Source organism: Macaca fascicularis, chromosome 6, assembly GCF_037993035.2.
Source record: "Macaca fascicularis isolate 582-1 chromosome 6, T2T-MFA8v1.1".
NCBI classification, from domain to species: Eukaryota; Metazoa; Chordata; class Mammalia; order Primates; family Cercopithecidae; genus Macaca; species Macaca fascicularis.
In genome coordinates this window covers 101,136,780-101,273,522 of record NC_088380.1, presented here as the reverse complement: position 1 = coordinate 101,273,522, position 136,743 = coordinate 101,136,780, and the positions used below count along the sequence as shown (strand labels likewise).

Below are 136,743 nucleotides of genomic sequence, written 5' to 3'. Positions count from 1 at the left end.
ATATTTGAACTGATTTGAGTTTAATAAAAACAGAGCAGAGAGAGAAATGGCTGGCAGACCAGCAGCTCTGAGCTCTCATGTAAGGCTTAGCGGAGAATCCTGACCCACAGTCCAATCTCCAAGCTCTACACATCTCACCAACAAAACAGGAAGCCAACACATTCTGAATCTTCTTTCCAAGATAAAGGCGACCTTTTATAGTATTTTTTTTCAGAGACAACGGAAGCTGAAAAATAATTGCTGAGGAAGGAGGAACTTTTCTAGAAGAACTTAAATCCGAAAGGCTATGGGATAGTAATGAGAAGTGGAGGAGAACAAAAAAGGCATGGAAAGTAAAATCAGGAGGCAAAACAAACGTTTTAGAACAGCCAAGTGTGGGGAGTTGGAAAGTGAAGCTCTGAGTAGAAACCAGAGTTACAAAATTTCAGAGCTGGAAGGGGCCTTATGAGGAAGCAGAATTGGGCCCGAGGACTAAATAGTTGCCAAAAACCACACAGGCAATTAGTGGCAGACAAGAGAGGACCTTCGTTTTTGCTAACCAGGGTTCCTTCCATTGAAACATGTGGCCCTCTCACTATCTAACTAAAAACCTTTCACAAAATCCAAGTAAACACAGAGAAACATCCTCTCTTCTGTCTTCACTGCTTTCTCTGCCCACACCTGCACATGTGCACACACAGCCACAATTACAACAATACAGGAAATTGAAGGAAGCCATCTGAAACTTCAACGTCGGGCAAGGCCGCCACAGATAACATATCAAATGCAAGGCTAGAAATCAGCACTGTTCACATTCACACAGGAAGCCCGACTCAAGCTGTTTGACCCTATTTAGTAATCAGTTCCATACTCACAACAGAATGCCAGAACAAAAACAGAAGGAAAAGAAAAAAAATAACTCCAACCCTCCTTTTCCTTTGGAAGAGGATTTATACCAAGAAGTTTAAAGAGAGGCCCAGCTGGTTTATAGAATTTTGCAGGAAATTTGGTGACCTCTGTGATGCCATTGTCTTCCCTGGCCCAGGAAAGTAGCCATACCAAGGCAGTTATGGGGATAATTCAAACAAATCAAAGCCATATTTCACCTCAATTGTGCTTATACTTTAGGCAAAAGTATTTTGGACCTAAATATTTCCGATAATCATCAGATGCATCCTGGTCTCATGGGAAATGCTGAGAAAACCTATGGGGCTACTATCCACTTACTAGCTCTGTAACCTCGGGCAACTTACTTAACTGTTCTGAGCCTCTTCCTTCCTCTACCAAAATGAGATTGATCAACTATTGCCTTCCAGAATAGTTCTGAGGTGAAAATGAGAGTCAATGTTCTATGGCACGAAGACACACCAGGAAATATTAGCCGTTTCTTTCAGACGTATATATACACATTTAGTAACAAATATATATTTAGTAAATATTAAATATATATTTAATATATATTTATATATTAAATTATATATAGTATTATGTATAATTATATAAAAATTATATAGTAAATATTACATATATATTTAGGTTTTTATATATACATACATACATATATATATATATATATTTTTTTTTTTTTTTTTCCTGAGACAGGGTCTCCTTCTGTCACCCTGGCTGGAATGCAGTGGCAGAATCATGGCTCACAGGAGCCTCAACCTCCCTGGGCTCAGGTGATCCTCCCACCTCAGCCTCCCAAGTAGCTGGGACTACAGGCGTGCCACCACACACAGCTAATTTTTGTATTTTTTGTAGAGACGAGGTTTCACCATGTTGCCCAGGCTGATCTTGAACTCCTGGAATAGAACGATCCACCTGTCTCAGTCTCCCAAAGTGTTGGGATTACAGGGATGAGCCACCACGGCCGGCCCCATTTAATTTTTCTATTTTGTTTAATTTGTGTGGACTTGGGCCTCAAAGAGAAAAGTGAGAGGAAAATGCCACTGGCGAGTTCTCTTAGGCCTAATCTACATCTGAAGTTCTCAAATATTTTGGTCTCAGAACCCACCTACTTTCTTAAAAATTGAGGATTCCAAACTTTTTAAGTGTGGGTTATTGATATTTACTATATTCACAAATAATACTCAGGGTTGGGCACGGTAGCTCACACCTGTAATCCCAGCACTATGGGAAGCTGAGGTGGGCAGATCACTTGATGTCAGGAGTTCGAGACTAGCCTGGCCAACATGGAGAAACTCCATCTCTACTAAAAATTAAAAAATTAGCTTGGCATGGTGGTGCACGCTTGTAATCCCACCTAGTTGGGAGGCTGAGACAGGAGAATCACTTGAACCTGGGAGGTGAGGTCGCAGTGAGCTGAGATCGTGCCACCGCACTCTAGCCTGGTTGACAGAGTGAGACTCAATCTCAAAATAAAACAAATAAAATAATAATGCTGAGGAAGTCTTAAATATTCATATAAAAGTAAAAGTAATATATTACATGTTAATATAAATAACACAGTTGATGAAAAATGTGTTTTGCAAAACAAAACAAAAATGTGGTGAGGAGAGTGATGTCATTTACAGTTTACAGATCTCTTTAATGTCTAGCTTAATAGAAAACAGCTGGATTCTCATATCCACTCCGCTTCTACACTCAGCCTGTTGTAATAATTTGTTTTAGTGGAAGTTCATGAAGAAAAATCAGCGTCTGTGTAGGGAAGAAATATTTTAATAGCTTTTTCAGGTATTGGTGCTTATGGTATGATACTATACGTAAGTTCAGTAAGTACTAGTTTCTCAGAAGTTAATTTCAGTGTTGAATCTGCAACCTTAACAATGGAGTTTTCTGCAACTTTAACAATGGAGTTTTTCCTCTGTTACAGGAATTCCACTGATTTATTTTGCACTTTGAATACATTTTATCTATGTATGATTTTGTAACATTTGGAAGATATTGGTTCACTGAGTTATATAGATCTTCCAATTTCAACAAATTTTATTATACAACATCAAAAATCATTTTTTAACAATATTACCACCAATCTCATCAGAATAGTCTCTATAAGGAAACTGTCAAGCTCACTGTGATAGACATAAGTTTTCTATAGTTCTTATTTTCTCTTGAGTTCATATTTTATCTTTGGCAACAAATACTCTTTGTTATTTTACTTGAGGTGACAATCTCACTTTATTTATTTTTGAGAAAGAATTTCTGAAATATCTAAGTCTAAAATAACCATAGTTTGTCTTACATAATTTAAAGTAAAAACAGTGTTCCAAGAAGAAAGAAATGGTTAGGTTAACTCACAATTAAATTACCAAGTGTTTTTTTCTCAAGAAAACTAACATACTTCACTGTTCAGCAGAACTGCTTTTGTGCCCTTCCCATGTGGTCACACAGAATATTAAATGGATATGAACATAAAGGTCAAGGCTTAATGAAATTAATTTGTACTGATGTACCAAGGACATTCTTAAGTGAAACTGACATTCATTTTACTATAAGTATGTGGTAATAATTTGGTGCCATGCTAAAATGACAGCAGTTTTACTCCCTTTTGCTTTGTAAAATATATATTTTTTATTTTTTTTTTAATGCTGTACATGCTCAGAAAAGTATACTAATGAACTACAGAAATTACCCCAAAAGTACAGTCTTTGCTTCTGCACCATCCGTGGAGATATAAAGAGAGTGAAAAAGGCAAATAGTATCCTAATATTATTATGAAAGTAGTTTTGACCTTACAAACTCCCTGGAATGGTCTCAGGGATACCACCTCGCAGTCATCCGAGGCACAGTTTGAAAACCACTGCTCTCAGCTCCCTTTTATACCTTTGCATGCCTCTTTACTCAGTGTCCAGCTCCTGGTGACCTTTGGCTACTCTACGTTTCCCTAGTGAAACATTCAGTAGTGTTGTATTGCTTTAAGTTCTCTGATTTAAAATGTACTATATCCTGGCAGGGTGTAGTGGCTCACACCTGTAATCCCAGCACTTTGGAAGGCGGAGGTGGGAGGATCGCATGAGCTCAAGGGTTCGAGACCAGCCTGGAAAACATAGCAAGACCCTGTCTCTACAAAACAGAAACAAAAATGAGAATTATCCGGGCATGGTGGTGTGAGACTGTAGTCCCAGCTACTCAGGTGGGTGAGATGGGAGAATCACCTGAGCCGGGGAGATGGAGGCTGAAGTGAGCCATGATTGCGCCACTGCACTCCAGTCTAGGTGACAGAGTGAGATCTTGTGTTAAAAATAAATAAATGAATAAAAAATAAAACAGAATGTACTACATCCTCTATTCACAACAATAAAAACTTTATTGAGTACCTAATATGTGCCAAACACTGTTCAAAGCATTTGAAAATACAGATGCCAACGAGATAAGCAAGGTCACTGGTCTTGTGGACTTTCTATTCTAGAGGGAGAAAATAGACAGTAAACTTGTAAGTGAATTAAGATACAAGGTAATTGATAACTTCCAACAATGTTGAGTGCTGTGATAGCCATAAAAATAAACCGATGTGACTCAGCATAATTGGGTGAGCCAGTAGCCAGGTGGCCCCAACCCAGCAGATGTCATGTTTCTGCATCCGGCGTGCATAACAGTACATCAAAAGTGGGGTGACCGAAGATTCCAGAGAGAATCTGGCTACCATAGAATTGCAATAGCCCTGGAAAGCTGGGGAAGAAGAAGAGGACAGAAAGCAGGGTTGCTCGTATTTGAAAGTCGTGCTCCTGGCCAGGCACAGTGGCTCATGCCTGTAATCCCAGCACTTTGGGAGGGTGAGGCGGGCGGATCACTTGAGGTCAGGAGTTTGAGGCCAGCCTGGCCAACAAGGTGAAACACTGTCTCTACTAAAAATACAAAAATTAGCCAGGCGTGGTGGCAGGTGCCTGTAATCCCAGCTACTCAGGAGGCTGAGGCAGGAGAATCGCTCGAACCCAGGAGGCAGAGGTTGCAGTGAGCCGAGATGGTGTCACTGCACTCCAGCCTGGGCGACAGTGAGAAATTCCATCAAAAGAAAGAAAGAAAGAAAGAAGGAAAGAAGGAAGGAAGAAGGAGGGAAGGAAGGAAGGAAGGAAGGAAGGAAGGAAGGAAGGAAGGAAGGAAGGAAGGAAGGGAGGGAGGGAGGGAGGGAGGGAGGGAGGGAGGGAGGGAGGAGGGGAGGAAGGGAGGAAGGGAGGGAGGGAGGGAGGGAAGGAAGGAAAGAAAAGAAAGAAAAGAAAGAAAGAAAGGAAGGAAGGAAGGGGCGGGCGGGCTATGGGTAGAATGTAGCCTGGCCAGTCTCCAGAGGGAATAGCAAGTTACTGAGAGAAAGTCACTTAAGAAAAACTAGGCCGGGCGCGGTGGCTCAAGCCTGTAATCCCAGCACTTTGGGAGACCAAGACGGGTGGATCACAAGGTCAGGAGATCGAGACCATCCTGGCTAACATGGTGAAACCCCGTCTCTACTAAAAATACAAAAAACTAGCCGGGCGAGGTGGCGGGCGCCTGTAGTCCCAGCTACTCGGGAGGCTGAGGCAGGAGAATGGGTAAACCCGGGAGGCAGAGCTTGCAGTGAGCTGAGATCCGGCCACTGCACTCCAGCCTGGGCGACAGAGCGAGACTCCGTCTCAAAAAAAAAAAAAAAGAAAAGAAAAACTGAGGCCAGGACAAGAAGCCACTCTGTCCTGCTGGGGGCCAACGTGGGATGCTGATGTTCCTAGCTGCCACTTGTTCTGTCTGAGGATGGTAGCAGAAGGGGGCAAGGATGGAACTGGGGCTGTTTGTAATGTGAAGTTTCCATTACCCTGATGGAAATACCCAACTTACACTGATACTCAGAAACTGGCTACTATTTCCGCTTTGGGGCGTTCCAGAGCTGCTTCTAGAACATACTAATACTTTTCATCTGTACCAGTATTCACCTAACCCAGGTATCTAGGGCAAAACCAGACAAATGACAATAAAAAATTGTCTGGGCATGGTGGCTCACGCCTGTAATCCCAGCGCTTTAGGAGACCAAGGCAGGAAGATCGCTTAACGCCAGGAGTTCGAGACCAGCCTGGGAAACATAGTGAGACCTCGTCTCTATTAAAAGCATTTAAAAAATTAAAAATTAGCCAGGTAAGGCCAGGCGCAGTGGCTCATGCCTGTAATCCCAGCATTTTGGGAGGCCAAGGTGGGCAGATTACTTGAGGTCAGGAGTTCAAGACCAGCTTGGCCAATATGGTGAATGAAACTATGTCTCTAAAAAAAAAAAAAAACATTAGCTCAACCTGGTGGCGCATACCTGTAATCTCAGCTACTCAGGAGGCTGACACAGGAGAATTGCTTGAATCTAGGAAGTGGAGGTTGCAGCGAGGCGAGAGTGGGCCACTGCACTCCAGCCTGGGTGACAGAGCAAGACTCTGTCTCAAAAAAATAAAATAAAATAAATAAAAATTAGCCAGGTGTGTGGTGGCTAATTTGAAAAGCACTTTGCCATGGAAGAAACAAATACGATGCTACTCACTCGAGAAAGCTGCGGTGGAATTAATTCCTTTACTTTGGTTTTCCTGTCTTCTTTACCCCAGCAAGATGCTGCTGCTGTTCATGCTGAAGGAATGTGTCTTCTGCAGTAAGGCAACATCTCCCAGGCAAGCTTCTGGTGTTTTTCTGTGATGCAGCTGCTCTTCCCAGTCCTGGGACATGGACTATCAGCCTTTCACTCCGCCCTTCCCTGTGATCTGTTCCCTGGGAGTTAATGCTCCTCTCCATGCTTCACTGAGGAACCACGATCTGGTTTCATGGGTTTCACGCTTTTCTCATAAGTATGAATTATTGTAACCCCAACAGAGGCACATTTGATCCCTTTCACAAGTCATTTCTCTCTTAGCCACTTCATGTTTTCCAGAAGACACGTCCTGGAGTGGCTGTAGGTCTCTGCAGAACTGCACTGTAGACCGATCACGTGCACCCTACTTCAAATGTGGAAAAATCTCCCTGCTACAGAAATGCGCACCCAAAGCCATCCAGTCAATCTCCTCCATCAATTAGATAATAGACTCCCCCTTCTCATTAAATCAGAAAATTCTTGAAGGCAAGCCTGTTGCTTTTCCTTGCATCCCTACAGTCCCAGCCTTTGGAGAAGATTGATGCTTACGTTATAAGAACATCAGAAAATTTGATTAGAAAGACTACTGCGCAGTATTTTTTTGTGTGTGTTTTGTTTTTTGTTTATTTTTATTTTTAGAGACAGGCTCGCTCTGTTAGCCAGGTTGGAGTGCAGTGGCATGACCACAGCTCACTGTGGCCTCAACCTCCTGGGCTCAAGTGATCCTCTTGCCTCAGCCTTCCAAGTAGCTGGGACTACAGGCATGCGCCACCACCCCTGGATAATTTGCCTCTGTTGTCCAGGATGGGATTCAAGCAATCCTCCTGCCTTAGCCTCCCAAAGTGCTGGGATTGTAGGCATAAGCCACCGCAGTCAGCCTCAGTGGTCTTCATGTTGTCCCCAGAGAGAGTTGTGAGTGGGTGATAAGAGTGGTGGGAGAATGGATTTTTCTCTACTCTCTATTTCAAGAGCAATAGTACTTCTGTTCTAACCACCTCTGCCCCAGTCACATAACTTATTATATGGTCCCATTTTAGCCTGGCTCCTAAAGTGTTTAAAGCCAAATTTATAATACCTGTATAGCAGCTCTATGGGATCTTATCACAAGTATCTGGGAATAAAAGCCTGAAGGGCTTCATCGTATTTTTCCTGGCTTCAATATCCTTTTGTCCTGTCTTCCACACCTTCATCACTGTTGTTTTGTCTTCTCTCTTCAACTTTTACATGTGTCTTGGATACATTTCGTCTCCTAAAACAGACCCTCACATAAACTTTAACAGTTGGTCCTGCATCTCTATCACAGGGACATTTTTCACCTTAAAAAAAAAAAAAAAATTACAGGAATCATCCCAAGCCTTCACTTTGGACTCTGGGGAATATCATAAGGGAACAACACAGTTGAATCAGAAAAAGGCAAATCAGAATCGCAAGGGAACCTCTAGGTTTTCACAGCTGCCTAACCTAGTTCTAACACCACCAGCATGCGCTCTAAATAATGCATGAGGAATGAGCCTTGCCAGTCTACTGATTGGATTAGTATGGGGGCAGGTAGTAGCTAAGGGTGGGGGCACTAGCAGGAAATTACAGAGAAGATAAGGAAAGCAGAATAGTTTTCCTTTGTTCATTCTTCAAAAAGCCCTACAGTAAATGCACGTAGTGCAAAGTAAAGCTAGGAAATGAAGGTGCATTCTAGCTGGTCACTTTATCCAATTCATCCTAAATTCTAGTTTTGTGTCCCAGCTTTTCAATTCCTACTTCCAGTTCTCTTTGCTTTCTGCAAATGTGATTCACCTCTTAGCTACTTGAAACAGAGCTCGCTTTTTGTCTCACTGAATCTTCTCAATCCTGTGGTTTGAGTATCTCCTTTCATCCTTTGAGAACCCTGTTAAGCCACTGGCTCCATCACCCATGGCTGAACCAGGAGCTAGTGGTCATCACCGAAGAGGGAAAGAAGACTGCAATCAGAAAGATGTAATCAAAAAGCTGTTGTGGTTTAAAAGCAACATTAAGTGAATTCAATGACAGTTGTGTGTGTGTCCCAGACCTTCATTGTTCAAATATTTTCCTTCAATGTTTCCTTTTTATTTTGTTTGATTTGGTATAATGGAGCTCATGGGGAAGGGAAAAGGAGCTGAAATCCTAACCAGTATATAATTTCCATTATGTTATATCAGCTCATTTTTTAAGACAAAAAATTTATCCTGTTTTGTAGCCATCCACACAGGATCTCCATGGAAGAGACTAAGCACCAATAATATTAGACAGAAAAAATGCTGAGATCGCACATTTCAGCTATTTTTCTTTGGCCCTACACAGGCAAAGAACGCATCCAGAGGGCTTTACTGAGAACATTCACTGCACAGACATTGTTTACTAAAGGAAGCTGACTGTAGCAGTTGCTGGTGAGGAAGAGGATACTTTCCTCAGCTTAATTTCCAGAATACAGAGTGTGAGTGTGTGGGAGAAATCCCAGTGAACTTGACAAACACATGACATTCATACTGTGAGGACAACAGATGGGACGTGTCAGCAATAAACTGCCTATGTTTCGTGAGGCTATTTCCTAAGAGGAACAGTGTGGCATAGTGGGAAGAATAGTAAATTCAAAGGGTTTAATTTTGGTTTTGGCTTATGGTGCTTTAAAATTGTCACTCCAAAAGCTGAATGTGTCAAGAAAACCACTTAATCCCAAGCAATGTTATGAATTACATGGCTATGAACCAAACAGTTGCTCTGGTTTAGAGTCTGGTAAGTGGACGCTGAACCAGTCAAAAAGCCTGCAAGCCAGGTCTGAACCACTTGTACATCCCACGCAGCCCTTTCTAGGGTGATTAGTCAAGACCCTCCAGATAAACAGAGTCAATGAAAGAGATTTATTTTGAAGAATCTGCTCATGCGATTGTGGGGGTTGGCAAGTCCAAAATCTGCAAGGCAGGCCAGCAGAATGGAAATTTCAGAAGAAGCTGCTGTTGCAGTCTTGAGTCTCAATGCAGCCTGGAGGCAGAATCCCTTTCTCTTTAGGGGAGCTCAGTTATTTTTCTTAAAGCCCTCAACTGATTGAACAAGGCCCACAAACATTACAAAGGGTAGTCTGCTTTATTCAAAGCCTACTGGTTTATATATTAACCATATCTTTTTATTATTATCATTATTTTTGAGATGGAGTCTCACTCTGTCGCCCAGACTGGAGTGCAATGGCACGATCTCGGCTTTGGCTCACTGCAAGCTCCGCCTCCCGGGTTCACGCCATTCTCCTGCCCCATCCTCCCGTGTAGCTGGGACTACGGGCGCCCTCCACCATGCCTGGCTACTTTTTTGTTATTTTAGTAGAGACGGGGTTTCACTGTCTTAGCCAGGATGGTCTCGATCTCCTGACCTTGTGATCCACCTACTTTGGCCTCCCAAAGTGCTGGGATTACAGGCGTGAGCCACCGCGCCCGGCCAACCATATCTTTTTGAAAATATCTTTACAGCAACATCTAGACTGATGTTTGACCAAACAACTGCATACTATAACGTGGCCACGTTGACACATAAAATTAACCATCACACATAGTAAGTGCTCAAGAAATTGACATGATTTGATATCCCAAGACAGATATATTTCTGAGTCACTATGTCTTCAGCTGAACAAAGTAGAGATTAGACTTTATTATTCTAATTCTGATAGTCCAAGGGCAAAATTTGTCTTGAGAATATGAGAGAAGCTGCAACTTCTGGTCTCCTCAGGCGAGTTGAAGAGGTTCCTTTTATAAACAGATTTTCTTGAAATAGTGGTAAAATATGCACAACATATAATGTAACATTTTAACCGTACAGTTCAGTGACATTAAGTACATTTACATTGTTGTGCAACCACCACCACGATCTATCTCCAGAACTTTTTCAACGTCCCAAGCCAAACCGACTCTGAAATCATTAAACAGTAACTCTCCATCCTCCCTTTTCCTTAGCCTTGGCAACGACCATTCTACTTTCTGACTCCATGAATTTGACTACTAGGTAGCTCATATAAGCAGAATCATACAGTATCTGTCATTTCGCATCCTGCATATTTCATTTAACATAATGCCTTCAAAATTCATCTATGTTGTTGCATGTGTCTGAAGTTCGTTCATTTCTAAACCTGAATAATAGACCATTGTATGTACATACCACTTTTTTTGTTCATTCATCTGTCAGTGGACATTTGGGTTGTTTCAAATTTAGAGTAATTCAGTTCAATTCAATTGGGTTGTTTGGTTATTGATAATAAAGAGGTTATAAATTGAGTATACAAATAACTGTTGGAGTCTCTGCTTTCAGTTCTTTGGAGTATATGCCCAGAAGTGCAATGGCCGGATCATATGGTAATTCTATGTTTAATGTTTTGAGAAACCACCATACTGTTTTCCACAATAACTGCAACACTTTACATTACCATCAGCAGTACACAAGTGTTCTGATTTCGCCACATCTTCACAAACACTTGTTGTTTTGTTTTTTTTTAAACTTTTTATAACGGCCATCCTAATGAGTATGAAGTGGTCTCTCATTGTGGTTTTGATTTGCATTACCTAATAATTAGTGATGTTAAGCATCTTTTCTTGTGTTTATCACCTATTTGAATATCTTCTTTGGAGGAATGTCTCTGTGTCCTTTGCTTACTTTTAATGGAATCGTTGAATATTATATTTATCTTCGGGAATGTCTCTGTAAAATATTTTAGCCAGTCCACGTATAGTGAATGCCAACAATTTCTACAATAAAAATGCATTTCTACCAAATCAAACCTACAATGGGAAACCACCTCACACCCATTAGGATGGCTACTATCAAAACTCAGAAAATAACAGGTGTTGGTGATGATGAGGAGAAACAGGGACACTTGTGCACTACTGATAGCAATGTAAAACAATGCAGCTTTTCTAGAAAACAGGTTGATGGTTAATCAAAAAATTAAAGATAGGCCGGGCACGGTTGCTTACACCTGTAATCCCAGCACTTTGGGAGGCTGAGGCGGGTGGATCATGAGGTCAAGAGATTGAGACCATCCTGGCCAACATGGTGAAACCCCGTCTTTACTAAAAATACAAAAATTAGCTGGGCGTGGTGATGCGCACCTATAGTCCCAGCTACTTGGGAGGCTAAGGCAGGAGAATCACTTGAACCTGGGAAGGCAGAGGTTGCAGTGAGCCGAGATTGTGCCATTGCACTCCAGCCTGGTGACAGAGTAAGACTCCATCTTAAAAAACAAAATTAAAAATAGAATTACCATACCATCCAGCAATTCCACCTTTGGGTATGTATCCAAAGGAATTGAAACAACAGTGGCAAAGAGATATTTGTACACCCCTGTTCATAGAAATATTACTCACAATAGCTAGAAGGAAGAAACAACCTAAATATCCATTAATGGATGAAAGGATAAACACAACGTGGTATACCCATACAATGGAATACAATTCAGTCTTAAAAAGGAAGGAGCTTCAGACACATGATACAACATAAATGAACCTTGAGGACATTATCCTAAGTAAAATGTGCTAGTCACAAAAAGGCAAATATGCCATAATCCTCTTTATATGAGATACCCAGTGTAGAGTAACTTGTAGAGACAAAAGCAGAATAGTGGTCCCCAGAGAATTGGGGAGGGAGAAATAGGGAGTTTTTAAAAGGTACAGACTGTTAGTTTTGCAAGACGAAAAGAGTTCTAGAGACTTGTTGCTCAAAAGTCTGAATGTACCTGACTCTACTGAACTTTGCACTTAAAAATGATTTAGATGGCAAATTTGATATTATGTGTATTTTACCACAATTAAAAATAAAAATTAAGAATATTTTATATTTTCATTTTTAATATCAAATGAACATGTTTTCACACCAATGAACATATTTCTACATTATTATTTTAGTGGATACATAATGTTCTATTTCATGATTGCATAACTTATTCAATGAGATTGCCATTTTTGTAAATTTATATTTTCTACAAAGCTAATATCACAAACAGGCCGCGATGAACATTGCTGCGAGCTACAGCTTTGCCAATTGTGCAACTATTTCCTTAGAATAAATTCCTAGAATGGAAATGCTAGGTCAAATACTTCCAGAATCTGACCACTCTTTATAATCTACCTTGCTATGCCCCCTGCCCCAGATAGCTACACTGCTCTCCCCCTTGCTACCTTCAGGCTGATACCTGTGGTCATCATGGGTGGCCTTCCCTGACCACCCGCTGCAACTGAAATGCCCTCTCCCACCCAACACACACTTGCTGTCCCCATCTCTGCTTGTTCTCCACAGCACTGATCATTCTATAATAAGCTACCCCCCCATTCTTGTTTATCATGTTTATTGTCTGTCTTTCTCCTCTCCAGGATGTCAGCTCCATAAGGGTCACGCTTCCTCTTTCAACTCCATTCCCATCCCCCAGCACTCAAGTGTTCTTCAAGTATCCCTTAAACATTCCAACAGTAAGACCCAGTTCCTGTTTTGAAGGAATTCATGGTCCGCTGGGGGAAACCGACCTCAGACAACAGAGTGAATGATGCTATATTCTCAGATATTCACAACACGCTGGAGAAAGCATCGAGGAAGCAATGACAGAGGAGGTGACATCTGAGCAGAGCCCTGATGGGTGCATCTGTGAACAGGAGAGAGGCAGTAACCCTTCTGTGGCACATTCTGATGTGTGTGGACCATAGGCTGGGGTGGAGGGTGGGGAATGGTTGGGGTCAGATTGTAAACAGTGTTGAGTGTTGAGAGGCACATGACAGAGCTTTAGCTTTTTTTTTTTTTTTTTTTTTGGGAGACAGTGTCTGTCTCTGTCATCCAGGCTGGAATGCAATGGTGTGATCATAGCTCACTGCGGCCTCAAATTCCTGGAAGAGTCTTAATTTTAACCTGTAACAATCAGGTTAAATTTCAACCTGTCACAATCAAACTGTCCCCTAGGGTTTCACCACTGCCAGGCCACCTGATGATGGCAAAGTGTAGAAGAAGATTAAACTGTACTCTAATCTCCACTCCAGCACACCCCTGTTTGAGACAGGGCAGCCCAGCACGAGCTGGCTTACACACTGTGCTTCTGGTGGGTCCTTCCTTGGAAGGCCGTGCTCCATGACTGGAATTTTGAAAACCATCTCTGCTGGCAATGAAAGCTTCTGCCTTATAGAATGACCAAGGCCAGCACTTTGGGAGGCTGAGGTGGGAGGATCATTTGAAGCCAGGAGTTTGAGACCAGCCTGGACAACATAGGGAGACCTTGTCTCTATAAAATAAACAGAATTAGCCTGATATAGCGGTTAGTGCCTACAATCCCAGCTAGAGAGGCTGAAGTGGGACGGTCACTTGACGCCAGGAGATCAAGGCTGCAGTGAACCATAATTGCACCCTACACTCCAGCCTGGATAACAGCGTGAGAACCTGTCTCAAAAAAAAAAAAAAAAAAAAAAAAAAAAATGAGCAAGTGGAATCTCCTTTCTTCTCACAGGACGGCAGGACCCTTTTACAACCTGTAAAAGTGTGTAGGTTTTCTGGAAAAGATTGAATTGCAACGGGTATAGAAACCAACCTTGGGCTTTGGGGAGGGCTCAAACCTTGTCAAGGCTCAGCAAGAGAGAACAGAGCTGCCTTCCACATGATAGCAAGCCACCCTTCCCGGCAGCACACTTGAGATCAGCTCCTGCTGCAATCCCTGTGTCCCAAGAGGTAAAGGAATTCACTAAAAACACACACTCCGTTAGCAGAACAGGTGACGTCAGCTTTCCAACTCTGACGTTTTTGATGGGTTGTTTAAAGTCCTAAAAAATCCACTAAGATGAACATAGTGGAAGTGAGACTGAGGTGGGAGGATCATTTGAACACAGGAGTTCGAGATTGCAGTGAGCCATGATCATGCCACTGCACTCCAACCTGGGCAACAGAATGAGACGCTGTCTCAAAACAAACAAAAAATGTGGAACTGCAGAAGCAAGGGTAGAGAACCTGGAACCTGGGTAGAGGGGTAAGAGGAGAGGGCAGGGAGGGCCATGGGGCAGGGAAGGTCGTGGAGGACTCCTAGACCATTGGATTTTGGCCAAATTTATTTTCTTATCTGCAAAACAAGAGAGAAAAACTCATGCTCTCTGGGTGCCCTGTTACCTCTCGCTGTGACATTTCTTTGTCTTTGAAAAGTGTAACGCATACAAGTGTGCCAGATTCCCATTTTCTATCAATTTCTAGAAAGTTGCGACTGAGGTTATGAGAAACCTGGGTCATACCTGGGTAATAAAATGCTGACCTTAGGAGTCATACAGTCCTTAGGTGGAGCAGAATGACCTGGCCTGGCTCGTGGAGACTTGTGGCTTCGTAACTGCCCACTCGCAATGCCCCTTGTTGCCCTGGGATGTGCCCCTGCTGGGCTGGATTGGCCCAGCCACCAGACAGCGCGAGTCCCCCGCCTCCAGCGCCCCTCAAACTCGTAAGAGGCTCAGGTTCCCCATCATAGACAAAGGACTTGGATGAGCCCTCTGAGGTCCCCTCCAGCTCTCAGGTCTGAGGCTATGGCTTTATGAATGCTGCATTTCTACTCTGAAAAAAAAAAAAAAATTAATGATACCGTGTCTGAAAATTGCCATGAATTACTTGGGATAGAAGTGATGAGTTAATTTTGTTGCCCACGGTTTCTGTAATCCAATAAAATGGCAATACTCAGGCTGGGCTTGGTGGCTCACGCCTGTAGTCCCAGTATTTTGGGAGACGGAGGCAGGCAGACTTCTTGAGCTCAGGAGTTCGAGGCTGCAGTGAGCTATGACTGCACCACTGTACTCTAGCCTGGGCAACATAGTGAGACCCCATCTCTGCAAAAATTTAAAAACTTAGCTGAGCATAATGGTACACGTCTGTAGTCCCAGCTATTCAGGAGGCTGAGGCAGGTAGTCCCAGTTATTCAGGAGGCTGACACAGGAGGCTTGCTTGAGCCTGGGACATCGAGGATGCAGTAAGCCCTGATATTGCACCACTAAATTGCAGCCTGGCCCACAGGACAAGACTCTGTCTAAAAATAAATAAATAAATTTAAAAAACTTCCTACATAGTTTACAGATCACTTTAAGTGATCGGATGGACAGGGATCTGAGTCATTGTTTCAATTTCACGGATGAGGAAATTAGCATTGTTTCTTATATGATGGATCCTCCTTATTACTGAAAGTAATCCATTTTGAATCAAAACACAAATTGCTAGGAAAAAAATGGCTGAGACAATCTCTTCTTGGGCAACTTTCAAGGAATGCTCCAGATCTAACCTTAAACAAAAGGAAAGGGCAAAGCAATGTTATCTTTTAGGTCAGAAAAATAAACAGACTTTTCTGTTTTCTTCCCTCTTTTGTAAGCAGTGACACTTGAGAAGTTTCTCACCAGCAGGTTTCTGCCCAAGCCTGAAAATTATCTGACTGACATGAGCCTAAACAAGGGTGGGGACAATCTGAGGACACCTCCCTGGTACTCTAAACATGTAAGTAGATGGAAATGAAGGCTACAGTTTTTAGGGAAAAATCTTCCTGCTCATTTTTTTGATGACATTGCATGGTATCCCTGACCCCTGAAAATGTTGAGAAGGGTAGAAAAGGATGAGATTTGTCAGTATCTGCTTGCTTTCCACGAGAGTTGGATGATTTCCAAGGAACCTCAGGGGTCAAATTTCTTAACTGGAAAGGGGTGGGACTGGCAAAGGCACAATCAGGAGTCCCATCTGCAAAGCCTACTCTTGCTGTGTGGTTTAACCTGCATTATTCTAGGGAGATTCACAGGTTTCTTTCTCTGTCTTCTGTAGGAGGCTCAGTAAAGTTGCCTCAAGTCAAACATTTAAGAAGTGATACCTGGCCCTGTAAGGTGCCTCACACCTGTAATCCCAGCACTTTGCAACGCTGAGGTGGGAGGATCACTTGTGGCCGGTTCAAGACTAGCCTAGGCAACATAGGGAGACCCTATCTCTACCAAAAAAAAAAAAAAAAAGTTTAAACAGATTAGCCAGGTTGATCAGTTTGTTTAAACTTAAATTAGCTGTGTATGTAGTCCCAGCTACTCAGAAAGCTGAGGTGGAAGGATGGATCCTTTGACCCCAGGAGTCTGAGGCTGTAGTGAGCTATGATCATGCCACTGCACTCCAGCTGGGTGACAGAATGAGACCCCTGGCTTTCAAAACCAGCTATCTGGAGTCCAACTTCAGTACTCTTTCCTTCTGTTACACAGACCCAAACATCATGAATGTTCTTAGGCCCCATCAGAGTGATGACACTGAAGTGGCAGAGACTTCCAGAGTGTACTAGTCCGTTTTCACACTGCTATAAAGAAATACTCAAGACTGGGTAATTTAGAAGAGAAAGAGGTTTAATTAACTCACAGTTCCACATGACTAGATAGGCCTCAGGAAACTTACAATCATGGTAGAAGGCGAAGCAGGCACATCTTACATGGTGGCAGGCAAGAGAAAGGGAAGAGCCCCTTATAAAACCATCAGATCTCATGAGAATTCACTCACTGTCATGAGAACAGCATGGGGAAAATGGCACTCATGATCCAATCACCTCCCTCAACACCTGGGGATTACACTTTGTGATGAGATTTAGGTGGGGACGCAGAGCCAAACCATATCACAGGGGAATAAGATCATGGGTCTCCCAAATTGACCATGATCTGGCTCCAAAGCAGTGAGATTCATTGAAAACAAGGTTTTACAACAGGAGCTGACAAACATAAGCCCATGGGTCAAATCCAGCCCGCCGCCAGTTTGTGTATGGCCAGTGGGTTTAAACTACTTTTATATTTTTAAATGGTTGGGGGAAAGCTCAAAAGAAGCACAGTCTTTTGTTACATATACAAGTTACATGAATTTCAAGTTTGAGTGTCCGTAAATAACATTTTATTGGAACATAGGCCCATTGTTTAACTATTATCTGTGGCTGCTTTCACACGGCATCTGGGGAATTGAATACAATCTATTCTTGTTATTCGCAGCATTTATGTTCCATAAAGTCACCATTAATACTGAATTAATGAATACTGAACTATTTTTCCTAGGGGAAATATAGGGTTAGTTTCCTGTAGGCCTCCGGTTACATTTTTGTCTACTGATCAATACGTAATTATATTTTATATGTGATTCTGTTTAAAGGGACTTTGTTTAATATATATTGCTGACTTGTTAACATGAAACTCATGGAAACAGCACTAGAACTCATGCCTGAATGAAGCTCATCCAACACACGGGTTTTCTCCTTGAGGCACCTCACAGCTTCTTGTGCTTAGGAACTCAAGGCAGGACCTCAGCACTATACTTGGGAGTCACTGAAATGCAAAATCACTCACAGAAAGCACAAAAATGCAAAACACACGGGACTAAGTAGATTCTGAGCAGGCGACTTATTTACAGTGCAAGAGTTGAAACAAAAAGACACAACATTGCCCTGTTCAGCATCAGCTGGAAACGTGGGTGTCAGGTGACATATGTTTTTCCAGGAATGAGTGCAAAGGAACCATGAGTATTCATTTTGAGGTTGCAAATAAATTTTAGTGACTAGGTGAATTCGGAAATACAGAATCCACGAATAATGAGGATTGGCTGTGAATCCACGAATAATGAAGATTGGCTGTAGTTGCAGCAGAGACTATACAGATCACAAAGTGTAAAGTATTTGCTTGTGCCCCTTCCCCTTTAAAAAAAAAAAGTTTGCCAGCCCCTGCTCTCCAGATTGTTCAACCTTTCCTCCAGGGAGAATGAAACAGGCACTGGAAGTCACGAACCTCCAAGGAGAATGAAACAGGCACTGGAAGTAACAAACAATGTCCAAACCAGAGGGAGCTCATAAGGAAAAGCAAAACAACTTCAATTATGGGGTAGAAACTCAAGTAATTAATGTGGAAAGAATTTTCAAGCTCTAGAGCAAAACGGAGTTTCTGCTCTTCGCAGATTTTCTGTTGTTCATTCACAAACATTTATCCAATACCCTCTGGGCTGAGTGTTGTAAGTCTTTTAGAGTTACTACTTTAAACCGTAACATTGTTACTTGATCAGTGTTATTGAGAACTGAAGTTGTTTAGAGGAAGGATAGTTGGAAGGAAAGAAGACAAAAACAGATTGGCCAATTTATTACTTGGATCGTCAGTCTCTTGAACTGATTATTTTAATTTAAAAAAGTTTTTATTAGTGCAAATTTATGGAGTGCATGAGAGATTTTGTAACATGTATATAATGTGAAATTGATTATTTTAAGCAGGTGTTTTGCTAAACGTATTTTAAACGATATGATTTGGCTGTGTCCCCACCCAAATCTCATCTTGAATTGTGTTATAGTTTCCATAATCCCCATGTGTCATGGGAGGGACCTCCATGCTGTTGTCCTGGTAGTGTGTAAGTTCTCAGGAGAGCTAATGGTTTTATAAGGGGCTTTCCCTCGGCCCCCTTTCACTCTGCATTTTTCCTTGCTGCTGTCCTGTGAAGAAGGACATGTTTGCTTCCCCATCCACCATGATTGTAAGTTTCCTGAGGCCTCCCCAGCCATGCTGAACTGTGAGTCAATTAAACCTCTTTCTTTTATAAATTACCCAATCTTGGGTATGTCTTTATTAGCAGCATGAGAACAGACCAATATAAAAATGTTTGCTTGTGATGACTTAATTTTCAAAAAGGAGTTGAGACAACTTAAACCAAAGCACATGCAAAACCCAGGAGGGAGGCAAGCAGGATAGACATTAAGGTCTGAAAAGTAATGTGGCACAAGCAGGCAGGACACACAAGGGGCCATGGAATTATTTTATTGCATTTCCATTTGGATTCTGAGACTCCCATCTCAAAAAAATCCCAAGGTGGGGGCAGGGTGGTAGGGTAGGGAAGATAAAAGCAGTAATGAGAGTAAACTCAGGGGGGAGAAAGCTTTCTAAAGCTGTTACAAATAAAAGCCTTTTTGGATGAGAAGTTTTTTCTTTTCTTTTCATTTTTTTCTTTTCTTTCTTTGTCTGTCACCCAAGTTGGAGTGCAGTGGTGTGATCTTGGCTCACTGCAACCTCCACCTCCTGGGGTCAAGTCATTCTCCTACCTCAGCCTCCTGAGTAGCTGGGACCACAGGTGTGCACCACCAAGCCTGGCTAATTTTTTTTTTTTTTTTTGTATTTTATGCTGAGACATGGTCTCATTATGTTGCTCAGGCTGGTCTCGAATTCCTGGGCTCCAGCGATCCACCCACTTTGACCTCCCAAAGGCCAAAGCATGAGCCACGGCATCTGGCCTTGGATGTGAGGTTTCTTAGAATAGACGCAGGAGGTGCAGGTGCCCCAGCTCCACAACTTAAGCAGGTCCAAACCAAATGCTTCATGCTTTCTACCCTGGCTCTTGGAGCTTCCCTCATGAAAATGTAACTCTGTCGTTTTGTTTGGAACCTAAGTATTAAGTACCTAGGTGTTTGGTTTACTGATGTCCAGCTGTATCCAAAGAAAAATCCTAAAGTACTAAGAAGAGAGAACGAACTAAATAATTTTTAAGTAGTCCTTCCGAGGGAACTTTCTGTCACGCAGCTTTTGGGTAAGAGTTGGTGGGCATCAGTTCAAGGGCTTAGAGAGACGTTGTTTTGTGTCCTTATTTGAAGAATGATCTGTAGACTTGAAACCTTATTATGTTGCATTGGAAGGCGGGGAGGACCTGAAGGCAAAGTCAGGAATTTCTCAGGAAACAGTTTGGGGTCCACCCTACCCCCGGAACAAGTCAGAGCTTTATTCTCCAGAGAGGACTAGAGGTGATTTCATCCTGGAAGATTTTCAAAACTCGCGTCCACCACCCCATGAAAAAATTCCATCAATGCCCGCATTTGTATGGACAAAAAGGCGTGTGTCTCCTAAGCCCCTTGTGGAGACTGGTGTGCCTGAAGCCCTTTTATGCTGACCGGACTCTTGGTCTAGGTGACACTTCTCCTTCCTTTTTCCTGACATGGAGACAGAGGTTCAGATAGTTTAAAGCACTAGAATCCAAGAATTCTGATTCCACTTCATGTTTCTATTAATCATATCCTGGTACTCTCAATTCCCCATGCTGAGTGATATCAAAAGTATGGCCATATGTGGAATATTAACTGGGTAACAGCAGTATCACGCTGTTCCCCGTCCACCTTACAGAAAGCACAGGCTGCAGAACTGTGAGCTCGGCCTCCACAGAAATGGAAACTCTCAAGCTCTGCCATGTGGTCGTGACAATCAGTGCAGGGGGTCAGAGCCTGGGGTGACCCCAGAGAGCTAAGGTTCCTACTTAGTCTTTGGTCTCACGATGTGGATTTCACCTGAGAAGTGTCATAAAACAAATTACTGAATTGAGTATATCTACCAAGAAACGCAGTCCTCCCCTCTCTCCCTCCCATCCTGACACTCCACAGGGAGCCTCTGCTGATTTCTCAGCAGCATGGTACGCCTGTGATCAACTACATGCTAAAAGATAAGGCTGAAAACGACCAGACAGTAGACTGTGAGCACATCCACGCCCAGGATTCATTTGAAGGGATTTGTCAAGTCTGGAGGTCTCATCCTGGCTTGGTGGAACTCCAGATTCCCCTGTGGAGTAGACTGGAGAATCCAAGTGTGAAACCACATTTTTGAACCCAGATGCAGCCGCCTCCCTTGACCCTGAAGGTTGATATTTGGAAGCACTTACAAAAGCACAAGGAGGTGTGAATAGCAACTGGATTCTGAAAGCAAAACCTCCTGCCTTCAACCTCATTTGCATGCTTTTCTCCCCCAGATTATTGCAACCAAATTAATTCTCTTCACTGCTCCTGGCTCCTTCTCTCAGAGGTGAGGCATTAGGTGAAGATAAGGGAGTGTGAGGAGACGCCCTTTATCGGGGAAGAGAAATGGAGGATGGAAAACAGGGTGGTGATTCAATTACATAGAGCACATTTCCTGTTCTTACAGACTGATGGCTGACAGTTAAAACAGATTAAAGGTTACCTTTTGAAATCACCCCCTCAAAGTCTGGATTTCTATTTGTGAGCTGTTAGCACTGGGTGAAATAAATATCTTAAGACTCTGTTACTTGTTATTTTTTAAAGGAGGAGAGCTTGGTCAAGTAAGTAGATAAATGATTTGAGAAGTCAGTTCTGGCACCTACTAAGACATACCTAAAGCAGAGTCCCCCAGGAAGACTGCTGGAGTAATTTGAAGAGGAGACCAGGAATGCGATTACATACAGTTCTAGTGCATGGGTGACTGAAACCTTAATTACAATGAAGGAGAAATATACTTTGTGAGCATTTGGAGTTGAATCTTCCTCTTGCCCTTTGCCAAGAGGAAAAAGAAAAAAAGTAAAAGTAACGAGAAGAGACAGCAAACACTTTTGTCCACACCTGTCCTAATTTAAATTCCCTCCAGGACCCACTAGACTTAGCTCTGAGAAAAATGCATATTTAGATCAATTGTCTCACAGGGTCTAAGTAGAAAAGGAGAAGAAAGATACTCAGAGTCCAGTTCCTTCTCCACTTCCTGCATCTTTCATTAAGGAAGAACTTGTTGGCCTCTCAAGATTCACTCTCATGGTATGGCTGTAATAAAAAAATAAAAAAATAATAGATGTTGACATGGATGCGGTGAAAAGGGAACACTTTTACACTGCTGGTGGGAATGTAAACTTGTGCAACCACTACGGAAAACAGTGTGGAGGTTCCTTAAAGAACTAAAAGTAGAACTACCATTTCATCCAGCAATCCCACTACTGGCTATCTACACAGAGGAAAAGAAATCATTATATGAAAAAGATAGTGGCACACGCATGTTTATAGTAGCACAATTTGCAATTGCAAAAATAATGGAACCAACTCAAATGGCCGTCAACGAATGAATGGATAAAGAAAACGTGGCCGGGCGCAGTGGCTCACATCTATAATCCCAGCACTTTGGGAGGTCGAGGCGGGCGGATCACAAGGTCAGGAGATCAAGACCATCCTGACTAACACGGTGAAACTCTATCTCTACTAAAAATACAAAAATTAGCCTGGCGTGGTGGCGGGCGCCTGTAATCCCAGCTACTTGGGAGGCTGAGGCAGGAGAATGGCGTGAACTCGGGACGTGGAGTTTGCAGTGAGCCGAGATTGTGCCACTGCACTCCAGTCTGGGCGAAAGAGTGAGACTCTGTCTCAAAAAAAAAAAAAAAAAAGAAAAAGAAAGAAAATGTGATGTATATATATCATGGAATACTACTCAGCCATTAAAAAAAAAAACATGAAATAATAGCATTTGCAGCAACCTGGATATAACTGGAGACTATTATTCTAAGTGAAGTAACTCAGGAATGGAAAACTAAACATTATTTGTTCCCACTCATAAGTGGGAGCTAAGCTATGAGGATGCAAAGTCATAAGAATGATATAATGTACTTTGGGGATCAGGTGAAAGGGTGGGAAGAGGGTGAGGGATAAAAGACTACAGATTGGGTTCACTGTACGCTGGTTGGGTGATGGGTGCATCAGAATCTCAGAAATTACCACTACAGAACATAACCGAACATCACCTGCTCCCCCAAAACCTATTGAAATAAAAAAATATTTATTCTATGGGTTGCTGGATTTTGTTTTCTAACTAGATGGAGGTTTCAAGTCAGCAAAAGCCATGTGTCACCCTAGAGCCTTGAAGGTAGTAGGTGTCTGTGTTTGCTGGGTGCTGCAGGATGGTCCTTCAAGGCAGGAAAGAGGTTTCCTTATTCAAGTTGCCTCAGACCATGAGGTGGCCCTCCTTCCCCACTGCTTTCTCTTCATCCTCTGTCTTCAGAGGCACGTCTGATTGTAAAGCAGATTGTCTTCTGGTCCATATGATTTTGGAGCCCTGGAAACATGCCAAGTACTATGCTAGGTGTTGGGGACAGAGAGAGGAAGAAGGCGATGTTTGCCTTCAAGGAGGCTATTATCTAGGAGCAGACCCAGACCCAAACCAAAACAAAGTAACACAAAACAAAAGGCAGACCCAGACAATAAAAAGTAATGCAGAAAAAATAACAGAGCGAGCCCAGAGGAAGGACACTTAGTCCCTACCCTGGGGGGTTTCTTAGAGGAACCATCACTTGAAGAGTCCCTTGGAATTAGCTGGGGAGGTTTAAATTTTTCCACTCACCTCTTTGACAGAAGTGTTTGGAAGTTTCAGCTGGCAGGACTCTTCCTCACCACAGAGGATGCTGGTGGGGCTTCTGGTGATGCTGCACTCACTCACAAGGACAGTGAGTCAGGGCTGAGCTCTTGTTGTGGGGTCCCAAACTTGTCACCTCTCTGGATAACATTTAATTTTGTTTTATATTTTAATCTCTAGAAACTTCAGGTTTTGAAAATTGATGTCTGTCAATTAAAGTGCATTGACTAAACCAACCTAATTTGCTTTCTCAGAGTTTATAAAGAACACATATAACTGCCAATCAAAGCTTTTGACTATTATAGGATACCCAAGGGAGAATGCGGTGCCTTATGAAATCAACAAAATGTTCTAATTACGGCAGGCAGCCCTTTTGTGCTAGGACAAGATTTGCACAAGCCTGCTCTTGTCTTTCTTGTTTTTGTTTTTGGTATTTTAAAGATACTAAAGAAAGCAACCAGCTCTTTCACGCTGGTCAACTCTAACTTCACTTATCAGGGACTGTGCCTGAATATCAGACAGCCTAGGATAATTTGTGACTTTTTATTCATGAGCGAGAACACTTACTCCATTTAATTAAGTTATTTGGTTGACACCAGTCATTCTCTGTTCTCTTGTTTTCTTTTTCTTTTCTTTTTTGAAGACAGAGTTTCCCTTTGTTGTCTAGGCTGGAGTTCAATAGCGTGATCACAGCTCACCACAGGCTCAAACTCCTGGACTCAAGTGACCCTCCCACTTCAGCCTTCCAAGTAGCTGGGGCTACAGGCATGCACCACCATACCCTGTTGATTTTTAAATTTTCTATAGAGATAAGGTCTTTCTCTGTTGCCTCGGCTGGTCATAAACTCCTGGACTCAAGCAATCCTCCAGCCTTGGCCTCCCAAAGTGCTGGGATTACAAGTGTGAGCCATTCCACTTCTCCACGACGCCTCCAGCTTCTTCATGGAACAGATCCAAACGGCATTCATTGTCTCCAATAAGCTAGGGAATTCAGGAACCTAAAACATCAAGCTAAGAGAAAAACAAGCAAACTTAGGTTCCTGATAATTACCAAGAAACTCATGTCCCTGTCTTGTGACCCTGGAATCTTTTATGAAGTGACTTCCAGGCAGGTAGCTAGCACTCTGATCCCAGGCAGCCTGGTAGTGACCTCTTTCTTCTCCCCCTAGACCAGAACATCTCCGCATCATCCAGGGCTTCAGCTACCCTTTACTCTTCCCAACCCTTGCCTTGGCCAGGCATCTGCTCCCAGGAACTCCTGTCCCCTGTTTCCATGGCCTGGGTCAGAACTCCACTTAGACCTCCTGCAGAAGCCTCAGTAGACTCCCACTTTAACTCACCACCCTTTTCCTTCATCTCAAACCTGTTTCTCCTCCTGCACTGCTTATCTCAGACAGCAGCATACCCTTTCACATGGGGTGTTCAGCTATGATCTGGAGTGCAACGCTTATCTCCCATCTCTCATTGTAAAAGGGCTGCTGCTACATGCCAGGGATTCTCCCTCCTCATTCTTTCTGTTCCTCGCCTCCTGCTGTTTCTTCCCCATAGCACTCTCTCGGTTTGGGCACTTACCATCTTTTGTGGGTATTAGGTAAGGCTGTCTTTGCCTAAATCCTTTCCAATGAATCCAGCCTCCATACCCCTTGCAGGCTTTTCTTTTATTTTTATTTTCTTTATTTTTTTAGAGGCAGGATCTTAATCTGCTGCCCAGGCTGGAGTGCAATGGCATGATCAAACTACTTCCTACCTCAGCCTCCTGAGTAGCTGGAGCAGCTGGGACTTATAGGTGTGTGCCATCATTCCTTGCTAATTTTCTTTATTTTTTTTTGTAGAGATAGGGTCTCACTAGATTACCTATCCGGATCTTGAACTCCTGGCCTCAAAGAATCTGCATGCCTCAGCCATCCACAGCTCTGGGATTACAAGTGTAACTTGGCCAGAATTTTCTTTTAAAAACTCAGATCCAATTCTTTGTGGTTGGGCTTAAAACAATAAAAATTTATTCTCACAGTCTAGAGGCTAAAGTCCAAAATTAAGATGTCACCTGGGGATGGGCTGTGGCCTCCCAAAGTGCTGGGATTACAGGAGTGAGCCATTGCACCCGGCCTCAGTGGTTCACACCTGTAATCCCAGCAGTTTGGGAGGCCAAGGCAGGTGGATCACTTGAGGTGAGGAGTTGGAGACCAACCTGGCCAACATGGCAAAATCCCATCTCTACTAAAAATACAAAAATTAGCCAGGCGTGGTGATGGTCACCTGTAATCCCAGCTATTTGGGAAGCTGAGGCAAGAGAATGGTTTGAACCCAGGAGGCGGAGGTTGCAGCGAACCAAGACTGCACCACTGCCCTGAGCCTGGACGACAAAGCCAGAGCAAGACCCCGTCTCAAAAAAAGAGATGCCACCTGAGCATACTCCCTCCAAAGGCTCTGGGAGAATCCTTCCTTGCTCTTGTAGCTGCTGGTCGTTGCTGGCAATTGTGGGCACTCCTTGGTTTGCAGACGCATCCTTCCAATCTCTGCTTCCTCATCACATAGACTTCTCCATGTGCCTATGACTCCATGCGTCTGTGTCACTTCTTAGATGGAGACCAGTGATTGGGTTTAGAGCCTACCCCATCCAGTGTGACCTCATTTTAACTTGAATTTTTTTGTTTGACTTTTTTTCATTGCAGTTTTTTTGTTGTTTGTTCATTTGTTTGTCTGTCTGTTTTTTGAGATGGAGTCTAGCTCTGTTGCCCAGGCTGGAGTGTAGTGGCGCCACCTTGGCTCATTGCAACCTCCGCCTCCCAAGTTCAAGCGACTTTCCTGCCTCAGCCTCTTGAGTAGCTGGGATTCCAGGTGTGCACCACCACACCCAGCTAATTTTTGTATTTTAGTAGAGACGGGGTTTCACTATGTTGGCCAGGCTGGTCTTGAACTCCTGACCTCAGGTAATCCTCCTGCCTTTGCCACCCACAATGCTGGGACTACAGAAGCGAGCCACTGCACCCGCCCTCTTTGCAGTTTAATTTTAAAATTTTTAATCATCGTGGGTTCATAATACAGTTCTAACTCTATGCTTCCCTCCTTCAAAGCTTCTCAAAGCTTCCCGTTTGCCTGACTCATGACAATGAAATTCCTTAGAATGGTATGCAAGGCTCCTCTCAATCTTCCCATCTCCCCTGCCTACTTCTGCAGGCGCTTCTCCTGCTGAGCCTCCAGAACTGCCTCCTCCAGTCACGCAGGACCCTCCCTGCCTTGTTGCCAGCCTAGACTCCTTCAGGCTACCTATGCCCCCAGCTTGCCCCTGCTTGGATTGCCTCCTGCCCCTTCCTCCATCATCCTTCAACACCTAGTTTAGGTGTCCTCTCTTTTGCTGGGCCACTGGGTAGAGTCTCCATTAAAACACATGGCATTGAAATTATTTCTCTCTCTGTCTCCTTGGAAAGACTATCAGCACCTCCAAGTCAGGAGGGTTGACTTACATTTCTGTGGCTTTCCTCTGTTGGTTCATAGCGGCTACTCGTTTGTTGAATGACTAACTCAGTAAAAAAATCTAGAAATCCAGTGCTGCTAAATTCCAGAGACTCCATAAGGAGAAGAAGCTGTCGGGCCTTTCCCACCTCACCCACAGGGAGAGCCGCGCAAGCTTGACTGGTAATAATCTTGGTTCGTATGAATCTTATGGGTGTGTATAGTTTGTTTTAGGCATGTGCTTAAACTAAGAAAGAATAAGAAACACATTTAGAAATAATAATACATAGCGATCATTATGTGTTAGAGTACTAATTTCCTTTTTTTTTTTTTTTTGAGATGGAGTCTCACTCTGTCGCCAGGCTGGAGTGCAGTAGTGCAATCTTGGCTCACTGCAATCTCTGCCTCCCGGGTTCAAATGATTCTCAGCCTCTGGAGTAGCTGGGACTACAGGCGCCCACCACCACACCCAGCTAATTGTTTGTATTTTAAGTACAGACAGGGTTTCACCATGTTGGCCAAGATGGTCTCGATCTCTTGACCTCGTGATCCGCCCACCTTGGCCTCCCAAAGTGCTGGGATTAGAGGCATGAGCCACCGCGCCTGACTGAGTACTAATTTATTTACTGTTATTACCTCTATTTCCTCGAGAGCACACAGCTAGTATAAATGGTGGTTTGACCCCAGAGAATCTGGCTCCAGAGTCCACGCTCCTACCTGCTACATGACATGGTCTCTAGTAAAACAATAAAGATAATATCTAACAGATACTGGGCCTTAGCGTGTGCCAGGGGCTGTTCCTAAGTCTTTATGTGATTAATTTCACAGGGAACCCTGGAGAACTTAGCCTAGCTGTACTTTGCTTTCTCCATCTGTAACACAGAGTAATATGACTTCCAATCTCATTGTTTCTTTTGTGGTGAGGGTTAAATAAGATAATACATGGAAAAATTAGAATTGTGCAGACCTACCTGCTTAAATGAACGTTATTCATGCATCCCAGTAGATAGTCATAGCTTTAGGGGAGTAAAAGTAGAGAGAGAGGACACATCGATGGCTGGTAGGAACTAGGGCCCTGCCCTAGGAGAATCTGGGTTTCGAATGAAAGTCAGACCAGGGCACCTTGGTGGAGGTAAACCCTGAAAGAAATGACTACAACAGAAGTGCTTATCTACTATGTTGCTGGGCAGTGGGGAACCAACCTAAAGTTCCTCCAGAATAACTGCTGTCATCCAAACCTGACTTCTAACCCATTTATTGCTGTCATTTAAAACCTTCAGGCAAGATGTCTGGGTGCGGTGTTTCACACTTGTAATCCCAGCACTTTGGGAGGCTGAGGTGGGCGGATCACCTGAGGTCAGGAGTTCGAGACCAGCCTGGCTAACATGGTGAAACCCCGTCTCTACTAAAAATACAAAAATTAGCCGGGCAATGTGGTGCCTGTCTGTAATCCCAGCTACTCAGGAGGCTGAGGCAGGAGAATTGCTTGAACCCGGCGGCGGGAGGTTGCAGTGAGCTGGGATTGCGCCACTGCATTCCAGCCTAGGCAAGAGAGCAAGACTTCATCTCAAAAAAAAAAAAACAAAAAATTCTTTGGGCAAGGCAGTATGGTGGCTCCTGCCTGTAGTCTCAGCTACTCTGAAGGCTGTGGTGGGAGGATTGCTTGAGGCTAAGAGCTCTAGGCTGCAGTGTGTTGTGATTGTGCCTGTGAACAACCACTACATTCTAGCCTGGACAGCAAAGCCAGATCTCATCTCTAAAAACAATAAAACAAAATAACAAAAATAAATAAAATCTCAGCCTCTCTGAGCCTGCTTCTACTTCTAGAAAATTAGATGCTTAGATTTGGCCATCTTGAAAGTGCCATCCAAGTCAACATTCTCTGATTCCATGACTCTGAAGTCTCTTGCATAGGAAGAGCTTTTTTACCCTGTCTTTCCCTGCTGTTCCAAAGGAAGGCACGTTCCTGACTTTGATACTCTGCGTATTTCTTTCCTCATGGCACCTTTGCTATTTCCCTCTCCACTGGCAAATATCCTTTGTCTCCAAAATTCTGCATATGAGCTCCTGAACTTAAGAAAACGTTGCTCAAGTGAGATCACTTGGACACAGGAAGGGGAACATCACACACCGGGGCCTATTGTGGGGAGGGGGGTGGGGGGAGGGATAGCATTAGGAGATATACTTCATGTAAATGACAAGTTAATGGGTGCAGCACACCAACATGGCACATGTATACATATGTAACAAACCCGCACGTTGTACACATGTACCCTAGAACTTAAAGTATAATAATAATAATAATAACAATAAAGAAAATATTGCTCAAATCTACTTTCTCTAACCACCACCCTGTAGCTGTGTCTTCATCTGTCTAATTTATTGAGGCCCATTGGCTCTCTACCTATCACTCAACTGCCTCCTGCCGTATTCCCTCTGTAACGACCTCATATAGCTCTCTCTTCCTAAAGGGGGCAAAGGATAACGAATTTCTCAGCCTACCTAGCAGAGATAGTCTGAATACTTTTGTTTTATTTTATTTTCATTTCTTAAAAGATGGGATCTTGCTCTGTTGCCCAGGCTGAAATGCAGTGATGCAGTCATAGCTCAGTACAGCCTTAAACTCCTGGGTTCAAGTGATCCTCCTGCCTCAGCCTCCTGAGTCGCTGGGATTACAGCTGCATGCCACCACTCCTGTCTAACTTTTAAAAAATATTTTGTAGAGAAGGGATCTCACTGTGTTGCCCAGGGTGGTCTCCAGCTCCTCTTCTCAAGCAATCCTCCTGTCTCAGCCTCCAAAAGCACTAGGATTACAGACATGAAACATTGCACCCTGCCAGTTCTCCCTTTTCAAAGGGAGCAAAAGATAAATAATTCCTTAGCCACAGAGATAGTCTGAGTACTTTTATTTATTTGTATATTTATTTACTTTGAGATGAGTCTCACTCTGTCGCCCAGGCTGGAGAGCAGTGGTATAATCTCGGCTCCCTGCAACCTCCACCTTCCAGGTTCAAGCGATTCTCGTGCCTCAACCTCCCGAGTAGCTGGGACTACAGGTACTCACCACCAAGCCTGGCTAATTTTTATATTTTTAGTAGAGATGAGGTTTCACCATCTTTATCCAGGCTGGTCTTGAACTCCTGAGCTCAACTGATCCAACCACCCTGGCCTCCCACAGTGCTGGGATTATGAATACTTTTAAATTAATAGAAACATAAGGTAATTTTTCTTACTTGCAAATTAATAGGAGCCTAAGAAACTATAAGAAACTAAAAATTTTTTTTCTTTTTTTGAGACAGAGTCTTTGTTCTGGCTCCCAGGCTGGAGTGCAGTGGCACGATCTTGGCTCACTGCAACCTCTGCCTCCCAGGTTCAAGTGATTTTCGTGACTTGGCCTCCTGAGCAGCTGGGATTACAGGCACGTGCCACCACGCCTGGCTAATTTTTGTACCTTTAGTAGAGACGGGGTTTCACCATGTTGGCCAGGCTGGTGTCGAGCTCCTGACCTCAGGTGATTTGCCAGCCTTGGCCTCAGCCTCCTAGAGTGATGGGATTGCAAGCGTGAGCCACTGTGTTCCACTGAAATGAAAAATTTTTTTTTTGTCTTGAGAGATCCAGGGATAGGAAGGGAAGGTATATGGAGGTGTGAAAGATGAAGAGAGAGAAAAACAGGGAAGGGACTGAGGGAAGACACAGGGAGCAGAGACCATTTGAGGCCCCAGGAGGGCCCTGGAGTCCTAAAGTTGGCTTGAAGGAAGCAAGAGAGAAAAAGTCATGGAGAGAAAGAAGGCATTTGTGTGAAGGAACATTGGCCAGATAATGAAAGTCTGAATACCAAGAAGATGAGAAAAGAAGGCCTAGAGTCAGTGTGAAAATTGAAATAAATCGTATTCTCTCAGGCAGCCTAAGAAAGGGAGTCTGCCTGGCTCTTTTGGTGTCTTCAAGCGCAGAAGTGTGATGTAGACTTAGGAATTTTTGCGAGTCTATTTTGATCATGAGAAACCTTGCCCCAGGCGGTGCACTGTGGCTCACGCCTGTAATCCCAACACTTTGAGAGGCCGAGGTGGGTGGATCTCTTTGAGATCAAGAGTTCAAGATCAGCCTGGCCAACATGGCAAAACCCGTCAAAAAAAAAAAAAAAAAAAAAAGAAAAAAGAAAAAGAAAGAGAAAGAATAAGAAACCTTATCCTGGTCCTTCTTTTGTTTGCTTCCTTCCGGGACTGAACTGGTTCTTCCTTTTTTTTGTTGCTTAAATGAGAGCTTTGTTTTATTTGGAAGATGCTATTTTTTATATTTCCTGATTTTATCTCTATTTGTTCTTTTCTTGGGATTAAATAGGTTTAGAATCAGAGGAAACTAGGAAGTGAATGAAAGCAAACAAAAGGAGTTAGCCTTTGAAATGGTTTTCTTATTAGGTCTCCTATGTCATGAAATGGCTCTGTTCAAAAATCACCAAAAAATGCAGTTCTGAAATTTAAATGCCCACCGGTCCTCTGAAAGGCAGCTTGACCTTAGGCTGAATGAGCCACTGAAGTCATTCATGCAAAAGGGATGGAACTGTTGGGTCTCTCAGAGTAGAAGGCCACTGGGTTATGGGATATGCCCGTGGTGGCAAATATTAATCTGATCCAAGAATGTTTGTGGGATTAGGTTGGCTAAAACAAAACAAAAAGCAACCCAAAACCCCCACCAAATCAAGAGCTTTACCCTCATCCTGCCTTACCAGCCAAATCTGCTTTCTTCCAGAATTTTAGTATCTTCTTTCCTTTCCATCAGGTCGCTCAGAAACGTATTCTATTTTCAGTATTCTGCAACTTGGGGTGAAATATTCTCTAGCTCTTTGAGATATTTCAGCATTTTCTTCTTTCTTTAATAATCATTACAGACTGTGTGACTTAGAATTTCCTGCTTTCTTGGAATGATATTAATGATCTATTTATATGCTTACGTTTTGAAACACTGCAACAAAATAGAGCTCTGCTTATCTTTGTTATTGAAAAAAAAAATACATCCTATCTGCTGGCCCCGGAAGCAAGGAAAACTGTTTTCTCTGGGACAGATGTTAAATCCCCCATTTCCTTGGTTAATCACCTCCTGTGCTGAATGCTTGAGAGAGACAGTAACTGTCCCTGTGCTGCAGACTTGGGATTGTTGAAGTGAATGGCCTTGGACAGTCTTGAGATTTAAAAAAACAAAGTTTTTAATTTTTAATTTTTGTGAGTACATAGTAGGTGTATATAGTTACGGAATACAGGAGATGCTTTGAGGCAGGCATGCAATGTAAAATAATCACATCATAGCGAATGGGGTGTCCATCCCCTCAAGCATTTATCCTTTGTGTTGCAGACAATCCAATTACACTCTTTAGGTTATTTTAAAATGCAAAGTTATGTTATTATTGATTATAGTCACCCTGTTGTGCTATCAAATAGTAGGTCTTATTCATTCCTTCTAACTATTTTGTTTTTGGACCCGTTAACCATATACACTTTTCCCCACTCCCCTTCCCAGCTTCGGTAACAATCCTACTACATCCATTAATTCAATTGTTTTGATTTTAAGATCCCACAGCCTTCAGTTTTAAAAGCCTTAGAAAACTGCTTTTCATGGAGAACACTCAAATTGTGTGCCAATAGAAGTTATTTCACATTTCTTTCTGAGAGGCTTCTAGCCTTGATTAACAGTTATAAATAATACGTGTACACACTGAAAATAAGAAAATGAATACATTACTTCCTTGAACAATTATACTGTGTAATATGAGAAATATTTGAAAACTGTGGAAAAGGTAGAGCAGGTTAAGGAATATAACAAAGATCCTTTGGAGGCGAAAGTCTAGAAACCACTACGGAAGATGTGTCTTTGTCTCAGAATTGTCACTGCTGACTGTCAGGTACAGACCTCTCTTACCGAACCTGGATCAGGAACTCCTTCCATCAAAGCTGACTCTGGGCTCTGAATGCTGCTGTTGAATGGCCAGTCTTACCAAGATGAAAAGAAGCCATGAAACCAGAGACAGGGGAACAGACACACAAAATGACAGGAACAGACAGGAACAGACCACAAAATGACAGCTGTGGTTGCTGGAACAGCAATGTCTGTGAGAGTTGCAGTGAGCCAAGAATAGTCTGAATTATTAGGCATTCTTTTCGGATCAGCTGCATCTTTATCTCTAGTCTGGAGATGTGTAGATTCCCTAGCAGCAAACAAAAGAGGTTATCCAACTCTGGCTTGAGAAATGTGGGGGCTGGCCATTAGTCTTGTGGCAGGCAGAATGTTGAGTTGATGTCATCTGACCTGAAATATGGCCAGTTAGGTTTTTACAAATATTTACTGTATTTCTGTTCATTCCTTTTATTTTCTTTCTCTTTCTCTTTTTTCTTTCTTTCTCTCTTTCTCTTTCTTTCTCTCTCCTTCCTTCCTTCCTTCCTTCCTTCCTTCCTTCCTTCCTTCCCCTCATCTCCGCTCTCTTTCTTTCTTCTTCTTCTTTTCTTTTTTTTGAGATGGGGTCTTACTTGTTGCCCAGGCTGAAGTGCACTTTTCAGAGAAAAGAAAGAAAAGCAGATGAATCATTTAAGTTAGAAAGCATGGAAATAAAATGAGAAACGTCTGTTTGCTAGTTCAAATGCATAAAATCTACCATTTCCTGTGGCTTTGAATTCACAGCCGAGCTACCATATTTGCTTTGCTTTAGAACTACATTTTCTAAGGGATCCAAATTAGGAAGTGGTCGCTGGAAGACAAACAAACATGAACCGCTACTTTATAAACACCACTCTTCATGAAGTCACCAGGAAACAATGATGCGTTCATTTAAGGCATTCTTTGCATTAGACAAAAAGTCTGAATTTCCTTCATGACCCTTACCATATTAAAAAAATCAGAATCAGAACATACCTTAAGTCAGCTCTGCACATTTAGGTGAGTTTGGATTTTCCTGGCCCACAGGGTTCAATCAAATACCTGAACAAGAGTACATTAACCCTCACAACCACCACAGGAGCCCGATTGTGATCCACAGAGGTTAGTAAAAGGGCACAGGCTACTCTGGGTAAATTAGTCCTCCAGGTTCCATAGAGACAAAACCAGAGGCGGAATGCAATTTCATAGAAGCCAAGTTTAAAATCGTGCTTCACTCTTCACTATTTGCAGTGGGGTGAGGGGTCAGGTTCATTGGCCGTGCTGTATGACCCAGGTCTAGGTAAATGGCATCCTCTAAACTACTTGCTATGGTGTACATATGTTCCCCAAAAATCATGTGCTGGAGACTGAATACCTAACACAACAGTGTTGGGAGGTGGGGCCTAATGGGAGCTGGATTAATGCCAATTATAAGAGCTTGAGGCTGGGTTCCGTGGTTCACGCCTTTAATCCCAGCACTTTGGGAAGCTGGGGAGGGAGGACTGATTGAGCTCAGGAGTTCAAGACCAGCCTGGGCAACATAGTGAGACCTCATCTCTACTAAAAATAAAAAATATTAGCCGGGCATGGTGGTGTGCCCCTGTAATCCCAGCTACTCAGGGGTCTGAGGTGGTAGGATTGCTTAAGCTGTAATCATGCCACTGTACTCAAACTTGGGCAACAAAGTGAGACCCTCTATCTCAAAATAAATAAATAAATATATAAATAAAAATGGCTTAAAGCTGCACATTTGCTCTTTTGCTCTCCCTTGCCCTCTCTTTGCCCTTCCACTATGGGATGACGCAGTAAGAGGACCCTCACTAGGCTGGGCATGGTGGTTCATGCCTGTAATCCCAGCACTTAGGGAGGCTGAGGTAGGAGGATCGCTTGAGCCCAGGAGTTTGAGACCAGCCTGGACAATATGGTGAAACCATGTCTCTACCAGAAACAATCAAAAAGTTAGCCAGGTGTGGTGGCACATGCCTGTAGTCCCAACTACTTGGGAGGCTGAGGGGGGAGGATTGCTTGAGCCTGGGAAGTGAAGGCTTCAGTGAGCCATGAGCGTGCCACTGTACGCTAGCGTGGGTGACAGAATGAAACCATGTCCCCAAATCAAACAAACAAATAAACAACCAGATGCAACTCCTTGATCTTGGACTTCTCAGCCTTTAAAACCATGAGCCAAACAAATATCTGTTCATTATAAATTGCCCAGTCTGTGACATTCTGTTAGAGCAGCATTATATGCACAAAGACACGATACAAAGACTCCTGAATGAGGAACTCTGCACAGAGCCGCTGTTACAGAGGGTTTATGTGCTCAGACAGTCTCCTCTGAAAAAAGAGTCAATCTGAAGTGCAGCTTAAAATCATTTTTTCTATTTCACAAATGTCTTGGAACACAGACACCTAAAGGAACACTGGCTGTTTGAAAAGGTCTGGACTTCCCACGTGACATTTCCTCAAAGATTTTTGGAATTCTTCTTTCAGTAATATCTCGAGAGAATTTATGAATTACACATAAATCAGCCTTAATCACATCTCTCTTGGGACTCAAATGTTATTTCCTGGCTTATTCATTCACTAGCTGTTTCTGACAAGAAAATCTATCCTAAAAGAGGCAAAAATCTGCTACCAATGAGCATATTCATTGGAAGGCACCTCTCTTTCTGAGCTCAGTTACCAAGGAGTTCAAACCATTCTCAGTGACGAACACATTGCTAGAATAAATGTAGATCTGTTTTCCATATTTGAAGGTGTTCACTACTTTTCTGGAGGCATATGTTTTGTTTTGTTTATTTAGAAACAAGGTCTTGCTCTGTTGCCCAGGCTGTGGTACAGTGGCATATTCACAGCTCACTGCAGCCTCAAATTCTGGCTTAAGGGATCCTCCTGCCTCAGCCTCCCGAGTAGCTAGGACTACAGGCATGCACCATGACATCTAGCTAATTTTTTAAAATTTTTTGTAGAGATAGGGTCTTGCTATATTGCCCAGGCTGGTCTTGAACTCCTGGTCTCAAGTGATCCTCCTGTCTTGGCCTCCCAAACTGCTGAGATTACAGGTGTGAGCCATCATATGCCTGGCTTCTACTTTAAATAATTATACCATCTTGTAAGATCAGTGACATATAGGCTTGGTTCATATATGGAGTCATCCTTGTCACAAAAAAACAATTCGGAAGTGCTCACCTTAAAACAACGTAGTCTCGAGCAGGATGAGGTGCCATACTGTTTTGGACATACTGGTAAATTTCAGTTTGGCAGTATGTCCAGAATTTCAATCACTTTTGAATCCAACAGGTCTATATCCCAGAGGTGCTGTTCTTTAAGTAGGCGCTTTAAGATTTCCTCTGGCACAGTAGGGACTTCAATGGTTGACCTCCAAAGCCTCAGAGGGGGTCCTTCGCTCACCTGGAAAGAGGATATATTTTTCAGTGCCAAGGCAATCCATACACACCTAGTTTTTGAAGTCAAATTGTTAAACTAACAATTTTAGTCACATATAATCAATGTTAATTGATTATATAAATCATATAAACAATATAATCCATATATAAATATTGGGGGTTAATAAATCTATGACTTAAATAGGCTGCTATTCCTAGGCTTTAAGAGCAAGCCAGAAAGTGAACAAAAGCTGTTGTCAACTCTGGTCAAAATTATGACATTTGGGCTGGGTGCTGTGGCTCATTTCTGTAATCCCAGCACTTTGGGAGGCTGAGGCAGGTGGATCATCTGAGGTCAGGAGTTCAAGACCAGCCTGGCCAACATGGTGTAACCCTGTCTCTACTATAAATACAAAAATTAGCCAGGCGTGGTGGCAGGCACCTGTAAGTCCAAGTACTCAGGAGGCTGAGGAAGGAGAATCACTTGAACCTAGGAGGTGGATTTTGCAGTGAGCCGAGATCACACCACTGCACTCCAGCCTGGGTGATAAGAATCACTCCATCTCAAAAAAAAAAAAAAAGATGACATTTGTTTTGTTTTTCTGGGACCTGTATCAGGGTGCATGCAATAAAGAAATATCAGTCACTGGCCGGGCGTGGTGGCTCACGCCTATAATCCCAGCACTTTGGGAGGCCAAGGTGGGCAGATCACAAGGTCAGGAGTTCCAGACCAGCCTGGCCAATATGGTGAAACCCCATCTTTTCTACTAAAAATACAAAAATAGCCAGGCATGGTGGCAGGCGCCTGTAGTCCCAGCTACTTGGGAGGCTGAGGCAGAAGAATTGCTTGAACCCGGGAGGCAGAGGTTGCAGTGAGCCAATATGGTGCCACTGCACTCCAGCCTGGGCAACACAGCGAGACTCCATCTCAAAAAAAAAAAAATCATTTGCACTCATTTCCAAAGCCTGCAAGGCCACCCAGCCTACTCCCATTGTGTATTTATTTTCAAGACGGTACAGGCGGCATCAACATATACCTCCGACGGACCTATCCTGCTGAGCCTTACAAGATGCCTCTGCCCTCAAGAGGTTTACTAGTCCTAACTGGAATTAATTTCCCCCTAAGGATCTCTGCTCATTAAAGGGCCAAGAGAACACTAACTAAGAACAGAGAAGAGTGCAAAGGGTTTCTGACCAAATTAGGGAAAAATCAAAGCGTGTCATAGGATGTTCCACAGCTCAATGCCATTAGCAAAACTCTAGGGAAGTCTAGTGTGATTCTGTAGAGCCAAAGGACTTCATTAGAAATAGTTGAAATCCTCTCCCAAGTGTTACACAGGATGAAAATTACTCTTCCTTTGCCCGGTTTCCACTCTCACCAGGGGCATCTGACTCACCCGGGTGCCCAGCTCTACAAGGCAGGGTGTGGGCTACAGATCCCCAGAGAGATTAGTTGGCAAAAGCATGTTATCTCTGATGGACCCAAGCCTCAACACCTGGACTCAACTAGCTGACAACAGGGTGAAGCCTTACCTTCTTATAGGACAGCTCAGCCTGCTTCGAAGTGGAGTAGCTGACCCAGTCTTTAAACTTCTCTTTGACTTCTTCAACAGGCCATCCACACAGTCCTGGAGGAAGTGTTGGTAGTCAGCTGAGTCATCATTACCCAGGTGCCCGAGTGCCTCCAGAGTGAGGGGCTTCAGCTCTTGTTCAGTATAGGAATTACGACATCAGCTCATTTCCTCAGGAACCTGTGCGGAACATGACAGACAGAAAGGAGGTGAGTCTGCCTGTACTCAGTCTCAATGCCCATCAGTGGAAAAGGCTGGGCAGGAACAGTGGCCTGGTCCTTAAAGCAGTGCAGGCATCTTTCCGCCAGAGGTGGGCTATAATGCTGACCTCACGTGGTACCATGAAGATATGAACAGATCACCTCCATAAATGCATCTGAAATCTTATTCCCATGTAAGGTCTTCTTTGGAAAGTTAGAGTAGGGGGAGTGAATTACATTGATCAAAGCAGGTTTCTCAAATACAGAAGTGGATACAGAAGTTCAATTCCAGATAATTTGTTGCCTTTTTTTTTTTTTTTTTTTTTTTTTTTTGAGGCAGAGTCTCATTCTGTTACCCAGCCTGGAGTGCAATGGCAGAATCTTGGCTCATTGCAACCTCCACCTCCCTGGGCTCAGGTGATCCTCCCATCTCAGCCTCCCAAGTAGCTGAGACCACAGGTGCACACCAACATGCCCAGCTCATTTTTAAATTTTTTTTTGTAGAGGTGAGGTCTCATCATGTTGCCTAGGTTGGTCTTGAACTCCTGAGCTCACGTGATCCACCCGCCTCAGTCTCCCAAAGTGTTAGAATTACAGGCATGAGCCACAGTGCCCGGCTGCTTTTCCTTTCTAAGTAAAGGGACAATTTTATTAAACATGATTAACTCTAGCTGATACATTATAATATATGTAAATAAGACATTCTTGGCTATTTATATCATCTCCAGCTGTGGAAAAGGCCTTCAGGTAAGACATGAACAAGTATCAAGCCTAAGACTTTGTACCTATTCACATTATCCTTAATAAAGGAGCCAACCTTCTCAATTCCTTACCTGGAAAAGCTTCTTGCACTCGGCGATCATATGGGCCAGCCCTTGAGTGGCAGCTAGGTTTTCATTCAAATCTTTCTGATCTGGTTTGCCCAAACTTTGCTTTCTTTGCATTACCCTAGATAGAAGAAATACAGGAGGGGAACAGTTCAAATATTTATATATTTTTCATCCAAGTATTATTCAAGGAAACCCAAAGAAAAGAGAAAAAAAAATTTTCACTGGAACCTGTTTATTGTTAGGTGGATTAAGAGCGTTTTTACTTTGCTCACCAGAGTATCTCAGAGTTTTGTCAACAACACACAAAAAACATTAAAGAGATATGCTTTTGATGAAATCAGGGTGATTAAAACTATTTTATTAAATAGGTTACTACTGGGACCAGGGCAGCTTGGAGGGGCTGTGTTTGCACGGTGGGGGAGCAGCTTCTGAGAAGTGTGGGAAAGGAGTCCCTGGGAGTTGGAGCAAACGGTGTCACTGTCTTTACCTGCCTGAATACACAGGCCCCCTCCCACAGGTGAGGGCTAAGTCCATTGTTTCCTTGAGCTTTTGTCTTCATCTTATTTGATCGCTCTCCTCTACTTATCTCTAGTTCTGTATCCCATTGGAGTTGGATTCCCTCAGTCAACTTTAAGAACTATTTAAATGTGGCCGGGCACGGTGGCTCATGCCATAATCCCAGCACTTTGGGAGGCTGAGGCAGGTGGATCATGAGGTCAGGAGCTCAAGACCAGCCTGGCCAACATGGTGAAACTCCATCTCTACTAAAAATACAAAAATTAGCCTGGCATGGTCGCGCATGCCTGTAGTGCCGGCTACTCAGGAGGCTGAGGCAGGAGAATGGCTTGAACTTGGGAGGCAGAGGTTGCAGTGAGCTGAGATTGTGCCACTGCACTCCAGCCTGGGTGACAGAGTGAGACTCTGTCTCAAAAAGAACTATTTAAACATACATTTAAACATTGTACAATTTTCAGAAGCAATCTAACCTTCACTAGCATAACTAGGCCCCAGGCCTCTAGCTAAGAAATACTTTTCAAGCTCCTTTAGAGCTGAGGAAAAGGATCAGTTGGATGGATTTAGTCTGTGGGGGTTAAGTCCGGTGAGACTATTTTCTCATGGACACCAATACACCAGTCTCAGGTATGTCTTTATTAGCAGTGTGAGAATGGACTAATACAGCAGTCTTTCTTCCTTGTTTCAGGAAAGACTCCCATAAAACCACAAATACAGAGAGTCCTAGAAGAATGCAGGCTGCCCCCTCTGTGTACGTACCTCCCATGCAGCCCGTAACTGGGAGAGGAATTCTCTCTCTTCAGGGTGTTGAGAGGGAAGAGGGAAGGCGCTAAGCACATGGCCAGGTTGGTTGGGGTCATCTGGTTTTCTCTTATGGCTGCTGTGACATCGCTCAAGAAATAAAGCAGGGTCTACAGAACCTCCCGGTTCTTGTCAGGCAGCAGCATGATGGCAGCCTTGATGGCCTGCAGGCGCTGGTCCTTGGGCACATCTGCACGACACCAGCACTTTCCCCATCAGCTTGGTGAATTTGCATGGATACTGCAAGGAAATGTCCCAAAGCAAATATCGGCATCAAATACCTCAGCCCAGTACTGAACAAGCACTTGTAGAAAGTGTACTAGAGGTTAATATGGTAAAAGTTATGAATTGCCACTGTCATCACTACCCTCAAGTATTTCCTGCCTCGTGAAGGAGTGAAAAAAATTTTAAACACCCACGATACCCAAACACTCTTAAATCCACCTCAGAGTTCAGCTCTAGAGGATGCCTGTTCTTTTAGTTTACAGAACAGTTTTTTCTTTCCAAAGCATGAGAAAAAAAAAATCCCTAATTTACCAATCTCAGTTATTGAAAACACTATACACTTTTGTTTAGTGTCGATGAAAAATCTTATCTGAAATATGTACAAGAACGTAAGAACGGAGATCTCTCAGCCTTGAGTACAAAATGTTCAGTATCTCTGGAGATTTTCATGAGTTTAACTGATTTCTTCATCCTTGAAATGGGAAAAGTAAGCTGCTAAAATATTCAGTTCTGAACTGAATTGAACTGAAAATGTTCAGTTTAATTAATAAATAGAATACATTGAATTAGTAATATCTTAAGTTTTAGAAAGCATGCTTGAGAGGCTGTTATAAAAATGCATATGAATATGCAAATACATAAAAATGCAAATAAACCCATAAACAATCTACATGTAGAAAATGCTGATCCCAATCTTCAGGTCTCCTTGAATAGACAACTCTTTATAAGAGCATGTGGTGGAAAAATCAAGTCACTCAAATGTAGCTCCATAGGACAAACTGATTAAACAGCTCCATGGTTACAACACATAACAAATACCTTGGCAAGGAAAATGTGACCTGTGTTTTTATAAAATATGAAAGGATGAAACAACTAATGAAATAATCTAGACCAGCTCCATTTCTTATAAAATAAAGTCCACTGTGCCAGTCCTAGAGACAATTTGAGCGCTAAGAGAGGCTGCTTTTAAATTACATTGCTGTAATACCACACTGAGCCAAGAAAAACACAAAGCTGTAAAAGCCATAATCCTGATCTTGATCATTAATTTAGACAACTGTTTTCTTTAAGCTTTACATAAAAGTAAGAAGGGCATGGGTATTGTTTTCCCAAGTATTTCTGGCAGCAACTGAGATGAATAACATAAAAAGATTATTTATTCATTTTACAGCAAGATAAAACACACAGACACCTGTGAAATTTTAAATCCAACAGCCCAGCAAGAGGGATGTGAAGCAACTGAAATTTCTGTAGACAAGGTGGAGAGAGAAAGAGATCCTGGTACCTGATCTTTATCTGAGCGCTCAGATAACACTGTTCTAGAAACGAATGAAAGCCTAACTTGGATCTGCTGGTAAAAACGTACAATTGCATCAGTCATTAGAGACTGGGAAATTTATTTTTGCATCATTCAGTAACTATACAGAAAACTGTTCCACAAACAAGGAGGCAAGGAAGAAAGTGATGACGTGGGTTTCCAAGAGGTCACCATGCAGACCCTCTTGTCAAAAGAACGCTATCAAGGCCAGGTGCTGTGGCTCACATCTGTAATCCTAGCACTTTGGGAGGCCGAGGTGGGAGGATCACTTGAGGTCAGGAGTTCGAGACCTTCCTGGCCCACATGGTGAAACCCTGTCTCTACTAAAAATACAAAAATTAGCCAGATGTGGTGGCACCCTCCTATAGTCCCAGCTACTTGGGAGGCTGAGGTGGGAGAATTGCTTGAACCTGGGAGGCAGAGGTTGCAGTGAGCTGAGGTCACGCACTGTACTCCAGCCTGGGTGACAGAGCCAGACTCCATCTCAAAAAAAAAAAAAGAATGCTATCAAGGAAGCTACAAGCTTCAGTGGGTCCTATTTTTCCCCAATGCCAACAATCAAGATCAAAGGATACTCACATTGGTAGATCTGTAGAAAGGTTTCTGAGAGTTTGTTCGTCATTAGTGGCTTAGGAAGATCTCAAAAATACTGCTTCAGCATGTCTGCCACATCAGAAGCAGACTGTCCTTCATAGTTGACACAGTCTACGGCACCTTCATTCATCTGGTGCAGAGCCTGAATCCAGGACTTGACCCCCGATTTTCTGAAGGGCCCAACCTGTCGGAAGAGCAACACTAAGTGTAGGGTACATTCACATGGATGCAGTGTTCACACCACACAACTAGAAGAAGCTGCATGTAATCCAAGCTCCCCTGAGTGCACGGACCCGCAGGCAGCACTCTCACCTGACCAAATAATGGTTCTGGAGGTATCGCATGGCCTGCTGGATGCTCTGAGGCAACGGCTGCCCTGTGCGCTGCACATTGACCATCATTGGGACCCTGAACACACTCCGGTCCTTGCAGTCTGGAACCTTGATCCTCTTCATGAACTTGGGCACGGCCCTGTTAAAGAACACAGAGATGGTGGTGTCGGGGGAGACATGTTAGCTTGTCTGTCTACACTTGTCCACTTCTGCAGGTAAACCCTGTGGGCTCCAGATCTGTGCTAATATGGTGGCTACTTAAATTTAAATTAAAATGACAAGTTCAGTGCCCCACTGGCTCTGGCCACACTTCAGGTGCTACTTCGCCTTTTGTGCACAGTACCTACTGTATTGGCTTGTGCAGATAAAGAACGTTCCTATCATCCAGACAGTTCTCCCGGACAGTGCTGTTCTAGATCTTCTAAGAGCTGGGGTTGTGAGGTCCAGTCTCATTTCCTCAGTTGGGAGTGTCCTTCCACCTTGACCCTGGAGAATTGGGGTCTACAGTCTTAAGGAAGCTGATGGATTTCCTTATAGAATGGCAGTATAGGAAGGAACAAGCAGAAAACAACGTATAATACCCTAATTAGGTGCTTCCGATAGAGTGTGAAAAACAAGGTCTCTTTTGTCTTGACAAAAGGATAACAATCACTTCTGAGTTCTTGATGAGATCCAAAGCATTTAGGGTCAAAAGATGCAGGTAATACATGATGGGAAAACAGCAATGAGAGCCTAACACAATGGGAGCCAACTCCAGAGCTCAACAGTGAATGACCTGAAGTCAAAATAAATTCTCCTGCTGATGACCCGCAGAACATTACATTTTTAGGTTTCTAAAGGAAGATGGAAAAGGAACAATGGGGGTTTTGTGAGCCGACCCCAGGCTCCCCGGTGTCCTGAAACCAGGTCCACCCCAGCAGTATACGCAACAGCAGGAAACCCATGTCATGCATTTCAGGCTGTCAAGCAGAAATTCCAGCTCTCCAAATGACCTCTCTGAACAGGACCCGAAAGGGCAAGGCCAAACAGGAAAAGAACCTTGTGTAGGATTCCTACCTGCTCCACAGATCCCATCATGTGAGGCTTTTACAGTTAGTTTTGAGTCACTAGAAATGCTGACCAGAACTCAAGAAGTATTACGGACTTTCAGATTCTTGAGGGTTTGGTGGGATGGGGGTAAGCAACTCAGAAATGACAATCTAAAATATGCAGTTTTAAATAGCCAGCAGGGAAAATACTACTCTAAGCACAGAGGAACTCCAGAAAAGACAGACCGCTTTGCTTTTTGAATGCTCACCAGCAGCCACGGCATGTTACTGTTTATAGCTCCAGGAAAGGTAAAACGAAAGAGCAGAGTTAAGTTTGTATTTCCATACAGTTAAGTATATGGTATCACGGCTATAAGTGTGCATAATACTCGCTTTGTCGGGGGAGAAAAGCCTGATGGCGGAATGTGAAAAGAACACGTTACGATCCCCACCGAGAATCTGAAGCATGTGAGGATAAACCGGTCAATACTTATTTCTGTCATTCAGAACAAACAACTTCTGTATTTAGCAGAGCTCACATAATAACAACCTTTGAACAGGAGGTGCTTTGATGCTGAAGTTAAACCCAATATGAGTCCTAAGGAGAGGAGGAGCTGAAGACAAAACAGTTTCCTTACTTTGCCGACTTTCTCAAGTAACTTGGGTTTGCTACAGTGTGCTACTAATAAAATGGGTGGCTTCTCCATTTTTATCAAATACAGTAGTTGTGCAACTGGATAATAAACACTCAGATTACTGAAAAGACTTAAGGATTCCCAGCCGACACTGAAAAATGCACTAAGATGTCAATCAAGAAACATTTATCTGCTTTGCACTGATAGCAGAAAAATTAAGATGTACCCAGATTAGGTGATATCCATGACCCATCTAGCCTTACAGCCTACCCCTCACATTCTATATACTAAGGAGTTATATTTTTCAAAGTAATTATCAACAATTTGTACAATGCATTTTATCTCTACATTTGAGTCTATAATATGTTAGAGTAGTGAATTCCTTAAAATAATTATTCACTGTTTGAGAGTCTTTGCTAGAAAAAAAGTAACCTGAATTCTTTAGCACAGGTAGATTTTTTAATGATGCTACAAATATTTGCATTGCATCCAAAATGATTCTTCTTTTATTTTTTTTTTTTTCCCATGCCTCAGCTTCCTGAGTAGATAGGATTACAGGTGCGTGCCACCACGCCCAGCTAATTTTTGTATTTTTAGTAGAGATGGGGTTTCTCCATGTTGGCCAGGCTGGTCTCAAACTTCTGGCCTCATGTGATGCACCTGCCTCAGAATCCCAAAATGCTGGTATTATAGGCATGAGCCACCACACCTGGCCCAAAATGATTTCTACAAAAAGGCATGAATAGGGTTATAAGACCAGGTACTGTAAATCAAGAATTTCAAAGATGGTCTCATTAAATCTTAATGTTTTTCTTTTCTTCCATCCAAAAATATGATCTGATACTGTGCATATATTTACTTATGGTGGATTATTCCTAATATTGGGAAGGAGGTGCCTATACCACGTGATGCAAGAGTAATGCATTCTCTCCCCCATCAACTGGCAATCTGTCACTCAGAGAGCTGAAAACTCAATCAACCAACCCACGCTGATAATTTCCTAAGACTCCACTGGCTTCAACAATATCAAATGTGGCCTCAAGAATATAGAGAGTGGCTGGTGTGGTGGCTCACACCTGTAATTCCAGCAACTTGGGAGGCCAAGGCTGGTGGATCTCTTGAGCCCAGGAATTTGAGACCAGCCTAGTTAACATGGTGAAACCACATCTCTACAAAACGGAAGAAAACAAAACAAAACAAAAACTAGCCAGGTGTGGTAGAGAGCGACTGTAGTACCACCTACTTGGGAGTCCAGCCACTCTGGAGCCTGAGGTGGGAGAATCGCTTGAGCCCAGGAGGTCGAGGCGGCAGTGAGCTAAACCTGTACCACTGCACTGCACTCCAGCCTAGGTGACAGAGCAAGACCCTGTCTCAAAAAAAAAAAAAAAAAATGCAGAGAGAGTGATTAGTGTCATAGTTTTACTGTAGGGACAACCTCAAGGAGCTGACCAAAAATATCTTTCTTTTTTTTTTTTTGAGACAGAGTCTTGCTCTGTTGCTCAGGCTGGAGTGCAGTGGCGTGATCTCGGCTCACTGCAAGCTCCGCCTCCCGGGTTCATGCCATTCTCCTGCCTCAGCCTCCCAAGTAGCTGGGACTACAGGCACTCGCCACCACGCCCAGCTGAGTTTTTGTATTTTTGGTAGAGACGGGGTTTCACCATGTTAGCCAGGATGGTCTCGATATCCTGACCTCATGATCTGCCCGCCTCAGCCTCCCAAAGTGCTGGGATTACAGGCGTGAGCCACCTCACCTGGCCCCAAAAATATCTTTCAAGGACAGTTGACTGATTGTTTAAACTCTTACCAGCTAAAACCATGCTTGTTAGAAGGTGTGTATTTCTCCAGCAGGGCTGTTAGCTTTAGGAGTGAGTATTTCTGCAGCAGGTTCATCTGGGCCACAGACTGGTAGTTAATCTGTAGTGATACAGAGTTGAGGCTTGGCCGATGTAAGCTCTGGAAACTGTGCCAACTCAGTCGGTGCCTGCGAGAGAAATGGAGAGAAAAGTGAGTGTGAAGGCTTTTTATTTGATTTTATTTATTTGATTTTTCTTGCTCTGTTACCCAGGCAGTGGTGCCATCAGAGCTCACTGCAGCCTTGAACTCCTGGGCTCGAGTGATCCTCTGGCCTCAGCCTCCTGAGTAGCCAGGACTACAGGCCTGTGCCACCATGTCTGGCTCATTTTTAAATTTTTTGTAGAGACGGAGTCTACCTATGTTGTCCAGCCTAGTCTCAAACTCTTGGCCTCAAGTGATCCTCCCACCTCGGCCTCCCAAAGTATTGGATTACAGTGAGCCACTGTGCCTGGCCCAAAGGCTTTTTAATAGGTAGAAGCAACATTAGCAATGGGCTGCTTGCTGGCATCTTGTCTTAGGAACTGAGAGGACTTGATTTCTATTCCATGCTTTAATCCCCATTATGGGAAAATATACACAATATAAAGTGTATCGTTTTCACCATTTTTAAGTGTGCAGTTGAGCGGCACCAAGTTCATTCTCATTGTGTGACCATCTCTACCAACCATCTCCAGAACTTTTTTCATCTTCCCCAACCAGAACTCCATACCCATTCAATCATATCCATTTTTTGAATTTTGGTGCTTCTTGGTCTGACACCTTCCTTAGGAATGGACATGGCTAAGAATGCCAGACTTAATCCCATTTCCTCCCACAGAACAAGCACAGGCAATCTCTTTCTGACCCCCATGCCTCACACCTGGAGGGAGGAGAAAAATTGTTACCTGTTGGACCTGGTTAGGGAAGCCCCAACCCCAGAATCCCTCCTTTCGGGGATATCAGAGGGCTCTTCTGGTTCATTCAGGGAGTTGCCTGTGCTGTCCAGGTCGCTGGGTGTGGTTCGATCGTTGTCCACATCCAGGTGTATGTGTTTTGGAGAGGATGGGCAGGGAGAGACCGAGTCTAGGGCTGAGTCCGAGTCTCCCTCATCAGAAAACTTCTCCGACCACTGATTTGACTATCCGCTGCATCCCCTTCATGTGGCAGAGGATGTCATCCAGCTCGGGGAAGATGTCCTCCTCCAGATCTGCCAGGTCCCCTGAACTGGAGTAGAGGATGGAGCCCGGCACGTTGTCATAGATGCTCAGGCGGCTGCTCATGGAGTTGGAAGAAGTGCGCCTCCAGTTCCTTGGGGCTGTCGCTGCTGTTTTCCCTCCTGAGGCTGATGTGGCCAGGGCCGTGGAAGCTTCCCGTCCTCCAGTTCACAGAGCCTTATTCCCTGAGGGGGAGAAACTGCTATTGATGAGAGCTTTGGGGGAAAGTGCCGGGCTTGTGATCTTCAGGGATGTAGAACACTGTGTCCTCTGGGTAGCTCTCGCGGTTCTTAAAGTTCTGCTCCATCACATTGTTAAATGCTGACTGTCTGAAAGGATCGAAGCCCTCTAAGTACATGCCCACCCGCTTGTTGCAGGCACTGAGGCTCCGGGTCCTGGTAACAGGGCTGGGCGTGCTGACCGCGCTGCTGGTCTCCGACTGGCTGCTGCTGCTGCTGGTCTGCGTGGAGTTGGAAACGCTCCTCTTTCGTAGCATGGGGCCGTTGACGCCGTTGCCGTTGAGGGCGGAGATCTCCACGCAGTTGAGCTGCTTCAGCTTCTCCTCATCCACCCCCTCTTGCAGGATGGGCCCACTGATGATCAACCCCAGCTTTGAAGGCACTTTGTGCTTGCTGTGGTGGGAGCCCTTGAGCTTCAGGTTCTCCATCCGTTTCAGCAGACTGTGTGTCTTGGACTTGGCAGTTTTTTCGTGGCCTTTCATGCTGAAGCTGAAGCTGGACAGTTCCTTGGGAGACGGCAGGCTGCCGAAAAAGTCGTCATTGCCTGCCAAGTTGCTGGAGGAGCAAACGCTGATGACGGAGTTAGTCCGGGGGGTGGCAGCATCCTCGCTGGGGGGCGCGTGGCTGGGGAGGCTGCCAGTTCTGCTGAGGCTGCGGACTGAAGACACTTCCTGACGCTCGCCGAGGTCCATCAGCATGCCTCCGGGGCTGGCGCCGTCCTTCGGGTGGGAGTCGTCTGGGGACCCAGGGACTGGGTCTTGTTTTGGAGAAAAGACATCAAACTCTTCAAGCTGGGACCATCTCTTGCTCTCCCTTTGGAAAGTCCATTTGCCACTGATGGCACAAGGCTCATCCTCGTCTGAATCGTCACTCTGCAAAGACAGAAAGGAGCCATTCACACACCGGGGCTGGCAGCCAGCAGGGAGCAGGGCATGAGCAGGAGGCTGCTCATAATATGCCAGTAGTGTCAATTCTCCCCTTGTACTTTATAATTTTAAGGTTTTTTGTTTGTTTGTTTGTTTGTTTTTAGAAATAGGGTCTCTCTCACTCTGTTGTCCAGGCTGGAGTACAGTGGCATGATCACAGCTTACTGCAGCCTCAAATTCTAGGGCTCAAGTGATCCTCCCACTTCAGCCTCCCTAGTAGCTGGGATTACAGGCAAGTGCCAACATGCCCAGCTATTTTTTTTTGGTAGAGATGGGGTCTTGCTGTATTGCCCAGGTTGGTTCTGAACTGCTGACCTCAAGTGATCCTCCCACCTGTGCCTCCCAAAGTGCTGCGGTGACAGGGATGAGCTACTGTGCCCAGTCCCATTTACATATATATATATATATATATATATATATATATTTTTTTTTTTTTTTTTTTTTTTTTTTGAGATGGAGTCTCACTCTGTCGCCCAGGCTGGAGTGCAGTGGCCGGATCTCAGCTCACTGCAAACTCCGCCTCCTGGGTTTACGCCATTCTCCTGCCTCAGCCTCCCTAGTAGCTGGGACTACCGGCGCCCGCCACCTCGCCCGGCTAGTTTTTGTATTTTTTAGTAGAGACGGGGTTTCACCGTGTTAGCCAGGATGGTCTCAATCTCCTGACCTCGTGATCCGCCCCTCTCGGCCTCCCAAAGTGCTGGGATTACAGGCTTGAGCCACCGCACCCGGCCCCATTTACATATTCTTTTTCTTTTTAAAATTTTTTTGTAGAGAGCAGTAGCCTTACTATGTTGCCTAGGTTGGTCTCAAACTCCTGGCCTCAAGCGATCCTCCAACATGGGCCTCCCAAACTGTTGGGATTATAGGCATGAGCCACAGTGCCCAGTGTTTTGTTTTGTTTTTTAAATAACAAAGATGTATTTAAAGAATTTAACAGGAGAGTGCCTGACTAAATGCTGCAAGTTTAAATAAGAACTATTTTATGGAAACTCTGGGATCTGCAGGCTGTTCTTTAATTGCTCACAGAGGAAACCTCCGAGATGGTGAAAATTCCAGGCATGCAAAATATTCTGAACTGAAGTCAGCAATGAGCAGGACTGCCTCTGGGCTGCCTTCCGTTGTGCGGTCTTTTGTTGGTGTATGTTTATATTCCCTCTTGCAATTAAAAAGGTAGTTTTCAAACACTAAGAAGAGTAGCAACTCAAATCTCTAGACACTAAAAATTTATAAGGTCTTCCACTGGAATAAAGGGGCCCTGGATCAAGGTGGGTCATCACGCAGCTTCAGTCCACTAAGTGGCAACTCAAATCTCTAGACACTAAAAATTTATAAGGTCTCCCACTGGAATAAAGGGGCCCTGGATCAAGGTGGGTCATTACATAGCTTCAGTCCACTAACAGGGCTTTGGAGACTCTTACCAGTAGTACCTTTTCTTCACCTCCCCCACAAGACATGAGGGCTAGTGCTCAGGCCACAGCTGACCTGTGAAGTTTCAACCTCAGTCATGCTCCAGCCAATTGAACAAGGCTTCACAAATACCCAGCCCTGACAGCTCGCAGTATTCAGAAACACTAAGGAACGTCTTTGCTGATTATGCCTGATTTATGTACAGGACTCAGGGATATGCTGTCACACGGACTACTGCATCTTGGCCTTTTCGGCAGGATATCAAAGGGCACAATTCAGTATGATACACGTCTTTTCCACTGGTGTGGAAAATATCCTATGGCTCAAGTTTCACAGGACAATGAGTGGAAAGCATGGAGCGCTGGCTTCTCTCTTCTGCACAGTTCAGTGGGCGCCGAGGTTCCAGTTCATTTGTTTAAAAGTTTTGACTCCCCAAGAAGGCAACTTTTTGCAGCTCAGGGACTCTGGCATAATTCAAATTTGTACCCGGAAGTCAGAAATATGTTCTTTGACCAGACTCATTCCTGTTTACTCTAATTTGTGACACTTACTCCCAGTGCTACACCCACCTCTTCTTCTAAGATCTCATAAAAAGTCTTCACAACTCACACACAGAAGAAAATCAATTTGGTTCTGTACCACCATTTGACTAAACTGTGTGGGATTTCCTGCCTTCTCCTCTTCCTCCTCCAATTCCTTTCCTCCCTCCAAATCTCTTATTATTCTTCAATATTGCACAAATCGGCCTTTGCTTTCATCTCTATGGCTTTGAAGCACAGTTACTGTTATATTTGGGAAGACAAAAGAGTTGGAAATAAGCTTTATTTCCTCTATAAGCAAGGCAAAAATCCACTGAGATTCCTTAAGCATGATCCCTTTATTATGTAATAGGCATTGAGTTAATAATTAGGCAAAATCATAGCTGATGTGATCAGGTCAAAAATAATAGATAAAACAATGTAATGGGCTAGTTGCAACTATTGGCTTCAACTACATAAGGCTATCGAGTCTAGGTGATACCATTCAAGATGTAGATGCTTACGGAACAAGAAACTAAGACTTTGAGAAACAAAAGCTATTACAAAACACATCATTCACTTTTTTGTTTGCCCCTTTCCCCCTTATTCTATTATGCAATTTGTATACTCACTCGTTTCCGATGAGGACTAATTTCCAGCTTCATCACCGCACATTTGTTTAAAGTATTTGGATGCCTATAGACCAAAGAAATAACGTTAGCAAAGACAGGCAACCACTCTCTAATAAGTGGATATACACCTGTTTTTAAACAATTCATATATCTAAGGAGTTTCTTGGAACTCAGTAATATCTAATACCTAGAGGAGTATTAGAAACTTCTTTAAAAAGTGAGTCGTTTAAAAATACCTTGGCCGGGCGCGGTGGCTCACGCCTGTAATCCCAGCACTTTGGGAGGCTGCGGTGCACGGATCACGAGGTCAGGAGATGGAGACCATCCTGGCTAACACGGTGAAACCCCGTCTCTACTAAAAATACAAAAAAAAACCAAGCTGGGCACGGTGGTGGGCACCTGTAGTCCCAGCTACTCGGGAGGGTGAGGCAGGAGAATGGCGTAAACCCGGGAGGCAGAGCTTGCAGTGAGCTGAGATCTGGCCACTGCACTCCAGCCTGGGCGACGGAGTGAGACTCCGTCTCAAAATAAATAAATAAATAAAAATAAAAATACTTTTATGTTTCTTAAGTTTTTCACTTTAATTTTTATATTTTAGTGTGAAATGGCACACAGCTATGATACTGTCAAGTCTCTGATTTTTTAACTCTCAGTGAGTTGCTCTTACTGAGAAAAATCATTCTTCCAGTAACTCTTAGGTTGAGCCATTATGGACTGCCACACGTGGTGCCAAGAAAGAAAAGTTTCTGACTGGGCACAGTGGCTCACGCCTGTAATCCCAGAACTTTGGTAGGCCGAGGCAGGCAGATCACCTGAAGTCAGGAGTTTGAGACCAGCCTGTCCAACATGGCGAAAACCCACCTCTACTAAAAATACAAAAAGTAGCTGGGCGTGGTGGTAGGTGCCTGTAATGCCAGCTGCTCGGGAGGCCGTGGCAGGGAGAATCGCTTGAACCTGGGAGGTGGAGGTTGCAGTGAGCCGAAATTGTGCTACTGCACTCCAGCCTGGGCAATAGAGCCAGACTCCATTTCAAAAAGAAAAAAGAAAGAAAAAAAAAAAAGTCTGCTATGTCTCCTTTCACAAAAATAGAAACAGCGAAACAGCAACAAAGAAGCAAGTAGAGTTTTTGGCAAAATAAACAGTGTCTTGTATTTCAAATTAAAACTCAAATTTAAAAAATTAGTTTTAGTTATCTCTGATGAATCATAATCTTGGACAGCCTGCTTAAAATTTTAGAGTCCTTGCACAGAATGGAAGTTGAAGCCCTCTTTAATATCCAATATTTAGAAGAGCTTCCTGTTAGAGGACAATATAATGTATGCTATAGTCACAACAATAGGACAAATGATCATTTAAAGAATTTGCATACTGTAACTTCAAGGATCCAAATCTTACTGAGTTCAAAATTAAGCACTCAGGTCAGATTCTTTTTTGTAACAGGCATCCTATCGTAATTATGATACCAATACTTTGACCTCTGCCAAACAATTTAATATCAATTTAAAATTAGGGAAATTTAGTTCCATTGAAAATAAAATACTTACAAAAAAAAATCGAAAGCCTCATGGAGAAATAATGCAATAGTTGAAAAAAGAAACTCTTTAAATATGCTGAACTAAATGGTATGTACAAATATGAATGACAGCCCTTCAGGCCCCAATTTTCCTGCCATCTCCCAGATGGTCATCACTCAGTCTTCCTGAAATGAACCTGTAATGTGTCTGTTTGCTATCTGCTATCACCAGTTTTCCAGTTTTTCCTTCAAATTGCAATTCTTACATTTTCGTAAGATAAGATCATTTAATTCACACAAATTCCTGGGAATCGTGAGACCACCTCAGGGCTTTATCTTCCTGATCCTGTTCTTGCAGTTTGCCTAACAATGTTGATGCAACAGAATAGAAAGTATTTTTCCCTGCCTGATAAGCCCAATTTTGACTTCATAGCTTATGTGGTAGCCTGTTTATAGAATAAACAAAGATAGCACAGAGTGCCTATGTTCAGAAGAATTCTGTGTTGATGGGGAGGAAAAGAAAACAAATAACTAAGAAAAAGTCTGCATACTTTAAAATGAGTGGATATAAGGTCCCTCTATTGGGGGTATCAATTACTTAAATGACTTACACCCACAGCGTTTTAGTTCTCAAATGTTTTCAAGATTTAAAGAATCCGGAATAGTTACAGTTAGTCTTAGGTGTGGGTTCCATTAATCAAACCTGTAATCAAATACTCACTTGACTTCATTTGGGCTTTAATGGTTGAATGGTTTTTATAACCAAATTTACTAGTCACAGAGGCCTATGGGGCTGGGGAGGGGTTTAGCTTCACAAACTCTAGATTTTAGTCAAACGAAAAAGACCCAGGAGGCCAGTTCTATAAAGGTCAACATTATCTTTTTATGTTGGTAGCACCAATCTAATGGCATTACAGACCTAAAGCCCACAGTTATATCCTAGGGTTTCTGTGGTTTTCATTTGTCCCGGAGGACCCCCAAATAATGTACTGTGCTGGGACCTTATTTCCTTACAGGGACAGTACTGATATCAAATCATAGTTCCAGCTACACAAACGAGGCCTACTACGGGCCAGGCACTATGCTAGGCACTTCCTATGTATGACTTCATCTTCCCAACAAACCTATGGTATAGATATTATGATTAACCTTCATTTTACAAATGAGGAAATGGGGCTTGGGGAGGTCACAGATCTTGTCTAAGTCCACACAATTAAAACATGGTGACTCTCAAACCCAGTAACTTCTGTGTTCCTTTCTTTTTCTTTCTTTCCTTTTTTTTTTTTTTTTTTTTTTTTGAGACAGAGTCTTGCTCTATTGCCTAGGCTGGAGTGCAGTGGCATGATCTTGGCTCACTGCAACCTCTGCCTCCCAGGTTTAAGCAATTCTCGTGCCTCAGCCTCCTGAGCAGCTGGGACTACAGGCGCCCACCATCATGCCCAGCTAATTTTTGTATTTTTAGTAGAAGTGGGGGTTTGCCATGTTGCCCGGCTGGTCTCGATCTCCTGAGCTCAGGCAATCCGCTCACCTCGGCCTCCCAAAGTGCTAGGATGACAGGCATGAGGCACCGCGCCCAGCCATCTGTGTTCCTTTCTAACATAAATATTAATGGTAGTAATAAATGAAAGCAACTTATATCCTAAGGGATTCCTCACACAGTGGCTGAAATGCTGGTTTCATAACCCATCTGTCCAGAAACCCGGGCCTTTCCCATCCCTCTAAGAACCCTCCCAGGCTGGGCTCCACAGGAATGTGTCCCTCTTATCTCCTGGGCAACTTGTACCCTGCTCTGAAGAGGGAGGAGCACAAGGCTGGCCTATCGAAGGTTCAAGAGCTTCTCTGCATGGAGCTGCAGGAACCCCGATAAAAGCACAGCAGGTGGGGACCTGGGCCCCATTGTATTCAAAGTAAAAACAGGCCAAAAACAAAGAAGAGAAGAGCGAGAAGGGGGAAAGAAACAATTTTCCAAGTAAGACTCTCACAAAAATGGTTACAATTCTTAAAGATATTTTCTTGGAATCTGTACAATTGCTTTAAAAAAAATTATATGCTACTCCCAGGCTTTCCTTTTCTTTCTTTCTTTTTTTTTTTTTTGAGATAGAGTCACTCAGGCTGGAATGCAATGGTGCTATCATGGCTCCCTGGAGCCTGGACCTCCTGGGCTCACAGGATCCTCCCACCTCAGCCTCCCAAGTAGCTGGGACTACAGGTATGCGCCATCATGCCTGCTTAATTTTTTTTTTGTTTTTTATAGAAATGAGGTCTTGCCATGTTGCCCAGGATGGTCTCCAACTCCTGGAGGCTCAAGTGAGTCTCCCATCTTGGCCTGCCAAATTGCTGGGATTACAGGCGTGAGCCACTGTGCCTGGCTACATGCTTCCCTTTTAACAGACCAGAAATTGTGACAAAGTTAAAATCTGCTCTAAGGTGGGCTGCTGAGCATGGCTCAGGCATCTGACGGGCTGCTCTACAACAAAGTGCATACTGCAGATGACAGTGTGGAAATCTATTTTTCATTATACAACTGTCACTTAAAGTACACATAATTCTTTGCTGTGTTTATAGAAGGAGTCATTTTTAATTCCCAAGGAAAATAGCAATTTGGAATCGTTTTTAGAAGCTTTAGAAAGGCAAGCAATAGAAAGAACATTTCACAAGAGGTATCCTTGTAGTGAATCATAGTTCACAATACTACCTGCACATGCTTCAAGACAAAGTGAATCACTCCTTCAGGATTACTATTGAGTATAGCTCTCATAATCTTGGCCTTACCACTGGAATTGCATTATACAGTAAAGCTAGCAAGATCAGGCCAAAGCCACTTCTCCAAGCCACTTCTCTCATGTATCTCCAAGGGCAGATATATGAACCCCTTGCAGAGTGAATGTAAAAATGCTGGTAGCAATCTAAATCCAAAAAACCTATAGTCCCACACTTGTAACTTTTGGTTTAAGACAATGTCATTGCTCTCAGAAAACCCATTAAGTCTACAAGTCTTCTTGCCCTGAGTAGAAAAAGAAGGCCCTGCTTACTTCTTGACCAAAGGAGCTGTAAGATCTGTAAATGTCACAGGTACATGAACACTCTAAACTAAGAATAATGCTAGAGTATATATGAGATCGCTTATAAGATCCCTGCATAAAATATGGTCCAGTACAAGAGGAGGAGGTAGGCGGGAAAGATTTTGTAAAATGTTTAAGCTGAATTTCTGCAACCATATTACCACATGTATTTAAAATCAACTGTTCAGAAAATATCAACAAGGCAAAGACAAAAGTCTATAAAAAGTCTGTCAGTCTAGAGAGAACTTCCAAATCACAGGGCAAAATTTCAAATAATACTGTAGCTTCATTATTTGCTGGCCCTTGAATTCCATAGGCCAAAGGTATTTGGAAGAGGCAGGTCTAGCAAATGAAGTGACTATCACATGATCAGTACAACAAGTATCTCAACTACATTATGCGGCTGACAGCTCAGAACTTGTAATGTGTTGTAAAGAAAGGTGCTGGCTGGGCGCAGTGGCTCACGCCTGTAATCCCAGCACTTTGGGAGGCCAAGGCGGGTGGATCAGGAGTTCAAGACCAGCCCGGCCAATATGGTAAAACCCCATCTCTACTAAAAAAATATACGAAAAATTAGCTGGGCCTGGTGGCGGGTGCCTGTAATCCCAGCTACTTAGGGGGCTGAGGCAGAGAATTGCTTGAACCTGGGAGGCGGAGGTTACAGTGAGTCAAGATTGCGCCACTGCACTCCAGCCTGGGTGACAGAGCGAGACTCCATCTCAAAAATAAATAAATAAATAAAATAAAGGAAGGTGCTTGAAATACACCCAATAGAGGTCCCTTTTCTTCCGAACATTTGTTTAGGCCTCTCAAAAGGGGCATCATTTTCATGAAAAGTCCATTTATGTGAACTTGGGGATAAGAGCCCTGGGGTTTTCCATTACAAACCAGTTGATGACTATTACTGTGTTCTGAAGAATTTCCTTTTTTAAAAAAGAAAATCCAACCCTAGGCCTTTCTGTACTTACTCAAATTTGGACCTGATAATTTAAGTTTTAAAGTGCTCTGACATCCATCACTGCATTTGCTATGAGGTGTTATTCTATGCAAGAGAGAAAACTGAAGTCCAACTAGCATATCTGGCAGAGTCTGCTTCTTCTAGGCTTTTCTTTTTGCCAAAGATCTAGCAGCACAGATTTATTTGCTCCAAAGAAAGGTGGCTTCCCAAAAGGTACTCAGAGCCAGTGTAAATTGCAAAGTACAGAGGATGCTTTTTCTCCCAGAAATGGAAAACAACATTTCACAAACTGATATTCTGAGAAAGCATTCAAGAATTTAATCATGACCCTTTGGACTGAAATGCTGCAGTGATATTTTTACGACCCAAGAATTCCTAAGCTATTGCTGCTGTCCAGAGCACCCACTCTCTAACTGGCTTAAAATGTATGAAATGACGTAATGCTTAAATATTTCCTAAGATGCATCTCAGAAGTGACCTCATGCATATGCATGATCACCAGTGATGGATTGAAAACAGATTAATTCTGCTCCACAGCTAAGCACGAAAACATTAAAAAAATGTCTGGAGTAGTTCATATTCCAGATGCGGACTCCTTCCCCTCCCGAAACTGCATCTGTGACATTTTCTTCATTCCCAATGACATAGTTATGATATTACACTCCATAGTGAAGTTCTTGGAATTAGCTTTCTTTCAGAAAATGGGTACATACCCTGTACATTTCTATCAGTCATTTAATTGGACTAGAAAAGTGACAGTATTTCTGTGGTTAAGAGGACTCTTTGTTTTTCCCTCTCTTAAACCATGAGAACTAGTCTAGTCTGTATACTATTCTAAATATCCCATCTATCTGCCCCAAACCACTGCTTACTTTGGCTGCTTCAAATAACACTGTATTATATGAGAAAGGCAGAAAACAGAACTACCACTGCTTTCTTTGTCTACAAAGAGGAAAGAAATACTGGATGTCATTTTACCTTCATGATGTTTTTCCAAATTAAAAAAAAAAAATACTGAGACGGGGTGTGGTGGCTCACTCCTTTAATCCCTGCACTTTGGGAGGCTGAGATGGGTGATTGCTTGAGCCCAGGAGTTCAAGACCAGCCTGAGCAACATGGCAAGACTGCATCTCTACAAAAAATACAAAAATTAGCTGGGTATGGTGGTGTGCATCTGTAGTCCCAGCTATTCCAGAGGCTGCAGTGGGAGGATCACCTGTAGCTGGGAGGTCAAGGCTGCCATGAACCATGATTGTGCCACTGCACTCCAGCCTGGGCGACAGAGTGACACCTTGTCTTTAAAACAAAACAAAACAAAACACACACACACACACACACACACACACAGGCTGGGTGCGGTGGCTCACGCCTATAATCCCTGGACTTTGGGAGGCTGAGGCAGGTCAATTACCTGAAGTTAGGAGTTTGAGACCATCCCGGCCAACATGGTGAAACCCAGCCTCTACTAAAAATACAAAAAATTAGCTGGGCGTGATGGTGGGCGCCTGTAATCCCAGCTACTTGGGAGGCTGAGGCAGGAGATTTACCTGAACCCGGGAGGTGGAGGTTGCAGTGAGCCAAGACCGCGCCATTGCACTCCAGCCTGGGCAACGAGAATGAAACTCCTTCTCAAAAAAAAACAGAAACAAAAACAAAAACAGAAAAACCCTGAAATTAAAATAATACTTATTTAGTTTCATAATCAAATCAAACTATGTGAATTTTGTCTGTGTATAATTTTTTCCCCCGGAATTCAGCTTTTAGGGATTTTAGTTTTTGAGAAAAATTAGAAAGGATGAAAAATGTCATGAAGAGCTTGAAAGGATTATCAGCGTCCCATCATTGTCTGCTACAGGTTTTATTACCTCCACCTCACTAAAACCTACAAGCTGCCTCTTAGCTTGAAGACCCAAAAGCACAACCATCAAGAATTTCTGACAGTTTTATTCAATTTCACATCATTTAACTGCCTGTCGCCTATATGTTAAAGACCACGCTGAGTTATTTTATAGCCTTATTTCATCCTATCATTATTTTATACAAGGGAAAACTGAAGAGGTTGAGAGGAGCTTTCCTGGAATGCAAGCGATGCTCCTGTCTTTATACGCCACCCCCCATTTATTCCTCTGAACATGCTAAATTTCCATCCTACCCTTTTAGGAAACCTTAATCCAAGTTTCCTAACCACCTTAGAGTTGTTACTTGTTACACCAATTATATCATATCAAATATGGAATGCTATTATTTGAGTACTTCCTAGGACAGTGTGGATGCTATTTTAATGGAAATACTAAATAACAATATTTTACTTAATTTTTAATTAAAAGGTCTACGATCGCTATATGGCTTGCCAATAAAGACCTAACGCAATTAGCAAGAACAAAAGCAAACAAAGCCCATCTTAGTGATAAGTACTGTGTTCTTAAAAAATAAAAAAGGAAAACACTCTCCATTTACCTGCATAGAGCCTCAATGGCATCTCTGTCCAAAAAATCATGCTCTCTCTTGACCAAGGAAATATAGATGGGGAACAAGAAATCTATAAGAAAAATAAACAAATGTATTTGTTGAGTGCCTATAACCCAGTTTGCCAAATAGCCAAGTTTACCAAAGCAGGGAAGAAACTCTTCAGCACTGTACTAAGCACCTCCTGTAGGACGCCTCATTCCCCATCAAGTTCTACGGGACAATAAGGCAATTCAAGCCAATCCTGCATCACTGTCCTAAAGGAGCTTCACCTTTAAAGTGGTGGAAACTCAAAATATTGCTTCTGGTCAAGAAGTGGTTCAGAACATGGTTTTTGTTTTGTTTTGTTTTGTTTTTTTGAGACGGAGTCTCGCTCTGTCGCCCAGGCTGGAGTGCAGTGGCCGGATCTCAGCTCACTGCAAGCTCCGCCTCCCGGGTTCACGCCATTCTCCTCCTCAGCCTCCGGAGTAGCTGGGACTACAGGCGCCCGCCACCTCGCCCGGCTAGTTTTTTGTATTTTTTAGTAGAGATGGGGTTTCACCGTGTTAGCCAGGATGGTCTCGATCTCCTGACCTCGTGATCCCCCCGTCTCGTTCTCCCAAAGTGCTGAGATTACAGGCTTGAGCCACCTCGCCCGGCCCAGAACATTGTTATACCCTTAAACAAACCAGCGGGCAATAAGCCTCCAGTATAAATTATAATATAAGCCACAATGACTGTCAGAAGAATGCTGCCTTTTAATGTGGCTGGGCCATGTGTATGTGTGTATCTTTGCTCACGTGTGATCAGGGAAAAGGTCACAGAAGAAAAACTGAGCCACAGAAAGATCTAGAGAACAATGAAAAGTGGTAGGAAATGGAATGTAGTCCACTCACGTGGCATCAAGAGCTAAGGAGAATTCAAGATAGGCTTTTTTAAAAACAAATATTAGCACTGCAATATGGCCTCATAGGAAATGATATAACTCCCCTAAAAAGAAAGGGTTGGCTATAAAGTTGCTATAGAACAGCAGAATCTCAACTCCTTTAATCTGTAGAAGAGTTCATTCCATTCTCTCAAGACAATGAAGAAGTTGTATCAGAATTGAAAACCACAGAGGGGGAAAACAGTCAACTCAATGGAGGAATTCCTTTCTCCAGACGGCCTAAAAAGATCCCTTGGTAAGTAAATATACCCAAGAAAAGCAGAGTGGAAGTAGCCACTGTGGAAATTTACAACAGCTCTGAAATTGCCACTGGATAAAGGCAAGTTATCACCCTCTTGGAGTTCGAGTTATGAGGGCAAATCATGGGCCTCCTCAGTAGAATGCTACTACAGTACCAGGAGGAGGAGTGTCTCAGTGTGGGGTAACTCTTTGGACCAGACCTGGGTGAAATCAGTCATCACAGCAGGAAACTAGAATCACCACAAGCTAAAAAATTCTCTTTGGCTGGGCACTGCGGCTCACATCTCTAATCCCAGCACTTTGGGAGGCCAAGGAGAGAAGATCATTTGGGCTCAGGAGTTTGAGACCAGCCTAGGCAGCATGGCAAGACACTTTTTTTTAAATTTTAAAAATTTAAAAAAAATTAAAAAAATTTTTTTTGGGCATAGTGGCACGTGCCTGTGGTCTCAGCTACATGGGATGGTGAGGTGGAAGATCACCTGAGCCCCAGAGTTTGAGGCTGCAGTGAACTTTCATTATACCATTGCACTTCAGGCTGGATGACAGAGTGAGACCCTGTCTGAAAAAAATAAATAAAAAATAAAACATCCCTTTGGCCTTCAAAATGGCTAATGCCACACAGCGGAATAAACATGGCTGTCAGCAGTTTTGGAGATGCAGGTAATTAGTCCTGTTTCAGTTCTTGTGGGTACATAACTGTTCATTATGTTTTTATTATTTCTTATGATCACTGGTTTTATGGAATGATATAGAATTCCTTATTCTTAGTAATCTATTTTCTAGAGATAATATATCAGAATGAATATAAACTTAGAGTCTATCCTTTATTTTCTGAAGGCTAGAGTTGGATTACTGACATTGTTCCCTAAATGATAATATAGGCAGACCAAGAAAGTGGCTAGTCCAAAGATTTATGAATATACAAAATTTAGTATCACAGAATTACATTTCTTCACTAATTTATAGACCAAGTCTCTCTTAGACAAATGATTAGTGGAACCATTATAATGGAAATAGAAAGATTTATAGTCAATGCAAACTGGAGCATTACTAAATGAAGCAAAACAGGTTGTAACACTGTTTGAAGGTTGTGACACTGTATTTTTGTTTGTTTGTTTGTTTGTTTTTAAGTTTTTAAAATAGAGATGCAGTCTCACTATGTCGGCCAGGTTGGCCTTGAACTCCTGGCCTCAAGCGATCCTCCCACCTCAGCCTCCCAAAGTGCTGGGATGACAGGCATGAGCCACCATTCCTGGCCTGTATTTCACTGTGAATACACACCAAGATGAAATAACAGAGCTGATATTAAGGAATATTTTTTAATATTTACACAGTATAACATCAGATGTATAAATGTAAAGTGAAATTTTCACATGCTTGTTACCTATATGTGAGAAAGTAACTATATTATTTTAGGAATTTCTAAGTTAGTATACACAGAGCAATATTTCAGATTCCTTTTCTAATCCAAATTAACAATTTTTAAAAAAATCTGGTAGGTATTAAATGCAAGTGAGGAGTGAAAGAATTAAATCAGTAATTTTCTTTTATTTGCCTGGACTGGCTTTTAAAAGATGATAGTTTACTGATGTACAGAAGACGTTCTCTGAATTCAACTTCCACTGTGGGTTGAAAGGCAGGAAGTATAAATTGCCAAGTACCCAAATCAAGCTAAACACGGGGACATGTGTGGGTTGGTATGGCATGTATGGTGTATGTACTCACCCAGCACACGGTGGCAGGAAAAACGGGGAGGCGACAGCCCAGAACAATACGCAGTATTCCCCAAAAATAGGCTTACGCTTCAAAAGACTTGGGAACATGAGGGGACCCCAAATGTAACCTGTGCAAATGCACCCTGTGGTTTAGGATTAGGAAAGAAGTGACACAGGGACTGGAATTGGGTCTTAGCAAACATACATATCACAAGAAAGTGCTACCTGGCAGCAAATCAATGCCAAAAATGAGCATAATTGAAGAAAACTTAATTTCTAAATAGGAGAACAAAAGGACAGCCGCTTTGGTGTCACTGCCAATGCAGTTATCTTTCCTTATCTCCGGTAGAGCTATGAATTGAAAATCCAATAGAATGCTGGTCCCCCTTCCCCCAAAGCCCTTTTAAATGTTAACAGGTTAAAACTTCTCTCTAAAGGAAAGACAAGCAACTCCACCAAAATAAGCATGCAAGTTAATCAAAATAAATTGGTTGGAAATATTCTCTGGAATGAAGAAACTAAGATATTTTACACAGTCCAACAATAAAACAATTCAGAATCCATCTTCTTGGAAAAAAATATCATACAATCAATCTAGGCTGCATAAGGAAGACCGGGTATTCTAACTTGAGAATCACTTTACTATTCACCCAACCTTTGTTTGAAAGTTACCCATAAAACGCATTAGTTCATAGCTGTAATTATTTTAAACTGACTTCATATAGAGAATAATGAAACTCCCATTTAAATGAGCAGCCTAGGCCAGGTGTAGTGGCTCATGTCTGTAATCCCAGCACTTTGGGAGGCCAAGGTGGGTGGATCACCTGAGGTCAGGAGTTCAAGACCAGCTTGGCCAACATGGTAAAACCCTGGCTCTACTAAAAACACAAAAATTAGCCGGGCATGGTGGCACACACCTGTAACCCCAGCTACTCAGGTGGTTGAGGCAGGTGAATCACTTGAACCCAGGAGGCAGAGGTTGCAGTGAGCCAAGATCGCACCACTGTATTCCAGCCAGGGCGACAGAGCAAGACTCTGTCTCAAAACAAACAAATAAATAAATGAACAGCCCATTTATCTTGACATGCATGGAGCGTGAGCACTCCCCACGGTATGCAGAAGCTGAGAGAATGATCTCAGTATCCAAGAAATCCCCAGGGCACTGCTAAGAAAATGAGATGGTAAGAATTCAGCCCAGATCCTATATTTTTTTTTAACCATTTTTCTCAATTGAAAAACTGAATGCCACAGAAAACATAATATTCATTAAAAGACGACCTAGAGAAAAGTGAGATGCCCAATTACAAATGGTGGGAAAGGTATCTGCAACACATGACCAATGAAAGATTAGCATTTAGAATAAAAAGAGCTCTTATAAATCACGCAGAGAGGCATAATGTGAGCAAACAAATGTGGCCAAGTGACATGAATAAATGCTTCTTACCATTAAGGATTAGGGAAATGGCAGTCAAAATCTGTATATCATTTTATATCCATTTGGTTGGCAAAAATTAAAGTCTGACAATATCAAGTGTTGAGGGAATGTGGATACATAGATTGGTAAGAGTGAAAATCGGCACACGCACTTTCGAAAAACTTGCATTGTAAAATTGAACATACATATTCTTTATTACCCAGTAATTCTGCTCCTAGGGATAGAAGTGAGATGAATTATTATGCATGTACCACAAAAGATAGATGCAAGAATGTTCACAACAGCACAGCTTATAAAAGCAAAACAGAGAAAGCCAAAATACCTGCCAACCAGAGTGTGGATGTGAATAAACTGTGGTTTCTTGTGTAATACACAATGGTGTATTACACAGGAGCCAAAGCAAATGAGTAACAGGCCATACAGTATAGAAGAATCTTTTTTTTTTTTTTGAGAGGGAGGGTCGCTCTGTCGCCCAGGCTGGAGTGCAGTGGCCGGATCTCAGCTCACTGCAAGCTCCGCCTCCCGGGTTTACGCCATTCTCCTACCTCAGCCTCCCCAGTAGCTGGGACTACAGACGCCCGACACCTCGCCCAGCTAGTTTTTTGTATTTTTTAGTAGAGACGGGGTTTCACCGTGTTAGCCAGGATAGTCTTGATCTCCTGACCTCGTGATCCGCCCGTCTCGGCCTCCCAAAGTGCTGGGATTACAGGCTTGAGCCACCGCGCCGGGCAGAAGAATCTTAATAATACAATATGAAGTGAAAAATAAAAACCCCAAGAGATTACATACAGCACAGTACCCTCTTTATAAAGGTAAAAATAACTTTGTAAAAATGTACTTTTCAGGAAATGCAATAGAATTATATAAAAAGAAAGGAAGAAAATGATAGTCTTCAGGATGCTGATTACTTTAGGCAGGGAGTGGCAGATGGGGGAGTGGCAGGCGGCAGAGGGGGGAGTGGCATGGGCGTGTTATCAAGGTGCTAGTTTTTGTTTTCAGTGGTGGGGGTCTTGCATGCTTACTACATTTTTTTTTTTAAATAAAACATTTAAACTATAAAACTGCTGAAAATAAGTCACAGATCAGTAATGTTCGCAAACAAAGGATTACGATTATGCCAACTTTTAAAAAATGGCATTCCCAGCTTATCTTCATAAAGTTGTGCATACTGGGGGAAACCAGTTGCCCGTAGCCAATCACAAGCTTCCTTGGCTTCAATTTCTAGAACAGAATTAGAAGAAAAACAAAATTAGCCGTGTGTACCTCAGCATGCTTATTTTCCCCTGAATAAGCTTTGATTTTATGATACAAGCAAAACACGACTACCGTAGAAAATACGGAGAAGCAAACAGACATACACGTTTAATTCAAATGGTTTACATTTTGTATGCGTCTTTTCTGATTATTTTCACACGTACATGAGGATGTATTTTCCCTTTACGAAAAGTAAAAATGGGGTCCTGGGAGCAAGTTACTCATTTTGTGCTGCTTCTGAAGTGCTCTGATTACAAATGGTTATGAAAATAAGGCATCATGAGAAAGTTGAAGAGAGATTAAATAACTCATTTTAAGCCTGGCCGGCCTATTATACTACTTTTCACTTCAACAAAAGGCCACAAAGTACCTCCACCAACATGCTAAAATAGAATTTATCTGAGTAAAGTCACAGGCTTTCTGACACCCAGGGGTTGGGTGCTTCAAAAGCCCCTGACCTTGCGTTGTCTCACTGTTGAGTGCTCAGGTACTCATCGGGTATTAATCCAGTAGGAGAGGCCCAGGCTGTCACGGAACATGGAGGGCACGAAGTCAGTAAATCCCACAATCTTGGCAGGCAGAAATGGCTAATAAAGCTTCTACCTCCCTGTGGTTTAACATCTTGTAGATAGTATCCATAAACAGAAAGGCCAAGAGCAACTGACATACTGTGTTAAAACTCACTGGAGCACATATTTACAATCCTGTTACAACTGACTCCTAGGACCTCCTCAGGTTTGTAAATGCACCAATCAGTGCTCTGTGTCTGGCTATTCTAGTGGGGACTTGGAGAACTTTTGTGTCTAGCTAAAGGATTGTAAATGCACCTATCAGCACTCTGTGTCTAGCTCAAGGTTTGTAAACACAACAATCAGCAACCTGTGTCTAGCTCAAGGTTTGTAAATGCACCAATCAGCACCCTGTCAAAACAGACCAATCAGCTCTCTGTAAAATGGGCCAATCAGCTCTCTGTAAAATGAACCAATAAGTAGGATGTGGGTGGGGACAGATAAGGGAATAAAAGCAGGCTGCCTGAAGCCTGGTAGACTTGCTGGGTGGCTAGATCCAGAAGAGAGATAACAATTACTACACTTCAGCTCTCAGGAAGCCCCATCCATAGAGAAAAGGGGGAGGCTGCCACATCAAGGGAACACCCCATGGGACAAAAGAATCTGAACAACAGCCTTCAGCCCTAGGCCTTCCCTTTAACAGAGCCTACTAAAATGAGAAGGAACCAGAAAACCACCTCTGGTAATATGACAAAACTTTGGTTAACACCCTCCAAAAATCACAATAGCTCACCAGCAATGGACCCAAACCAAGAAGAATCCCCTATTTATCTGAAACATAACTCAGGAAGTTAGCTATTAAGCTAATCAGGGAGGCACCAGAGAAAGGTGAAGCCCAACGTAAGGAAATCCAAAAAAAAAAAAGATACAAGAAGTGAAGGGAAAACTATTTAATGAAATAGATAGATAGCATAAATAAAAAGCAATCAAAACTTCTGTAAACAAAGGACACACAGAAATGCAAAGTGCTCTGGAAAGTCACAGCAATCACAGTGATAGAATCAAATAAGAAGAATTCAGAGCTCAAAGACAAGGTATTTGAATTAACCCAATCCAACAAAGACAAAGGAAAAAAAATAAGGAAATATAAACAAAGCCCACCTGACAATCAGATCAAGAACTCAACCCATTTTACAATAGCTGCAAAAAAAAAAAAAAAAAAAAAAAAAAAAAAAACCTTAGGAATATACCTAATCAAGGAGGTGAAAGACCTCTACAAGGAAAACTACACAGTGCTGCTGAAAGAAATCATAGGTAACACAAACAAAGGGAAACACATTCCATGCTCATGGATGGGTAGAAACAATAATGTGAAAATGACCATACTGCCAAAAGCAATCTACAAATTGAATGCAATTCCTATCAAAATACTACAATCATTCCTCACAGAATTAGAAAAAACAATTCTAAAATTCATATGGAACCAAAAAAGAGCCTGTATAACCAAAGCAAGATTAAGTAAAAATAACAAATCTGGAGGCATTACACTACCTAATTTCAAGCTATGCTACATATTCACCAAAACACCATGGTACTGATATAAAAATAGGCACACAGACCAATGGAACAGAATAGAGAACCCAGAAATTAACCCAAATACTTACAGTCAACTGATTCTTTGAAAAAGCAAACAAAAACATAAAGTGGGGAAAGGACACCCTTTTCAACAAATGGTGCTGAGACGGTTGCCTAGCCATATGTAGGAGAATGAAATTGGATCCTCATTTCCCACCTTATAGAAATCAACTCAAGATAGATTAAGAACTTAAACCTAAGACCTGAAACCATAAAAATCCTAGAAGATAACATTGGAAAAACCCTTCTAGACATTGGCTTAGGCAAAGAGTTCATGACCAAGAACCCAAAAGCAAATACAATAAAAACAAAGACAAATAGGTGGTACTTAATTAAACTAAAGAGCTTTTTCATGGCAAAAGGAACAGTCAGCAGAGTAAACAGAAAACCCACAGAGTGGAAGAAAATCTTCACAATCTATACACCTGACAAAGGACTAACATCCAGAATCTACAATGAACTCAAACAAATCAGCAACAAAAAAACAATCTCATCAAAAAGTGGGCTAAGGACATGAACAGACAATTCTCAAAAGAAGATATACAAATGTCCCAAAAAAATGAAAAAATGCTCAACATTACCAACGATCAGGGAAATCAAAATCAAAATCATAATGCAATATCACATTACTCCTGTAATAATGGCCATAATCAAAAAAATAAAAAAATAGTAGATGTTGGCATGGATGCGGTGAACAGGGAACACGTCTACACTGCTGATGGGAATGTAAACTAGTATAATCACTATGGAAAACAGTGTGGAGATTTCTTTAAAAACTAGAAGTAGAACTACCATCTGATCCAGCAATCTCACTACTGGGTATCTACCCAGAGAAAAAGTCATTAAATGAAAAAGATACTTGCACATGCATGTTTATAGCAGCACAACTTGCAACTGCAAAAACATGAAACCAACCCAAATGTCCATCAATCAAAGAGTGGATAGAGAAACTGTATATATACAATGGAATACTACTCAGCCATAAAAATGAATGAATTAATGGCATTTGCAGCAACCTGGATGAGACTGGAGACTATTATTCTAAGTGAAGTAACTCAGGAATGGAAAACCAAACATCGTATGTTCACACTTATAAGTGGCAGCTAAGCTATGAGGATGCAAAGGCATAAAAATGACACAATGTACTTTGGGGACTCAAGGGGAAAGGGTGGGAAGGGGTGAGGGATAAAACACAATAAATAGGGTTCAATGCACATTGTTTGGGTGATGGGTGCACCAAAATCTCACAAATCACCACTAAAGAAATTATTTGTAACCAAACACCACCTGTTCCCCAATAATCTATGGAAATTTAAAAAAGTTAAAAGCAAACAAATATATAATAATAAACCAAAAAAAATGTCATCTAAATGCCCACAAGTAACAAGCATCCACAAGGATAGAGCCTAGCTAAAGTTTCATATCTCTATACTTTAGTAGTTCACAACTGGGGAACTACTAAATGTCCCCAGGGGACATGAGGCAATGTTTGGAGATATTTTTGGTTATCACAACTTGGGAGCAGAGGTAGTGCTACTAGCATCTAGTGGGTAGCCAGGAATGCTGCTAAACATCCTACGATGCAATGTCAACAGCACCGAGAATTATCCAGTCCAAACTGTCAATAGCACCAATACTGAGACATTGCCACACAGATAGAAGCCTTTGTTTAAAAATCCCTCCCTGGGTCAAACAACTATGATCAGAATAGCAAGATCAAGGACAATGAAGGAGTGACGTCTGTAAGGAATCGCTCCGAAGGGGACAATGTATTAGAATAGAAAATGATTGGCCTAATATGTCCAGATAACACAGAGCACCCTTTTTTTGGCTATCACATATTGTTTTTTCTCATACCTCCATCCTTAGGACCTCTACTTGACTGAAAGTTAATATGTTCTAATCTCTACGTGTTTCTCTTTTTTTTTCTTACGGATTATATTCATATACACACAGAATAGAATAGAATAATGTAGACATCACCCAGCTTTACAAAATATCAACATTGGGTCATTTTTCATTCACCTAGGCTTCTACCACTTTTTTATTAGTTTTCCTAGGGTCTCTAAAAGCAAATCTCAGACAACATATTATTTCATTCATTAATATTTCAGTTTCTCCCCTATATATTTACTGCTGAAGAAAGATGTTCAGGATGAACTGGGTATGATCAACTTAGTAGTGGGCAATGATACAAAGAAATGAATCAGATCAAGCAAGGAGGCGAGAGGAAAGACCAAACGAAGATCCCAGATCCAGACAGGAAGAAAAGTAAGCCCTTTATGTCTACAAGAAGTGAGCCAAGGGATGCACACCAAAATATGGTAAAGGCCAAAGCATTTATGGTAGCTGCAATCAGATAAAGATCCAATAGCTAAGACCCATACAGAAACTAAGGCAGAGTGAGATGAGATCACATAGATGACAATGATAAGCCAAGTGTCGGGATCAGGAATGTTAGTAAGTCCCAATGCTACTGCCAACTCTAACAATTTGATAGCTACATGTAGTGCTACAGTAAGGATTCTGGCACTCCAAGGAGTGGGAAAAATCCAGGATGAGTGGGGGAATAGGCAAATGGTAGCAACTATGCCACAGAGTTGTCCTATATTATCTGGGACTAAAGTAATAACACCTGAAGAGGGAGCAAAGCTTCCACGTAAAAGGCAAGTGATACCTGAAAATCCAGGAGGCCACGTTGAAGTCTAGTCTGCTCCTTGGCATTCTGCCTATTCCCTATGTAGGTTTCCCTGCATTCACAAGTTTGGTCAAAATATACTTAGAACCTAAGAGCTACATACCTTTCAAGTGTGCTATTACTATGTCAAAATAAAAGTCGGACGCTAAGACTCCACATATGTGCTTATGGGAAGGATTTTAAACCACTGGTTTAAATCAAAGATGCTCAACTCATAAACATACAGACCAGAGAAAAGACATGTACACCTGCTCTTCTGGTATTCAATCTCCAAAGAGCAGCCTGAATATTCTTTTCAAAATTCAAATATGATCATACCATTCCTTGCTTAAAACCCTTCAGTAATTCTCACTTTTCTCCCAAATGAAGTCCCAAATCCTAGCACAGCCTGACTTGGCCCTTACCCACTTTCCTTCCTCTAATGGCACAGCACTCTGCCTTACTCTCCATCCACATTGGCCTTATCTTCCTTTCTCAAATAAGAATTATGCTCTTGTTATGCTCCAGGCACTGTGTTAAGCACTTTACATACATTCCATTTAATCCCCTCAAAATCTTATGGCATAAGTATAATTATTGTCTCAACAAGAGAGGCAAGTGCCTTGCCATGAAAGAGCCACATAGTGTCTAATAAAAGCTTCACTACACATGCTTCAACTATAGCCTTCTGCAACAGAGATTTGTCAAAAGTGTAAGAAATTTGATTTTAGATCACAAGTAAGCACTAGTCTCAAATCATTGGTTTTTTTTTTTTATTAAGTTAGCTATAAAAATACAGTAATGCCCCCACTTAACCCAGGTAAGACCTCTGATCATCTGTAGCTTTGAACTAGAAGTTGGCTTAAAAAAAGAAATAAAAAGGCTAAAAGGTCTATAGTGAAATCCATGAACGTTATATGATAGGACAAGCAGAGTTGCATGCAGGCTCCAACAATTAGGTGAACCATATCGTGGTAAATTACATGTGGACACAATGGCCAGTGAGAGTAAGAGCTGCTAGACAATTTAGAGAGTAGGCCAGATCTTGTCTTCTTTATATTTCTTCTGTATGATCAGAAAGTATTTGATTTTAATAAGTGATAATATAATGCACTTAACAATGTGTCAATGCATCACAGCTTAATTCAATATTTGAGATTCATAAATCTAACCCTGAATCAAATAGGACTTAAGTTGGGAAAGTATTGTGCAAATGTTTTCATTCTAAATAATTAAAATGTAAGTTTTTATTCTTACAGGTTTAAGCTTAAGTTTTTAAAATTCTGCATTATCTCTATGATACTGGTTAAATGGAGTGTTATTCTGCAGTATAATGGCTAGTCATCTACAAAAACGTAAAAGCACAATTTCTTTGAGAATTCATTGTCCTAAGTATGGGACATAAGTCTTTTCTGTTAACGGAGACATATATGAAGTCTGCATCTGTGTTGGAAAGTGTGTGTATAAGTTAAAACACAAAGCATGAATAATTTAGAACCATTTTATAAATCTCAGGAAGTGAACAAATCTTATAAATTTTAGATTCATTTATTGAGGAAAACAATATATGTTGACTTCTTTTCTCTGTGCTATTTCCAACTTTAACAATCATATTATATATGTGCATGTATGTTTTTAATATTTATTGCTTTTCTAATTGCAAAAGTACTGAAAATTCCTTGTACATACTTTTGAAAATGAAGAAAAGGGCAGAGAAAAATTTTAAAGACCAGAACCCAAAGATGACTATTCTGCTAAAAACTCTGACATATATTCTTCCAGATTATATACCTATATATAGAGAGAGTATATATTCCCTTTTATAAAACTATGAAAATATTGTAAAAATTTTTGTATAATTTTTAGAAGTGTAACACTTATCTTTCCGTGTTCTTAACTATTTTTCTGGAACAAGGCTTTTAAATAGCTATGTGTGTATTTTTATTGTAACCTAACTCAATACTTTTTTGAACATTGTGGAATATAAAATATAAATACTAAACCTCCTAGCATAGTATTAGTTTAATCTGATTTTTATCATTATTAAAAGGCAAAACAACTTACCTTCTATTGTAAATTAGAATAATTTGAAATATGAGACTTGAATTTAATTACATATTCAAATTATTTAATGGATCAAGAACTCTATAACATTCAGATTTTTCAACCAAATAATATGGTATTCTGAAATCATGGAACCAAAAGTATATTATCACAGGTTTTAAAATATGATGATTAGATTGATGAGGATTGTAAAGACTTTCTTTTACATAAGAAAAATAAATAGCTCACAGAATTCAGAGCCAATCAGTATTGATTTTAAGTGGATTCTTTATGAGGGAGGAAAATCATAATTCTCCAAAAGAAGCAGAAGAGGAAATGACAGAGCATGTAAATTACAGTAATTTTTAAAGCTTTGTATTTTGAAATAATTTAAGATTTACAGAAGTGTTACACAGAAGGTACCGCTTCCTTTTATATTCCCATCTTAATATTTTACATAATCATGGTACATATATCAATACTTAAGTTATTGAAATGGGTACACTATTAACCAAAGTTCAGATTTCATCAGTTTTTCCAATAATGCCCTTTTTCTGTTCCAGGATCCAAAGCAGGTTACTATGTTGTACTTAGACTTGATATCGCCTTAGTTTCCTCCAGTCTCTGAGAGTCCCTCTGCCTTTCCTTGTTTTTTCATGACTTTATAACTTTTGAAGAGCACTGCTGTGGTGTATATTTTATAGACTGTTTCACAATTTGGGCTTGTTTGATGTTTTCTCATGATTATACCAGGGTTAGGAATCCTTGACAAGAATTCTATACAGATGAAGTACCCCTCTCATCACATCACACTTGGAAGTACATATCAGTATGACTTATTACTGGTGATGGTAAATGATACGGTTTGGATCTGTGTCCCATCCAAATCTCATGTTTAACTGTAATCCCCAGTGTTGGAGCTGGGGCCTGGTAGTAGGTGACTGGATCATGGAGGCAGTTTCTCATAAATGATTTAGCACCATCCCTTCCATCCTGTTCTTGTGAGAGTGAGTGAGTTACCATGAGATCTGGTTGTTTAAAAATGTGTAGCACCTCCTCTTCTCTCTCTTCCTCCTGCTCCAGCCATGTGAAGATGCCTGCTCCAGCTTTGCCTTCCACCATGAGTAAAAGCTCCCTGAGACCTCCCCAGAAGATGTTGCCATGCTTCCTGTATACCCTGCAGAACCATTAGCCAACTAAATCTCCTTTTTTTTTTTTTGAGACTGAGTCTTGCTCTGTCGCCCGGGCTGGAGTGCAGTGGCCGGATCTCAGCTCACTGCAAGCTCTGCCTCCCAGGTTTACGCCATTCTCCTCCTCAGCCTCCCGAGTAGCTGGGACTACAGGCGCCCGCCACCTCGCCCAGCTAGTTTTTTTTGTATTTTTTTAGTAGAGACGGGGTTTCACCATGTTAGCCAGGATGGTCTCGATCTCCTGACCTCGTGATCCGCCCGTCTCGGCCTCCCAAAGTGCTGGGATTACAGGCTTGAGTCACCGCGCCCGGCCTAAATCTCCTTTCTTAAAAATTCCCAGTCTACAGGCTGAGACAGAATTGCTTGAACCCGGGAGGCAGAGTGTTGCAGTGAGCCGAGATCGCGCCACTGCACTCCAGACTGGGCCGAAAGAGTGAGACTCCGTCTCAAAAAAAAAAGAAAGAAAAAGAAAAAAAAGTTACCCAGTCTCATGTATTTCTTTAGAGCAATGTGAGAACAGACTAAACAGTAACCTTGATCACTTGATTAAGATAACGTCAGCCAGGTTTCTGACTATAGTTACTAATTTTCCCTTTCCGTATTATTTTCATTAGAAATTACTAAATCTAGACTACACTAAAGAAGGCAAAATTAAGCACTGCCTCCTGAAGGGGAGAGAATCTAACACTTTATGAAATCCAAGGTATGTATTTTTTCCTTTCATGCTTATGCTTTTAGTGTCGTATCTAAGAAATAGTTGCCTAATCAAAGATCATGAAGATGTGTGCCTGTTTTTTTTTCTAAGAATTGTATAGCTTGAGCTCTTACATTTACATCTTTGATCCATTTTAAGTTTTGCATTTAGGTAAGGGTTCAACTCAACCTTATTTACTTGCATATAGATATCCAGTTGTCCCAGCACCACTTTTAAAAAAAGGCTATTCTTTCCCAATTGAATTTTCTTGGAATCCTTGTTGAAAATCAATTAATTATAAATGTAAGGTTTATTTCTGGATTCTCAATTCTATTCCACTGATCAATGTATCTGTCCTTAAACCAGCACCACATTGCTTTGACTACTGTTGTTTTCTAGTAAGTTTTGAAATTGAGAAGTGTTCTGTGCTGAACTTTGTTTTTCTTTTTCAAGATTATTTTGGCTATTATTGCTTCCTTGCATTTTCATATGAATTTTAAGATTACCTTGTCAATTCCAGCAAAAAGGGGTATCTGGGATTTTGATAGGATTGCACTGAATCTATAGATCAATTTGAAGACTATTGTCCTCTAAACAAGTCTAAGTCTTCCAATCCATGTCTTTCTTATTTTGGTATTTTTTTATATGGTGCTTTTAAGTTTTCACTGTGCAATTCTCACAATTTTTTGTAAAATTCATTCCTATTTTATTCTTTTCAATACTCTCATAAATGAAATTAACTTCTTAAATCCATTTTTGGTTTATCTATTGCTAAAAAATAGAAGTATATAATTGAATCTTGCATATTGATTATGTATCCTACAACATTGCTAAGATTATTAGTTCTGATAATTTGTGTGTGTATGTATTCCTTACAATTTTCTATACACAAGATCATGTCATCTATAAATATAGTTTCACTTCTTCCCTTCTGATCTGGATGCCTTATATATCTCTTTCTTAATTTCCCTGGCTTGCTCCTTCAGTACAATGTTAAATAGCAGTGATTAGAGTGGACATCATTGTCTTTTATTCCTAGTGTTAAGGGTAAAGCTATCAGTTTTTCACCATTAAGTAAAATGTTAGTCCGTTTTTTCACAGTTGCCCTTTATCAGGTTAAGGAAGTTCGCTCATATTCAAGTATTTTTATCAGGATAAATTGAATTGCTTCAAATGCCTTTTCTGCATCTTTTGAGATGATTGTGTGATTTTCATCCTTTATTCTATTAATGTGATCTGTTATACTGATTGTTTTTTGCATTTGTATTTTATATTATATTTGATTGGTATATTGAACTAATCTTGCATTCCTAGGATAAACCCTGATCGGTCATAGTATATAATCCTTCTTATATGTTGCTGAATTCTATTTGCTAATATTTCGTTGAAGATTTTAAGCTCTATATTCATAGGAGTATTGGTTGGTAGTTTTCTTTTCTTGTGATGTATTTGTTAATTTTAGTATCAAAATAACACTGGCTTTATAGAATGATTTGGGAAGTGTTCCCTCCTCTTCTAGCCCTTATAAAAGCAGAGCTATTAAAATGTTATAAGATTTTTTGTAGCCATCTAGCACTCAGAATTTGAGTGGAGAAAAGATAATTACGGAAAGGATTTGCAGGAGGCTTTTGGCCATGTTACAATAACTAGTATTGGACTTACCCTCCAGTATAAACAATTATGAAAACAGACAAAATATACCATTGCCTGTTCTTTTAAGAAAACATAGCCAGTAGAACAAAAAGGAAACACATCAAAAGTATTTGCGAAGAGGATTTCCATGAAGACAGCTGTCCTATAATTTCGAGCCACTGCAAGAGTATGGGTGGTATCTGTGCTTTACCCCAAGCCTAGAGAGACTTAAGAAAAAAACAAAAAAGCCTGTAAAATTTCTCATGTATTCCCTGCCATTGGGAGCCACAGTCTTTTGTTGCATAACTTGCTCCTGAGATGGAGAGGGCTACATTTGGGAACTAAATGCATTCCCCTCCGATGGCTAATAAAAATGTGTGAATCTTGAAGCCAAAATATGGAACCCATGGAGATACGCTGGCCTGAGATGATTCAAACCAAGATCCTATACAAAAGGAATACCAAACACCCTGTTATATTCTGTCAATAGGAGCACTCAGAGGAGACTAGAGGGAAGGAAGAGGGAGAAAAGAACTTGCTATTTCCTGTATACTTCCTATTGCTCTCAGCATCACCCAGCAATGACACTTCACCCTGGCAGAAACAGGTGGTACTACAGTAGCAATGGGTTGCAGTTTACACTCCCCAAACCACCCTCATTGTGTCCCTCAGAGATACCAACACCAGACGGCCAGTGCCCCTCCCCAGAGTTCCCAGCCCAGTAGCCATACTCCTGAAGTACCAACACTAATCAGGCAATGACTCCTCCTAAAAGGCCTGAGTCCCAGCTCAGGATCCTGCCTCCGAGCCTCTAAGAGTTAAAAATGCCAACTCACCTCTTACCTTTTTTACTCTCAGACTTAAAGAAGGTATCTGTTCTCGATACCAGGCTAATAATTCTATTTAAAATTCTCTATTAAAATAATTGTTATAGTTCTTGACTCCTGACCAGACTCTGACTTACTCACCTTATAAGTTTCATCATCCTCAATGGAACCTAATGTGTAACCCATAATGTGATATTATGGAATTTATCCTGAAGCCTCATGTTCCATGGGTGGTGACCACAAAGAAATTCACCTGGCATGTTACTATCCATAAAGGGTTTACACTCAGTTACTTGTTATAAATGGGTGAAGTCCTTTCCTTTAACCACTTTGAGGTTTTCCCAACGAACTATGGAAGCTCAAAATGATCTCAATACAACCTTCTCCTTTTGTTTTCACCAGTACACTTCTACAGCCCACACTTTTACTTAAGATTCTTAGGAATAGGACAGTTGCCAGGACCAATATTCCCTAAATTCTCAGAGCCACATGGGAAATTCTCTAAATGGGTCTCTTCACATCCCCATCGCTTGCTTTAAAGTCGAGGCCAGGCCGGGCGCGGTGGCTCAAGCCTGTAATCCCAGCACTTTGGGAGGCCGAGACGGGCGGATCACGAGGTCAGGAGATCGAGAGACGATCCCGGCTAACACGGTGAAACCCCGTCTCTACTAAAAATATACAAAAAAATAGCCGGGCGAGGTGGCGGGCGCCTGTAGTCCCAGCTACTCGGGAGGCTGAGGCAGGAGAATGGCGTAAACCCGGGAGGCGGAGCTTGCAGTGAGCTGAGATCCAGCCACTGCACTCCAGCCTGGGTGACAGAGCAAGACTCCGTCTCAAAAAAAAAAAAAAAAAAAAAAAAAAAAAAAAAGTCGAGGCCAGCACCACTCTCCTCACCATGGGAAAGGCAGAAGAGGAATTAATCATAAAACACTGACATCTTTCTCCCAAGAAATTCTCAATATAGGCCTCCATTTTTAAATCTCCAATGACTCTTCGTACTTTATTTACATAGTATGGAGGTGGGTGGTAGGTTAATGAGAGCAGAACTGAATTTTGGCAGCCCTTTTGCCAACCTTACATATATGGTTTACTGCTTAAGTTCAGAATGTAGATACCAGCATGTCTGAGCCTCGCCTCTTCAAGTCATCAGAAAATATTACACTTAAAATCTTGCTTATATTAGTTTGGGTGTAAACTGATCTTATGTAACAAAAGACCCCAAAATACAATAGCTCCAATAAGCTAGAAATGTGTTGCTCTCTTATGTAATATTCAGAGGTAGGCAGGTGGAGCACAATGGTAAAGTGGCTGGCTCTGTGGGATACCCAGGAACTAGGGTCCTTCCATCTTGTTTTTCAGACGTTCCCTGAGAGTATTTCCCTTATCGCTATGAGTGAAGCTGATTCACTACAATGGTCAAGGTCCAGGCTTGAAACGAAACAGAAGGATCCACATATCCATTTTTTTAAAGCAAGACCCAGAATCTGCATTTCTAATTTCTACTCACATCCTATACATAGATAAAAGCTTAGATATGTAACCACATATATCTCTAACAAGGCTGGAAAACATCATCTCTGGCTCTTGGGTCATGCGTTCAGATGGAAATCAAGAGCTTCTGTTGCTAAAAGGAAAAATGAAATGAAAGAATGCGTGTTGAGAATAATTAGCAGATTCTGCTGACAATCACTTATATTTAAGTGCAAATTTAAAATGAATATTGAAAAAGAAATTACTGGCCGGGCGCGGTGGCTCCAGCCTGTGCCTAGCACTTTGGGAGGCCGAGGCGGGCGGATCTCAAGGTCAGGAGATGGAGACCATCCTGGCTAACACGGTGAAACCCCCTCTCTACTAAAAATACAAAAAGTTAGCCGGGCGCAGTGGCGGCACCTGTAGTCCCAGCTACTTGGAGGCTAAGAGGGGAGAATGGCGTGAACCCGGAGGCGGAGCTTGCAGTGAGCCGAGATCGCGCCACTGCACTCTAGCCTGGGCGACATAGCGAGACTCCGTCTCAAAAAAAAAAAAAAAAAAAAAGAAAAAGAAAAATTACTAAAAACATTTAACACAAAATGTTACTTTAAGAATATACTGTAGGCCGGGCGCGGTGGCTCAAGCCTGTAATCCCAGCACTTTGGGAGGCCGAGATGGGCGGATCACGAGGTCAGGAGATTGAGACCATGCTGGCTAACACGGTGAAACCCGGTCTCTACTAAAAAATACAAAAAATTAGCTGGGCGAGGTGGCGGGCACCTGTAGTCCCAGCTACTCGGGAGGCTGAGGCAGGAGAATGGCGTGAACCCGGGAGGCGGAGCTTGCAGTGAGCTGAGATCCGGCCACTGCACTCCAGCCTGGGCCACAGAGCGGGACTCCATCTCAAAAAAAAAAAAAAAAAAAAGAATATACTGTAATCCCATAACTAGGTATATATCCAAAGGAAAATAAATTGCTCTAACAAAAAGACACATGCAATTGTGTGTTCATCACAGCACTATTCATGATAGCAAAGACATGGAATTCATTTAATTTAATGCCTATCAATGATGGACTGGATAAAGAAAATGTGGTACATATACACAATGGAATACTATGAAGCCATCCAAAAGAATGAAATCATGTCCTTGCAGCAATATAGATGCACCTGGGGGCCATTATCCTAAGCAAATTAATCCAGGAACAGGAAACCAAATACTGCATGTTCTCACTTGTAAGTGGGAGCTAAACACTGTGTACACATGGACATAAGATGGTAACAGTAGACAATGGAGACTACTAGAGGAGGGGTGATGGAGGATGGGGTTAAAAAACTATGGGGTACTATGCTCACTGCTGGGTGATAGGATCAACTGTACCCCAAACTTCAGCATTGTAGAATATACCCATGTAACAAACTTATACATATACCTCCTGAATCTAAAATAAAAGCTGAAATTATAAAAAGGGGGAAAAAAAGAATATACTTTTAAGTTGTGGTGATCTATTCCAAAGCAAGGTGACTATAATTAGTGATAATCTATATTTCAAAATTTCCAAAAGATTGGATATTATAAGTAGGTGAAGTGATGGATATGTTCATTAGCCTGATTTGTTCATTCTACAATGGGCACATGTATGCAAACATCACTTTTTACTCCATAAATATACAATTATTTGTCAATAAAAATTAAATTTCTTAAAAATTGTAAATAAGAATACACTTTCAAAAATAAAATTAGTTTCTTTACAAATTTAGTTCTAAAAACATTTTAAACATGTATAAGTAATATTCTGTCTTGACAGTTAAGAAAATAATGTTGAGGTAACTGAGATCTACTTTCAGTGATCTAGTAGCGAAAACAATGAAAAAAATCACTTCTTTAAATGAGCAAAGACCCTTAATGAAATGCCTTCAAACTCTGAAGAAACACTTTATCAAAGCCAATAAGTAAAAACAACAATAAAAATACCAAAATTTTCATTTCATCTCACCTTCTTTTATCCACCTACCTTGAGTTACACAGGTAGGCAAATGCCCAAAGCATTCCGGCATCATGAGGGAAAAACCCAAGATAGCACTTCAGTTTATTCACAAATTGAATGATCAATTCCTGCAGTGACTTTCAAGAAGCAACATATTAAGTAATAGAACACACTAACACTAATATTTATAGAAATAGTGAAAGTTCTAAAAATGGCCAGCCAACAGGTTATTTTTGGCTACACTACACTGTGTGAGCTTTATTCCATACAGGCTTAACATATGTTAGATATGCTTTAGAAAAACAAATCAGTTCAACATGAACTAATATTCAGGCAGTAACCTCAAATCAATTAGTGCCAACCTTTGACTTCCTTGACAAGAACTCCCTAGGTTAATAAATGAGTTTGGATTATGAGAGGAACAGTCACTATGGTAACCCCGGTCACTGTTTTAAAAGCTAATTTCAGATGTCATCAGACTATAGATGGCAGTTTAACAAAGTTGCACATTCTACGAGAACCAAACAATTTTATCCATGGGTGGGAGACCTGTTTGAAATACTTGTTTGAATAAATATTGTTTTCACATTAAAGAGGAGCACATTAAGCCAAATTTTAAAAAAGGTGGGGGAGTAGTAAGAATATTTAACCAAGTATGGAAGTCAGGCAGTAGCTTAGACTAAAAAAGCTGTTCTAATATAAGGCAGTTAAATACCCAATGGTCGAAAGAATATTTTTAAAACCAAGATTTACTATCCAAAGAAAAAAATCATAAAATGATGTCATATTTACTGTATGGAAACATTTAAAATTCTAGCATTGAAAGGGTAAGTTGGAATAACATGTTTAGTATTCTAATTTGTAACCTACACAATTATACAAATTATTTTCAGTAACTTAAAAGCCCTATTTAATAAACATTTCTAAGAGTAATGGGATTATCTTTAATTTTTGAAAACAAAGATATAACAACAACAAAAAAGTAAAACAAGCACAGAGCTAAAACAGGTAAATTAATTAATTGAAGTCAATGAAGTAGACGACCAAAGATCTGAAACAAGTTACATATTCTCTAAATAAAGGAACCTAAATAGACAATATCTCAAAAAAGGCAAGCCATTAAGATGCCTTCTTGATTACTGCCCTACGCAGCAGGTCTAACAGGAAAATAGGATCTCAAAAAGACCATACAGGCTGTGACAGTTATCAAGCTATTGTCTCTTAGCTCTACACCAGACTTCTACACTCTAGTCTCTGATGCTAGGACTGAGACCTTGTAAATTCCATTTTGGCTTTGCCAGCTGGCTCCATGTTGCACTCTGCCAAAAAGGGATCCTAGAAGTGGGAAGAGTCAACTTGCTTCCTCTGTCTTCTTCCTGTTTGCTTTCTACAAGCTTCCTGTGTGTGTGTGCCATTTTTGTTATCATCACCCTGACAACACTTATTTACCCCAGCAACAGCAGGGAGCTTCAATAGCATCAGCTTAATTTAGTTGCAATTTTTCCAACACTTGGCAAACAAGTTTTATCATGTCCTCCCAGCCCAGAAATATTAGCACCAACATGGCAGCGCCCCCTACTCAGATGTCAGGTTGTCAGGTCTGTGGGTCCTCTCTTCTAAGCATCTAAGTGTTAGTAATTTCAATCTCTTCTTTTTGTTCCTCCAACCCTAGTGGTAATAGCTGTGGTGCCTTAATATTCTCATGTCCCCTTTTTAGTTATCTAGTAAACTTTATGCCTAATTTAACATTCTTAATATTAAAGGCTCTGTTTAAATAACTAAGATGGCTTCTGTCCACTGACTGGTTCCTGACTAATCACCTATCCAGTAATTCTCAAGGTGAGTGGAACTATCAAAATCACTAAGAGATTGGAAGGTACACTTTGCAAATGAATATCTACTAGTGTGATATAATTTTCTATTTGCAAAATGCAAATATATTATTTTCATAAAACAAATCTTAACTAAATATTTTATTAATATTATTTTTGACTGACAAATCATAATTATATACATTCATGAGGAAAAATGTGATGTTTTGATACATGTATACAATGTAAAATGATCAAAACAGATCTATTGGGAAAAATGGCAGATAGGAGGCAGAACTAAATTGCAGCTCCCACTCAGATGGACAGAGCAGCCTGTTGAGACTCACATTATGAACTTTGCTCCAAGAACTACAACAGGAACATACCAGGAAACCAAGAGAATCCATAGACACTTTGAATGAAGCAGCTTGCCGCGGAAGTCTCCATGAGACAGCCAGAACACTGCGAGTGCCCAAAGCGTGAGAGGGAGAATGTCCACCCCTGAACACACAACCTCACTGGGGAATGTGAAGATTTAGATCATGGGAGAAGAATATGACCTTACCTGAAGTTGAGACAAATTTAGAGCCAAGCAAAATACAGAAGTAGAGGAAGCAGCAGAAAGAGCCCTATGGGCACTCTTGGTCCCCAGGGAAGTCATTCCTGACTTTCTCTCGCAGGGGTCCTTGAGGAGGGCTGACAGTGGAATTACAGAAAGACAAAAGGGAGAAGGAAATTTCCAGATGAACTTTGTAACACATTTGACTGAATGCGAAGTTTCCTGGACAGAATCCAGGGGAGGGGGCAACCTGGGAGTACAGATGCAAGCACAGAAACTGTAGCATGTGGGGAGGCAGGAAACCTGAAAGCCCTGCTTGCTTTCTCAGCAGGGAGGCTTGTAGCCTGGGGCAAGTTCTCAGCCCTGCTCACCAGCTGCCTGGAAATAAACTCAGTGCTGTTGGTGTGGTGAAGCCTGTCACTGCTGGCTTTACCCCACTTCTGTGTGGTGAAGCCTGTCACTGCTGGCTTTACCCCACTTCTGTGGGAACCTGTATGATGCAGCAGAGGCAGCCGTAATCCCCCTGGGAACATAACTCTATTAGCAAGCCTAAGAACCATACCCCGCCCCCACGGCAGCTGCAGCAAGCCACACATAAAGAAAATCTGAGCTCAGACACATATAACCCTGCCCTAACCTAATGGTCTTTCTTTACCCACCCTGATAGCCAAAGACAAAGAACATAATCTCTTGGGAGCTCTATGGGCCCAACTACCACCTGAAAAACCTGAATATTTATCCAGGCAACCCTAAGCCTTTCATGCGCGTCCTTGTGAAAAGACCAGCAAACAGGCTCTGTGTGAGCAACAAGGCTGTTTATTTCACCTGGGTGCAGGAGGGCTGAGTCTGAAAAGGCAGTCAGTGAAGGGAGATAGGGGTGGGGCTATTTTATGGGATTTGGGTAGATAAAGGGAAATTACAGTCAAAGGGGATTGTTCTCTGGTGGGCATGGGTGGGGATCACAAGGTGCTCAGTGGGGGAGCTTTTGAGCCAGGATGAGCCAGGATGAGCCAAGATGAGCCAGGAAAAGGAATTTCACAAGGTAATGTCATCAATTAAGGCAGGAACAGGCCATTTTCACTTTTGTGGTGGAATGTCATCACTTAAGGCAGGAACCGTCCATCTGGATGTGTACGTGCAGGTCACAGGGGATATGATGGCTTAACTTTGGCTCAGAGGCCTGACATTCCTGTCTTCTTATATTAATAACAAAAATAAAACAAAATAGTGGTAAAGTGTTGGGGTGGTGAAAATTTTGGGGGATGGTACGGAGAGAGAATGGGCGATGTTTCTCAGAGCTGCTTCGAGCGGGATTAGGGGCGGCATGGGAACCTACAGTGGGAGAGATTAAACTTAAGAAAGATTTTGGGGTAAGGGGTGATATTGTGGGGTTGTTAGAAGGAGCATTTGTCGTATAGAATTATTGGTGATCGCCTGGATGCGGTTTTGTATGAATTGAAAAACTAAACGAAAGACACAAGGTCCAAATAAAAGAAGGAGAAAAATAGGTTTTAAAGAACTAAGAATTGGGAGTACCTAGGACATCCAATCAGAGAGTGTCCAAGGGGGTTCAACGTTATTGTTTGCTTGGTTGGCTCTATCCTTGAGTTTTTTTATGTTGTCATATACCAGGCCAGATTGATTTAGGTAAAAACAACACTCTTCATTTAAAAAAATACAGAGTCCTCTTTTTTTAGCAGTGAGTAAGTCGAGGCCTTGGTGATTTTGGAGGAAGGAGAAATGCAAAGCCAGCAATTGTTAAAGAAGCATTAGAAATGGCTAGGCGAGATTGAGTTTGATAGTGTGGTGGAGATAGCTGGGGAGAGGTAGAGGATGGCATAAAAACGGGAATGAGAATAAGAGTAAGTATAAAAGTAAAGAACAGGACTTCATCAGGGTGAAAATATTAGAGTGTACTTGAAAGGACACAAAAACACGAAAATGCGTACCCGCTCCCCCGCTACACCCTATTGCTAAACCCTTTGTTCTGCTCCCTAATCTCTGCACATACCAGAGATTTCGTAAGTTCTGTAAGTACCTGTTTTGTTCTGCTCTCTAATCTCTGCACGTACCAGAGATTTCGTAAGTTCTGTAAATACCTGTTTTTCTTTCTGAGGCCGGGTCACAAGACGTGTTTAAGTAAGATACACTCATGCTGCCATAAACCGGTTGTGCAACCTGACGCAATATAATTAACTGCCTTTGTGTAAAACTGCTCTCTCGCCTCAAGGGTTGTACCGAGATATCAGAAATGGCGGGAACCAATCATAGTTAGCCAAATCGCCTTGTTCAAACACTAGCCAATCATACATCTGATTTGTATAATAATTCTATGCCCACTGTTTTTAGACTATATAACACTGTTCGCAGCGCAAGGGGGGAGCTCTCCTGCCCGTCTCGTTTCACGAGCGAGTGAGAGTTCCAGGTTCGAACCTGTAATAAAGATCCTCGCTGCTTAGCTTTGACTCTGGACTCCGGTGGTCTTCTTCGGGGAATAAACGGTCTGGGCATAACATACTTTGTCACTGAAGATCTTCTGTCCACTTAAAACAGAGACTTAAGGGTGGCAATTTGAGATAAAACCAGGTGCCACTGAATACCAAGAGTCTGAGAAACTGAGGTGAGAAGGCCAAACCGAGGAATTATGTCTGACAGAAGGGAAGAAATGACTGTGGTGGCCTTCTCAGACACTGTGGGAAAGGCGTCTACCTATCCAGTGAAAGTGTCTACTTAGACCAAGAGGTATTTTTAGTTTCCTGACATGAGGCATGTGAGTAAAGTCAATTTGCCAGTCCTGGGCAGGGGCATATCTCTGAGCTTGATGTGTAGGGAAGGGAGGGGGCCTGAGAAATCCCTAAGGAGTAGTAGAATAACACTGAGAAGTGATTTCCTTGAGGATAGATTTCCACGATGGGAAGGAAATGAGAAGTTCTAAGAGGCGGGCTAGCGGCTTGTAACCTACACGGAAGAGGCTATGAAATGACGACAGAATAGAATGGGCCTGTGAGACTGGAAGGAGATTATTTTCTTTGGTCCAAGAACCATTTGCCTTGTGTGGGAAGAGATAGGTGGAAGTTTCAGTGAGGGAGTAGGTAGGAGTGGCCAGATAAGAAGGAGAAAAACTTACGTGTGAGGGATAGAAGTTGGAACACTGGCTGCTTTTTTAGCTACCTTATCAGCATAAGCATTGCCCTGAGCGATGGGATCTGATGCCTTTTGATGGCCTTTGCAGTTATGACTCCAGCTTCCTTTGGAAGTAAAGTGGCCTGTAGAAGAGTTTTTATTAAAGAGACATTAAATCCTCCTTGCATAGTGAGGAAACCTTTCAGCCCATAAAACAGCATGGTGGTGCAGGATATGGGGTCAGTATAAATATTGATGTGTAGTCCTTATACAAGAGTGGGGGCCTGAATGAAGGCAATGAGTTCGGCTTGCTGAGAGGCAATGGAGGGGAATAGAGCAGTAGCCTCAATGATAGATGTGGAAGATACTATAGCATAGCCTGCCTTAGCTGGTGTGTGGCGATTAGGCCTGGTGGAACTGCCATCAATAAACCAAGTGTGATCAGGGTGAGGAACCGGAAAGAAGGAAATATGGGGAAATGGAGTCAATGCCAGGTGGATCAGAGAGATACAGTCATGGGGGCCAGGTGTGGTATCAGGAATAATTTGGGAGGCCGGATTGAAGTCTGGGCCAGGAACAATGTTAATTGTGGGAGACTCAACAAAGAGTGAGTATAACTGAAGGAGCCGGCGAGCAGAAAGTATATGCATCAGGGGTGAGGAAGAAAATAGATTTTGGAAATTATGAGAGCTGTAGAGAGTGAGTTGAGCATAGTTTGTGATTTTGAGGGCTTCTAAAAGTATTAGGGCGGCAGCAGCCGCTGCACGGAGACATGATGGCCAGCCTAAAACAGTAAGATCAAGTTGTTTGGACAGAAAGGCTGCAGGGCGTGGTCTTGGCTCTTGTGTAAGAACTGCAACCACACAGCCCTGCACTTGGCTGTGTGTAATGAAAAAGGGTTGCAATGAGTTTAAGAACTGCAACCACACAGCCCTGCACTGTGGCCGTGTGTAATGAAAATGGGTCGCGATAAGTTTAAGAACTGCGACCACACAGCCCTGCACTTTGGCTGTGTGTAATGAAAAAGGGTTGCGATGAGTTAGGGAGAGCTAGCGTGGGGGCAGCTTCTAGGATTGTTTTTTAAGGAACGGAAAGGAGTGGCGAAAGGATTTAGAATCTATGGGGTCAGCTAGGTTTCCTTTTGAGTTTAAATAATGGTTTTGTTAGGATGGCAAAACCAGGTATCCAAAGGCGGAAGTACCTAACCGTGCCTAGGAAGGAAAGGAGTTGTTGTTTTGTAGAAGGGATTGGGGTTTGGGAGATTAGCCGGACACTACCAGCATGAGAGCACACATGTTTTCATGAAGAATTATGCTGAGATAGGTAACAGATGAGGAAGAAATTTGGGCTTGACTGAAGTAATGGGAGCTGTCTGTGAAACCTTGCATCAGTACAGCCTGGGTAATTTGCTGAGCCTGATGGGTGTCAGGGTCAGTCCAAGTGAAAGCGAACAGAGGCTGGGATGAAGGGTGCAAGGAATAGTAAAGAAAGCATGTTTGAGATCCAGAACAGAATAATGGGTTATGGAGGGGTTGTGGAGGGAGGTATTGAGGATAAGAGAGTATAAGGCTTTGGCACCCGGGGTGGATAGGCAAAACAATTTGGTTGATAAGGTGCAGATCCTGAACTAACCTGTAAGGCTTGTCCAGTTTTTGAACAGGTAAAATGGGGGAATTGTAAGGAGAGTTTATAGGCTTTAAAAGGCCATGCTGTAACAGGCAAGTGATAACAGGCTTTAATCCTTTTAAAGTGTGCTGCAGGATGGAATATTGGCGTTGAGCGGGGTAAGGGTGATTAGGTCTTAATGTGATGGTAATGGGCATGTGATCGGTTGCCAGGGAGGGAGTAGAGATGTCCTATATTTGTGGGTTAAGGTTGGGAGATACGAGAGGAAGACACAAAGGAGGCTTTGGGTTGGGAAGAAGGGTGGCAATGAGATGTGGCTGTAGTCCAGGAATAGTCAGAGAAGTAGATAATTTGGTTAAAATGTCTCGACCTAACAAGGGGGCTGGGCAGTGGGGATAACTAAAAAGGAGTGCACAAAAGAATGTTGTCCAAGCTGGCACCGGAGTTGGGGAGTTTTAAGAGGTTTAGAAGCCTGGCCATCAATACCCACAACAGTTATGGAGGCAAAGGAAACAGGCCCTTGAAAAGAAGGTAATGTGGAGTGGGTAGCCTCCATATTGATTAAGAAGGGGAAGGACTTATCCTCCACTGTAAGAGTTACCTAAAGCGTCTATGATGGTCCAGGAAGCTTCTGAGGCGATTGGGCAGTGTCAGTCTTCAGCCGCTATGCTGAAAAGATCTGGGAAGGGGTCAGAGGGCCTTGGGCTAGAGTTCTAGGGGCTCTGGAAGTGGCTGCCGGGCGAGTTGAACAGTCCAATTTTCTGTGGGGTCCTGCACAGATGGGACATGGCTTAGGAGGAATCATGGGCTGCGGACATTCCTTGGCCTAGTGGCCAGATTTCTGGCACCTGTCGCAAGCTCCTGGGGGAGGAGGTTCTGGAGAAACCTTTGGCAGCTGTGGTTCAGGCATTTAGAGTTCCTGTGTGCTAGAGATTTGGCTGGGGTTTCTCTCACAGTGGAGGCAAGGAAATGCAACTCAGAAATATGTTGCTACTTGGTTGCCTCTACTCTATTATTGTACACCTTGAAGGCGAGGTTCATTAAGTCCTGTTGTGGGGTTTGAGGGCCAGAATTTAGTTTTTGGAGCTTTATTTAATGTCGGAAGCAGATTGGGTAATAAAATAAAACGCATATTGAGAATTAGACGGCCTTCTGACCTTTCAGGGTCTAGGGCTGTAAAGCATCTCTGGGTTGCTGCTACACAGGCCATGAACTGGGCTGGGATTTTCATATTTGATGAAAAAGAGCCTAAACACTAACTGATTTGGGAGAGGTTGGATAAAGAAAAAGGAACATTAACCTTGACATTGCCTTTAGCTCCTGACACCTTTTTAAGAAGAAATTGCTGGCCAGGTGGGGGAGGGCTAGTCGTGGTGTGAGGAGGGGAGGTGATAAAAGGATTATAGGGTTGGGGAGCAGATGCTGAGGAAGAATTGGGACTTAGCTCAGCCTGGCAAGGAGCAGCCTGGGGAGGAGGGGAGAGGTCAGATGGGTCTGTAGAAAAGGAAGATTAGAAAGATTCAGCGATGCTTGGGGTTGGGACCGAGAGGACAGGCAGGAGGGAAAGAAGGAAGACTTGGGATGAGTCGCATTGGGAACAGAGACTAGGGAGGGAACAACGTGTAAAATGTGGACGTCAGGCAACTGAGACCTTTTGCCTATTTTACAATAAGAATTATTTAGATCTTGTAGGATGGAAAAATCGAAAGTACCGTTTTCTGGCTATTTGGAACTACTGTCGAGTTTGTATTGGGGTCAAGCAGCATTGCAGAAGAAAATAAGGCGTTTAGGTTTTAGTTCAGGTGTGAGTTGAAGAGGTTTTAAGTTCCTGAGAACACAGGCTAAGGGAGAAGAAGGAGGAATGGAGGGTGGAAGGTTGCCCATAGTGAAGGAGGCAAGTTTAAAGAGAAGGGTAGAGACACGGAGAAGGGGGTGGGGAGCAGCCCTGGGCTGCAATGAGGGTGAGCAGCCAAAGCAGGCGTCCCTGCAATTGACTTGCCACTAAGGGAACGTGGGTGAATGACCAAGGCAGGTGTCCCTGCAGAGATCAGACATTAATGGAACCTGGGTGAATAATCAGAGAGGCACCTTCACAATGATTAAACACCAAGGGAAGGCTGCCTTCCTGAGCCCATGACCGGTGCCTGAGTTTTGGGTCCACGTATAAAATGTGTCTCCTTTTTCTCTACCAGAAATTGAAAGGAATTGAAATTAAGAGAAGGGAGAGATTGAAGGGTGGCACCAAGATTGAAAGGAGAAAGAGGTTGCGGGTTAGTGAGAGGCTGGAGAAGAGAGTAAAAAGAGGCCGCTTACTGGATTTAAAATTGTTGAGATGTTCTATGGGCTCGTTGGTCTGAGGACCTGAGGTTGTAGGTGGATCTTTCTCATGGAGCAAAAAGCAGGAGGACAGGGGATTGATCTCCTAAGGGATGTTCCCCAATCCGAGTCACGGCACCAAATTTCATGTGTGTCCATGTGAAAAGACCACCAAAAAGGCTATGCGTGAGCAACATGGCTGTTTATTTCACCTGGGTGCAGGCGGGCTGAGTCTGAAAAGACAGTCAACGAAGGGAGATGGGGTGGGGCTGTTTTATAGGATTTGGGTAGGTAAAGAAAAATTACAGTCAAAGGGGATTGTTCTCTGGCAGGCAGGGGTGGGGGTCACAAGGTACTCAGTGGGGGAGCTTTTGAGCCAGGATGAGCCAGGAAAAGGAATTTCACAAGGTAATGTCATCAGTTAAGGCAGGAACAGGCCATTTTCACTTCTTTTGTGGTGGAATGTCATTACTTAAGGCAGGAATCATCCATGTGTACGTTCAGGTCACAGGGGATAGGATAGTTTAACCTTGGCTCAGAAGCCTGACAAAGGCAAGCTTGTATCCTCCCTATACTACCACAGCTGATGCTCTCTTGAAAGCTAGAGGCCAACCAACACAAAAACAGTGCACTAAACAAAACTGCAACCAACGACCCTCATAGAGTCCAATTCACTCCCCTGCTACCTCCACCACAGTAGATGCTGGTATCCATAGCTCAGAGACCTGAAGATGAATAACATCACAGGACTCTTTGCAGACATGCCCCAGTACTGCCTGGAGTCTTGGTAGCTGGTGGCTCCACTGGGTAGCTAGATCCAGAAGAGAAATAACAATCACTGCAGTTAGGCTCTCAGGAAGACCCATCCCTAGGGGTAGGGGGAGAGCACTACTACATCAAGGGATCATCCCGTGGAACAAAAGAATCTGAACAATAACCCCTGTGCCCCAGCTCTTTCTTCTCACATAGTCTACCCAAATGAGAAAGAACCAGAAAAGTAATTCTGGTAGTATGACAAAACAAGGTTAACACCCCAAAAAATCACACTACCTCACAAGCAATGGATCCAAACCAAGAAGAAACCTCTGAATTGCCAGAAAAAGAATTCAGAAGGTTGATTATTAAGGTATTCAAGGAGGCACCAGAGTAAAGTGAATACCACCTTAAAGAAATAAAAATTAAACAAGATATGGATGGGAAAAAACTCCAAAGAAATAGATAGCATAAATAAAAAACAATTATAACTTCTGGAAATGAAGGACACACCTAGGGAAATGCAAAATACACTGGAAAGTCTCAGCAATAGAATCATACAAGTAGAGGAAAGAACTTCAGAGCTCAACAGCAAGACTTTCAAATTAACCCAATCCAACAAAGACAAAGAAAAAAGAATAAAAAATAAATAAAGCCTCCAAGAAGTTTGGGATTATGTTAAACAACCAAACCCAAGAATAATTGGTGTTCCTGAGGAAGAAGACGTATCTAAAAGTTTGGAAAACATATTTAAGGGAATAATCGAGGAAAGCTCCTGGCCTTGCTAGAGATCTAGATATCCAAATACCAGAAGCTCAAAGAATACCCAGGAAATTCATTGCAAAAGATCGTCACTTAGGCACAAAATCATCAGGTTATCTAACGTCAAGGCAAAGGAAAGAATCTTAAAAGCTGTGAGGCAAAAGTATCAGGTGACCTACAAAGGAAAACCTCAGATTAGCAGCAGGTATTCAGGCAACAACTAGCACAACAAATAGAATAGTACCTCATTTTCAACACTAACTTGAATATAAATGACCTAAATGCTCCACTTAAAAGATACAGAATGGCAGAATGTATAAGAATTCACCAACCAACTATCTGCTGCCTTCAAGATATTCATCTAACACATAAGGACTCACATAAACTAAAGGTAAAGGGGGTGGAAAAAGATATTCCATGCAAATGGACACCAAAAACAAGCAGAAGTAGCTATTCTTATATCAGACAAAACAGACTTCAAAGCAACAACAACAACAAAAAAAGACAAAGAGAAACATTATATAATGATAAAAGGACTAGTCCAAGAGGAAAATATAACAATCCTAAATATATATGCACCTAACACTGGAGCTCCCAAATTTATAAAACAAGTACTACTAGACCTACCTAAGAAATGAGATAGACAGCAACACAATAAGAGTGGAGGATTTCAGTACTCCACTGACAGCACCAGACAGCCCATCAAGACAGAAAGTCAACAAAGAAATATGGACTTAAACTGTATCCTAAAACAAATGGACTTAACAGATATTTATAGAACATTCTACCCAACAATTGCAGAATATACATTCTATTCATCAGCACATGGTACATTCTCCAAGAAAGACCATATAATAGGCCACAAAACAAGTCTCAATAAACTTAGAAAATCAAGGCTGGGCGCGGTGGCTCACGCTTGTAATCCCAGCACTTTGGGAGGTCGAGGCAGGTGGATCACGAGGTCGGGAGATCAAGACCATCCTGGCTGACATGGTGAGACCCCGTCTTTACTAAAAATAAAAAAAAAATTAGCCGGGTGTGGTGGCGGGCGCCTGTAGTCCCAGCTACTCAGGAAGCTGAGGCAGGAGAATGGCGTGAACATGGGAGGCGGAGCTCGCAGTGAGCCAAGATTGTGCCACTGCACTCCAGCCTGGGCCACGGGCGAGACTCTGTCTCAAAAAAAAAAAAAAATTTAGAAAATCAAAATTAGATCAAGTATTCTCTCGGCCTCCAGTGGTATAAAATTGGAAATCAACTCCAAAAGGAACCCTCACAACTATGCAAATCCATGGAAATTAAATAACCTGCTCCTGAATGATCATGGGGTCAACAATGAAATCAAGATGGAAATTTTAAAATCCTTTGAGCTTAATGATAGTAGTGACATAACCCATCAAAACACCTGGGATACAGTGAAAGCAGTGCTAAGAGGAAACTTCATAGCTCTGAATGCCAACGTCAAAAAGTCTGAAAGAGCACAAATAGACAATCTAAGGTCATACTTCAAGGAACTAGAGAAACAAGAACAAACCAAACCCAAACCCAGCAGAAGAAAGGAAATAGCTGAGATCAGAGCTGAACTAAACGAAACTGAAACAAAAATAAAACAATACAAAAGATAAATAAGGCCGGGCGCGGTGGCTCGTGCCTGTAATCTCAGCACTTTGGGAGGCCGAGGCGGGTGAATCACAAGGTCAGGAGACTAAGATCATCCTGGCTAACACGGTGAAACCCCGTCTCTACTAAAAATACAAAACATTAGCCAGGTGTGGTGGCAGGTGCCTGTAGTCCCAGCTACTGGGGAGGCTGAGGCAGGAGAATGGTGTGAACCCCAGAGGCGGAGCTTGCAGTGAGCCGAGATTGCGCCACTGCACTCCAGCCCGGGTGATAGAGCAAGACTATTATCTAAAAAAAAAAAAAAAAAAAAAAGATAAATAAAACAAAAAACTTGTTCTTTGAAAAGATAAATAAAATTGATAGACCATTAGCAAGATTAACCAAGAATAGAGAAGAGAAAATACAAATAAGCTCATTAAGAAACAAAACAGGAGATATTACAACTGACACTATATAAATACAAAAGATCACTCAAGGCTACTATGAACACCTTTACATGCATAAACTAGAAAACCTAAAAGACACAGATAAATTCCTGGAAAGTCAAGAGGCATCACACTACCCAACTTCAAACTATACTATAAGGCTATAGTCACCAAATCAGCATGGCACTGGTATATAGACCAATGGAACAGAAAAGAGAACCCAGACATAAAGCCAAATACAGCCAACTGATCCTTGACAAGGAAACAAAAACATAACGTGGGGGAAAAGTCACTCTATTCAACAAATGGTGCTGGGATAATTACAAGCCACATGTAAAAGAATGAAACTGAATCCTCATCACCCCTTTATATAAAATCAACACAAAATAGACAAAAGACTTAAATATAAGACCTGAAACCATAAAAATCCTAGAAGATAACATCAGAAAAACCCTTCTAGACATTGGCTCAGACAAAGACTTAATGACAAAGAACCTAAAAGCAAATGCAACAGAAATAAAGATAAACAGATGGAATTCAATTAAACCAAAAAGTTTCTGCACAGCAAAAGAAATAATCAGCAAACAGACAGCCCACAAAGTGGGAGAAAATCTTCGCAAACTATGCATCTGACAAAGGACTAATATCCAGAATCTACAAGTAACTGACTTAAATAAACTAGCAAGAAAAAAATATATAAATAATTCCATCAAAAAGTGGGCTAAGGACATGAATAGACAATTCTCAAAAGAAGATATACAAATGGCCAACAAACATATGCAAAAATGCTCAACATCACCAATGATCAGGGAAATGCAAATCAAAACCATGGTATAATACCACCTTATTCCTGCAAGAATGGCCATAACCCAAAAATCAAAAAATAATAGATGTTGGCATGGTTGTGGTGAAAAGAGAACACCTTTATACTGCTGGTTGGATTGCAAACTAGTACAACCACTATGGAAAACACTGTGGAGATTTTTTTAAAGAAACTAAAAGTAGATCAAGCATTTGATCCAGCAATCCCACTCCTGGATATCTACCCAGAGGAAAAGAAGTCATTATACGAAAAGGATACTTGCACACACATGTTTACAGCAGCACAATTTGCAGTAGTAAAAATATACAACCAACCCAAATGTCCGTAAATCAACAAGTGGATAAAGAAAATGTGTTGGCTTGGCACGGGGACTCACGCCTGTAATCCCAGCACTTTGGGAGGCCGAGATGGGCGGATCACAAGATCAGGAGATCGAGACCATCCTGGCTAACATGGTGAAACTAAAAATACAAAAAATTAGCTGGGCATGGTGGCAGGTACCTGTAGTCCCAGCTACTCGGGAGGCTGAGGCAGGAGAATGGCGTGAGCCGAGGAGGTGGAGCTTGCAGTGAGCCGAGATTGCGCCACTGCACTCCAGCCTGGGCAACAGAGACTCCATCTCAAAAAAAAAAAAAGTGATACACACACACACATACATACACATAGGCCATGGAATACTACTCAGCCATAAAAAGGAACTAAAAAATGGCATTTGCAGCAACCTGGATGGAATTGGAGATTCCATCTATGTGAAGTAACTCAGGAATAGAAAACCTAACATCATATGTTCTCACTTATTAAGTGGGAGCTACACTGTGAGGACACAAAGCCATAAGAATGATAAAATGAGCTTTGTGGATTCAGGTGGGAAGGAGAGTGAGGGACAAGACTGATTGATCAAGATTGTTTTGGATATTCAGTTAATAAAACATTCTTGGCCCTTAAGGATACACAGAAGAGAGTGATTCTCAACCACAAAGAAATGGAGGTGATGGGATCTGTGATGGGGACTTAAATGAACAAGAGGTTTAGAAACACTAATTCAAGTCTATCTCCTTCATAATACAAATAAAGAACCTAAGACCCTTTAAACCTATAAACTTCTTGAGTAAAGGAACTGAGTTTTGTCTACCAAAATGCATTGTAAACATTCAAAATAAAAACTTGTTTGAATGAGTGAAGTTAAAAGCATACCCAAGATCAAAAACTAGTTAGTGTCAGAGTTAAGCCAATGATAATATCTCTCAGTTGGAGGTCTTATTTTGCCTATCCACCTTTATGGAAGCGTCCCATTATCACTATGCTGAAGACTCAGAAAAACATTGGTGAAGGTGGACTTTCCCACGAAGCCGACTTTGTACTGCAGAGTGGCATGCAGGAATATTAATGCAGAGTGCTCCTATGAACAACTCTTAAAGAAGAGCAGGGAAAGAAGTAGGATTAGGCAAAGGAAAAAGTTTAACTGTGGTGTAGTGCCAAAGGAGGCTTGAGGCTTTTGACTCGAAAGCAGAGGTCCTCAACCCCCAGGCCACGGACCAGTTCCTTTACTCACATTTCTTATGCACACCCATATATCCTTTCTCATGCCCCTCTACCTCAGACATCCTTCTTACCAATCTACTAATTTTTCTTCTTCCAAGTCCCTTTCCAACCAGCCAAGCCATTCACCCTTCCCCATAAGTCCATGTATATTTTAACCTAGGACTATTTCTCTTACTACACAAAGTGCATGATGAAGTGCACCTTCCAAAGATCTGCCCATCAGAAGGATATTCCCTGATCACTTCTCTTTCAAGGACACACAAATGGAGCTGTAGTTCAACTACAATATCAAACTGACCCATCCGCGAATCTAATGTGGGCTTTTTTTGCTTTACCAACTGATCAAAGGTATCACCCACGGAGGTATAAGCTGAGGGAAAGGCACTTGGGCAATGGTAGTGGACGACATGAAAGAGTCCAGTCCACCTGCTCATGCAGCTTGCACCCTCTGGTCCTGCTTGTGTTCACCACTTTCATCTTAGGATAGATCATTACTGAACAACTGTGACCACAATGTTACCTGAGTGATATCTCAGCGCCAAGCAACACATCACTCCCAGGGCTCTGTAGCATGCCAGGAGCTATTTTTCAAAAGGTATATAAATCTCTGCTGTGTATTCTGAACATGCTTCTGAATTCAACAAGTTTGTGTTGTGAGTCTCTCATTGAAACTTGTCATAAACTCCACACAACCATATATTCCATTCTGTGTCTTTTCCCACCACTGATATCCCTTATATGCAAATGTATGGCACTACTACCCATATGCAGTAAAATCTATCATAATTTTTTCTGAGTTTTAGCTAGTATAATATCTTAAATATAAATATACAAATTTTCTTTTTCTTGAATCTAAGCTTTAAATTCAATCTCCACATTCAACTTTTTCTGCAATTAACCTAACTTATGGGCAAGAAGGAGAGGTTAAAAAGTGGCCAGAATCATTAAAGACAACAGGCTACAGAAGATTAGAGGGTGGAGCACTTACTTCCCTTTGGGAGTGTGAGAGATTGAATGATGACCCGTCCAAAAATATCCACATACTAATTTCTAGAACCTAAGAATTTATCCGATATGGAAAAAAATATTTTACAGATGTTATTAAGGGTCTGAGTGGATCCTAAGTGCAATTACATGTATTTGTATTAAGATAGAGACAGAAGGAAACACACACGCTCAGGAGTAGAAAAGGCAATAACATAAGCATGGAGACAGAGACTGGAGTGATGTGTCACAAGCCAAAAGAATGCCAGCAGCCACCAAATCCCAGTAGGAGCTGCAAAAGGCAAGGAACAGATTCTCCACTAGAGCCTCTTGGGGGAATACGGTTCTGTCAACACCTTGATTTTGACCCAGTAAAAATAATCTCTTATTTCCAGCCTCCAGAACTATAAAAGAATAAAGTTCTACCGTTTTAAGTCATCAAAGTTTGTGGTAATATGTTAACAGCAGCAAGAGAAAACTCATATAGAGATAAATAGGAATAATAAAGAAAAACCTTATGTGGTGAATACAATTTTAATGGTAGATAAGATTTACATATATTGTGATTGAAAAAAAAGAAAAATAGTAGGGAAGGGGTAATATTACAGGTAGAGGGAAAAGTATTACAGGTGAAGGGAAAAGTTAGTGAAAAAGAAATTTAAGCGAGTTATATAGGGAAAACAAAAGTAGTTCAATTAAACAAGAGTACAAGCTACTTAAAGATAGTGATATAGACTGTTCATAATCATGAATGCCATTCTAAATATGAACTTTGATCTGTAGACAGTTAAGGTTTTCTGCAACTTGTAAGGACAGGGTTAGAGCAGGGGAGGTAAGGGGGGAGGAAACACCAACATGATACACCTTTTGCACATCTGTGTCACACTACTAATTTTTTCCTCTTCACCCTCCAACACAGATATAAGGGCTGAGATTGATTCCCCATGACCTACCAAAAAAGTATGGCATATATGTTTGATGAATAGTGAATGTGTTAATGAATACTGTACATGTTTTGTTTTACTCATCACTAAGCATGGTATGAGGGAGTAGAACAGAATACCAAACTGTACTTCAATCACTTACTTTTACTCTTCAAGGGTCTGATTATTATGATGATTTTATTTTAAAAGTAATATTCCAAGTATAAGAGATTTGGACTTAATTTGATTAACCCTAAGGCATACTTCAGAACACCAATAGCAATTCCAGTCAATTCCACTCAGTTAATGGTGGCTGTCTGGGGCAATGTTGAGAAATAATGTAAGAATTACGCCATAATAGATTAGGAACATCTGCTAAAGGGCTGGATTCGGAGTAGAAACAGAAATGGCCTGTTTTCCATTCCATTCTTGCTTTAGAAGTTAGTTATTTGCATACAAATGGCCAACAGGTATATGAAAAATTGCTCAACATCACTAGCCATAAGAGAAATGAAAATCAAAGCCATAATGAGATATTCTCTTATCCCAGTCCAAACGGCTACTGTTAAAAAGACAAAAAATAACGGATGTTGGTGAGGATGCGGAGAAAAGAGAACTCTTATACACTGTTGATGAGAATGTAAATTAGTACAGCCACTGTGGAAAAGAATATGGAGATTTCTCAAAAAATTAAAAATAGAATTATTCAATCCAGCAATCCCACTACAGGGTATCTATCTACTCAGAGGAAAAGAAATCAGTATATCAAAGGGATACCTTGCATGTTTATTGTAGCACTATTCACAATAGCAAAGATATGGAATCAACGTAAGTGTCCATCAACAGATGAATGGATAAAGAAAATGTGGTATATATACACAATCGAGTACTATTCAGCAATAAAAAATAAAATCTTGCCATTTGCAGTAACATGGATGGAGCTGGAGGTCATTACCTTAAGGAAAATAAGCCAGGCACAAAAAGACAAATATCACATGTTCTCACTTATATGTGGGAGCTAAAAAATTTCAGAGCTCCCACATGGAGGAAGAGAGTGGAAAGATAGATAACAGACTGGGAAGGATGAGTTAGCAGGATGAACAGAGTGGGTTAAAGATTACAAACTTGGAGTCAGATAAAAGGAATATATTCAATGTTTGACAGCAGAGTAGGGTAACTATAGTTAAACAAAAATATATTGTATTTAGATGACAGACACCCTAAACACTTGTAACAAAATTTCTCATTACCCCATAAATTTGTACAAATAAAGCTAGTCACTTGGTTTCTTTAAAAACTTTTTGGCCAGGCGCGGTGGCTCATGCCTGTAATCCCAGCACTTTGGGAGACTGAGGAGGGCAGATCACCTGAGGCCAGGAGTTTGAAACCAGCCTGGCCAACAGAGCGAAACCCCATCTCTATTAAAAACAAACAAAAAAAATTAGCAGTTCGTGGTGGTGTGGCCTCAGCCTCTGGAGGCTGAGGGAGAAGAATCCCTTGAACCTGGGGGGCTGAGGTTGCAGTGAGCCAAGATCGCGCCACTGTACTTCAGCCTGAGTGACAGAGCGGGGCTCTGTTTCAAAAATGAAAAAATAAAAAAAAAAAATCATTTCTATGACTTCTTAAGTACAGAAAGAAAAATTCTGTTTACATGGAGATGTCCACTGGTTGAATATGGTTAATCCAAGATATGCTGCATTCAAGTAAAAAGCAGACAAAGGCTTGAATATAGAGGGAAGAGAGGGCTGTTTTTCCTTTTCCATTCTGAGTTGAGAGCACTATCTACCCTAGCTGGAAAGACAGAGTAGATCATAGTCATCCTCTTTGTCGGGGTACAACTAGCTTACAGTTGCACTATGGAGTTGCAGAGCCAGTATGGGTAACTATTCTAAAATCCTTAAATCGCTCCTAGGCCCTCCAAGTCCTACCCGCGTAGGTCAGGCCAAACTATCAAAATCGCCACTTCCTCTGTAAACGCGCCCTGACAGGTAAGGATGACCGCCGCGCTCTCCACGCGTCACCTTAAACACCTACCCCAACCAGCGCAGGCGCGCTCCGAAGCCTCCCGGACCAACTTAAGAGAAGTACCGAGCAAGGGCAGGAGTTCCATTAACCATGGCCTCCGGAGCTGTCCGGAGCAGGCGCAATTAGGAGTAGAGGGCGTGCTTGTGTGATTACAGTCCACTTTACCTTTAACAGATTTGGTTGTCTGGACTTTAGCTCAGGTTATTTTACCCCTCTCTTGTTGGAAGTCACTTTGCCTAGAGTAGTCGTTTGCAGGAAAAATTTGCTCCTCCCATTAAGTAACCACTTCGCTCTCAGAGGCGGAACGCGTCATTGAGACAGCAAGTCCTGACAGATATGGAAAACAAAATGGCATATTGTAGAGAACATCTACACTCCGCCAACTCAGTCATAAGGCAAAAATTACACAAAAATAAAACGTTCACTTGTTACATACTATATGCTTCATAAAACATACAAGTAGTTTTATTTTCCTTTACCAATGAGAACAGCACTTCTATCTATTAACAAGGACCTATAGTAAGACGCAGCGCGTGCGCGAGCCATCCAGCGGCTGTAAAGCGCTTAGAGGGCGGGATAACGACCTGCCTTGTGCTTTCCGGCTGTCGTGGGAGAGGCATCTGGGCTCGGACAGGGGCCGCCATGGGGAAGGTGAATGTGGCCAAGTTGCGTTACATGAGCCGAGATGACTTCAGGGTCTTGACCGCGGTAAGAAATCCACCGTTCCTATTCTCCCTTGCCCCTTACCACTGTGTGACCTCTTCCTGTTCCTGCAAGTTTTCTGGGATCTGAGGAGGCACGCTCTGGGACCCAGGACGTGGTAGAAGCTGGGAATGGAGAAGAGAGCATCAGAGAGTTGAATTTTTTAAAACGTTTTGTTTGGGACCTTACCTTCCCCCAGATAGAGCAAAGGTCCCGTCTTCTAATAATTTTCTTCTTTTCGGCTGCTATTCGCCTTGCGCGGAAAAGAAACGCTGGCATCTCTGTGGCCTGGAAACTTCTCTGAGCCTGAGCTTCCGACCAGCTGTGAAAGATTTAAGGCCCCCTCCTGAGATTTGATAATATTGACTTCCCTACTAACAGACTCAGTCGCATAGAAGTCTTTCTGATTCATTCAGTCAACACATATTTGTCGGGTTTTTAGTAGCAACATTAGGAGGTTCACTTATTCAAATAGACAAGTGGAGACAGACAGATCATCAAGTAAACGAATACGTAGGATAATGGATAAATGCTATGAAAATGATAAAGAATAATGGCATAGAAAGTATATGTATCTGGTGGAGAGGAGGGGCACGTCCTTGGTAGACAATGAATAAATATTCTCTAAATGAAAGAATGAATGGGGGAATAATGGGAGCTGTGTGAGAAGGAGACAGCCCAGTGAAGTCCTTGGAAAGAGTTGGAGGCAGAGGAAACAGAAGTAATAAGTGCAAAGGCCTTGAGACAGAAAAGTCTTTGAAGACAGGAAAGGCCAGTGTGGCTGGAGCAAAGTGAGACAGACACTAATGGTTGGAGATGTACCTGGAAAAGGTGAGAGATTATGTACTACAGAGCCTTGGAGGCTTGGTAAAGAGTGTGGGGGTAACCACTGAATATTTTTGATCAGGGGAGTAACAAAATCTGGTTTTATGGCCTTAGTCTTATGGCACAGAAATTAATACATAGATCGAGACATTTATACAGTGAAGCAGTACATTTATTTAGGAGCCGTTATCTTTTGGTAAGGAGTGAACCCCATGATAAGGACTACCTATATTGTGTAATTATGTAACAGGATATGCGATGTGAGTCACACCGGTTCTTGTATTATGTTAAGGCTTCAAGTGTTGGCTTTTTAAAATTAATCTTAAATAGCACTTAAGGATTAAACTATCAAGTGCAAAATCAGTGTGAAATTTGGAAGACAATATTTACTTTGTCTCTCATGTAGATTCTTCTAATCAGCTGGACTTTCTCTATGAAAACTTATCAGTTCTGAAAGATACCTTCCTTTCCTGCTTCCTCAGCACACTCATTCCTTAATGCCTCTGACAGAAGTAGGGGTCAAAAGTAAGAGTGTTAGAGGATAGGGGAGGCAGAGATAAAGCATGGAAAATAAGTTAAATTTAAAAGTTAAGGTTTTAGTGAGACATCAAAATGATGCCAGATTTATCTTCCAAAACAGTGGCACTGCAATATTTAAATTATTTGTAAAGCTCACCAAGAAATGACTTAGTCATTAAATATGACATTCTAGTCTCAGTTGAATCTTACCAGTGTTGGTACCCTTTCTTGGGCCTCTCTTCCCTTTTACTTCTTTGACTCTTTCTATATCAATAATCATTGTTTGACTAGTGGCCCTTAGCTTTCAATATGAACTTGCCCCACAATTCTGCTCCCAAACATTCCTTTTCTTCCATTATCTCTTGCTCAGTGATTGCATCCACTTCATATCTTCAACTCTCACTTCTATAAAATAATTGACAATTTTTCCTTCTAATTATAACTTCATTCCTAAATATAGGCCCCTTTCCAATTTTCTTTCTTTTTTTTCTTTCTTTCCTTCTTTCCCTTCCGCCTTTCCTCCCTCCCTGCCTCCCTCCCTTCCTTCCTTTTCTTTCTTTCTTAGACGGAGTCTCACTCTGTCACCAGGCTGGAGTGCAGTGGCACCATTTCAGATCACTGCAACCTTCACCTTCCAGATTCAAGCGATTCTCCTGCCTCAGCCTCCTGAGTAGCTGGGACTACAGGCGCACACCACCACGCCCAGCTAATTTTTGTATTTTTAGTGGAGATAGGGTTTCACCATGTTGGCCAGGATGGTCTCAATCTCTTGACCTCATGATCCACCCACCTTGACCTCCCCAAGTGCTGGGATTACAGGCATGAGCCACTGCACCTGGCCGCCAATTTTCCTTTAAACATTTTTATTTGACTCTTAGTGCTCAGACCAAATTCAATTTTTTCTACCCCCTTTCTCTTTTCCTAAGCTCTATTAAAAAAAAAAAATATATATATATATATATATAAAATCTTAAAACTTGCTTTTCCTCTTCACTTCCAGTTGTGGCTTTGCATTCCCTTTACCCTTCCACATTTAATTGCCAAGCTCTCCCATAATACTTCCTAGAGATCTTTAATTCCTTCCTTCCAGTACCACTACCACTTACCCTGTTCTGGGTGCTCTTTCCTCTGCGCTGGACTTCTGTCTTAGTTCTCCAGAGTACTCCCTCAGATTTTGCCATCTGTAAGCCAATTTGCATATTCCTGGTAGATTAATGTCCTTAAAATAACCTTGTTCATGTGTCTCCCATGCCTAAACATCTTCAAGAGTTTCCTGCTTTCATCAGGATAAAATATAAAATTCTTTGGTCTACATTTTAATGCCTTCTCTATCCTAGAAGTATCTTCCAGCCATGTTTGCATGAACTCTATATGCTATCCCATCTGAGCTTCCACTGTACTCAGCTATTCTCTGTGGGTAGTACTTTCTTGCATATGTGCCATTTTCAAATCTTTTTCTTTCACTGATATCCCCTTGTCTGTTTTCTCTGTATGCCCACATCTTTTAAAAGTCAGTCTCTAGTTTTGCATCTTCTTTGGAACTGATCCCTCAGCTAGAAGTATTATTCTGCCCTGAGCTACCTTTTTAAGCAGTTATCACTTCTTACCTTCTAATAAACTTAGATGTATACCATTTTTAAAAATCTTCATCATGAGATAAAAATTCCTCAGAGATAAAAAGCACATATATATATAAAATACTTTAAGTTCTGGGGTAAATGTGCAGAACGTGCCGGTTTGTTACACAGGTACACATGTGCCATAGTGGTTTGCTGCACCCATCAACCCATCATCTACATTAGGTATTTCTTCTAATGCTATCCCTCCCCTAGTCCCCAGCCCCCTGACAGGCCCCAGTGTGTGATGTTGCCTTGCTGTGTCCATGTGTTCTTCTTATTGTTCAGCTCCTACTTATGATTGAGAACATGCGGTGTTTGGTTTTCTGTTCTTGTGTGTGTTTGCTGAGAATGATGGTTTCCAGTTTCATGTCCCTGCAAAGAACATGAACTCATCCTTTTTTATGGCTGCATAAAAAAGGATGCATTCCATGGTGTATATGTGCCACATTTTCTTTATCCAGTCTATTATTCATATATATCTATATCTATATCCTCTACAATGCCTACATTTAGTACTTTCTCATTAAATACCTGCTTAATAAATATCTGGCACATCTGTAGTTTTTAAAGACCAATGTTTAAGTGTCATCAAGTATTTTAGCATTTACCAAATGTCATCAGTATGTCTAGCACTCACAATTCCTACTCTTGAAATGGAAAGACTATATATATATATCAGTGATTAGATTTCAAATTGCAATTTAAAAATATTTTCAGAGACAGAAGTGATTATGTCTCAGAATTAGTTGGAGAACTGCATAGTCAGGAAAGTTTCAAGGAGAAGTTAATTTCTTCACAGGGTTTTGATAGACAAAGCTTTGATTATGATTATGTAATGATTCCTTTAATTTCAGGTTGAAATGGGCATGAAGAACCATGAAATTGTTCCCGGCAGTTTGATTGCTTCTATAGCCAGCCTTAAACATGGTGGCTGTAATAAAGTTTTAAGAGAATTAGTGAAACATAAACTCATAGCTTGGGAGCGTACCAAAAGTAAGTATTTTGAGGCACCGTTTGTGATTTTTCAGGTAATCGGTTGCCATCAGAGCAAGTGTTCCAAAAGTCAAGAAGTAGAAGTTGCCAGACCAGTAAATATTAAACAAAGAACTGACAAAACATACTTTGGCCATATCCTATTAGTCAAAACAATCACAGGGCACACCCAGATCAAAGGAGGTGGAGAAAGAGTAGTAGTAAGAATATGTAGGATACTGCAGAAGAGCATGTAGGTACTGCAGAAGAGCACATAGGTGCGCAGAAGAGCATGTAGAGTACTGCAGAAAAGCATATAGGTGCTGCAGAAGAGCATGTAGAGTACTGAAGAAGAGCATGTAGACCACTGCAGAAGAGCTTGTAGGTACTGCAGAAGAGCACGTAGGTGCTATGGAAGAGCATGTAGAGTACTGCAGAAGAGCAGGTAGATACTGCAGAGGGGCGTATAGACTATTGCAGAAGAGCATGTAGGTAGTGCAGAAGAGCCTATAAAATACTGCAGTAGAGCATGTAGGTACTACAGAAGAGCATGAAGAGCATGTAGGTACTACAGAAGAGCATGAAGAGCATGTAGGTACTGCAGAAGAGCATGAAGAGCATGTAGGTACTGCAGAAGAGCATGTAGGATAGACATATTGTGGCTACCATCTTTGGAAAATACAATCAGCAGTCATACCCTGGATCATTACTTCTGAAACCATCTGTGGTGAGGGATTAGTTTTTTCCAGCCTATCACATATCCTTCCTTTTATAAATTACAAAAGAAAAATTACTAGAAAAATGAAATGGATAATTGATATACAAAAACAGACAAAAATTCTAGGTCAAATTGATTAAAAAAATTGAACTTAAATTCCTCCTTTTATCTTGTCACAAATACTTATAGACCTGTCTTTAGGTCACATTTTGATTATCAGTACATTGGAGAAGAAATGCAAATTATAGGAAGAAATTGGAAACTTGTGAGCCTGGGTAGTTTATCTTTTTCCAACGAAGACTTTCCATTGTTAAATATTTCTTATGACTTGAACTTATGTGACTTGGTTGTACAGTGTAACTGAAATATGGTCTTTCTCCTTTGATTTTGTCTAGCTGTCCAGGGCTATCGGTTGACAAATGCAGGATATGATTACCTAGCTTTGAAAACACTTTCTTCTAGGCAAGTAGTTGAGTCTGTTGGAAACCAGATGGGTGTTGGCAAAGAATCAGGTAAGTGCTAATAGTGCTGTGCAAAGTATTTTCTTTGCTTTAGTTTATGTTTTTCCTTCAGAAAGCATTCCTCTTTTAATTTTCCCTTTTCTCTAACTAAACAGTAAATCGGAAAGTTGATTGGAAGCAATAAAAATCAGAAAGTGCCCTTAATTAGTAGGTTACTATTTTTTCTCTGAAAGTCTATCACTGAAAGTTCATTTATGCCAGGAATTAATTTTATTCTGATAACTCCCAAGGTATCTCATGATTTATGTGCAAATATACCAAAATCCAAAATTCAAAACACTTCTGGTCTGAAGGTTTTGGGTAAGGAGGGATACTCAACCTTTATTAGGAAAAATGACATTTTTGAAATAAAATCAGAGAAAGTTAGAATTGTTTTAACTGATTGGAATACACTTGTAATAATGGTTGTTTTTGAAATTTTGCCTCTAGATATTTACATTGTTGCAAATGAAGAAGGACAACAATTTGCATTAAAGCTTCACAGACTAGGAAGAACCTCCTTTCGAAATCTGAAAAACAAACGTGATTATCATAAACATAGGCATAATGTGTCTTGGCTTTATTTATCTCGTCTCTCTGCCATGAAGGAATTTGCCTATATGAAGGTATTTATTTTATAGTCATGCATTTTTTAGCCAAATAATACATGTGTCTCAAAGGCCTTAATGACAAGTGTGATTCTGTTGTCCCCACATCTCTCTAACCTTAGACTCAATTCCTATAGGCAGACTCAGTCCTAAATAACTGTTGATTATTCGGGCTCTTTTCCCTTCTATGTTAAGGTATTTTAAATAGTTACGAATGCATAAGGGCAACACATTCTATAATGCTGACAAGATGGAAGAGCCAAAAATAATTAATGATGCTGTTACCTCACAAATATGTGTGTGTGGATGTATATATATCTATTCAATGTATATAGCTATACATATGTCTGTTTCTAATTGAAAACACCAGGTAATTATCATCTGTAGAAACCTCAGTGTCTCAGATAAGTTGGCTAGTTTTTTGTTTCACATAAAGGAACAAACATCATTTATAGATTTATATGTATATTAAAAATGGTAAAAATTGGCTGGGCGCAGTGGTTCATGCCTATAATACCAGCACTTTGGGAAGCCGAGGTGGGCGCATTACTTGAGGTAAGGAGCCCAGCCTGGCCAACAAGGTGAAACCCCATCCCTACTAAAAATACAAGAATTAGCCAGGCATGGTGGTGGGCACCTGTAATCCCAGCTACTTGGGAGATTGAGGCAGGAAAATCACTTGAACCCAGGAGGCAGAGGTTGCAGTGAGTGAAGATCGTGCCACTGCACTCAAGCCTGGCTGACAGAGCAAGACTCTGTCTCAAAAAACAAAAAAGGTAAAAATCTTTCCTCTGTTTTTTTGTTTTTGTTTTTTTTTTTTGAGACGGAGTCTCGCTCTGTCGCCCAGGCTGGAGTGCAGTGGCCGGATCTCAGCTCACTGCAAGCTCCGCCTCCCGGGTCTACGCCATTCTCCTGCCTCAGCCTCCCGAGTAGCTGGGACTACAGGCGCTCGCCACCTCGCCCGGCTAGTTTTTTGTATTTTTTTGGTAGAGACGGGGTTTCACCGTGTTAGCCAGGCTGGTCTCAATCTCCTGACCTCGTGATCCGCCCGTCTCGGCCTCCCAAAGTGCTGGGATTTCAGGCGTGAGCCACTGCGCCCGGCCAAAATCTTTCGTTTTTAAGAGGTAAGGATGAAGAGAAGTGAGTTAAAGGGTACAAACATACAATTAGAAGGAATACATTCAATGTTTGATAGCAGGGTAGGGTGACCATAGTAAACAAAATGTATTGTACTCAGGAGATGAACACACTAAATACCCTGACTTGATCACTACTCATATATACTTAACAAAATGTTGTATGTACCTCATACATTTATACAAATAGAAAACAAATACTTAACCTGGCAGATGAAATGCCAAACTCTCAAAGATGGTTTTCTCAGGGTTAGGCCTATTCATTGCATTTCAGGTGTGCTGACCCCTGCAGTTACCCCAAATATTGGAACTTGACTGCACGTTTTGGGGTACTGGCGGACTACATTTGTACTCTCCCCTGACATTTAAAAAAAAAAGCCTTTATTTTTAACTTTTTGCCTTCAAAATTAAGTTCAGCATAGGTTTGTTAAATATAATAATATCCAAATTAAATATATTCAACAATAACTAAGTTAAACAAAAGGTAATATTGTGTTTTTATTATTCTGCCAGTATGATTTGTCGTAGTTTATCTTCATTTTTCAAAAAAATTTTAAGATTGCTACAGTGTGTGAACACACTGTTCCTTGAGGATTCAGCTTGTTCTTTGAGTGGGTTGTATACTTACATTTTCATTAATCATGGGAGATTTCTTAAGGCAGTATAAATTAGTATTACTGATACCATACATGTTAATGTATTTCTTGTTTTATACTAATAGCTTGTATCTTGTAATATTCAGTCAGTAAATGAGCAGCTTGGTAGGGATCATTTACACATTTTCCCAAAACTGTAGTAGGTGTTTTTCAGGATACTTATATTGAAGGTATAGGAATGGAATCTGGTTGCACATAAATGTACACCTTAAATATGTTGATTTTTCATAAGAGAGGAACAATACGATAAAGATTGGGCTATAGCGTGAGTTCTAGGTGATAGCACAAGTTCTGGACAAATATTCACAATCTTTGAATTTATCACATGCTATTGATCTGCCAAGGTATGCTCAAAATGGTCTACACTGAAAAAAAGTATGTAAAAACAAAGCAAAGAAAAATATCTGGGAAGTGGAAAGTTGTTTGGTTCTTGTTCACAGAAGGTAAGTGATAGGCAACCTTTTGAAATTAATTGCTGGGGTTTAGTGTAGGGTGAAGGAGTGGATGCCAAAGAAATAACCAGTACAATCTGTGTCTTAAAGTTGAGAAGATAACACAAATACATATGAAACAGAATATTTTATTTATCTATTTATTTTTGAGACAAGGTCTCACTCTGTCTCCCAGGCTGGAGTGCAGTGACACGATCACAGCTCACTGCAGCCCTGACCTCCTAGGCTCAAGCTGTCCTCCCACCTTAGCCCCCCAAGTATTTGGGACCACAGGCATGTGCTACCATGCCTGCTTTTAGAGACAGGATCTTGCTGTGTTGCCCGGGCTGCTCTCAAACTCCTGGCCTCAAGAGATCCACCCACCTCAGCCTCCCAAAGTACTGGGGTTATAAGCATGAGCCACCACTGCAAGCCTAAGAACAATTTTTTTTTTAATTACATACTGAGTTTAGAGAAACTTCAGTAAGTGATAGAATAGTTGATGGAGGAGGTTTCAGGTAGTGAGTGGAGCTGAGTGGAGCCATAAAACTTGGGTATTATTTGACCCTAAAACAGTGCATTTTGGCAGAGAAGTGGTATGGACAATGACATGAATGTGTGTGAGCCCTATGTGTTTAGGTGACACTGAGGTAACTGTCCTGACTGCATTTGTTGGTGTGTACTGGAGAGAATATTGGGAGAACTAGGACTGTACAGGTGGATTTTGAAAACCAGGAAAAGTTGTTCAAACTGAAAAGAATATTTACAGCCAATATAAAATTATTTTTTGTTGTTGTTGAGACGGAGTCTTGCTCTGTCGCCCAGACTGGAGTGCAGTGGCATGATCTCAACTCACTGCAACCTCCGCCTCCCGGGTTCAAGCGATTCTCCTGCCTCAGCTTCCCAGGTAGCTGGGACTACAGGCATGTGCCACCATGCCTGGCTAATTTTTTTGTGTATTTTTAGTAGAGATGGGGTTTCACCATGCTGGCAGGCTGGTGTCGAACTCCTGACCTCAACTGATCCACCCACCTCAGCCTCCCAAAGTGCTGGGATTATAGACGTTGAGACACTGTGCCCGATCCAATGTATATATATTTTTAAATGGAGTATTAACATCAGCAGGTTGGTCTGGTATTAGTACATAGAATAGGTTAGGTATGATGGCAAAAGCTAGAACACCTGTGGAGTAATGAGGTATAAATAACAAATGCCTCCTTACAAGTATATGTTGGTGCAAAAGTAATTGCAGTTTTTGCCATTCCTAATACTAGCATTCTAAATGTCAAAGGGCATAAATCTGAGGTATTTTAAAGAAAGTAATAGCAGGGCTTTGTAAACAATAAGATTGAAGACAATAAGCACAGGGGAAAAGATGTATGGAGAGTCTAACATTTGAATCAGACAACAACAGTGTATATGTTTTTCACATAATAGATTTATATTGCATATTGTGGTGGAGAAAAAGGTCGGTGCCCTATAAACCAAAATGGCTGATCTCTTAGAATGCCTCATTTCCTAATATGTCAGAAGATGAGTATCTCCTAAATTACAATTTGTTTCCAATTTGAATATTTTGAGCACATTTCAACGAATGTCAGAGACTTACAAAATACGAAAGGATATACCCCAAGAGACTGTAAGCTTCTTGGGGGCTTTTTAACACTAATTTTAGATTGTTTAGAAACTTTTTAACACTCATTTTTGTAACCCCAGCACAGTGCATAACATTTTGTAAATGTTCATTTTTGGCAGAAAAGTGAATTCAAACTTTTGTTTAAAATTTGCTTTTTATGTATGGCTTATTCTGTGCAGTGAATAAATAAGCTATGCATAAATAACCATGTGTTAAGTATAATTTTATAAAGGATTGTGTGTTTTTCTGTGGAAAGGTATATATTTAATTGTTCTTTAAAGAGTAGTGACCTGTTCATTAGCTTACACCTGTTTTGCAATGTTTTAGGCATTGTATGAGAGGAAATTTCCAGTTCCGAAGCCAATTGATTACAATCGTCATGCAGTTGTCATGGAACTCATAAATGGTTATCCACTGTAAGTATTCATTATTCTTAAAGCCATGAATCCTGATAAATGAATTTAGGTTTCAGGGTTTTTAATAAAAGTTTTTTTAGTTAATGAAATACTACCTCTGGGAGGTTAAAAATTGATTTAAAGGAATAGACTCAAAGACAAATTAAAAACCCAGTTTCATTCTGACAATATGAGCTTTGTAATCTCTGTGATTCATTCATTCATTCCATATTAAGAGACTGTTAGGTGCCAGGCCCTTTTAGTCTCAATAGTGAACAAAACAAAATCCCTGCCCTCATGGAATTTACATTCTGATGGAAGGAGATGTGCAATAAATAACTAAAGGAAATGTCTGTCAATTGTTAGTAAGTACTATGGATAAAAAAAAGCAGGGTTTAAGGGAGATAGGAAGTACTAACGGGACAAGAGACTACTGTTTTATGTAAGGTGGTCAAGAAAAGTCTCACTAGTAAGGTGAAACCTTACCAAATTTTGATTCAGATTAGCAGCTATTAGAGTGGGAGTATTTTGAGCGGAGAAGAGATGTGATCTCATCAATCAGTGATCTCAGTGTTTTCAGAGGGTCACTCTGCCTGCTGAATTAATAGACTCTGGGGAGACGAAGACATAATTTGAAGACAAGTCAGGAGGCCATTACAATAATCTAGGCAAGAAATGGTTGTAATTCTGATTACAGTGATAGTTGTGAAGGTGATGAAAAGCAGTCAGATTCTGAATGTGTTCTGCAGGTTGAACCAACATGATTTGGGATTGGATATGGATGTGAAGGAAGGAATGAGACAATGGTGACACCAAGGTTTTTGACCTGAGTAGCAAATTAACTGGAGGGAGAAAGCTACCATGTACAGAAAGAGGAAAGCTACAGGAAGAGCATTTTGGAGTTGGAGGATGGGACAGAATCAGAGATTCCATTTTGGACATGCTAAGTTTGAGATGCCTGGGAGTTAGAGAAGTCTACATTAAAATCAGTGTATATGTGGTATTTAAACCATTAATCTGGATGCGATCACCAAGAGTGAGTCTAAATAAGAGAAAATAAAAGGTCATAGGATTGACCTTTGAGGAACTCCAGAATTTAGAGGTCAAGGAAAAAGATGAAGTACAAATAGAAAAGACTAAGAATGTGTGATCTATGAGGAAGGAAGAAAACCTGGAGAGAATGGAACTAATTGTCAGACTTGTAAATCAGATACACCATGTTGAAGATCCTGCATCAGTATATGATGAAGCTATGGAACTAATGGTCAAACTTGCAAATCATGGACTGATTCATGGAGATTTTAATGAATTTAATCTCATTTTGGATGAAAATGACCATATCATCACGATCGATTTTCCACAGATGGTTTCAACTTCTCATCCCAATGTTAAGCATTAAAAGTTAAGTGAAGAAATGTTCAAAGATGTCAACTGACAGACCACATATGAGGACTAAGAATGGACCTTTGGCTTTAGCAACATTGAAGTCATTGGTAGTCTCAACAAGGGCTATTGAAATGAGGTGGATGAAAGCCTGTTTGAAATGGTGTTAGAGAGTAGGAGGAAACAAATTGGAAAAGCACATGTAGACAAGTTTGGTTGTAAAGATCAAAGAAAGGTAGTAGTAGAAAAGAGATACAGAATTGAAGCAGAGTGTGGCTATTTTTTTTAATAGATGGGGGATATTATATCTGTGTGCTGATGGGAATGAGAAGAAAGCTGCTGGGGAGCCAGGGCATGGAAATAATATATGTGTTCACATGCATACATACTTTTGTTAAAATCATAAACGAATACAAATAACCTATATTCATGCTTAAAATACTTTCAGATGTCAGATACACCATGTTGAAGATCCTGCATCAGTATATGATGAAGCTATGGAACTAATTGTCAAACTTGCAAATCATGGGCTGATTCATGGAGATTTTAATGAATTTAATCTCATTTTGGATGAAAATGACCATATCACCATGATTGATTTTCCACAGATGGTTTCAACTTCTCATCCCAATGCTGAGTGGTACGTACATGCTATTTTTTTATTTTTATTATTATTTTCTTTTCTGGAGACGGAGTTTTGCTCTTGTTGCCCAAGCTGGAGTACAATGGCACGATCTTGGCTCACCGCAACTTCCGCCTCCCGGGTTCAAGCGATTCTCCTGCCTCAGCCTCCTGAGGACCTGAGATTACAGATAGGCGCCACCACACCTGTCTAATTTTTTGTATTTTTTTTTGTTTAGTAGAGATGGGCTTTCTCCATGTTGGTCAGGCTGGTCTCGAACTCCCGACCTCAGGTGATCCGCCCGCCTTGGCCTCCCAAAGTGCTGGGATTACAGGCGTGAGTCACTGCGCCCAGCCTGTATGTGCTATTATTAATTCTGGATGTGGATGTGTTTGTTTAGAATAGAATCATTTTTTCATAATTTTTCAATTTTGTGATACTATTAGGTATCACAATAAATAGTATTGTGATACTATTTAGGTCAGTCACTGGTTTGAAGTGGCTAGTGTTAACGTATAACCACTAGAGTTTTCCCCATAAGAATTTGAATTTCTTTGTTGTAAATTGACAGACTTCGAAAGTCAAATTTTCTTAGCCATGGAACCCTTTGTTCAAACAGACTTTTAGATGGAAGCCCAACTGTTAAAACAGGTAAAAGTTGGGAGTGAAGTGGGGACCCCTAGAACTACTTTTGCCTTTCTTTTTCTTGCTCTTCCATGATTGCCTCCAAGAGAGATTCACCAAGCATAACTCAGCAATCTTGATGATCTGAATAAAAGTTGTGGTTTTGGACTGGACTCAGTTGTCAAACCAGTGATAATTATCTCTTGTCACTTTTAGCTTTTATTATTAGAAAAAAAATTCACATAAAACTTTATCTCTGACACAGAGCAGAATCACTATATACTGCGATAATCATATTCTTCACATTACTTACTTAAACCAAACCAAGTCCTGAAATAGGACCTTATCCTTTATTTGCTTGTGGTTCATGATTCAATTGAGTGTAACTAAGGATTTTTTTTTCTTTCTGTTCCAAGCTTTATGAGAAACTTCTTTTTCCTAAACTAACAACTAGTATCACTTACATAATATAATATATTAATTCTTGCAGAGTTTGAGCTTGAAGTAGTTTTGTTAAGTGAAGCTTGTCTTCATCCTGGTTTCCAGTAGAAAATGTCTGTACTTAATGCTACAGAAAGAAATGTCATTTGAAAATAAATTTTTAAAACGTTTTCAACAAAATAATACTAAAAGATTAATGCCTGGCACTTGGGTGATCAGTACTCTTTGGATGTTAACTAATCACCATTTTTATTAATAAGGAGTAACATAGTCACACAATAAAGGAACATCTAGGAGCCCCCAGAGTGTGACAGGTGATGACATTCTAGGTTTAGGCTGCATCGTTCTATGGGGAGATGTTGTGATTTAATTTCAATTTTTTTGAACCAGTACTGGGGCCAAGGAGCTGTGCTAATTGCTAGAGATTGAGATATAAATAAGCCCTATATATGCTTTAGAAGATGTTACTGTCTCGTATGGAAATGTAAACGTATATAAAATAGTCTTTTTAAAATATATTAATATTTTTCCCGGAGTGCCCTGTGAGCAAAGAGGAGAGGCATTATCTTCCTGTTTCCAAACTCATCTTTCTCAAAGAGATAGTCAGTTCCTTGTTATCCTGTCCTTAATTCTCCCTTGTCTGGAAATCTTCTAGAGAATTGAATCTCTTTATGGTGATTAATCTGCTTTATGGTGTCCCATAAGGCAGCCTGATACTCAGAAATTATTCTACTTTTGGTCCAGATTAACATGTTGTCAGATTATTTTTATAAGCTGTAGCATGATTTATCCCTTTGGGTATTATTGCAAATCGGCCAATGGATAACAAAGAGCCGTAAACATAACTTGGTAGTCTCCAAACTTAACTATTTAATATTAATATCTTTTTATCTTCAGATCTTTCAGTTGGCTAGAGGTTCTAGTGAGTGTTGCTGATGGGAAGCATAGCCAGATTCAGGACGAGGAGAATAAGTGGAAACCTATCCCTAAACCATAGGCCCGTAGTCTTATTTCCTGGGGTTCATACTTATCTTTCCCTAGTGTATCTAACTATATACCAGTAACTATGAGAAAACCTTGACTTTCCTAACCGTAGGAACTGCATGGCATTGACAGCTTATATCCTTGAGATTTTCTTGGATTTTAGTTTTTCAAACACACTGGTAACTCATTTGTATCTTCTTTTCCTTTGTGTAACATCTTTTATCTCCTTTTGTAAGGAGCAGCAGTACCATTAACCAATAAGGATATTTTCATTGGCTAATAAGGAAAAAGGAGCATTAAAGGCTACATCATAAATGATTCTTGCTTTTGCAGGTATTTTGACAGAGATGTTAAATGCATTAGAGATTTCTTCATGAAACGTTTCAGCTACGAAAGTGAGCTTTTTCCAACCTTTAGGGATATCAGGTTTGTACTCCCCATTGCTTTACATAATAGTTTAAATATCTGGACTGTGTATTTCTAAAAATTAACATTTTCATCTAAAAAACTTTTCAAATTTTGACATATAGTCACTGTTAGATGTCATTGCTCTGTAGTACATAACTGAAACTTAAAACTTGAAAATACCTGCATTTGGTCCATTAAGGCACTGCTATTGAATTTTAGAAAGGGAACATATCTAGTTTCTTATAAACTTAATAACTTTTATTCTATTTTGGATGCTATGAGAGTAACTCATTCATAAGGAATCACACCAAACGTTCATTGAAATTTATGTTTTTTCCTTTATCGGGACCAGGAGGTATCTGTTTTTTTTTTTTTTTTTTTTTGAGAGGGAGTCTCGCTCTGTCGCCCAGGCTGGAGTGCAGTGGCCGGATCTCGGCTCACTGCAAGCTCCGCCTCCCGGGTTTATGTCATTTTCCTGCCTCAGCTTCCCGAGTAGCTGGGACTACAGGCGCCCGCCACTTCGCCTGGCTAGTTTTTTTTTTTATTTTTTAGTAGAGACGGGGTTTCACCGTGTTAGCCAGGATGGCGTCGATCTCCTGACCTCGTGATCCTCCCGTCTCGGCCTCCCAAAGTGCTGGGATTGCAGGCTGGAGCCACCGTGCCCGGCCCCAGGAGGTATCTTTAATTGATTCTCAAGACATAATTATTATGTGCATTCTCAAAACGCAGTTTTCTCATATTAATTTTATACACTGAAGATATTTTCTGATCTGGGATGAGTCACATAATCTGAAGAAAATCGTTAGCCCCCTTTGAAAGTTAATTTACAAAGCTAATAAACATAAGCTGAGGTTTTTATAACCTTTTTATTTATATTGTTGTTTTTCAGTTACTTTATTCTTAAAATTATAGCCAGCATATACCTTTCATATTTGTATACCTGTGTCATTTAAATACATTTTAGGAAAGGAAAAAATTATTTTTAACATATAAGCTATTGAACTCACTTGAATCATAATTTATCAGAGTAGTAGATAATTACTCCTCTTAGATAAACATTTTTTCTCTCTTTCAATGCTTGACAACTTTTTTTTTCTAGGAGGGAAGACACTCTTGATGTGGAGGTTTCTGCCAGTGGCTACACGAAGGAAATGCAGGCAGATGATGAACTGCTTCATCCATTAGGTCCAGATGATAAAAATATTGAAACAGAAGAGAGATCTGAATTCTCATTTTCAGATGGAGAAGTGGCAGAAGAAGCAGAGGTTTATAGGTCAGAAAATGAAAGTGAACAGAACTCTCTGGAAGAATCAGAGGGCTGCTATTGCAGATCATCTGGAGACCCTGAACAAATAAAGGAAGACAGTTTATCAAAAGAGAGTGCTGATGCACGGTGTTTTGAAATGACTGAATTCAATCAAGCTTTAGAAGAAATAAAAGGGCAGGTTGTTGAAAACAACTCTGTAACTGAATTTTCTGAGGAGAAAAGCAGAACTGAAAATTACAACGGGCAAGATGGTCAGAGAGTTCAAGGAGGAGTCCCTGCTGGCTCTGAGGAGTATGACGATGAATGCCCTCATCTAATTGCCTTGTCATTAAATAGAGAATTCAGGCCTTTCAGGTATAGACTTCAGTCAATTGCTTTTTAACTTGAGTCTTGAGACCGATACTTTCTTAGATTCTAGTAAATGAGCGTTTTTTCCAAATGATGTGGCAGAATTGTATTCTGCCGCCTTAATATATAAAATGAAAGCCAGATAATTTTTTGTTGTTAAAAATTCAAAATAGCTTCCTTTTCAGTTGACCTGATTCTAGGCAGCCTATTGACTAAATTTCAAGTAATTCTTCCTTAAAATACAAACTGATGGCTGGGCACAGTGGCTCATGCCTGTAATGTCAGCACTTTGGGAGGCCAAGGCAGGCACATCACCTCAGGTCAGGAGTTTGAGACCAGCCTGGACAACATGGCAAAATCCTGTCTCTACTAAAAATACAAAAATTAGCCGGGCATGGTAGCCTGTGCCTGTAATCCCAGCTACTTGGGAGACTGAGGTAGGAGAATCACTTGAACCCGGGAGGCGGAGGTTGCAGTAAGCCGAAGATTGCGCCACTGCACTCCATCCTGGGTGACAAGAGCGAAAAACTCTGTCTCAAAAAAAAAAAAAATACAAACTGATGACTTTCAAATTATTATAGGTCTCTGGATACATTGATCAGGTTTTAGATGGATGAGTTATTCCACACATATTTTCCTGATTACACATCTGATGTGTGTTTGAGTTATGTAAAGGCATGTAAATATTAAAACATGCAATAAATGTACTTTCTATATGAAACATCTGCAATGAATTTTCTCTAGTACCTTGAGCCTTCTGTCCTTTGTTCATGTGTAGTTAAAATTATGTAATGATACTATGTTTTCTTTTAAAAATTTTTTTTTTTTTGTAAATATTAATCAGGCTCAGCTTAGTTTAGGAGAAGTTCTAAAACTTAATTTTTGGATTTGGGATAGCTTATTCAGAATCAAACTGTAGTTTAATGAACTACTGGTTTTATTTATTTCAATATGGTAATATGACAATTAAAATTATTTAGCAATGCATTTATTAAACATTTTTCAGTACATATTTGGGCTTATATCTTAAGCCTACCTTTATCTTTACAGTTTTATTCATGAAGCAAAACATAAGAATTTTGTTCCTTTTTCATATAGCTGTGTATCTGTGTCACAGGGCTACTGCCATTTAAATAATAAACTTAGAAAATTAAATCAGAAGCTTAAAAGGAAAAGAATCAGGGGTGACAGAGGCTCAGAATTTTGAGTGATTGTATTAGACTGGATTCTTCAGACAAACAGAAATGGAGATTTATTATAAGGAATTAGCCCATGAGGTTACGGAGGCTGAGAAGTCCCAGGATTTGTAGTCAACAAGCTGTAGACGCAGGAGAGCCCATCGTACAGTTCCAGTCCAAATCCAAAGGGCTGAGAGCCAGAAGAGCCAGTAGCGTAAGTTCCAGTCCACATCCAAAGAAAAGAGAGGATCTATGTCCCAGTTCAAAGACAGTTCTCTCTTACTCTGCCTTTTTGTTCTGATCAGGCCTTCAATGGATTGGATGAGGTCCACCCACACTGGGGAGGGCAATCTGCTATACTCAGTTTATGGATTCAGAAACACCCTCAAAGACACATCCAAGTTAATGTTTAAACAAATATCTGGCACCCTGAGGCCCAGTCAAGTTAACATGTAAAATTAACCATCACAGTGATAGAAGAAAACCTACATAGGATTAAATGGTCTTTTAAACTCAGAGTGGGAACAATAATTTTGTTCTCACTCTCTGGATACATGCTGGGCAAAACTTTCATTCAGAGTAAAAGCAAAACAGCAGATGTTGCTGAAAAATATTAACTGTTAGGAGTTACGAGTTTTTATACATTCCATGTATTGAAACTTTGAGCCATGTGAAAACATTCGTCTCTAGGTTGCAGATTTTCCTACCCTAGCGGAGCTGACTATCATGAGTACTTGTCTGTTTCCATTATATCTTCTGTTGTTTGTGAAGGTGGAAAGAGTCTCAAAAATTTAGATAGGGAGAAACAGATTTATATAGTTCAGTGAAAGAAGAGGAGAGGATTATTAGAAAAGGGAAGATGAATTGTGGGGAGGTGATGAATTTCAATGGCTAAAGCATTCTACTGTTTTTAAATTTTGATAGTGACTAACAAAATGCTGGAAAATGAAAATTGTTTATATAGAACTTAACAGTAGGTAGTTTTATCTTCACAGAAATTTTAAGATATAATCTTTCTGAAGTATTTTATGTCTTCAATTTGCTGCATGCAAAAAATAATATAATCAAATGGGATTCATTACATTATACAAATTAACTAGATACATTGCGGGTTTTTTAATTTTAGAGATGAAGAAAATATGGGAGCTATGAATCAGTATAGAACAAGAACTCTGAGTATCACTTCTTCAGGCAGTGTTGTAAGCTGTTCAACAATTCCTCCGGTAAGTAGTCATTCAACATGTACTGAATGTTTATTACATCACTACTGTGATCTGATTGCCTTGTCTCATTAAACAAATAATGTATGCTTTTCAGGTCCAGATTTCTGTTGATTGCTTTTTGAATTAAGTCTTGAAACCAGTACTTTCTTTGATTTTAATAAATGAATGTTTCTCAAAGGATGTGGCAGAGTTGTATCCTGCCACCGTCATGTGTAAAATGAAGGCCAAATGACTTTTTGTTGGTAAAACTCAAAATACTTCCTTTTTCAGTTGTCCTTCAGATTTTAGGCAGCCTGTTGATTACATTTCAAGTAATTTTTTCTTAGAATACAAACCAATGACTTTCAAAAAATTAACGTAGGTCACTTGATAAATTGATCAGGTTTGAGATGAATGAATCATTCTTCATATGAGCTGAAGATTAATGAGCTTGGTCACGGTGAGGATTACAAGGTGTATAAGACAGCCTCAGACGCTTGGACTTATATGTTAATGGTATAACATTTTTTGTTGTTGTTTGTTTTTTGTTTTTGTTTTTTTTGAGACGGAGTTTCGCTCTTGTCATCCAGGCTAGAATGCAGTGGCGTGATCTCAGCCCACTGCAACCTCTGCCTCCCGGGTTCAAGCAATTCTGCCTCAGCCTCCTGAGTAGCTAGGATTACCGGTGCCTACCACCATGCCTGTCTAATTTTTGTATTTTTAGTAGAGATAGCGTTTCACCATGTTGGCCAGGCTGGTCTCAACCTCCTGACCTCAGGTGATCCGCCCACCTTGGCCTCCCAAAGTGCTGGGATTTCAGGCGTGAGCCACCATGCCAAGCCAATGGTATAAAATTATAAGTACAGATTTGGTCGGGCACCGTGGCTCAGACCTGTGATCCCAGCACTTTGGGAGGCCAAGGTGGGAGGATTGCTTGAGCCCCCAAGGGTTTCAGGCCAACCTAGGCAACATAGGAAGACTCCATCTACAAAAAATTTAAAAATGAGCCAGGTGTAGTGGTGTACACCTGTGTTCCCAGCCACTCAGGAGGCCGAGGCAGAAAGATCACTTGAGCCCAGGAGGTTGCAGCCACCGTGAACTGTGTTCCTGCCACTGCACTCCAACCTGGGCAACACAGCAAGACCCTGTCTCAAAAAAAAGAAGACCCTTGTTCCCGGCTTTGCAGCGTTTTGCAGCTATCTTCTTTTTTAGGAGACAAGTTGCATGATACAAGGTTATATACAGTTATTAAATGGCAGACTATAGTGTTTCAGAGAAAGAAAAGGTCATTGTGAACCCTATTTCACATTTCTTATTCATTTTGTAAGTCATATGCCATGCATGGTATATCTTAACTAATAAGTAATTTTAATTTATGATCAAAAGAGATATGAAGACTTTTCCTTGGGTGATTGCTACCATCAGGTCATTTCTACAGCTGAAACTGTGAAGGCATTCTTGGATATATTGAGCAATACTGAATGCTTTCAAAAATAATTTTCTATTACAAAACCTACTCTGAGAGCCTTTTAACCTAAAACGCAGAGGAACAAGCAGTTTTCATCTTGTTTTTCCCATCAGTTTTCATGATGGACCACTAGGTGGCACTATGGTAATTTTTTAAAAATTCTGCCTATACACTGTATTTTTTCTATGTAATCTGTATTTCTGTTTGGAATTTAATTTTTCCTATATAACAGTTTCTATATAGTGCTTTCGGAAAGTACTATATAGTGTTTGGAATCTTAAAAATTCATGCTCTCAGTATATAAATAGAAAAGGTATTAGCAGTGTACTATTTGAAATGGTTCATTATTAGTAATGCTAATTTATGAAATCTTTCCAGGAACTGGTGAAACAGAAGGTGAAACGTCAGTTGACAAAACAGCAAAAATCAGCTGTCAGACGTCGATTGCAGAAAGGAGAAGCAAATATATTTACCAAGCAACGTAGGGAAAACATGCAAAATATCAAATCAAGTATGGAAGCAGCTAGCTTTTGGGGAGAATAATATTTAGGATCTTGGATATGTTTAATATGTTTTTAAAGTTACTGTAATTCCTTTTTGAGCCAAGGTTATCATATATTAATAAATAAACTCACTTTCATCTATAAATTTGGGTCATTCAGTATGTGTCTTGCAAAGAATAATTATCTGCCAAAGCAGTCCATTTTTTCAAAGTAATTTGGGTAACTAAAATAAATAACTTTATTAGAGATATTTGCATATTTTAAAAAATCTAAACATTTTTGTTGTTTTTTGTTTGTTGAGGATTATATGATACAATGCACATAAAGCAATTAGAACAATGTTTAGCACATTATAAGCATTCAATAAAACATGGCTATTAGAATCATTATAATGATTCTGAAATTCTGCCAACAACTTGGTTGCATTTTATTTGGCAACTGGAGGAATTCACTGCCTTATTTTTCTTTAGAAGTAAAGATAAGCCTTTGGAAGTAAAGATAAACCAGTAATGTATAATTTGCTTAATTAATCGATTAATTAATAATCTGTTTTGTGCCACTTACATTGGTAATGTGGTCATGAGAATGGAAACTTACTTGAGATAGTCCACCACAATTTTTCCAGTTGGCAGCTTGTAAGCAGGCCTGAGTATCAGAAGAGTTAGGGGTGGGGGAAGGTGGAGTAGAATGAAGAATGAAATGTTCTTTCTCATATGCTTATTTAAGTGGGTCTGGAACATGTTCTCACCTCGATGTTAACAAATACCTAATTCAGGAAAGAAAATACATAGCCATGGTCCCTTCCTCAAGGACTTTATAATTCAGTGAGATGTAAAGATGAGTGCTTAAGTGTATGCACCTGATTATTGTCTCTTCATTGCCACATAAGTGGGAAAAGGGGATCACTTGCAGCAAAAAATGGCCATTAGATGGCAATATCACCCCACAGTCACCAAACAGGATTACTTGAATCCCTAATTATGTTCTACCAGAGGGAATATAGTACAGACTTTTCCAAGATTGATCAAGACAGCAGATTCCCTTTCACCTTTGCCAGATTAACTCTACTAGCTATTTGCAAGACCTGTCATTATCTAATAAATTGGTTTAAATATATGGAAGCTAGAAAATGCCAATTCCTGTTCCCTCGAAAATTAGACATTGAAATATTTAAATATCCCTGCTTTGCATTTTAGATATATCTTTGAATTCAGGTATTCATTTTGTATGTATAATATCTCGACTTTTAAGCATTTTTATAATGTAAAGTTGAAAACAGCTTAATAGAACCACAGGATGTTTATTTTGGAATCATTTTCTTATATTCAGAGTGATGAAAGCAAATTGAGAATAAAGCCTTATCCTGCTCAGCTTTACCTAATTGACTCAGTTGATTTTTGAGTATCTACTACATAAAAAGGCCCATTGCTATTAAGAAACTCAAGACAAACATGATTTTTACCTCTAATAGCCTAACATTTCATGTGGGCCGAAGAATAAATTGTTCCAGTCAAAAATGGAGACCTTACCTCATTTGGGCAAAGATTGTTGCTAGCTATTGAAGATTTACTAATAAATGATCTATTAAGGAATTTAGTTTTTTCTGAATATGTTGTTTTGGTTGTTGAAACCTAAGGTATAATAGTTATTTTTTGAAGATATGTTTGGCTAGCCATCAATTAGAAGTGAGAGTTTGTCCTAACAGATAAGCTATAACCCTCACATTTTAAAACATACATAATGAACAATGAACAAAAACAAATTTTAAATTTTACTAATGTGGCAAAGCTGTATATTGTGATTGTTAAAACACTGTTTTTGCCTAGGAGTTCCAGATTTAAATCCTGGTTCTACATTTCCCAAACCTCAGGTACCTTCTGTAGCCTCTCTAACCTGAATTTTTTTGTTTGTAACATAGGGACATTTAATAGTACCTACCTCAGAGTTGTGAAGACTAAATGAAGTACCACTTGTAAAGAGTTTATTACAGTGCCTGACATATACTGTATGGTTAGTACTGCTAAAATGACTTCTTCAGGTTACCAAAAGGAAAATTCCACAAACTGACCACCTTTCCTATTGTGAAGGTCACTGGTATTTCAACTATGATCCCTTGTTGTGTATTTATCCAGACTGAAAGATGTTTTTCTAGTAACCATCTTGCATAGTCTTAGTGTCCCCATTAAATAAACCTTTCCTACAAACTATGCGGTTTATATTTGTGCTAACCTTGTGGTATTGGTAGCCATTGGTCTGTTCTTTGGCACATAGCTGGCTATCTTTGAGCCTTTTCCAAAACCATAGATGTTTAATAGATACTAATCAGAGTTAGTGCAACTCAAGATAATCATTCTTTTAGCCAACTGCTTAGTAAATTTTCTGACAAAATACATAGCTGCCTAATTAAAAAACTCTGCCTGGTGCTGCCTCCCAGGTTGCTGCTTACAAAGGATAGAAGGATGAGTTATGTTAGGTTCTCAGAGCACTTTCTGAAGTGTAGGTTTATTTCACTGTCACAGATTCAGCACTCTTGGTGGGCTACAGTTCGCCATGCCCAGTCTTCTTTATCCCTCCTCAGAACATCTCCCTAGAAAGCATCAGGCCATATCTTAATTTGCCCTTGGTCTAGTTTATGAAGTACTAGAGCCATCTTATGCAACTGTGTAAGGAGGCTGGAGATTAAAGTTCAGAATAGCCATTACACAGTTGTGTAATAACCAGGAGTATAGAGATAACTCCAAAGCTACAATACTTTTATAGAAAACTTTGTCATTCACAAAAACTATGTTGTTACATTTTAAAGACTGTAAGTTTTACCTTAATATTGTAAATAATAACATTAAAAATATTAACATTTTGCAGTAGAGGCCGAACAAGATGACCAAACAGAAACCTCCACCAATCATCCTTCCCACAGGAACACCAAATTGAACAACAATCCATATAAAAAAACACTTTCATAAAAACCAAAAATCAGATGAGAGATCGCAGTACCTACTTTTAACTTAATATCACTGAAAGAGGCACTGAAGAGGGTAGGAAAAACAGTCTTGAATTGATGATGCCACCACTCCCCCATCCCTTGACAGCGGCCACGTGGTGTGGCAAGAGAATGTGTACTTGGGGGATGAAGAGTACAGTGATTGTGGGACTTTGCATTAAAACTCAGTGCTGCCCTGTCACAGCAGAAAGCAACACCAGGCAGAACTCAGTGCCCGTGGAGGGAGCATTTAGACCAGCCCCAGCCAGAGGGGAATTGCCTATCCCAGTGGTCAGAACTGGAATTTCGGCAAGACTTGCCACCACAGGCTGATGTGCTCTGGGGTCCTAAATAAGCTTGAAAGGCAGTCTAGACCACAAGGACTGCAATTTCTGGGCAAGTCCTGGTGCTATGCTGGGCTTGGAATCAGTGGACTTGGAAGACACACGACTTAGTGAGACACCAACCAGGCTGGCCAAAGGACTGCTTATGCCACCTCTCACCCAATCCCACACAGCACAGCTTGCAGCTCCAGGAGAGACTACTAATTTTTGAGGAGAGGAGAGGAAAGTAGAGAGGACTTTGTCTTGCAGCTTGGATATCAGCTCAGCCAACTGCATAGGGCAACAGGCAGAGTCCTAAGACCCCCATTTCAGGCCTTACCTCCTGGAAAACATTTCTAGACACACCCTGGGCCAGAAGGGAACCCACTGCCTTAAAAGGACCCAGTCCAGGCAGGATTCATTACCTGCTGACTAAAGAGCTTTGGGGCCCTTAGTGAGCAGTGGTAGCCAGGCAGTACTCCCCATAGACCTTGTGTGCAACCCGGAGATGTGCAACTCAGAGATGTGCGGGCTTCAGGTGTGACCCTGCATATTCCCAGCTGTGGTGCCTACAGAGACTCCTGCTTGAATAAAAAAAGAGAGGGAAGAGTAAAGGGGACTTTGTCTTGCACTGTAGGTACCAGCTCAGCCACAGTGGAGTAGAGGACCAAGTAGGCTTTTGAGGTCCCTGGTTCCAGGCCTTGGCTCTTGGACAGCATTTATGGACCTTCCCTGGGCCAGAGGGGAGCCCACTGCCCTGAAGGAAGAGTCCCAGGACTGCCAGCACTTAACACAAGCTGACTGAAGAACACTTGGGCCTTGAGTGAACACTGGTAGTAACCAGGTGGTACGCACTATGGGCCTGGGGTGGTGGTGACCATGGGGAGAGACTCCTCTGCTTGTGGAAAAGGGAGGTAAGAGTGGGAAGAGCTTTGTCTATGGCTTGGGTGCCAGCTCAGCCACAGTAGAATAGAGCACTAGGTAGATTACTAAGGTTTCTGACTCCAGGCCTGGGTTCCCAGATGGTATCTGTGGGCCTGCCTGGGGCCAAGCAACTGATTGTAGGGTCCTAGGGCCTTGAGTGAATGTAGGCAATAGCCAGGCAGTGGTTACTGTAAGCCTTGGGCAAAACCCAGTGCTGTGTTAGCTTTGATCTGACATAGCACTGTCCGAGTGGTGGCGGTGGCCACAGAAGTGCTTGTGTCACCCTTTCTCCAGTTCTAGGCAGCTCAGCACAAAAAAAGAGACTCCATTTATTTGGGAGAAAATAACGGAAGAGAGAAAGTCTTGCCTGGTAATCTAGATAATTCTTCTGGATCTTATACAAGACCACCAAGGTGGTACTTTTATGAATCTGCAAGAGCCATAGCATTACTGGGCTTGGGGTACCCCCTAATGCAGATACAGCTACAGTGACCAAAAAGTTAAATTATAACAACTAAGTTCCTTCAAATACCTGGAAAGCCTTCCCAAGAAGCACAGGTACGAACAAGCCCAGATAGTGAAGATTATAGTAAATACCTAAATCTCATACCTAGACATCAATGAACATCCACAAGCTTCAAAACCATTCAGGAAAACAAGAATCCACCAAACAGAATAAGGCACCAAGGACCAATCCTGGAGGGCTAGAGATATGTGACCTTTCAAACAGAGAATTCAAAACAGCTGTTTTGAGGCAAATCAGCAAAATTCAAGAAAACACAGAAGGAATTCAGAATCCTATCAGATGAATTTAACACAGAGACTGAAATATTTAAAAATAATCAAGCAGAAATGCTGGAGCTGAAAAATGTAATTGACATACTAAAGAATGCATCAGAGTTCTTTAACAGCAGAAATGATCAGACAGAAGAAAGAATTAGCTTGAAAACAGGCTATTTGAAAATACACGGTCAGAGAAGAAAAAAGAAAAAGGAATAAAGAATCAAACAAGCCTACAAAATCTAGATAACAGCTTCAAAGGAGCAAATCTAAGAGTTATTGGCCTTAAAGAGGAAATAGAGAGGGAGATGGGGTAGAAAGTTTATTCAAAGGGATAATAACAGAGAACTTCCCAAACCTAACGAAAGATGTCAATATTCAAGTACAAGAAAGTTATAGAACACCAAGCAGATTTAACCCAAATAAGATTACCTCAAGACATTTAATAATCAAACTATCAAAGGTCAAGGATAAAGAAAGAATCCTAAAAGCAGCAAGAGAAACAAATAATTTAAAATGCAGCTCTAATACATCTGGCAGCAGACTTCTCTGTGGATATCTTATAGGCCAAGAGAGAGTGGCATGACATATTTAAAGTGCCGAAGGAAAAAAAACAAAAACCCTTTTATCCTAGAATACTATATACAGCAAAAATATCATTCAAATATGAAGGAGAAATAAAGACTTTCCCAGACAAACAAAAGCCGAGGGATTTCATAAACATCAGACCTATTCTAAAAGAAATGCTAACGGGAGTTCTTCTATCTGAAAGAAAAGAGCATTAATGATCAATAAGAAATCAAAACTTACTGGTAATAGTAAGTACACAGGCAAACAAAATATTATAACACAGTAATTGTGCTGCTTATATCTTGCAGAGAAAGACTAAGAGCTGAACCAATAAAAAATAGTAACTACAACCAGTTTTCAAAACATACACAGTACAATAAGATATAAATAGAAAGAATAAAAAGTTTAAAAGTAGGGGTACAAAGGTAAAGTATAGAGTTTTTATCAGTTTTGTCTTTTTTGCTTGTTTGTTTGTTTATGCAGTTAGTGTTAAGTTGTCATTAGTTTAAAATAATGGGTTATAAGATATTATTTCCAAGCCTCATGGTAACATCAAATAGAAAAATGTACAACAGATACACAAAAAATAAAAAGCAAGAAATTGATACATATTGCCAGAGAAAATCACCTTCACTAAAAGGAAGACAAAAAGGAAGGAAAGAGGAGAGGACCACAAAGGAACCAGAAAACAAATAACAAAATGGCAGGTTAAGTCCTTACTTATCAATAATGACATTGAATGTAAATGGATTTCACTCTCCAATCAAAAGACAAAGAATAGTTGAGTGGATTTGTTTTTATTTATTTTTTATTATACTTTAAGTTCTAGGGTACATGTGCACAACATGCAGGTTTGTTACATATGTATACATGTGCCATGTTGCTGTGCTGCACCCTTTAACTGGTCATTTAGATTAGGTATATCTCCTAATGCTATCCCTCCCCACCACCCCCACCCCACAACAGGTCCCGGTGTGTGATGTTCCCCTTCCTGTCTCCAAGTGTTCTCATTGTTCAATTCCCACCTATGAGTGAGAACATGCAGTGTTTGGCTTTCTGTTCTTGCATTAGTTTGCTGAGAATGATGGTTTCCAGCTGCATCTCCATGTCCCTACAAAGGACATGAACTCATCCTTTTTTATGGCTGCATAGTATTCCATGGTGTATATGTGCCACATTTTCTTAATCCAGTCTATCATTGATGGACATTCGGGTTTGTCCCAAGTCTTTGCTATAGTGAATAGTGCCACAATAAACGTACATGTGCATGTGTCTTTATAGCAGCATGATTTATAATCCTTTGGGTATATACCCAGTAATGGGATGGCTGAGTCAAATCGTATTTCTAGTTCTAGATTCTTGAGGGATCGCCACACTGTCTTCAACAATGGTTGAACTAGTTTACCGTCCCACCAACAGTGTAAAAGTGTTCCTATTTCTCCACATCCTCTCCAGCACCTGTTGTTTCCTGACTTTTTAATGATCACCATTCTAACTGGTGTGAGATGGTATCTCATTGTGATTTTGATTCGCATTTCTCTGATGGCTAGTGATGATGAGCAATTTTTCATGTGTCTGTTGGCTGCATAAATGTCTTCTTTTGAGAAGTGTCTGTTAATATCCTTAGTCCACTTTTTGATAGGGTTGTTTGTTTTTTTCTTGTAAATTTGTTTGAGTTATTTGTAGGTTCTCCATATTAGCCCTTTGTCAGATGAGTAGATTGCAAAAATTTTCTCCCATTCTGTAGGTTGCCTGTTCACTCTGATGGTAGTTTCTTTTGCTGTGCAGAAGCTCTTTGGTTTAATTAGATCCCATTTGTCAATTCTGGCTTTTGTTGCCATTGCTTTTGGTGTTTTAGACATGAAGTCCTTGCCCTCTTTTCCTAACTGAATACACTTTATTTCTTTCTCCTGCCTGATTGCCCTGGCCAGAACTTCCAACACTATGTTGAATAGGAGTGGTGAGAGAGGGCATCCCTGTCTTGTGCCAGTTTTCAAGGGGAATGCTTCTAGTTTTTGCCCATTCACTATGATATTGGCTGTGGGTCTGTCATAAATAGCTCTTATTATTTTGACATACGTTCCATCAATACTGAATTTATTGAGAGTTTTTAGCATGAAGGGCTGTTGAATTTTGTCAAAGGCCTTTTCTGCATCTATTGATGCCGAAAAAATAAAGTGGATGAAATTCAGTATCTCTTTATGGTAAAAAAAAAAAAAAAAACACACCTCTCAAAGACACTGGATACAGAAGGAACATATCTCAACATAATAAAAGCTATATATGACAGACCCACAACTAGTATCATCCTGAATGAGGAAAACCTTAAAGACTTTCCCCTAAGATTTGGAAGACAACAAAGATGTCCACTTTCACTACTGTTATTCAACATGGTTCTGGAAGTCCTAGCTCGAGCAATCAGAAAAAAGAAATGGCATCCAAATTCCAAAGGAAGAAGTCAAATTATCCTTGTTTGCAGACAATAAAATATTTTATTTGGAAAAATCTAAAGACTCCACCAAAAAACAAACTCTTCGAACTGATTTTAAAAAATTCAGTAGTCGCAGGATACAAAGTCAACATACAAAATTTAGTAGCATTTCTATATGCCAACATCAAACAATCTGAAAAATAAATCAAGGAAGTAATCTCATTTACAATATCTATAAATAAATTAAAATACCTAAGAATTAACTTAGCCAAAGAAGTGAAAGAACTCTATAATGCAAACTATAAAACATTAATGAAAATAAAACTATGAAACATTAATGAAAGAAATTGAAAAACTATAAACTATTAATGAAAGAAATTGGACACCAAACAAATGGAAAGAGAGCCCATGTTCATGGAGTGAAAAAATCAATATTGTTAAAATGTCCATACTACCCAAAGCAAGCTAGGAATTCAATGTAATCCTTTATCAAAATGCCAATGACATTTTTCACAGAAATAGAAAAAAAAATTCTAAAATTTATATGGAAACACAAAATGCCCAGAACAACCAAAGCTGTCCTGAGCAAAAAGAACAAAACTAGAGTAATCACATTATCTGACTTCATATTGCTGAAAAAATAAAGTGGATGAAATTCAATATCCCTTCATGATTACAAAAAAAACTCTCAAAAAACTGGATACAGAAGGAACATACCTCAACATAATAAAAACCGTATATGACAGACCCACAACTAGTAGAGCTATAGTAACCAAAACAGCATGGTACTGGCATAAAAACAGACATATACACCAATGGAACAGACTAGAGAACCCAGAAAAAATCTATACAACTACAGTGAATTCATTTTCAACAAAGGTGCAAAGAGTATACATTGGGGAAAGAACAGTGTCTTCAATAATGCTGAGAAAACTGGATCTCCATATGCAGAAGAAAAAAGCTAGACCCCTACCTCTCACCATGTACAAAATTCAAATCCAAATGGATTAAAGACTTAAATCTAAGACCTCAAACTGAAATTACTACAAGAAAACATTGGGAAAACTCTTAAGTCATTGAACTAAGCAAAGATTTCTTGAGTAATACCCCAGAAGCACAGGCAACCAAAATAAAAATAGACAGATGAGATCACATCAAATTTAAAAGCCTCTGCACAGTGAAGGAAACAATCAACAAAAGGAAGAGACAACCCACAGAATTGTAGAAAATATTTGAAAACTATCCATCTGACAAGGGATTAACAACCAGAATAAATAAGGTGTTCCAATAACCTGATAGGAAAAAAAATTTAGTAATCTGATTTAAAAACGGGCAAAAGATCTGAATAGACATTACTCAAAAGAAGACATAAAAATGGCAAACAGTTGTATGAAAAGTGCTCAACATCATGGATTATCAGAGAAATGTAAATCAAAACTACAATGAGATGTCTTCTCACTCCAGTTAAAATGGCCTTTATCCAAAAGACAGGCAAGAACAAATGCTGGGCTGGGCACAGTGGCTCATGCCTATAATCTCAGCACTTTGAGAAGCCGAGGCAGGAAGATTTCTTAAGCCCAGGCATTCAAGACCAGCCTAGGCAACATGGCAAAACCCTGTCTACCAAAAAGAAAAATTAGCCAGGCATGGAGGTGTGTGCCTGTGGTCCTAGCTACTGGGAAGACTGAGGTGGGAGGATCACCTGAACCTGGGAGTTCGAGGCTGCAGTGAGCTGTGATCATGTCACTGCACTCCAGCCTCTCCAGCCTGGGTGATAGAGTAATAGAGTGAGACCCTGTCTCAAATTAAAAAAAAAAAATTTGCTGGCAAGGATATGGAGAAAAGGGAACCCTCATACAATGTTGGTGGGAATGTAAACTAATACAAACACTATTGGAGAACAGTTTGGAGGTTCCTCAAAATCTAAAAATAGAGTTACCATATTATCCAGCAATCCCACTGCTAAGTATATACCCAAAGGAAATAAATCAGTGTATTGAAAAGATATTTGCACTCCCATATTTGTTGCAGCACTGTTCATAATAGCTAAGATTTGGAAGCAACCTGAGTGTCCGTCAATAGATGAAGGGATAAAGAAAATGTGGTACGTATACACAATGGAGTGCTATTCAGCCATTAAAAAAAAAATAAGATCCTGTCATTTGCAAAAACATGGATGGAAGTGGGGTCATTATGTTAAGTGAAATAAGCCAGGTACAGAAATACAAACTTCACATGTTCTCACCCATTTGTAGAAGCTAAAAATTAAAACAATTGAACTCAAGGAGAAAGAGAAGAACACTGGTTACTAAAGGCTGAGAGATAGGGTTGAGAGAAAAATGGGGATGGTTAATGGGTACCAAAGAATAGTTAGAATGATTTAGACCGAGTGTTTGATAGCACAACAGGTTGACTACAGTCAGTAATAATTTATTATACATTTAAAAATAACTAAACAACTATAATTGGATCATTTGTAGCACAAAGAAAGAATAAATGCTTGAGCTGAGGAATTCCCCATTTGCCCTGATGTGATTCTTATGCATCAAATGCCTGTATCAAAGTATCTCATGTACTCCATAAATATATACACCTACTATGTACTCACAAAAATTAAAAATAAGAAATTTCTTAAACTAACATTTTATATAACATTTACACTTAATTCCATAAGTAGAAGTATGCCTCATATATAAAATATTACTTGGGACATTTATTACAAGACTATTTGCTTCTAGTTTTTAAAAAAGAAAAGATAACTATTTGAAATAAACGAATCACCAGGCATGGCCTGTGCCTGTAATTCCAGCTACTTGGGAGGCTGAGGTAGGAGAATCGCTTGAGCTCAGGAATTTGAGACCAGCCTGGGCAACATAGTGAGACCCCCAAATAATTGTTTTAAATTAAAAAAAAAAACTTTAAAAAATGAATTTAAAAACTCTGCTTACTTATAATGTTACTGTTGGCTAAAGAGGTTTGGCCTAGATTAGGAAGAAAATGTACATGTTCACACATCAGTAATTCAAGTGTGTGGAGGTATATAAAGTGATATGGGGGAAGAGAGTACACAGATTTTTTTTTTTTTAAGATAAACTTTTGCTGGCTTGGAGGCCTCCCCTGTTTTTTATATTATAGTTACAGTGATTCTCCATTACCTTGTTCTTATTTTAGAGATGAGAAAATATCTTTAGATGTAAAAGTACTTGCTCAAAATCACATAGAGTAAATAAGGTGTGGAAGGAGTAGGAGAAAAATGTACCAAAATGGTGAATGATAGGAAAACCAGCATATTCCAGTGACCTAAGGCTTGTATTCCGCCTGGGAGTCTCTTCTGCAGAGTCTCAGAGGCCCATAAAATTTGACTTGTCCTCCTGGTGCCACGGAGGTATGAGAGGAGACAGTCTTCACAACCAGGTTTTGATTCTATCCTCCACCAAGTTTTCTCACTTTTTAGAAAACAAAGCTTTTTCCTATTACGGGTCTTTCTATCTTCTCAGTGCACACCCAAGAAAACCCATCTCAATAGACAGAAGCCCTCAATGTAACATTCCTGGGCTTTTGTTTTGTTTTGAGGGCAATGCTGGGGGAGTGCTTTCTTTTTGAGCTCAAGGCTACTGAGATACCTTGAGAAGCTCAGAAGAAAATATACTATAATTTGGTCTTTCTCCAATTTTCAATTTGTGGGAAAATAGGTCCCTCTTTCTATGCAGTTTCTTATTTCTCCTTGAAACAGATTTTGAAGAGAAATAATGCTGCTTCTTTTTTTAAATTTTTTTTACTGCACAACACTCCTTTATGTTTCTTCTTTGTCAGCAGAATGCATGCTAAGTGCAGAACTCTAGTGGCAACTGCATAGGAAGTGAAGTAAAAATTATAGTTTACAGTGTGAAATGGATGGCACAAGGCTTTTATCTTAATGTAAGCATATCCATAAGTGTAGCCTGGATTGAATTAAGAGTATACTGATGATGCAATCTTTACAGGAAGCTTCAGCTGAAATATATGGAGCTGTGAAATTACTAGGTTGCTTGAACCCAACATCTCCATCAACTAATGTTAGGTTTAAGTAATTTGTTTCAACCAATAAATATTCTCCTAGGTATTTTAATCTAATAATTTTTGCATAGTCTAGATATTCCTTTTAATTTGCTCATTTTTTTTTTGCAAAGATTTAAACATTTCATATGACTTACACCCCCAGAAATGTGACTTTCTAGGTAACCCATAGAAGGGGTGTCTGTCTCATCCCTTGGCTTGCCCCTTATAGAAGACCTCTTCTTTCTTTATTTGAAGAGTAGCTCAGAAACTCAGCTGGAATTCAAATGCCTCTTTTAGAATCAATCTGATCACTTTACAGCCACATTTTGAATAAAGTTTTCTCCTATGCACCCAATGATATAAATTTCTGTCCTGGAAAGGGTGTGTGTTATCTGAGAAAATGGAAGGAGAGGAACCAATAATTAGGTAAACTTTTATGGAAGAGAAAATATCATTATAAAGGCCACTAGCAAAATCCACTCCAAAAACAAACCAAATTTTTTTTTTTTTTTTTTTTTGAGACAGAGTCTCGCTCTGTCGCCCAAGCCGGAGTGCAGTGGCTGGATCTCAGCTCACTGCAAGCTCCGCCTCCTGGGTTTACGCCATTCTCCTGCCTCAGCCTCCCGAGTAGCTGGGACTACAAGCGCCCGCCACCTCGCCCAGCTAGTTTTTTGTATTTTTTAGTAGAGACGGGGTTTCACCGTGTTAGCCAGGATGGTCTCGATCTCCTGACCCCGTGATCCGCCCATCTCGGCCCCCCAAAGTGCTGGGATTACAGGCTTGAGCCACCACGCCCGGCCCAAAATTTTTTAAACTATCTTTTTAAAAATACATATTAGGCTGGAAGTCAGCCAACCATCGTTAATGAGCTCAGTTATCACAAATAACATCCAATGACCCAAGGGCTTTGCATCATTATCTCCAATCTTGCAAGTTTGAACATCCAAATTCTCCCACTTAAATAACTCTGAGTTTATCTTTAAATGTTAACCTGTGAACTAGCAAAGCCTTCCCCAGTATCTTTGACCTCTGAAGTATTTCTTGAATAATCGATTTTACTCCTCTCAGAGACCAAATACCAAGATAGCTCTGGGTAATTGGTTATATGAGACCATCAGGATAACATGGACCTATATATATACCATATATATACACACACACCCCTCTATATATACCGTCCCCATATGTATACCAATCAAAAAGCTGACATAAATGAGAGGTTGAATTTCATTGTGCTTTATGGTTATGAGAGTTGACTTTGCATTGGCAAGGAAAAAGAGCAGTTTAATAGTGGTTTTACATAATGTTCTATAGAAATGAAGAAATGTGCATTCCTGTAATCTGGAGATGGGATATTTATCTATTTTCTAGTTATTTTTCATGTAGTTCAACAGAATTCCTATTAATGATTTCTTAAAGGCAGTGAAACATCAATAAACAAGTATCTAGGATAAAGTTCTTTTATTTTACTTGTGTTTGTAAACTATTGCCTAGAAACCATCTGAAGTTACCTTTCCAACTCACTCTCTCAGTAAATACCTTGATTCAAATGTCTCATTGGTCCCTTCCCAATTGACAGTATATAAATTAACACTGCAGTCGTTCATTCTTTTAACTTGTTCTTTCCCAGCTGAGAGTAAACAAAGTTGATGCTATACAGCCATTCATTCCTCCTACTGCTCTCTTCCTAGTCGAGGCTAAACAAAGCTGACACTAAACAGTCATTAGCTATTACCTCTGCGAAGTCATCTTCTTCCCAGCCTTTCTTCTTCATCCTCCCACACACCCTCAGAAACACTCCTGAACACAGCTTTGACCCTCTTTTGACAATTCTGCATTTAGACCCTTCCAGTTCCTTCCACTCATTTCCCATTAGAATCTGAAAGGAGCTGTTGTCAGTCATTTCCCGTTGTTTTCATAAACTATTTGTTCTCCATATTAAGGCATTTAACTGTTTCATTCCAATTCTTTTACATTTGATTTAATTTATCTTAAATTGTAAATTTTTAAGAATTAGAAAGTAAGTGAAGAAATTATTTCAGGGATGATAATCTTCCTAAATCTCAATCAAGGTCCACTCCCTCTCTCAGTCACCTGATTCACTAGAGATGAGTAGTATAAATCAACTCAGGCTTAGTTACTGCAGGCTTATTCTTTAAAGCCTGCATGTCTTGAACTGAAATCTCTGAGGACCTGGAGTTTCACTAACCTCACCTGCAGCCTCACCAATAGGCCCACTCTCCTGTTTCACTTATGCTAGCTTCTTCCTCCAGAGCAGAGCACCTTATGGCAAAAGGAGACAGTTCCTTCTTGTTTCTAACTGAAGATGACTCTTCAATGTATCTGTTATATTTTCTAACATTCTGCATGTTATTTTAATAAGTGGCCCCACCTTCTTAACATTTTTATAACTGTAATGAGCCATCTAACAACAAAACTGTTACTGGAATTACAGGAATTAATTTTTTTTTTTTTTAAGATGGGGGTCTCACTCTGTCACCCAGACTGGAGTGTAGTGGCATGATCTCAGCTCACTGCAACCTCTGCCTCCCAGCTTCAAGCAATTCTCCTGCCTCAGCTTCCTAAGTAGCTGTGATTACAGGCATGCACCATCACACCCAGCTAATTTTTGTATTTTTAGTAGAGATGGGGTTTCACCATGTTGACCAGGCTGGTCTCAAACTCCTGACCTCAAGTGATCCACTCGCCTCAGCCTCCCAAAGCGCTGGGATTATAGGCATGAGCCACCATGCCTGACCAGGAATGATTTTTTCTTTTTACTGAAAAAATTATAGTTTCCATCAACTTTTTTGTTGCATTATGCATAAAATTATGCAAAATATACCACCTTGATTTCTCATCTCAAAGAACTCTGTTCTCCCTGAAAGAATGGTAAGTGTGCTATTTCCCTGAGCCACCTTCTTACCATTGGCTGGTAAGTTTTGATCACTGAATATGTCAGTTATATGTTATTTCTCATCCTCTGATTAGTACACTCTGACAGGATTTGTAAAAACATCATTTTGGTTTATACTGTAGTCATCTACCTTCGTTTGAATACTTTTGTTTTTGCTATATGCCAACAGATGGTTGAGGTTTACAGTGAAATCTAATGTGAACTTTAGAATTTGTACTAAAATAGACACACTGTTCAGGGGTTTCTCAGGTTCTTCCATCTCCATCAGATGCTTCTTACATCGAATAAAGAATAGTGAGAAAGAGTTGTTTTTCTAGACTGTCTTACAATAGCACTTTAAGGTAAAAAGTCTTTATGGGCATTTAAGAAGGAAATGCATAAACAAAGGTTTAAGAAAACTTCTGCTGAAGGATTGGGCTTAATAGGAATGAAGAAACTATGCTCTCTAACTGGAATGTTGTATAATCCACCTTTCTTAGAATTCTTTTTTCATTTATCAAAATACAACTCATTAAAAATCATGATATTTATATGGACTTCTCTTCGTGAAGCTGTTTTGGAGCTCTCCATGAAGATGCTCATAGTTTGGTTTTTAAAGAAAAACCTTATGGAAATTGAAGATTAGTTTTCTTTTTTTCTTTCTTTCTTCTTCTTCTTTTTTTTTTTTGAGACAGTGTCTCACTCTTGTCACCTAGGCTGGAGTGCAGTGGTGCGATCTCGGCTCACTGCAACCTCTGCCTCCTGTGTTCAAGCGATTCTCCTGCCTCACCCTCCTGAGTAGCTGGGATTACAGGCACACGCCACCAAGCCCGGCTAATTTTTGTATTTTTACTAGAGATGGGGTTTCCCTATGTTGGCCAGGCTGGTCTCAATCTCCTGACCTCAGGTGATCCACTTGCCTCGGCCTCCCAAAGTGCTGGGATTACAGGCGTGAGCCACTGCACCCGGCAAGAAAATTAGTTTTCTCAACAAATTACCTTTCATTATAATTAGTATTAGCAGTGAACATCGTTGAATTCCTTATATTGATTTGTGTCTCTCATACTGATGAATGGATAACAATCAGATTGATTGTGGGAATAGAAGTGATTTGTTTGAAGATCATTGCACCCTTAGGAAACAAACATGAACTTACAGAAGGCTAAAATATCTGTGATAATATTTGTGCTCATTTGTAATACAGACATAGAAAAATGTATGTTAGAACTGAAAGAGAGCATCCAGCTTAATCCCTTAATTTTATAGACGAGGACTCTGAGCCCAAAGATGAGTGGCTTCTTTAAGTTTATATAGATAATGAACATCAGACCCTAGGTCTTAATGATCTCACCTTCAGTGTTGCTTTCACCAAAATGCAACCAAAATATTTTAAAATACTGCTGGAATTATATTTGAGCATACAGAAATGCCCATTTATTGACTGAAATCGAAACATTTCTATTTTTTTCTTTTTTAATATTATCAGGCTTACTTCTTTGAGAAGTCTATATTAATTTTCTTAGTTCTCTAGTGGTGCTATTAAATATCTTGGTTTCCAATACAATATCACATTGAAAGTACTTCATTTATACTTTGTGTCCAATCAATGGATAATAGCTTTTTTGTCCACAAAGCATCTAATTTCTGTTTTAGATTATAAATTCCTGGACAGCAAGATCATTGAAAATTTCCTATTTGGTACAGCTCATGTAAAGTGCACTTTGGGACCCTATTTAAAGAAAATGTATTAACATGCGGGCTACTTTTTTCAAGTTCTCATCTTATACAATGTCTTTGCACTCTGGGACAACCCTGTGTCTGTGTCCTGTGTGGCATATACTCCCTCTGGGCATTTGCTAAGTGATAGTCATGATATGGTTTCACTGTGTCCCCACCCAAATTTCATCCTTTTTTTTTTTTTTTTTTTTTTTTTTTGAGACAGAGTCTCATGCTGTCGCCCC

The 136,743-nt window shown here is 40.8% G+C and overlaps 1 protein-coding gene, 1 non-coding gene and 1 pseudogene across 2 annotated transcripts; 2 read left to right on the top strand and 1 right to left on the bottom strand.

Moving 5' to 3' along the window:
- Positions 1–32,248: 32,248 nt before the first annotated feature.
- Positions 32,249–98,813, bottom strand: LOC135971518 (rho GTPase-activating protein 7-like; annotated as a pseudogene).
- A 468-nt stretch (positions 98,814–99,281) lies between these two features.
- RIOK2 (RIO kinase 2) lies at positions 99,282–119,985 on the top strand. The gene is made up of 10 exons (XM_005557433.5): positions 99,282–99,403; positions 103,215–103,353; positions 104,446–104,562; positions 105,001–105,176; positions 109,345–109,433; positions 111,244–111,435; positions 113,800–113,892; positions 114,974–115,495; positions 117,794–117,890; positions 119,716–119,985. Exons 1-10 carry the CDS (start codon positions 99,338–99,340, stop codon positions 119,878–119,880), a joined length of 1,656 nt encoding a protein of 551 aa, XP_005557490.2. The 5' UTR covers positions 99,282–99,337; the 3' UTR covers positions 119,881–119,985.
- LOC123574319 (U1 spliceosomal RNA) lies at positions 106,492–106,653 on the top strand. The gene has a single exon (XR_006699197.2). It is a non-coding gene; the product is annotated as a U1 spliceosomal RNA (small nuclear RNA).
- Positions 119,986–136,743: the final 16,758 nt, after the last annotated feature.

Coding starts and splice junctions, on each gene's coding strand:
- RIOK2 (XM_005557433.5), top strand. CDS start 99,338: ATGGGGAAGGTGAATGTGGCCAAGTTGCGTTACATGAGCCGAGATGAC. Junction 111,436..113,799: donor TCTCATCCCAATGCTGAGTG/GTACGTACATGC, acceptor TTGCTTTTGCAG/GTATTTTGACAGAGATGTTA. Junction 113,893..114,973: donor CCAACCTTTAGGGATATCAG/GTTTGTACTCCC, acceptor TTTTTTTTCTAG/GAGGGAAGACACTCTTGATG.